The following is a 105,912-nucleotide window of genomic DNA, read 5'->3' on the forward strand; positions in this document are numbered from 1 at the left end:
GGATAGTCACAGCACCTGATGATGGAGGCTTGTGTTGCTTCCGAAACGTCGTGATTTGATTAACTTTATTTTATTTTTTACCTACGTGACTTTACCGAAAGAACCAAAGAGTATATGGATCATTGCAGTCACGAAAACTTCAAATCTACGGTATAACATTATCAGACCTTTCGCTCTCGCGAGGTTTATTTTTTTAGTGTTTTTTTTCAGTAATTCGTTGACACGGTTGACCCCGCTGAGCCAGTTTTGCCCGGCAATTTTTTTATATATATTTTTTACGAGGCAGATCCGTGGCTCGTAAACACGACAACAACAACACCAACAAAGACAAAGATCCCACTCTGTGTAGGCCTTAACAGACTGTCGGGGCAAGTGCTGTTGGCGAGTTGCACCACCTATGAAGGCCGGCACGGCACACGAGAGGGGGTTGGTGGCCAGCACCACTCCCGGCCGCCTTTGTCTCCCCCAGGGGCGAAGTTTACGCACCGCACCAGTTACTCATTTGAGGCTGAGTCGACCTAGGGGAGGCCCAGGACCGGTTCGTAGCGCAGCGCGCTAATCGCTGTGCCACCACTCCCCCACACAACAACAATAACAAAGACAAAAGATCCCTCGGGGCAACAACACAGAGACAGTTTAACTGTCGCCTGATGAAGCTAGCTGTAATTACTGGCGAAACGTCGTACTCAGATTGTAATTGTTGTGGCTTGGCTCTCCAACACACAACCGGTGTGCTGCACTAGTGACGAATTGGCCACGTTCTGTTTACGTGACAAACCTTACTAGTTGGCTGTGTCGGGTGGTGGCGGGTTTTCACGACACATATTTTACGCGATCTAACCCAAACCCCCCCCCCCCCCCTCTATTATGGAACACAGAGAGACACACACACATCAATTATTGCAGAGAATGAGGTACTGGGAGGGTGGTGAGGCGGTGATCCTTGAGGAATATTGCGCAACGGACAAACAACTTTCCTACATTGCGATTTAAGTAGACGTCGTGTTAATCATTTATCTGTTGGGAGGCGAGAGAGTTGGGTGCCGGTTCATTCAAGAAAAGGCCACGCAAGCCAAAACCTCCTTCTTTACAGATCTTACCCAACGGTGGCTTGCGATTTTTTTTCTTCTTCTTCCACGAGGGGGTGGGGGGGGGGGTTAAATGCAAAAAAAGATTGCTTTGAAAAGAAGGCGAGCCAATGATGCACAAGTGAATTGTGCACAAGGCCGGCCGAGCTTTGGCGTTGTAGTTACAGAGCCCTCCCGAGCCTGGCAACGCGAGGAGAGAGAGAGAGGGCTTTTGGTGGTGGTGGTGGTGGTGTGGGTGGGAGGTTGGAGATGCATTGCAGTCGGCAACACAACGCACGCTTCGCGTTCTTCTCATCATCATCATCATCCTCCTCCTCCTCAACACGGTGTATTTTAATTGGTATTACATTTTCGGGTTGTTACTTTTTTTCCCCCCTTCAGATAACGCCGATACGATTTGTGAGGGTAAATGGGGGTTAGCTGTGTCCATAAAAGCGTTGTAAAAGAAGTGTTATTTTAGTGCAGTGTCAAAAATGCTATAGTTTTTTTCGTTGATGAGTGTTTCGTGAGAGGGGGAGGGGGGGTGGTAAAGAATTATGTTGGAATATGAAATCAGGGTCATCAACAAGTAATCCCGTTACACCACACTTTATGTTCAACTGGAGGAAAGGTACAGTGTAACAATTGTACGTAAGATTGACACCTTTATTTATTTAAAACAAGCTTGTTATAATGTAAAAAAAAAGTGTAATTTCTCATTAACTCAGTTAATGTGATGAACTCCATTCATTGCGTCGGTGTAACCGGTTGTGTTCGTCACAATTGTTATCAAACAAACTGCATCCACCCTCTTTATCCGGATTATAAGACGCACCCTCTCCCCCTCGTGTAGGTTATGTATTGTGGTGTGTGAGCAGCCGAATTTGTGTAACTTTATTACCGCAACTTTAGGGCGCGTCTTTACTTTGCGGAGAGTCTCGTGCTCACGATAATGTCAATTGCTCGGTGACACGACGCATGGGCGCGATGTTGTCTCTCTTAACGATTCCAGAATATTGACATTTAACACAAAACCTAATCGTGTGACACGCTGTCATTTTAATTCACGGGCATGTGATTCATTAATTTGATAGCAAAACAAATGGCACGCGAGGCCATTAATTAGGGTTGGCACTCTCTCTTGTATCCAGTCAAGCGTGAGACAAGGAGGAGTTGGTTTGGTCTGGAGGGAGCCGGCATTGAGGCGTCATGCTGGCCAGTGACAGAGGAATGCCCCTGTCCCTGCTAAGCCGAGGCATTGGCCTGCTCGTTCGGAATGGCCAGGAGAAGGTGGAGGTGTACTTCGAGCCTCAGGTAACTCTCTCACACACGTACGCACGCACGCACGTTCATCCACAGCACAAAGCCATCTGCATTCATGTAAGGTGTGGTGTATGCCATTGTGATCAGCAGCAGCATTTGCAACAGCAGCATCAACAGCAGCAGCATCATCATGCAATTAGCAGAAACTGCTGGGGGTAACATCATCAGTAGCAGCAGCAGCAGGATTTTCATCACAAGCATTATCAGCAGCATAACTTACCTATCAGACGACAATAAAGCAGATGAGGCATCGTCTGCTCTTCACCGCAGGGGCAGTTTGTGTTCTGATCCTGGCCGAGATGGCCTCCACTTCCTGAGGTTTGCTTTGTACTATCCAACACCTGTACAAATTGCAGCCCAGGCATTACCAGATTGCCCATGGTTACATTTTTTTTGGCAAAAGTTATTTGTGTAATTTTTGCTTCCCTTACAATCCCCGAGGACTATTTGAACTGGCGGGTGACGGGAGGCCGGCACCCTGTATGCCGCTGCCCTTACTGGCCCACCGGTGGCCTGGCCAAGACCTACACCACCCGGAAGGGGCCTCTCCTCCTCTACTCCGAGGAGCTCGCCTACCCGGCGCATCTCTACCAGGAGGAGGTTCGCCGTCACCAGCGGCGTGGCCACCAGCCCAGTCTCCCGCAGCCGGAGAGCTTCCTCCAGCAGGTCCAACCTCACCAGCAGGAGCATCTGAATCAGCAGGCCCTGCTGTTCCAGCAAACGCAGCTCAACCACAAGGCTCACCTTCAGCAAAGAGCGCGGGCGGCACGGAGGAGGCCGGAACACCCGGACAGGAATGCGGACGCCGTCACCGCACAACTGAAAACCCTCAGCGACCTGACCGATGCGATCTTGATATATGGATGCAGACAGGTGAGATAATGCCACGCTCGTTGTTCGGTCATCATCGTCACTTTTATTATAATTGTGCTGTTGGCATAATGTAATGCCACGAGACAAAGTGTTCATTCGGAACTCTGGCAAAGGACTGCATTACCCCCCCCCCCCCCACCCCCGTGAGTATTGGTCAGCGGAAGCAGATGTCACAGAAATACCGCCAGCACTATTTAAGTGACCTTTATTTATTGTCCACACTCTGAAGGGGGTGCACTTCCCCCCCCCACCCCCCCGCTGCTGCAGAGGCGGATTAATTGCATGCCAGTCACACCGAGATATAAAAACTATTTAAAGCTGCACATTAGCTCATTTAAATGCAAAACCTAAATTAATATGATGATTTTTTTTTAGTTGGTCCAGTCACTGAGTTGAGACCATCCACTCTCTACGCTTGGTAATGTGGCTTAATCACAGTTTGTTGGGACCCACATTTCAACCCTCGTCGTTCTGCTGTGCTGGCTCAACACCCTGACCCCCGAGCTACCTATATATATGTTTTATGTTCAATGTCATTGATTCAATAAATATAACGGATAACAATACGGGTAGTCTGGGATACCATTACATTGAATTAAAAAACAATTTGGTAGCTTTGCCGAATTTTTTTCCAATCAAACTCAATTTCTACCTGCTGCTCCCATGTAAGTGAAGCACTCGTCAGCACCAGCTTTTGGGGCTTTATCTGCCACGAAAACTCTCGTGACACTCCTGAGGTAGTTCCATACCGAGTGTGGCAAACAGTACTGTGGCACTATCCTCAGTCGACCAGGCCAAACATTCTGGGCTTGAAACCATTGGCTACTTTGTTGAGTAAACATTGATTGAGAGGTTGCACAGTAGCCAGGCCAAACAGTGTGAAACATTGTTGGTTTAGTTGTCCTCTTTCCAGTGTGGCCTTTGGACAAGTGCTGTAGCATGAACATAGCAAATAGAAACTTGATGACGTAGTGGCACAGTGGTGCGCACACTGCTCTGAACCCGGCGACCTGAGTTCAATTTCTGGCCACAGCTAAAATCACAGGCTAGCGATATCCGAACCATTACTTGAAACCTCGTCACCCCCCCCCCCCCCCGCTTCACCAACCTGCAAACAGCTCCCATGACCAACATGGCACGTGATGCATTTCACCAGCAGTGGATTGAGAATAGGCTGTTAAGTTATTTAACTTTTACGCTGTGCGGGATGGGTTCACGTTATACCTGAAGCCACTTGTTAGCCATGGCCAGGAATCAAACTCAGGTTGCCGGGTTCAAAGCGCAGCTCATTAATGTACCATTTTATCGACCTCATACAGCACGTACAAAAATAAATTAATAGATTCTTACACAATTTAAAACATTTGTTATTACATTAATCAATTGTTTCTCGCCCCTATTGGTTACGCAGAATCATGTAGTGTGCCAAAACATCAATAATACGAAAGGTTTATACCACAGAATTGCAGCACTTAAGACAACATGTTTAAAAGACCTCCAGCAGTCAAATCATTGAACCAACATTCTTGTTGACCGAAGACAAGAAATGTGATAACCAATGCTTACTCGGCCGCTTCATCACTATTTGAACAGCCCCTTGCACATTTCTCTGGCTATAATTCATTGATCTGTTATGCAATTATCCAACATTATGCTGCTTTTTTTCAAAACGGATCACGACCAAAATGGGAAGCAATGTAGTCATGGTTTACAGTATAGCAATAATTGTTCATTAAAATATCGCAATAACGCCACAGAGCTAGCTAAAGAAAATGAAATATGGGTTGTGCTTGCAAAAAAAGACATGGGAAAACACTCTGGGGTCCCTTTGAAAGAAGTGCCACTTTGCAAGGCTAATTTAGACATAATTACCAGTACATACACATGGGGCTTTAAGTGCATCTTATTATAGCTCTGTACCAAACATGCTCCCCCAGGCGGTATTATCTTGAGAGCTCGGTGTCATACCACACATGAATTATGAGCCTGATGATGACGCATGTGTAGACCTTGGCTCCTCGCGCACTTCCTGCAGACTCAACTCGCCCTTCTGATGGGTGGCTCAGGGAAGTATTTTATTCTCCACAAAGAAATATACACCCGAGTGTGCAGGATATTGGCACTTCAGTGTTGTCCCCACGGTCTACTGCGGCTATACGGAAAACGTCTCTCACCAGGGCACCTGAGAGCAACGGGACTCTCTCTTATCCATTTTTCACTGGCACATCACAGCCATGCCAGCGTGGGGCTCTCACGGTATGTGTGGGTAGGTTTCCACTGGCTAATTGCCAAGCTGAGCTCGAACAAAACCGTGAAACGTGAGCCTCATAAGGCATCTGAATCTGACTCGGGGGCCAAACAGGGTCAGTGACCGAGTTAATCACGATCATCATGCATGCGCCTTAACTCGTGGATTGCGTGTAATGTTAATTGGTACAGTGAGAACTCGCTGTTACCGCGTCATAGACTCGTTCGTTTCGTGTGACGTCAGCAGCATGGCTCGGGTTCTGCAGTGGAAAAAAGACATTTCTGAGCCGCCCCGGGCTAACTCGGCACAGCCCCGGCACGGCTTGGTTACGCGATGGAAAAAAAGAGGCGTCTGTGTGTGCAGATTGTGGGAGGCCAGCATTGCCCGAGCATCCAGTCCCTTCCGTCGGCGAAGGCGAGCAGGATCCGGCCGGGCTACTCCGCACGCCGCTACCTCTGCAACTGGTTTCACTCCTGGGATGAGGCGTTGCTGCTCAAGCTCCACAATTCGGGTGCGAACCCTCGGACCTTTCTGCGGTGGAGTGTGTGGTGAGAAGACAGCGTGGGGTACGACGGTGCAGCGGTTAGTGCCACGAACACGGCGGCCTCACAGTTCGAGTCCCGCCTTACGGTCAACACCAAGTGACAAATATCCTAACCGGTCCCGGGCCTCCCCGAGGTCGACTCAGCCTCAAATGAGTACCTGGTGCGGTGTGTAAACATCGCCACTGGGGAGACAAAGGCGGTCGGGCGTGGTGCTGGCTACCCCACCCCCTCGTGTGCCGCACCGACCTTCATAGGTGCTTGGTAACAGCACTTGCCCCAACAGTCTGTGAGGAATATACGGAGGAACTTTGTCTTTGGTGAAGACACAGAAAACCAGTGGATAGTGAAATGACCATTATGCCTTACATATAACCTGCTTTATACAATGCGCACAGCCTTGTTTTAGACCACCAACTCAAAAGAGTCAAAATTTTGGCTGTTTCGTTTAGAGAGCCAAATGACAATTAGTCAACTGTATACCTGTATTTAATGAGTACCACGTGACCTTCCAGCCACTAGAGGCCTCAAGTGTTGCAAACATAACTCTGAAATCGAACCACAACCCTGAATGGTGACAGTTGATTGAATCCTTGCAGCTTTAATCACCACTACAGCCATAATATGTGTTTTTTTCCCTTCCCACTCTGTGCTTATTTTGGCTATGAACAGGTCGGATTTCATACTCCACGCTGTACCGGGAGGGCAGGTGGAGCCCACGCGCCTTCAGAAGAGCTCACTATGACCTTACTGCAGCGCCGCAGCCGTATCAGCTCACAAGCAGCATGCTGCAGGCGCCCGGACCTACCCTGCTATGCAGGACCGTTGCCAGCTATGCGAGCGGTATGCCGACGGTGACCAAAACAAAACACGCAAAAAAATTACCTGGTTACCAGAGAGCGTCGTGATGTAGTAGTAGTACTACTACTGTACTACGTAGATTTTTTTTTCCACGGTTGTGCTGCATGTAGCTCTCCAATGTGCTGATGGGCTTACCGCGAGTTGCTTGGCAGAATGTCCGACGTTGCATCAACAGTTCCCGCCGAAGGTCTCGGACCCGACGACACGTGGAAACGGCCCGGAAACGCATCGGAGAGTTATCGTGAAGTCGCTATTGAGCGTGCGGGTGGCGCAATTGCACGGGTGCCCGCGGGCCAGAGGGATTTAGGCGCCGGGCTAAGAAGAAGTTGTAAGTCATCATTTGTGGTCATTTCCCCCCGGCCACCCCCCTCATTTCAAACGCCTCGCAGCCATGTAAGTCGTGTTGAATGAGAAAACCGGAAGGGAAAAATAAACAATGACAACGAGATGTGTGTGAGAACTCGGTGTTTAGAGTGAGTAACCACATGCACTATGATGAACACGGCCTTACATCGGATAAATATACGGCGGGCCGACGTTTTGGGCAATGGCCCTTCTTCAAAGCAGGGAGGGCAGAGAGATACTCAACGCCACGTGGTTGAAAATCACACTTTCAGCTCTCGTTCCCTGAGGCGATCGGGCTGGGACCATTAACTCGCTGTGCTTGAGAAACCCATTATACTCACAGGTGGCGCTTGCCTGGATTTGAACCCAGGATCTCAGTGGTGCCAGCTCTTCACTCTGATCTAATTTCTCCTACTTCTTTAATGGAAACCCAGCGACTGATGGCCCCTTAACCTTGAAGTGTGTTCCTTAATCACGACGGCACGCGGTGCCTTTGCAGGCGATGAAACGGAGGAGAAGCAGCAGGGTTCCGGCAAGCAGATGACACTGCCGGACGGCGGCGGTGCCTCAAGTTACCCTGACAGCGGCCAGTGCGGCGTTATCGGCAAATGCTTTGATCAGCCTGCGAACGGACATCAGCTTGAGCCTTCATCTCAGGATTGCATCGTGAAGGTGCAGTCACAGAGGCTGTGGCACATTTGCACTTTGAATCTGAAATATGATGGATTTTTCAAGTGGCACCATCAGATGTAAAGCACTTTAATTTGGTTCGATGGAGAAAGCTTTTTTTATTATTTCCTGAGTGTTTTTTTTTTATCATCAACAAATCACTTTTGAAAACCTAAGTTATAGAAAATAGTAAATACACCTCTTGAATTGAGCAAGGTTACATGACGTGGGGAAAAGAGAGAATCGATTGCAATTCCAAAGAGGAGCAGTGCGAGATGGGAAGAAACAGGAATAGATGTGTCATCACCTGCTGTTCTGTGGTTGGTTACAGTATGGATGAGACGGAAGAGTCTGATAGGCCGAGTCCTCAACATGGATGGAGAAATCAGTGGTGGAGCAATCGGTTAAAAATAATATTTTAAATTGGATGTAAACATGTAAACTCTTACAGTTCACACTTTTATTTTTAAGGTTTTTTAAATTATTTTTTTACATTGCTTACTGGTTCATAATACAGGTTTTTTTTGGGTTAGATCGTGTAAATATATAAATGTGTTGTTAAACCCGCCACCACCCGACACAGCCAATTAGTAAGGTTTGTCACGTAATCAGAACGTGGCCAATTCGTTACGAGTACAGCACACCGGTGTGTTGGAGAGCCAAGCCACAACATTTACAATCTGAGTACGACGTTTCGCCAGTAATTACAACTAGCTTCATCAGGCGACAGTTAGATTTGTGGAGAAGTCCACCTGTTTCGTTCCTTAAATAGAGGCGTAGATGTGATAACAACACTTGTGCGCTCTTCTTGAACGAAGTTGGGGGGGATTCATGAATCAACGTTCATTATGCACGCGCATTATGCAAGCCCATTAATCTTGAACTTCCTGTCCAATGTCTGTACTATAGCCTACATGTTAAATCGTTGATATTCAAGTCGTGCTTGATTACTTTTTGCCTTTATTTGTGAATGCGAACGGCAATGTATTATTTAACCTAATTGGGTGAATCCACGTAGAAACATTGCTACCCACTGTGAAAGTACCGCAGACCACAAACGTCTGTGAAAACACACCTTCTTGATAGACGTGTGCTAGAAGAATGGCACGAATGCCAAATGAACTAACGATTTTGATTTGTGACCCGGGTTTCCCTTGAAAGAGAGACTTTTAGCCTCAGTGGCCTTTCACCTGTTCTTTTTTCCTAAAGGGCATCTGTATATCTGTCTACAGGAAACCATAAACAAGATTGATGCCCTAAAATCCAGCAGGCTACCTCCTATTGGTGCTCATATATCAGTAAGTGGAGAAGTTTAAGTTAACATTTTTTCATTGTGCTTTGGTACATACTGCTTTATTATAAAACTGTGTTTAGCAAACTACGCTATGAACACGGTTGACGTACTTTGAGATTCCAGGCAACGCTCTTGCGTCGATGATGAGCGATATCTGAACTATTCATAATACCCACCTTCATGAACCCGCACCGACAAGCATTCTGATGTTGGAGGTATGGTCAATCAACCCCCATGACTGACACTGCAACGTGGAGGCTTTCATGCATCTATGGAATAACAAAAGGCTATACATTTATATGATGTTATTGTAGAATATACACATTATATATTGGGTTTAAAAAATATATTATTTTTTTGAAGACGAGCTAAGCTACGTTTATTCTTCTCAATGTCCTCAAGTTCTTACACAATGCGGGGTAGGTGAAATGTTGACTTTGTTATGGCCGCACAACCGTGTTTTAAAAAGATGGCCTTTGTTTTCTTATTTCCCTTGCCTTTGACTGCAGCCCGCAGTGCGGGAGAGACCCCCACCACTACACCGGACTCTCATTGACACCTCTCATCTCCGCAGCCCGGAGGAAAACAGATCCTTCGCATCATTTTATGGTGGCTCGCTCGCTGGAAACCGCAGGAATGTCGGCAGTAAGTTTTCATCTTTAACGACTTACATGCCGACTTATTGCACTCTACGGCAAGATGCATCATCCTGACATGGTAATGATCACTGCGTAGGTTTTTCGAGGTTGTGCCGAATAGCATTCCCATAGGTTTTCTGGTCGTACAACCCGGTGAGTATGTGGGTTGTACCACGTGTTGTTTGGCACTAGTCTTACATGCTGGAGGCTTCTTTAAAAACTGAATATTCCATTCCTGAATGTGGTACAACCTGAAAACACCTAATGGGGTGATAGTAATCATCATTTTCATCATCAGCACCAGGAATAGTAACATCATCATTGGCATCATAAATCACCTATGATCACATTTTGAAATACAATGCACCTCGACTTGTCTGTGGTAAGATTTCCTGTATCTTAATTAACCACAGGCTCTGTCGATCTGTGACACATCCTGTTATCTGCAGATGGCTCCTTACTCACATTTAGTCAATCAAAAGCAGTCTCCCAAAAGTGTGATTTTGAAGTGCCAATTCATCCATCCTATTATCCACCATTATCTGTGGATCAGCACACGGATATCAAAGTTTATTTCACAGACGTCGACAATATTACAGTATCCCCCAATAGCGCCACATATTAGATAGGTTTCACTCGTACTGTTGGACAGGTTTCCCAAACCCAGCATCTAGTGCTGATCAGCATCCTACATGTTTCGTCATTTGAGTTCTCTCACACATCTCAACGTTGTTGTTTTTTTTCCTTACGGTTTTCTCATTCAATGCGATTTTACATGGCTGCCAAGTTTAACACATTTTCCGAAAAACTTGTCTTTTGACACTTACAAGTTTCGGCGAAGGTTGTGGCTGTGGACAAACGAGACTCGGGACATGGAGAGGAGGACAGGGGGATGTCGCGCTTTCCTGCTCTCACAGAGACTATCTCAAAGGAACCGGCAAGAAAGCCAGTGAGTGATCTGAATCGGCATACTTATCACATCATTAAATTGTCTTTTACGTAACTGACTAGGATATGCTGGTACTGTAAACCAGATGACTTGTAACATATATGTTGGGCCCTTCACCTGGTAGCCAGCATGCTACGATCACATTTGTTTTCTATGAGGTCAATTTGTTTTAAAACGAAAGTGTGCAAGCCTTTCGGCAGGTATCTATGCAACGCGTTGCTAATCCACATCTGTACCAACACCACATTATGCTCATTCACACTTGCTGATTTAAACTGACTTAACTGCACTTGATGACTCGCTGGCACAAGTGAGGGCCAAACCACAGACTGCTGTACCTGCACTTCTGGCTTGGAGGCCCTGTCTTCTTGTTAATGACTAATAACTCTACCTGAATTACCGACTAACCCCTATCCAATGGCCAACAACAATTTCTTTGACATTGCTCGTAAGACACTGGCGTAAAGCAGCATAAGAGTATGAGCAAAATGTGCTCTTCTTCTGGGGGTTAGGCCACGTGTTGAGCCTTACTTCTCTCAAGCTTTCGCCACCACAAATTGCTCCGGGTATTTCCTTCAATTCAACTCCTGGAAATGGATCACACTTGTTTGAGGGAACAAATGTTTGACACGTGGTCTAACCTCGAAGACCAGCACTATCATCACCGGCGACCGCGACTGTATACGTTCTAAAATTAACGGTGTGAGATCACCCTTATGGACGTGGTGGCGGCGCATGCACATTTTCCCGTGAGCAAAACCACCTCCGCGCCTTTGTGTGTTTCTGTGCACTGGCAGCCGCCGTCCGATGGCGTGAAGCTGCCGCTCATTACGATGGAGCCTCCTGCCACTCCCCAGAAGCAACAGGCCGGGGATAACACAGAGGGGGAGGCAGAGCAGAGGAAGGGACCTCCCCAACCACTGCTGCCGTCCATCTCCCAGGGCAGGCCTCCCACGTGGGGCTTAATCAAACAGGGGGCCACCCGGGGAGGCGTCACACCGTTCGAGGCGGCCCGGGCAAAACCAGCAACAGGCGGCGCCCGACATGGCCAAGTTGCCAGAGACGCTGGAACGAATAGAATGGCACGAGCCGACCAAGGTGCTGCCACTTTCGTCAAGCCGCAGCGGGATCGTTCCCCGGATCGTGGAGCGACCAAAGCTCAAGTTTCGGTGCCGCCTGGAGATGAGCCTGTCTGTGCAGCTAAAGAGAGAGATGGAGTGCCAGGCGTTCACTGGGGTGATGCGGTCGTTGCCAGCAGCTCAGGACAACCGGTCAGGCGAGCGACGGATATGGAGGGACCTTCAGTTGTTGGTCAGATGGCTGCAGGTGAAAGCTCTCAATGTAAGCACTAAATGAAGCACCCTTGCATTCGATTTAACTATAGGGACAGTAAACTGTCAATGTGTGGGGAATGCCACAGTGTTTCAAATGGTTTTCCACGTGGTAAATGTTAATAAAATTTAATATGGAATCTGTTCTAGATTCTTGGATTAACATGAAAAATCTGAAAATCGTGGCTCGATATGAAATTTCGGATGATTTAAATAACAATTGTTTTGAATTCATCTAAAGATATGTATGTGGGGATACCGGTGTATACATATATTTGTTGCGATTATTCATTTCCCTCATCCTTCAGATGAGTGGCAGCTTCTTGGGAAAAAGGGGCCCGGCAGCCATGACAGTGCGACAAGCAACAAGGGAGGCAAGGGTGCAAAAGACATGGGCATCAAGGGCGACAAGGCCGGCAGAGACATCTTCATCAACCCAGAGGACATAGGTAGGGTTTCTATACATCCTGGTTTTCCTAGGAATGTCCCCTTTTTGAGGTCACTGTCCTTGGAAATTTATAAGTCTTCCCGGCATGTTTAAAGTCCCAGATTTTGTCAGTTGTGCAGTAATTTACTACTCAAGTATTCTCCCCTCTTTTTTGCTATTGCGAGATTTTATCCTCATCATATTGCTTTTTCTTCCTTTTCCTCAGAGGTAGCAGAAACTGTCGACGTTGACCTCGAGTTTCCCCCAGTAGCCACCGGGGTTGACGTGGGAGCCGGCAAGGTTAGCGGTGCCAAGGCCGAACGGGGTGGTGCTAAGCCTGGCGGTGCCACCGCCGCTCTTGGGGCAGCCGGCGCGAGGGCCGGGGGTGGCAGCATGAAGCCCGGCGACGCGGCCGAGGGCAGCGGCGTGAAGGCCGGAGCCTGCAGCATCACGTTTGAGGGCGGCACCGAGGGGGTGGGCAGCAACTCGAGCAACAAGCTCAACGGCGGAGTCACTAAAGGCGTCCCCAAGGCCGCGGGCAGCAGCGTGAAGGCGGCAGGTGGCGAGGGGACGACCGTAGTGAAAGGGAATTTACCCGAAGAGCTGAGAGGTCGGTGATTCTGGGGTGTTTTTGTGTGGTATTTATACTAACAAGGCGAAAATACGCGAACGCTTAATTTGTTTGCGTGACAAGCGCTTATGCCATCTTCTACGGATTATAACACCCTCCGGAAAGTAAGACACATGGCCAACTTGTGCCCGGTATTAGAACAGTCATGCAAATCTGCTCTCACACACGGAAACACATATGCCTGCCAGATTATAGCATGCACCCCCATCTTTTCCTTTAAAATATAGTTGGAAAAAATGTGTTCTATAATCCGGAGACAATGGTATTAACTGAAAACCTACACCGTTACTTAAAGTACAGTATGTATGTTGAACTTCTTGCACGCCGTATGTAGCCAACCGTGCTAATCGGAGGTGCGGGGAAGGACAAAAAACAATGATTGTAGCCACACATGGCGATCCATTTATCACCCTCTTCTCAACATTATCACCCTCTTCTCAACAGGTGATTGATTATGGTGAATGCGATCGCTCCATATCTGACAAGTTAGAGTGTGAAGAGATTTAATATATGTGTGTTGAGCTATGTGAGAGACGTGTGTAGAGGCTTTAAGAATAAAATGTCGTTTTCTGCCTAATTTTATCCCTTATGTTAGTTGGTTACCTATAAACGAATCGCCTTTTTTTTTCACTAGCGTTATGCTTATTAGAATCTTTGTTTATCCTGGAGAAATCTGATGAGCTCTGACGTTAGTTTTTGAAAGATGTCCAATAGCTTCACAAATGTCCGGTGTGCATCGTCATTACAACTGTACCCTTACAGATCAATCGTACGCTAAAGCATACTTTGTGCATCCTTTTTGCATCCTTTTACCCCGCGTGCATGTTATAGCCACACACACGGGAAAAGACTTCATGGGCAGTGCTGTCCTGGGTCCTGACGGGGAAATCATCAAACTGTCTTTGGTGAGAGCCGCCTATTATATCGAAACTAAAGGGCAAGACGGCGCTGGAGATGTGCTCGTGTTTAACGTGAGCATGGAGCAGAGCGCTGCGGCAGACGAGCGGCAGTGGAACGCGCTCATGGGGACCTCGCAGCGGATAGGAGACGAAGGTACGCAGGCTGCACATTCAGCACCACGCGCAGCTCCTGATCGCCGCTATTAAATGTCCACCCCGATAAGCGACTTCGTCGAGCTAAATTTCGATTTAAAGCTTTCGTGACTGCAAGGATTCATCTTCTTTGGTTCTTTCGGTAAAGTCACGTAGAATGAGAATAAAATAATAAATTAATAAAATAAAATAACACAAAAAAAACGTTCGTTGAGCTACTTATGTGTGGCCAGGTCGCTTCTGAAAAGGAGCTTTATAAACTCGGTGGGCCTTACCTGGTAAAAAAAAAAATATTTTTTAAATGCTCGTTTTACAAGACAGCTGCAATCCTCTCGGGGGGGGGGGGGGGAAACGAGTTAATGTTTGCAGTGGGAAAAAAAAGTGAGGTGAGATCTCCCCGTCTTGTCTTTTGTTTAGGCTCGCCTTGTTAAAACAAATGCTGCCATTTGTCCTGCGCAGTAAAATGTCTTTTAACACTGCAGTGACACGAGTGGGGAAATGTAAAGCAAATATTTGCATGTTTGTACGGAATCATTGCATCGCGGTTAGCGCACTGTGCTATGAACTCGGTGGTGACCTTGCTTCAATTCCTGACCTTGTTTAACAACAGTGGTGAGTGATATATGAACCTGTTCTGGACCTCTGCTAGGTTGCCTCGTTGTGTAAACATCAGCGCTTGCCCAAATACTAAGATGGTCTCTTGCACAATGACAGTCTTAATAGGTGTTCTGCTAAAAGCACTTGCTCCAACGGTCTATATGGCTAAACAAGAATATTTGTGTGTGTGTGTGTTTAAAAAGATGTGAGGTCAGTCGAGTCCGGGGTGATGGAAGACGAGGATTACCAAGACCTTCCGGTTTCCAACAAACAAAGATCACGTAATCCTATGCACAAACTCACTGCCACAGATTTAGCGATATTCTCACACATGCCTTTTACTAACCACTGTTGCATACTTTCAGGTGACATTGACACTGAAAAAGACACAGAAACTGAGAAAGGGACCACTGCTTTTTCTGCTGTTTCTCAGGTACAAAAACACGCGTGTGCATAACCATCATCGTCAATAGCGGTGATTTATTCTCTGCTTAATGAATGCTTCCTTACAAAGTCTCTATACCTCGTGATATTGAACTCCCAATTAGATGAATTTTCAACATTCGGAACTGCAACTTGATCAATGATTTTACTTTACCGTTTGCATTGTTTCCATTTTCTCTCTCTCTCAGTTTCACAATCTCGTTCGCTCCATGTATCTCTACGTGTCATTTTCATAAGTTGTAAATAATCGATACTTGCACGATTCGATACATGTATCATGAGCATGATAATCAATCTTCTTTGGTTCTTTCGGTAAAGTCACGTAGAATGAGAATAAAATAATAAAGTAAAACAATAAAATTCTCACGACGATTTTATTCGTTTATTCTCATTCTACGTGACTTTACCGAACGAACCAAAGAAGATGAATCCTTGCAGTCACGAAAGCTTTAAATCGAAATGATAATCATTGTTTAGTCAAATGAAGCGTCACATGCCTCTAGTATCAACAGCAAAGCGAGGGCGAAGATGCAGTCTGATGTAATTTCTTTTGTTTTTGCACGTTAACAGGGAGCTGCAGACAGTGGATTGTTTGTAACAAGTCCTGTGACAATGTCTGCACTGACGGAACCTGGCACGGTCATGGGTGAGCTGTTATTTTTGTTTTCTCTTCATGGTTTTTGTATCGGCAGGGATGGGACAAAGGCTCCGTTAGAATTACTTGCAAAGCAGTTCATCTCTTCCGTTGTTAGAGAATGGCCTGCAGAAGCAACTATCACAGAGCTACCAATGAGGTTCCTTTCAAATGACCTCTGCCCCACACAGCAGGGGGGAATAATTTCCCTGCATACCCTGACAGTAAAAGTGTAGTGTTTATAATGACGAATAAACTTCTTATGAGGCACACTCTGTTTATTGTAATACTTCTTTTACACAGTCCTTAACACACAGAGGGGTAATACGGTCCCCTCACCCGATACCCTAAGAAGGTACAGCCTCCGGACTTAGCGTCACCTACACACAGGTCTCTTGCTAACCTAAGGAGGTACAGCCTCCTATCTTGGCGGGACTTACTCACACGTCTACCGCTATCCTAGAGTCCTCCGGCTGGGACCTAGGGGAGGCTATTTGACCCACCGCTGACCCGGCAGGTCTTGACCACTGGGTATGCCGAGCCTTAGCCCTCAGAAGGGCTGGAAGGCTGGGTCCAGGATCCTAGCTATCTTCAGCCCGGGCTTCAGTCTTCGTGTAGGGAGAGAACTCCCCGCGCTCTGCGCGGTCACCCTTCTTATACCCGTTTGTGGCCAGGTGTAACCAATCACACATTCCCACGTGGAACTGTCTGATTGGTTCTTACCAAACTGTGGCTACGATCCACTTCACCTCGTCTGACCCCAACCGTTATGTACACAGAGGAAACGCTGCACTGCCCCTTTGATACATAGTGGCAATGCAGGTTACCGAACAGTGAGTAGTTAACACCTCTACAAAAGCAATATTTCAATTCGTAGAACTACTATTTAGTCAAATCAGTTTGCAGTACTAAATGTCGTGGAGGTTTTTTTTTTAATGCAGTGGCCGGCTTGAGACCATCAAGCAGTCTTGCGACGACCATTGCTCTCATAGGGAAATTACTACCCTCTACCACGTGTGTAAAAGAGGATATGGAAGCAATCGCTCTGTGATATCCATTTCTGTGGACCATTCTCTCATTGGTGACCGGCCTGAGACCATAAATTCGCTACACTTGAGAACACTGGGTTAATCACGAGTGGTTGAAACCTAGATGTGGCATGAGATCTAAACAACAAGTCACAAGCCCATATACAATGCGTTGTAGATGGGGCCAACTCTGTGGGCGCAGACACAGCAGTACAATTACACGTTTTGTTGATGTGCAGCTGTGCATTAAAAAAGACAATCACGGCTCCTGCGCTCGGTAAATGTAGCTAATCTGGGCAGAATTAAGCCTAAGCCCTTGATGAATTTAAAATGTAATTCCACAGGTTGAACCATGTGTGAGATAGAGTGCAAAATGTGTTCACTCCTTTAAAGGAATGGGCAAGATTCACTCTGCGTCTGAACAGACAATTGAGTGCATAACAATCTAAAATTACATCTTTAATCTGCTGTTATTAACCCTTATGAAAGAAGAAGTGCAGAATATGAAGGTTTACGTTTTATGCTTATAGAATGGTAAGCTAGCGTAATAAAATTGTTGGATAATTCATGAATTTGGACGATTAAAATGACACTCGGTACAGTTGGTTACAGTTGTTTGCTGTAGAAGTAAACTTTGACTGTAGTTCAGGAAGGACAACAACTTCGCCACATTAGTGATTTACGTTGCCATTAAAATCAAACGATGTATAATATGTGATGCTTCGGGCAAAAGGGCAGTCATCATAGCAGTGTAAATGTTCGCTTCCCACAGCTTGTCAACAAAGTCATTACCACTTGCTTATAAAAAAAACAAGTGCTCACATTAGGCGTGTAATAATGCAGTCCCTTACGAACTATGATTCTATGAATTGCCATGATTCAGGGCGGCAGATCGATAAAAAAAAATCTATGCTTTTTTTACGTCCCATTTTTTCCATCTCGTTTCTTTTGTCATTTTGTTTTCTCCGTTTGCCTAACTGAAAGATTAGCATATAATCTACATGTAACATACGTAGATCATGTACACGTGTACAGATCCTTTTTGTGTATAGACTGCTGGATGAAGGCCTTCCCACACTCTGCGTGTCATGGGGGTTTCCTCGACCATACTTCCCCGTGCTGGCTGGTGTGGGTTTGGTGAAGGCGAGGAGAAAAAAAAAACGCAGGAGTCTGGAAGCACAGCACAGCGATGGAATTGTTCAGCATTGCCCTGTGCTGCCCGCCACGTAGCTCCCGCAGCCCTATGACAACCTTTGTTTGGCGCCAGAGAAATAAAGCCCTGTCGTGATTTAATGAAATGTTACATGTTGCAGCTTTGCCTCCAGCGTCAGAATCGAGGGTCGAGGCGGAGTTCGAAGCGTGGAGTCGCGAGCTCAACTCATCGCTGAGCCCCAACGAGACCGTTATTGTGGAGGACGGCCGCACCGGACAGAGGATCGTCAGGTCGCGGCAGACGCCAACGCAGATGGGACCTCCAAGCAGGAGCAAAACGTCCGTCTCCATCATCCTACCCTCCCAGGGTGCGTCATCCTTTGAGCGGCAGCTATCCCGAGCTGTTCGCCCTTCGGATTCATGCAGGGTGTATGTGTGTGTGTTGAACTTCATTCGCACTGTACCTAGCCAACCGTGCTTATAGGAGGTGTGGGGGGAAGGAGAATGTGAGGATAATGAAATGCAACGGAGGTTTTGTTTGTGTGTATATTGTAGTAAACTACTAGACAAAGGTCTGTTTGTTATTACCACCATCATCATGGGCCATTGCCCATCTATTTCTGGATATAGGCTTTAACACACAGTCGGCATCTCTAAAGGTCCTGGGATGCCACAATGCATCTTGTAAAATAATATTGTATTCTGATTTGAATTGGTACATCTTTCTTTCCCTCTGCCTGTAGGTGTGGATGATCCAGAATCATTCCGTTCCGATGAAGACAGCTCGAGCGTGCTCTCAAACGCATTTAAAGACTTAAAGGAACAGCATTCAAATAAAAACGTATCTGAGACCAGCCAGAACCGTGAGAGGCAAGGGCAGTTATTTAATTTGTCAATCTAAATGTATATTTAGCACATATTGAAAATGTGAATTCTCAAACCATGTGGCTTAAAGCGAACACACTCGCACAATATGCTGCCAAGCTGCACCGGTGTCTTCCTGTTCTGAAATAAATGTGGATACGTAAGCATAAGACCAGGCCATGTTACGCAGACATAACCCAACTTGAAATGTACTCATTTCATCCTTACAGTCGTGGTGGGATGAACTACAGGGGGTAATTATGTGCACACAAGTAATAATCACTTACCCAATGTCTGATACATACTTCCCGAGACTGCCAATACTGTATGCAGTTATACTTCTCTGAACAGCGGCGATTAAGGTGTGCGTTTGCGTTGACAGTTCGTGCACACAAAAATAGGTTGCGTTATGCATTGAAGCAACCGTTCTGACATTCGAGGCGGTACGATCATCACTAAGCGACGTTTTATTTGTTCAGTGAAATGTGTGGAATGGGCTTAAAAACACGATTAATCTCGTTGCAGATCGGCACAAGAAACTGGAAAGAACAAGGCCGTTGTGTCAAAGAAAGGCAAACGCCCCGAGGCAAGGGGCGACAAAGACACGCGGTCGGCAAAGCGCTCTGTCGAGACGCGGGAGCACGCGTCCGTGCGGGAGGGTTCAACGGGGGGGATGAGCCACACCGTGGAGAGGCGGACATCCAGCAACGACCCGGACGACGCGTGGGAAGACAGCGTGGGTGATAACGCAGAGGCGCCCTCGAGGGCCGTGAGTAACACAACCGAGGCACGTGGGATGTGGCAAAAAGGGATCGTCAAGAGCACTGAGCTAACATTGCTGAGATCCTCGGGGTTTGAATATGGCATAGCGTTCCATGATTTTAAACAAGCACGGTCACGGGTTCTCGAGATCCATGAGTAATGTAATGCTGAACTAATTTCATAAACCATAGGTATCACCCGAGGCGTCTTAAGAGGTGGCAGGTTGTTAAAGAGGTCAGGGCACTGAGCTGGCACCAACGGGATACTAGGGCACAATCTGGTGCAGCCACTCATGATTAAATTGGGCTCTCAAGTGTGAGCTGATGGTCTCAGTTGGGACCATCAGCTAAAAAAAAAAACCCATCACGGTACATTGTTTTTTTCATTTCATTTAGATAAATACCAGCATGTGATATTCGATTTAAAGGTTTTGTGACTGCAAGGATTCATCTTCTTTGGTTATTTCGGTAAAGTCACGTAGAATGAGAATAAAATAATAAATTGATAAAATAAAATAACACAATAAAATTCTCATGAGACGTCTCGTCCCTTCACCTGATGAAGGCCGCTTGTGTTGTGGCCGAAACGTCGTGAGAATTTTATTGTGTTATTTTATTTTATCAATTTATTATTTTATTCTCATTCTACGTGACTTTACCGAAAGAACCAAAGCACATGTGATATTCATTAAGAGTATTCAATGTGACAAACATGTCGTAGCAAGTGCGCCTCCTAGTGTGTGGTTCAAATAGTTCTCGTGGTGGGGCGTTATCGTACAGCGGCTCGCGCGCTGCGCTACGAACCCGGCGACCCGGTGTTCGGTTCCCGCTCACGGTCAACATCAGCGACGATTATCTGAACCGGTCCTGGGCCCTCCCTTTTTAGGTCGACTCAGCCTCAAATGAGCGCCTGCTGCGGTGTTTAAACATCGCCACGGGGGAGACAAAGGCGGCCGGGAGTGGTGCTGGCCACCCAATCTTTCGTGTGCCGCGCCGGCTTTCATAGGTGCAATTGCCCCTACAGTCTGTAAAGGCTAAACGGGGGATATTTGTCTTTAAAATAGTTCACCGGATCGGATCTCAGTGGCAGCCCTGTAAAAAAAGAAATCTGCTTCTGTGAGCTGTTCTCGAACACGCAGGGCTGCAGAGCTCTAGCAATGTTTCCAAATGGATTCTTAATCCCATGACATGACGCCGATCGCGCAAATGGATTAAAATTGGGTTTATAGACACGTGCTGCTATTTACAGCCAGGCCTATCCTGGTGTAAGCAATAATATATGGGCTATCTAATTAATTATTTATGATTCGATTCCTCGATTAGTTGAACAGAAATTAGATGGGGAGAAAAACCTCGCTCTTTTCCCACGTGTGCCGCTGGACGGGAGGTGGGGATTTATGATGTCTTCGGCATCATCAACCGCGTCACACTGAGCATGGGTTGTAGGGGGTGACCGCCATTTTAAACGGGGCCCCAGTCATCGGCTGCACCAAAAGTGGTCAATTATCATATAGTCGTTGGTTGAACAACTCTGTGGGTTAATTGTCCCAGCTCTGTTATACATGGCGGCTTGAGGGCTCTGCTGCCAACGTGTAACACCAGGGATCCGGTGCCAATTTGATTGGGTTGTGCAATTGCCAAAACTCCCGTGTTTTCTTTGGACGCAGGCACCATCTTGGTCTGCTGTGCGCACGCACAGAAGCACGATATTTAAATCGGGATAAAACTGTGGCAGACCCACATCGAACGGGGAATTTTATTATCTAGGATAGATAGAGACATAATAGTCAAGAGGGCACACACAGGGTCGGTGGGGGGGCGGGGTCCATTAGACCATTACGGTATTGGCACTGGCATTAAACCGCTTCGTGCAAAGGGCTTGACAGTCATGGTATTTAAGTGGGTGACGTCTACGTACCAAGCTGAGTTTTCATTTTTCCTGAGGTGGCCGAGTGGCTCAGGACCAGCACACCGTAGATATCCTTGTTCTTGATTTTGGGTTTCGGCCACGTGTGATTATCGTAATCCGATTACCAATAACTGCACAAACGCAATCGCACGAAATTTGGGCATTTTTGGCTACGCTTAAGCCTCGACCCTTAAAAAAACACACGTTTGACAAGTGATGACCAATTTTTTCAGAGCATTAAAAAGGTGTCCCTAGCGTAGATAAAGAGGGCCACTGAAGTGGCATCAGAGGTAGGTCTGTGATGTCATCTTCTGGGTGATGCACTGCTCGCTGTCGAGTTGCAAATAATACAAATAGGGGAAAAATAAAATAAAAGCTCCGTATTTAATTTTCTATAATGGAAGCATTGCAAGCAAGTTGTTATTTTTTTTGTTATTAGCACGTGTGTTTTATTCTAACCATCTGCTTTGTTTTTAATGCACAAGGAAACGAGAATCGCAAAAGAAACGAAAACTAAAAAGTCCGAGGGCAGTACAAAAGCCAAAGCGAACGAAAATGAACGGAATGCTTTTGTTGTAGGTAAGACATTATAAATGACTTCCAGCGCCTAGCTTCGAGTCGCACAGGCAACGTTACACATCCCCTGTCCTGTTTTTGTACTACGTAACTCTTAGCTTCAGCTGCATCCAGTTATGTAATGTTGGATCAAACCGTTGATATCGATTCTTAAGATTATAATAATAATAAAATAATGATTTCAACTTGTAACAGGCCACACAGTATTCGCTCACGATCGAATAGAGGCGATAATTTCAGAGGCACGTGGAACCACAGGCAAATGGCAAAAGGCAGCCAGGTGGTGATCGACCACTACATTCCCCCCCTCCCTGCAAGACTGTAGTCCTCTATATATATCGGCCAATTAATGAGTGTTTACATGATGCATATGTACAGCCATTTTGTCAATCCGCTGCTGAGTGAGAGTCTCCCCACACCATGCAGATGGTGGGGGTTCTACGAGGCATACTTTGCAGCACTGTTCAGTGTGGGATGAAGGAGAAGCATAGACATTGGAGCACAGTATAGAACAACGGATTTGCTGCACTGCCCTACACTAACAACGCAGCCCTGCAGCGGCAGCCTACAAGACCTGTTTCATGCATGGTGGACGCTCAACGCAAGCACCATCCAGGCTCAACATCCTACTGAGCCTCCGAGGTCTGATGAGATCCTACTGGATCATCGAAAGGATACAAAAATAACGGTTGTTTCTTTACAATCGCTATTCAGTGCATGTATTGCGAGTGTAAGAATCGATGTTCAAGAAATGAATCGACACTTGGCAAACCGTAGACGTACCCATCTCAAAGGATCACTGCGCGGGTGAAATATTATCGACACATTATATTCTTAGTTTTTTCGGTAAAGTCACGTTGAAGAGAAACAACAAAATAACAAAATATATATAAAACAATAAAAAATTCTCACGACGTTTCGACCATAACTCAAACGGTCATCATCAGGTGTGTTGGTTTGCATAAATTTATTTTTAAACGGCACATTTATTTATTTATAAAAAACGTTGGCGTCACGCACAGCGATTTGGCAGTTTGCCCCGGACTAGTCCATCTATTTTTTTTTAAAAGAGGAGGGGGGAGACGAAATTTTTTATAATGTATGCTGTCTGAAAGCCACTGTAAGCGTGAACAATCAATTAAGAACTGAAATGGTTTATCAAATCTTTCCAATGATTGCTAAGATAGAATCCATCTTCTCGGTTGAAATTGTCTCTGTGCTTGTATATGTGGATAGCCTCATGAACGAATCTCTCATGGAAGCCAGATGGCTTACAAAGAACCTCCGTCTTGGAAAAGTCAATGGCATGTGAGCCTACTGAATTAGAACAATGATCTGCTACGGCCGAGGTGTTGGTCCTACCGTGTTTAAGGTCTGCTTTATGTTCACGAATGCGGTCCGAGACATGGCGTTTGGTTTCTCCAATGTAACTACTACCACAGAGGCAACTTAGTTTGTAGACACCAGGGTATTGTATGTCCGGAATCACATCTTTTACAGACGGAACCAGATCACGGATTTTATGTAATGTGTTGAAACGGACCTGGATCTTGTGTTTATTCAAGATTTTGGAGATCTTTTTTGTGATCCCAGCAATGTAGGGTAAAGTGATGGTTTTGAAAGGCTCCTCAAGAGGGTTCTTCTTCATGGTTTGAGTGATAGCTTTGCGGATTGTATAGTCGGAGTAACCATTAGCCCTAAGAGCTTGGTGTACGTGCTTGAGTTCACTGCTTATGTGTTCCTGGTCGGATATGCATTGGGCTCTATGATACAGAGTCTTGATGAGAGAATTCTTCTGTGATGGATGGTGGTGGGAATCCGGTTTCAGATAAGCATCCGTATGGGTAGCTTTCCTGTAGACAGAGTGGCTCATTGAACCATCAGGTCTCTTTTTAATTAGGACATCCAAAATTTAACCTCCTCTTCAACAAAAGACCGGACCCACACACCAAAAAGTTAGACGTTAATAAAGTCGTAATTAATCGCAGTAACAGTTCTATTTCCGATGGTCTGAAATCCGTTTTAGCTAAAGGTCTAAACTTTGCAGTCACACCTAAACACATACCAGTTAATGATATAATTGCCCAAGTAGACGTTGCTCTCAGGGGCCTGGGTCACATCGCTGCAGACGTAGCAAGATCTGAAATCGCTGCAACCCTCAAAAACGCTAAGATGCCAGCTAGCAACCTCAGCAAAGATGAGCGTTTTGAATTATATAAATTAAAAAAGAGGAATGATATTGTAGTTCTCTCAGCTGACAAAGGCAATGCTACTGTCATCATGGATAAAATAGAATACAACAACAAAATTAAAGAATTACTCGACGATGGTAGTTATACAAAAATAAAAAGAGATCCCACCAACAGCCTCGTCACACAAACCAACAAAATAATGTCTGATTCAACCGCATTAATTGATCAATCTAAACAGTTTTCGTTGAAACCTTCTGCTGCCAGGCCACCAAGATTATACGGCTTACCAAAAATACATAAAGTTGATACACCTCTTCGTCCCATAGTCTCTACTATCAGCTCCCCCACCTACAAACTAGCTCGTTTTTTGTCTGAAATCCTGCGTCCTTTCACTGGAAAGACCACCTCTGCGGTACAAAATTCTACTCACCTGGTATCAACAATCAAGGGTATTTCCCTGTCCCCAGACGACCTGCTTGTCAGTTTTGATGTAGTTTCCTTATTCACCAAGGTTCCTGTACCTGACACCATTGCAATCATTGAAGACTTGGTTCATCAAGGACTAAACACTGAGGTACCCCCCCTGGTGAGACACTGTTTAACCAATACATACTTCACTTGGAATGGAACTTTCTACAAACAAACTGAGGGCACCCCAATGGGCTCCCCCCTTTCTCCAGTTATAGCTAACATTTTCATGGAGAAATTTGAGACTGACGCCATCCAGACTGCCACTCTGCGCCCAACCTTATGGAAGAGGTACGTGGATGACACTTTTGTCATCTGGCCACATGGCCGGCCTGCTCTAGACCAATTCTTCGACCACATCAATTCCATACACCCAGCCATCAGATTTACCATGGAAGTCGAAATAGATGGCAAGATACCTTTTTTGGATGTCCTAATTAAAAAGAGACCTGATGGTTCAATGAGCCACTCTGTCTACAGGAAAGCTACCCATACGGATGCTTATCTGAAACCGGATTCCCACCACCATCCATCACAGAAGAATTCTCTCATCAAGACTCTGTATCATAGAGCCCAATGCATATCCGACCAGGAACACATAAGCAGTGAACTCAAGCACGTACACCAAGCTCTTAGGGCTAATGGTTACTCCGACTATACAATCCGCAAAGCTATCACTCAAACCATGAAGAAGAACCCTCTTGAGGAGCCTTTCAAAACCATCACTTTACCCTACATTGCTGAGATCACAAAAAAGATCTCCAAAATCTTGAATAAACACAAGATCCAGGTCCGTTTCAACACATTACATAAAATCCGTGATCTGGTTCCGTCTGTAAAAGATGTGATTCCGGACATACAATACCCTGGTGTCTACAAACTAAGTTGCCTCTGTGGTAGTAGTTACATTGGATAAACCAAACGCCATGTCTCGGACCGCATTCGTGAACATAAAGCAGACCTTAAACACGGTAGGACCAACACCTCGGCCGTAGCAGATCATTGTTCTAATTCAGTAGGCTCACATGCCATTAACTTTTCCAAGGCGGAGGTTCTTTGTAAGCCATCTGGCTTCCATGAGAGATTCGTTCATGAGGCTATCCACATATACAAGCACAGAGACAATTTCAACCGAGAAGATGGATTCTATCTTAGCAATCATTGGAAAGATTTGATAAACCATTTCAGTTCTTAATTGATTGTTCACGCTTACAGTGGCTTTCAGACAGCATACATTATAAAAAATTTCGTCTCCCCCCTCCTCTTTAAAAAAAAAAATAGATGGACTAGTCCTGGGCAAACTGCCAAATCGCTGCGCGTGACGCCAACGTTTTTTTTATAAATAAATAAATGTGCCGTTTAAAAATAAATTTATGCAAACCAACACACCTGATGATGACCGTTTGAGTTATGGTCGAAACATCGTGAGCATTTTTTATTGTTTTATATATATTTTGTTATTTTGTTGTTTCTCTTCAACGTGACTTTACCGAAAAAACTAAGAATATGAATTACTGCAGTCACGAAAGCTTTAAATCAAAATTTTATTATCGACACGTTTAAAAAAAATGCGCCTTAACGTTTCCCCCCTTTTTAGGCAAACCCAGGAAAACGCGGACGAGCGAAGCGACGCAAAAAGGAGCCGATGGGGAAAAAGCGCCGCCTTCGTCAAAAAAAGAATCCGGTGACGAGCAAAGGAGGAAGAAGCCATCGCGGCGTTCCGCGGGGCCGCCGGAAAATGGTGGCAGCAGGGGAACGGACGATCAGGACTCGGGGAGAGACGACAACTCGGCTTTCCAAGACGATGCGACTGGGCGGCATCGCCGAGGAAGAAGGGGGAGCCAAGTGCGGGCCCACAAACTGGGCAGCCAAACGTCGGAGGGCCAACTTGTTGAACCTGGCAAGGAGGTGAGGAAGCCTGCTGAACAGTGCTGTGCTGTACAGCGAAACACCGCACATTTAGCCGTCACATATCCACCGGGCCAATGAACTGACGCCCGGTGCCGTATTGTGCATTGTGTAACTGTATATAATTAATTATATATGCTCACATATCAGACCTTTGTTTTACACGCTTTTTATTAACTCACTCCGTATGTTGTTGTTGTTGTATCCTCAAATCTTGTAACTCAATTTTAACTCACTTCCCAATGTGGTATCGACTGCAAACTTGGTATACTTATGTCATGCTGATGACAATACTATATTCTATCATTAAAAATTTTAATATATATTTTTAAACATTATATTTTATATGTTTTGTTTCGTCTTGGGTCTAATTGTCCACACTCAGCTGACGTTGGTTGCAAATCACCACGGTCCTTTACGTTATGGCAAGCTTCGCGGCCACTTTCTGGATTCGTGGAGTTCTTCTATTACTAGTACTGTGCATTTCATTAAAGCGTGTTTTTAAAAAAGTTATTTAAAATATTAATTATTATCAAATATCTGCCTATATCTCAGTCCCCAGAGGCGAATATGCGTTGTAGTACTGTGCCAAATCAATCCGAGTACGTAAGTAAATTAGTTCAATGACATTTACTCTCTTGAAGATGGTTTATTTGGAGGTGGGTGGCCTGATGGACCAAGGAAAGGGTCAGCATGCTGAATCGGCACTGCTCACATCCTGGGTTCGTATCCTGGCTGCCACCTGTGATTAAATTTGTTTCTGAAGTATAGGGAGTTCATGGACTCAGCAATGACTGCACAATACAACCGTCACGTGATATTGGTTTTGTTTTTACTTTTATTTCGCCATGTTCAAACTGTTACTGATGTTTTTTTCCCGTATCGTTTCTCTCCATTCTAGTGGCGCCCTCTGCACTCCTTCAGTCCATATTTTCTCTCAGGCACACTCTGCCTCTGTTGCCTTTCACTCCTGTTGCCATTGCTTTGCATGATTCCCATTTGATGCCATTCTCAGACTCCCAAGATTTTATTTGAGCTGGTCAGACCAATTTAGCAAAGCAGCCCTTTTATACACGGCTAGTACCGTAGCAGTTTGCATTCTTCTTTTTTTATATCGTTGTTATTCTTGATCCATATTTTTTCAATATCGGGTGAATCCACTTACTCCTGTCATGCTACAATTCTTTTCATTTGAATTTTGGGCGTAACACTACTACGTGGCCAAACTAAAAAAAAAATTGCGACCATAGTATTGGCCACAAATTAAAAAAAACACATTTTTAAAAATATCGTTTGATATGGCTCCTCCAACAGGGTCGTCTGTTAGAGGAGCCACGCACAGCTGAACACTTGAGTACCGTCACTGACAGTGCACAATATCGTTTGATATCGTTCTGAATGGAACTTGGTAAAGCCCTGTCCTGTACGATACACCTTGCTGGTCTCGCCAAGGAATGTAAACCACCAAGCGAACTCCTCGAAGCAACCGTTTTTGGCTCGCCACTGAACAACGACGGTCAGAGCAACGGTCAGCGCATCTGAAAGCACGTGATGCGGCTCTCTGGAACGCTCTTCTTTTCGATATTAGGAATCCACTGAAACCTATGCACTTTTAAATCATCGAGATTGAAAACTCCTTTCTTTGAAACTGATTTTTGTGTTCAGTTTGTTGTGCTTCCCCTGCACCTCTGATTAGCATGGTTGGCGACGTGTGAAAGAAGTTCAACGTACGGTAGAGTACATACACAGAGGCTAAGCCTATACGCTGTCCAAGTCGAGCAGCTGAGACTCGAACCGCGTGTGTGTGCGCGAGTGGCAGCCGGGGTCGGACGGGCAATCGCCGGCTCTGTCGGAGCGCGAGGCTCGGCGGGCGGCGCAGTCGGAGCAGCGGCGGCTGGAGGTCGAACGGCGGAGGCAGGAGAGCGAGTCGCAGCGGCTCCAGGAGCTGGAGCAGCAGGACAGGGAGGAGGTCATGAGGGCCGAGCTGGAGGAGGCACGGCTCCGGCGCGAAGAGGAGGCGAGGTGAGGGGGACGGGACTGACCGCACCCCACAGGGCCCGGCTCTCCTTGCTGGCACCAAGCTATTACTGTGACAGCACGGACAATATGTGCAGCATTGCTTTGCGGCTACAAAATTAGTTTTAAAAGGAGGAAATTGTATGACGGTAAAACAAGAGTCATTTGTCCTCCAACGTACACAGCCCGCCTGTATTCCTGTACACTCGTCCAGTGCGTGCTCTTACATAATCAGCCAATACCTCTTTGTTTAGTTTGTTGTCTTTCCCCCACTACTTATGGTGTGAAAGAAGTTCAACATACATACATACAATACGTACTCCGACATACGTATCCAGTGCATTCTCAGACATTAACCAGGACATACTCCTACACATTCAGCTCGCGACATAGTCTCACACCTCTTTTTTTTCCATTGCACAACCCGAGCCATGCCAAGCTATCTCCGAACAGCTTAGGTGCCATGATGGTTTTTTTTTTTCCCACGAGTTAGTTAGTTAGTTAATCCTCTTCATCCCCTATGGGACAGGAGGCCACAGTGAGTTCCCTCCACTCCTTCCTGTCCTTGGCAACATGTTGAGCCTCACCCCAAGAGAGGTTGATCGCTGCTACCAGCTCGTCCTACACTGTCTTGCGCCACGTGGCCTCGGGTCTCCCAGGTTTCCTTTTGCCCGGTGGTGTCGATCTTAGGGGCAATATTTTGGTATACGGTCCTGGTCCATTCTGAGTACATGTCCGAGCCATCTGAGTCACCGTCCCTTGATGTTTTTTTTTTTTTCCACTACAGAACCAGAACTGTGATGTCGGCCTGCCGCTGCCATCGCACGCAATAAGCGATTTTAAACGCACGTAGGTGACGCGGTTGCGCTGATCAAGCTGTCGCGACGTCGCTCACAACGGACGTGTCGTTAGCCCTGTGTCTGGCCCTGCTTTCGCCTCAAACCAGATTCAATTGTTTTGAGGCCATCATAGCGTGGACTTGGTACTGGCACATTGCCAGTGGAAAGCCACCCGTACCACGATGGCTCGGTGCCCACACGGCTTGGATGTGCCAGTGACGAATAGGGTATGAACATAGTTAACCAGCGCATGCTCAAACTTATCGTCAAAACTTTTGGCCACGTGTCCAGTTTTGACGAGCTATCTGAGCTGTTTGCCAAGTGCCCTGTCCCCCCCTCCTTGTCCGACTCAGGCAGAAGAAGCGGCAGCAGGAGCTGGAGCGACTCAAGGTGCAGGAGCTGGAGATGAAGCGGATGGAGCGCGAGCGGGCTGAGCGTGAGCGCGAGCGCCGGCAGCAGGAGGAGCACCGTCGCAGGGTACTCGAGATCCAGCGCAGGAAGCAGGAGGAGGAGGCCCTGAAGAAAGGTCAAATCCCCGCACCCTCTCTTTCTCTCTCTCCTGTATCGAGCACATGAACGAAAATTAAACTATTTTTATTTTACCAGGTAAGGCCCACTGAGCTATATAGCTCTTTTTCCGAAGCGACCTGGCCACAAATTAGCTGAACGAAGCGGCTTATCGCGCGTAAATTTATAACAGCCAAATCCTCTAAACGCATTTTGATTCTAAATAGAGGGAAAAGCCAGAGGACCCGGAGAAAAATCCACACGACCATGGGGAGCGAGACATGCAAACTCCAAATATACAGACGTCAGGGTTGGGATCGAACTCACGACCTCCTGTATACCAGGCGAGGTAGTTAACATCTCACCACCAACATGGCGGGTGAAGCATTGTCAACGGACACCTCTGCTGATCGACCTTGCAATGCACATTACTGTTTGGTGGATCGTTTGCGGCGGCGGCGTAGAGACTGGGAATTATTATCTCTTCTAATCCGTTTTACTCTTATAATGATGCCCAGTGAATGAACTTACGGATACAGCAGTGGGGGGCTGGAGCAGTGGTGCAAATATTAGCGCACCCCATGTCTCACATCAGTGATCACATCTCACATCAATGGTAAGCCATATCTAAACCCATCCTGGGCCCCAGCCCCCTTTCACCATTCGAAATTTACCAGAGTGGAAGAGCACGGTCAAACCAACATTATCGAATACCGCACGAATGAACCGGCATGTCGGCGCTCTCATCTCCGAATTGCAGCCGAGCAAGAGCGGCTGGAAAGAGAAGAGGCGGAGCGGCGAGCCGAGGAGGAGCGGATGCTGGCGCAGATGGACGAGTCGGAGCGGCTGGAGTACGAGCAACGGCGGCGGGAGGAGGAAGAGCAGAGGAGACTTGCGGAGGAGCAACGACGCAGGGTGATGGAGGAAGAGGCTCGTCTCGCCATGGAGGAGGCTATGCGACAAGCTCGCTTTCTGGCCAAGTGAGATCCGTACATCTCTGCCGGGGAACTGCTTAACAGGAGCCGATCTTTCCTTTTGAACAAAAACTCAACACATTTGCCAATAACTCTGCCCGAGAGAGGAAAAAATACGTGATAGAGAACGTTCCTGGCAATGGCCCTTCTTCGTAGCGGAAATGTGACTGGTTATATAGTTTTCCTTTTAAGGCAGTGTTGTTGACGAACGTGTTGAGTCTGTGTTTATTGTGCTTGTGCACCCACTGCCAATTCAGCACTGCCAATGCAGCATCAGCAAATAATGTATTCAACACTATAAAAGTGATTTTAGAGAGTCATTATTTCCTACACTTTATGCTGATCAAATTTTATTTTTTAAAAAGACATAACACAGCGTGCACATTTTAATTTCTGAGCACTGGTCATATTTGATGAACTCGTCCAATATTATAATAACCTTGTTTAACGGTTGAACCCGGTGGCTTTCGACTGAAAGTCCAATTAGGCAGCCTCTAGACAGCAGCAGCTCCAAAAGGCTTCATAAATCAATGAAACGCCACGGATCAAAGATTACATCTAATGAGCATAAATGTGGCCAATTGCACAACCAGTGAACAAACCAATGAGGAGCCACGACCGTGTTTAAATCACGCGGCCAGCTTTTCTTTTATGGCTCCCTGACCCGACGTCGTGAAAATCTCTTTACAGGCAGCAGGCGGAGCTGGAACGCCACCTCATGTTTCACCGTGAGCTGTGGCTGGAGACGAGCGGGATGGAGCAAACGCAGGACGTGTCTCGGCCGTGGGTCTACTCGTACTACGAGCTCCTGCAGATGCTGGGACTGCAACGGCCAGAGCTGGAAGCAGGGCAGCACGTTGACTGAGCCGCTAAAGGTCCCACCGACAGGGAAATGTCATATCCTGGGCCCCGCGGGCCGAATGCCCGTCCATGGTTTTATTTCATACGACCCACCGGTCACATGAGGCCTACCATTTCGAAACGGCCCGCAAACCATATGTATCCATTACTCCAAGCATCTTATCGCACTAATCCGGCACCAGAAGGGAATATTTTTGACCTCGTAACGCCACCATGTTTCGAATTTTAGCATCACACTCGGGAACTTTTGAGTATACAGGGTGGTCCAGATGTCGTGACCCGCACCATGGGGCACCACGGTGGCTAGGAGCTGTTGACTACCTCGCCTGGTATACAAGAGTTCGTGGGTTCAATCCCGACCCTGATGCCTGTATATTTGGAGTTTAGATGTTCTCCCCGTGGTTGCATGGCTTTTTATTCAGGTCCTCCGGTTTTTCCCTCAACATTTAGGTACATGCATTTCGAGTATTTGGCTGCTATACACGCAATAAGCCACTTCGTTGAGCTATCATTTGGGGGCAGGTCGCTTCTGAAAAAGTTATATAGCTCAGTGGGCCTTACCTGGTAAAATAAAATAATCAGTTTAAACAGAGCTGCTTGCGGCCCGCCAAGTGAGTTTTGATGTCCCATTCCACACTTGGAAAGGAAAATGTTCCCCCACCCCTTCCCTTGAAACGTGGTCGCCAATGGTTGTTCACTTTCACCAACTGCAGCTTCAGTGCTTCAACAAATTTCATTGAATTGTCAAATTGAGTTCACGTTCCATGTGTACTCGATAGGGTAAGTCGATTTTAATATAAAGCATCACAGCACTTAAATCTACATATGCGTTCATTGCTAATAGCCCATAAAGCTAACATAGTTGAAGCCATTTTTATAAATATAGGATTTTCATATTTTGGGTTGCTTCACAAAGGTTGTAACTGCCAAAAATGTTACTTAGAACCTTTTTGGAATACCTCAAGAAGGGTAAAGCTGTTTTGTAGCTTGTTTGCACTAATATATTCTGATTCAAAGCAAATGCTGAAACATATTCTTAGTATTTCCAATCTAGGGTGTTTTACTGCATATGCTATTCGTGGATCTTGTTGTTGGTAGATTACCGAGCAAGCTCATGTGGTGGAGCATGAAATAAAAGGGAGTGCCAGAGATATACATCCATCTGATAAGGCTTGAACCAAGACTGGCAAATCCAGGTACAAAGAAAGAGTGTACACGGTGCAGTTGTCAGTAAAGGTTGGAGTCCATAACGGTTCTTTAGCGAGTCCACTTAAACTTCTCATGGTGCTGGACATGCAAGAAACATTCTGAAAGAAGCACTCTGTTGTTGTGTGTCGTTGGCATATCATATTAATGCGATGTGGGAAGACCAAATACGTGGAAAATTACTTGGAGAATTAGCGAGTATGTCGAAGTAGATCCAAGATGGAATGTGGTGTGTGACACTGGTAGTGCAGAAGGGAAGACGGAACAGAGAGTACAGCTAAGACAGTGGCTACTCCACGTGAACGAGTTCCCATATCTAGGGCTGACCTCACAAGACAGCGACGTTCAACACAAAGTGAGTCAAAAAACTGTGAAGTAGAGAGAAGTGAGTGGAGACGACGCCACTGAAGATAAAAGACATGTAGGATGTTGTCAGACCTGTCCTGTGCTCACGTATGGAATAGAAATCTGGGTTAGAAAGAAAATAGAACTGCAAAGCAACAGATATGAAAGATGATGAGATGGGTGCTGGGACCGATTAGGAAACACATTGGCAATAAAGTTGGAGGGAGGTTAGTGGCGCTGTTCATAAAGCCAAAATTGATAGGAAACAAGCAAAGGTGGTTTGGTCACGGAGAAAAGGATGCGATGAGTACGTTGCAACGGGAAGTAGAAATTGCTGGCAGTTGAGAGCAGGAGAGGCCCAAGTAGAGATGGATGATAACAGCGAGGACATGGAGGCAGTTTAAGAGTCAGAGGGGCAATCACTGGAGATGCATAAGAATGTAAAGAGGACAAAGGCAGACCTCAAGCACTTGTGATCGATGCCAGGAATGAGTTGGTGTTTTACCTATCAGTAAACAATCATTTTGGCACAAACTCTATGTTTTAATATAATTACTGGAATTTAGAAATATGCATCCTATTATGAGATTATAACCTTACACAACTGTATTATTTTAGGTTTCTTTGTTGATCCAATTACAAAATACACAGTCTACACAAAATACACAAATAAACAGAATTTTGTTTGGTAATTAAAAAAAATCTAGAGAAAAATGCAATAAATTATTCTTTGCAAACTGTGCCAAGGGCATGTTTCACCCATCAAATATATATATACAATTGCATAACGATGTCCAATTACAGTTGGGAGATTCCTGCTGGCCTCTGTGGGCTGTTCTGACACATTGGGCACACCGCTCAGTGAGATTTACAAATCGATTATTTATCTGACATTACGATGGCTTAATTTAAATAAATTTGGCGGGAAAAATTGCAAGCCTCCAGTCATAATGCTCCCCAGTGAAATGTTTTACATTCTCAGCTAAATTCAAATACATATACACATGAACATTGAACGAACATTTTATTGAAGTTGAAAAAATTCACAGCTACTAGTTTCCTTTGCAAATTACTGCTTGAGCACAAAATCTCTATTCTGAGGGTTATTTGCAACGCAGCTTGCTCAAATAACACGAAAGCTAAGTCGCAAATATAGCAAATATTTAACGACAAATGTTTTTAAAGTCTGGCATCTCATCTGCAAATTAACCGATGTGTCAATATTAAAAGAATTCCAGTACACCGACTCTGATGTTCATTTCTCAGTCGGATGCATCCGGCCGCAGCCTTCTGAACTTTGCCTGAAAATTGCACTTGTTGCTGTTCAAAATGTTGATGCCATGCTTCTCAAAATCATAGCCAACGCTCTGGAGGACCTGCAAGCGGTGGCTCAGCGTCTTCAAACTGAACTCCAGGCAACGCGGCCTCTCCAGCACCTGGTGGATGGTGATACCCGAGGCCAGCAAGCAATGCAACTTCTCCAGCAGGTTCTCCAGGGAGAAGTAGAGGAAGTAGGAGTACTTCTTGAAGAACACCTTCACCTCCTGGTCGTTGCAGCCTTGCTGAAGGCACTCGCTCCAGAAGGCCTCGAGCTTCCGCTTGAGGCTCTCGCTGGACATGTCGAGCGCGTCGGTGCTGTTCGCCGTCAGGAAGCCGAGCAGCTCCTTGTCCGTGAGCTGAAGCCGCGTCACCAGGAACTCCATGTTGGTCTTGACCCGTTTGGTGCTGCGGATGAGGATGTACACGTTTCGCGAAATGACCTGCGCGAGGGTAAAACGAATTTGTGATCCACAGCGTTTAAAACGAATGCGCACAGTACCATGACGGCCCATCAAAAACCTAACTTAGTCCATTTAAAAGTTCTCTCAACTACTATTCAACGTAAAAACAAATATAAAAGGTAAAAACGCAGCTCATAGTAGTTACTGGAGTTACTGTATAGTACTCTGGCATTTATGTGCAGCTAGGAGATGCAGCGAACAAGTCGGTCATTGCTTTTGCACGCCGTCCCATTTTTTTCTTTAAGGCATTTGATTTCAAAACTAATTTTAATTCAATCTTTAGGGGTTCGCCCGTTAAAAACAAACATCCCTATGCAGAACCCTCCTAAGAGAGAGCCTGGCGACTCAGGCCATCCTGGGTCACTAAACAAAATTTTCATAAACACAACAAAAAGACTCAAACCTGTTGCGCAAAAATGTCGGGGTCCCCGCCTCCCAGCGAGACGCAGGTACATTTCAAAAAGTCCACCATTTGCTTGTTGAGCTCCGGGGTGTTGGATAACGCCCTGGGAGCGGTGGAGAAGATGCGCAAAATGTCCTTCTTGGCGAGCCCCAGCGACGTGAAGTACTCGATGTTTTCCGCCAACGTGGCGTTGTCCGAGGAGCGGAAGAATGCCTCCGGGGAGCGCATGACGATTTTGAGGACGTCCCCATCGGAGTTGAAGAATTTTCTCCACAGCGTCCACCGCTCCTCGAGGTGTTCGGCAGAGCGGCTAAGGGAGCGCGGGTACCTACATACGATGCTGGCCACCACCTGCTGAGAGGCCCCTTTGCCCTTGAGGAAGTCGATCAAGTCGACGCTGCCTTTCAGCTTCTTCAGAACGCCGAGTGCCTGCCTGTGGAGTGCGAGATCCACTCCAAGGTCGTCCAGCTTCTGCATCATCTCGGCGGAGGGCTCCGACACACTTGCACGGACCGCGGGATGACTGGTTGTTTGACAGCAGCGAACCTGCCCCTTCCCGCACACTTCAAGGTGGCAGATTGCTTTCGAGAGGGTACGGGGTACCACCCAGCGATTTTGTAAATGGGTCGTTTGTACTTTTAGGTAGAAGAAGCATGCTTGTGCCACGATCCTCCTCACGTGAAAGGGCTGCCAGCCGAGCATGTCTGACGCATGAGAATCCTGTTGGAAGACAGAACCCACAGGGCATTAGAAAACATGGACACATCCGTTACCAGGTGAGTTTGCCCATTTGACGCCTGGGTAATCATTAGTGGCTTTCACATTTGTTAATGGCCCAGACAGCACAAAGAGGATTCAATTCATTTTAACCTGATTATTTAATTTAACACGTAGGATTTCGCGACTGATATTATCCATAAGAGGTTTTTCGTTTAGATCGCGTAAATATATAAATGTGTCGTTAAACACGCCACCACCCGACACAGCCAATTAGTGAGGTTTGTCATGTAAATAAAACATGCCGAATCGTTACTAGTTCAGCACATCGGTGTGTTGGAGAGTAAACCCACAACATTGTGGTGTGTTAAACTATTAACGAATTGGCCCGTTTTTGTTTACGTGACAAATCCTACTTAATTGGCTGCGTGGGCTGGTGGCGGAATTTCACGACGCAATTATATTCACACGATATAACCCAAACGAAACCTCTACTGTGGACAGCGTAACGCTCTGCAACAACGCAAGCCGTGGTTGCATAACACAGCACCAGTATAGGAATAGGTTTTATACCCTTTTAACTGGCACGAAAACTGACACCTTTATTCAAGGCATCATGTTTGCAATAACCACAACACAAGCAGTCAAAATGCAAATAATAATATGCACTGTCCTTGAATTTGATTGGTCCACACCCGAGACAGCTTTTCTTAGAGCCTAGTCTCCACTGGTGTTGGACCAGATGACACCAAAAGGCGTACAACTCAAAAACAGCGCACTATTAGAGTATTGAGGGCTCGGGGTGAGCATTTACATTATGATACCTCCTTTGCCAGTAACAAGATATAGGAATAAGGTTTTACCCTTTTAACTGGCACAAAAAACTGACACCTTCATTCATAATGTACACAGTGCGACAATCATTGACGGTCATCACAAAAGCCTTCGTGATGATTAAACCGATAACCGCATCGCACAAACGAATCGCGGCTGCGACTGGACTCTTTACTCACCAACGCGAGTGGCCACACGGCGCTACCGAATCGATCAGACTCGGCACCCGCAAACTCTGCAAATTGTGAATGATCCCAAAAAGCGGCGCCTTAATAACGACGCCGATCAGAGGAGAGCGCCCGGCGATCTCTGCAACAACAACAACCACCACCACCACCCACACCACAAAGCAACGGTACATTCATGGAGCAAAACGAATTCGGCGGGCACTTTAGGAACGAACACCCCCCTCAACAACGTTAAGGCGTAAAATAAATGAACGCGCCACAGTTTGGGGACGCACATGGGACACGCGCACGTGTCTACGAACTAGATCCGGGGCACGCGCGTTGCCGGTTCACGGCCACCCGCCCGCCCGCCCCCTACAAAGGCAAAGGTCCCCCGCGTAGCCTGTAACAGACGCCAGTAAGTTGCTGTGGAGTAGCGTGCAGCCAGCGTCTCTGAAAGGCCCCGGGCCACTTGTTGGCACACGGGGGATCGGGGTTGGTTGGGTGGCCGAAACAAACTGCGCCCGGTCGACTTTAGCCTCTTCCCCCGGTGGCGGTGTTTACTGCACAGCGCGTTGAGCCTGCCGCTAACCGCTGCGCCACCGCTCCCCACAACATCGCCCCGCCCCATCGGCCCCTCCCACCCGCCCCCAACATCGCCCCACCCCCAACATCGCCCCATCCCCAACATCGCCCCATCCCCAACATCGCCCCACCCCCAACATCGCCCCGCCCCATCGGCCCCTCCCACCCGCCCCCAATATCGCCCCGCCCTCCCTCACATCGCCCCACCCCCCTACATGCCACCCCCGCGTCTCGGACAACCGCACCGCGGTTAAATAAATAAATACACCGTTTAAAAATAAATTTATGCAAACCAACACACCTGAAGACGACCGTTTGTGTTATGGTCGAAACGTCGTGAGAATTTTTATTGTTATATATATATTTTATTATTTTGTTGTTTCCCTTCAACGTGACTTTACCGAAAGAACTAAGATTATAACCGCACCGCGATTCGTAATTCCCGTGACGTCACGAGCCTTCTCCGCGCATGCGCAGTGGGGTCGCGGGCTTCGTGTGTAACACGTGGGGAGTTTTTTTGCGTGTGCGGGACCGCAGTAGCAGCGGCGGCGCTCTCAAAAGCCGTCGAAAGTTTGTAACGTCGCCGCTTTTGTCAAAAACACAGCGACAATGCTCGTCCTGTTCGAGACCGCGGCGGGCTATGCCATCTTTAAGGTAAAAAAAAGCGTCCGTTGTACCCGAATGTGTTATTTGCGCGAAAGAGGGAAAAACATATTTAAGGCCTTTTTTTTTTGGCCTGGCACGTGGTTGCAAATTATCCGAGGGGCCTTCTGCGGCCTTCGCTCCACGTTGCCGCGCGGGTTTCCTTCGCGAGGCTCCCCGTTGGTGGCAGCGGCCTTCGCCCGGCCGATCGCAGCCTGCTGCGGCTCGCCCCCTTCGCCGATGACCCCAGCACGTTGGCGGCGGAATGAACGCGGCCTAAGCCGCAACGTGGGCCTCCCCCCCCACCGCAATGCCGTTACGCGTTGGAATTTCTCCCGTCTCTTCTTGCCCTGGGTCTCTTTCCCGCCCCCCACTCCTCCACTGCCCCCAACTACCTACCATAGCATGTGCTTTGGTGATATTGCGTAGTTTATGTGCGGTGTTTGTTTGATTTTTTTTTACAATCTCAATGTTTTTACTGACGATGCTAGTTGCAATTATTGGCGCAACGTCGTACTCGGGTTGTAAATGTTGTGGATTTGCGCTCCCAGCATACCGGTGTGCTGTAGTAGTAACGAATTGGCCACGTTCTGTTTACGTGACAACCCTTACTAGTTGGCTGTGTCGGGTGGTGGCGGGTTTAACGACACATTTACGCGATCTAACCCCATAAAAAACTTGATGGATAATGTCGGTCGCGAAAGCCTACAAATAACTTATCCTGCTTATGAGAGCTAGAATGAAGTTTCGAGTGCGTAAAGAAATCTCCATCGGCTGTGTTTGGAATCCACTGCTGGATGATGAATGACTAGACGCCAGCTATCTCACGATTCTGCGATGTTATCCCAAACGAGATCACCTGCTGGCACACGCGTTGATTCCATCGCTCCGTCTCCCTGAGACGTCGGCGTTCCCATTCATTGCCTTTTAAAATGCAGGATCGACATTCGGTCTGGAGACTGCGAGGGGTTTTGCTCGGATGGATGGATGTAGGTCCTGGTGAAAAAGTCCCCCGGATGAGTTTAGATCCCCGGCGTGTTTTAACGAACGAGCGCCAAAACGATCGCTTTCATCCTTCTTGCCACGTGCTCTCTCAGGTGCTGGACGAAAAGAAGATCCAGGAGGCGGACAACATCTGGAAGAACTTCGAGACGGCGGAAAAGGCGAATAAGATGTAAGGACCGTGGAGAAAAAAAGTTAATAATAGCTGTAAAGTGTTTAGTATCGATTTTTATACTTGGAGTAGACACACAGCTGTGAATCCGCCTTGCAAGTACAGTACAGGGTGGTGGTCTAGATGTCTTGTGACCCCGTCTCCCAATTAAATTACCCCAAAACATGTTATTCCCTTTGCATATTAATCTAAATGAACGTTACTTTTTAAAAAAAAAATATTACGTTTTTAATAAGACATGGACCACCCTGTACAGCGCTTGGAGCACCAATTGTTTGATCCGACCTGCCTCTTCGATTCTAAAGTGAACTTTCCCGGGACCACGATTCTGTTTAATGGGTTCGTACTTTTACATTGGGCATACATAGGGTAAAAACCTATTACCATATATAGGTGGATAGCGGCTGTAAAGATGTATTTTTTTAGATTGGGGTGAGTTCGCAAACTCATTGATTCAAATCGAGTCTTAAAACCACTAAACGTGCATGGGATTGTGTTTTAGGGTTTGTTTTAAATTACTGTTAAAATAGTAATTGGCCTCTCCGTGCGTTCTGAACTAGACTAATCGACCGAAACGTCGCCAACTATATACTTTTTCAGGACGGTGTAAGTGACGAATGTGAGTTTTTTTCGACCCGTTATTTGTTTACATAAGATACTTTTACAATTTAAGAAAAGTATGTCATATGTAATAGACCAAGTATACGAATCCACCAAGGATCGTTACATCTCATTTAATCGCGTGTCTAAGTTAATTCAGTCTCTTTTTAAAACACTTAAATCTATAGAATACTCAAGAGATGGTTCTGTAGAATGTCGTTTGTATCGACCATGTAAATTACCTTTTGTGTGCATTCCTGTGTCGATTTTTTTATACAGGTCTCCTTTGCAATCCTTTTGTGTTCATTCCTGTGTTGATTTTTTTATCGAGGTCTCCTTTGCAATCATGAATTGCAATTGAACCAGGCTCTCTTGCCTGGCTATACATAGTAAAACAGAATTCGTCAATGGAATAGTGATGTTACTCTTAAGATGCTGGCGTATATAAAACTAGTCACTGGGTCTGGCAACTCCACCCTGTTGAAATGCCACTGTTGTCTAGTCCATACGCTGCATGATTTATCTTTGTACTCCCCACTTGTTAACTTTGTGCAGCGTCAAGCTGAAGCACTTTGAAAAGTTTCAAGACACAACAGACGCGCTGGCAGGTGAGTGATCCTCGTGCGAGGCCACTGGCTTTGGACGACGGTCTTTGAATTTGTGCAATTTAGCCACTTTTTTTTGCACTGCTCGCAAACTGTTGTCGATGATGCATGAATTTATAGGCTGAATGCAAAGTGATGCACGATTTATTCGTCACTACCACTGAGACAACAGACCAATAACCTTGTGTTCATTACCCATGTACAGTCTTATGTACAATAACATAATGTCTTTTTCCCAGAAAAAAAAATCGATTTTTAAGACTATTTTCAGGATGGTCTTGCTTGAAGATAGATGTTTGACCACATCCGTCAATTAATACATGGTGCTTCAAAAAAATGTTAACTCTTACGTGGGACTCGTTTTTAATGGAAAAAGAACGAATACTACACTGTAACATAACAATTGTATGTTAATAGCTTCAAAAAGTCCCCACTTGTTCGCCATCATTGTCAACGCGTGCCTGGAATCTTCTCCAGGTGGTCTCCAGAGCCCGGAGGCAGCACATTTCTTGTGGTGGTGTTGCAAATTCTCGGAAGTGTTAACATATTTTTTGAAGCACCCTGTATTTTGCATCTTGGAGTAAACCACAGTACCCGGAGAACCCACATTAGGGGGAGTGGTGGGGTAACCATCAAGGTCCTCCACATTGCCCTCCTGCCATCTGGCCACTTCCCATCCTAAGCCTTGCAACACCTGGTGTTCTCTGGCAGTCTCCCATCAAAGCACCAAGAACACTTGGACCTGCTTAGCTTTGAATAATTGATTATGTGGGGTGCTTTTAGAATGATACGAGGTGCTAGCAATTGTATAGAGGGCATAATACAATTCTGCACAGGTGAGTTTAGACTTATTATTCATGAGAACAATTCACTTTAATGCCATTTCCATGGAGTTTATTGGCCCAGAAGTGGCTTAGTACGTCGAATAATTATTTGAGAGACGCATAGCAGCGTCTGAGTGTGTTCTGCCAAGTGTAAACGCCGCTGTAGTTGACCGGGCGTCTCTCTGCAGCTGCCACAGCGGCGGTGGAAGGGAAGGTGGGGAAAGCCCTGAAGAAGATGCTCAAAAAGCTGGTGGCAAAAGAAGCGCACGAGCAGTTGGCAGTCGCCGATGCCAAGCTGGGAGGAGCCATTAAGGTAAGGATTCAACAAACATGCACGTGTAAAGGTTTAATATGAACTTTCATAGCTGGTGAAATTAAAACTGGTCACTATCCCCCTTGCCCTGGGTCATTGAATTTTTTTTTTAAATCGTGGTTGTCGATCATAGGCCAAAAAATGGCAAGCAGCCAGCAATGCATGGTACGATGAAGGGTGTAATAGATAATTGGTAAAACACATTTCATGTCTTGAGTAAGGGTATATGAATCTTGCGATAAAGATGATGGGAGGGAAGTCCAGGTGACATCTTCCCTGCTGTCGAGCAGCACTCGAAAACGGTGCTTTTAAAACGTTACATCTGAAATATCGAATAAAACGTTGCCAATGATGCATCACATTTCCATCTGATAACAAATGCAGAATCTATTGGAAATTCGTCACTACCTCTGAGGCAACTGTGAAAGTAGCTGTTACGCCGGTGCTTTTGATGTCCACTTCTTTTGTGGTGGGTGGGATTTCAGCTGGGAGGAGTTCCCGTGTAACTGGCACCGCTGTTCGACTTGCTTTCAGGACAAGTTGAACATGAGTTGCGTTTACAACACGGCGGTGACGGAGCTCATGAGAGGCATCCGCTCGCAGATCGACAGCCTGATCACGGGCCTCCATCCACGCGAGATGAGCGCCATGTCCCTGGGTCTTGCGCACAGGTACTGGACGCATGAGAGTCATGGCTCTGTTTGTTAATGTCTATCAACAGACCTCTTTAGTTCTTTCTAGCCACAAATAAATACATTTTGGCCTTCCAGACTAATATAGCCCAGCAGCATTTGTTTAAGTAAGCAAACTCTGGACCGGTTTTAGCCTTCTTGGTCTCATCAGCAGAGTCGGGCTTGTTAAACAAGTGCTGCAGGGTTGTTAACTGCTTTTGGCAAGAACATTCTATGCAAACATTTGGATGCTTTTAAATTGAACAGTAGGTCACACCGGTCCAGAGTTTGATTGCTTAAACAAATGCTGCTGGATAATATTATTGGTCTGCAGGTTTGTATTCCTTAATGAGCGGTTAACAAATGTGAACGTGTTTTTTGTGATAACGAGAGGTGTCAATGCTTTGATGATTATGCTCACGATACGTGCATAGAAGCGTGCTCGTGATAATCTTTTTATTGCAAGCGTGGTACGTTATAAATATTACGCTCGTTTACCTAGGAAAGCCTCTCTGAGTCTCAAGACTCTTTTACGAGGATCCTGGGAAGTTTTGGACAGTTCTCTTTAACGTCTTTATGTAGAGTTCTTTGACCACACGTTGTGTGCCTTTAATGTACCCTGCTGGCCGATGATGATGCTCATACGATAACCTGACTTAATCCTGAAGGTTTATCAGTCACTACCTCAACTGAGGCCTGCTTTACTGTAGGGGAAAAGATCGTGTAAAATCTATTTTAATGGATTTGTATCTTAATAGTTCATCCACTAACGGTGCTATAATGCACCACAATGATAATATATTTGTTTTCATTTAATTGACTTGTAACAATTCAACTGATTTGGAGGATGGCGAGTCATTATAGGTCTAATGATAATGAGCTCAGGAAATGAATGAAGATGTACTGTATTCTAAAGCAGTGTATATAACAGATAATCTTGCTTTGGCTTTTCAGGAACGTTTCCTGCATGTTCCTAATGTCTGATTCTTTTCACATTTTATTGTCAGCTTATCACGGTACAAGCTCAAGTTCAGCCCGGACAAGGTGGACACGATGATTGTCCAGGCCATATGTAAGTGATACCATGAGAATAGTTGCATCCACTTCATATACAAGTGTAATTCAATCAATCCGTAAAGCTAAATCGGCGTGAGACTCCCATAAATCACGTGACTTGTGTGGCCACCCCCACTTTTTTTTAGTCCTTCCCTTCTCACTTCCCCCCGTGACAACACTGCTCCTCCGTGCACCTCACTTACGCTTGCTCCTTCTCCCATTATTCCTTCCCCTCTCATCACATTCTCATCCTCCGACATCTTGACCTGATCAGTCTTCCTCCCCTTCCTGCCCGGTGTTCCTTATTTCTTCCTGGTGCACATCCCGAGTCCCGTCAAGGGGACATGCATCCCAACATCTCCATTCCCTTTGCCGTTCCTGTTTCTTTTTTCCGCTACAAGAATAAAAACGTTTCCGAATAATATAACCTCGTCGATTTTTTTGCTTTATATTTTTTTATATAGCCCTCTTGGATGATCTCGACAAGGAGCTGAACAATTACATCATGCGCTGCCGGGAGTGGTACGGCTGGCACTTCCCCGAGCTGGGAAAGGTGATCACCGACAACCTGGCTTACTGCAAGACGATCAAGAAGATGGGTACGTCTGCTCTTGCCAACGCCACGAAGCAAAGCTAGCTCTGCCTTGCCACCACGGCTGAGCTGCGATGAGCTTCTGCTTAAATACACTTACGAGTGTTTGAATGGCACCTCTGCTATGACCATGCCGGCCGATGATGATGCTCATACGATAACCTGATGAATTCTGAAGGTTTATCAGTCACTACCTCAACTGAGGCCTGCTTCACTACCATCGTTAGTCATTGTATATCTGTTGCGATCAAACTGCTGCTACCGTCAAGCTCACTCCTGCCCATATCCAGTGTAGCTCTTCAAGGCCTTGAAGAGCCTAGACCTGCTGCGCCATGGCCATTGGAAAAAAGGCGGCTGCATACTATAGGGGAAAAGTGTCGTAAAAATGTTTCATATTTATTTTAGTTAACTATCATAACCACGCAGATATGTTTAGAGTGCAAGCGATTAAGTAACAACAAATGTGTCTTTGCGTGAGGCACCCTGTTCTCATTTGCATTCGGTCCCTAGGAGCTCGGCTCATTTTACTGTCACGTGCGTAGGGTATTGACTCCTGGTTTGTTTGCCGGCACAGGTTTCCGAACGAACGCAGCCACCACAGACCTGTCGGACATCGTGCCCGAGGAGGTTGAAGCCGATGTCAAAGCTGCGGCGGAGATCTCCATGGGCACCGAGGTGTCGGACGAGGACATCACAAACATCACCTTCCTCTCTGAACAGGTCCGAGGAACGCTGCTGTGTTTTTAGTCTTCACAATTGCGTCGGTGTTTTGTAGAATATCGCCACCGGTTCACGATCTAGCCACTGATGGATAAATGCCAGGTCTCCCCGAGCCATAGCCCATATCTCTTGATCGTGCACTCCGATAATCCATCTAGCTCTTGCACACCAACCGATTTCATTGGTGGACATTCTGTTGAACGTGTTGCCCACCTTTGTGTTGAGCTAATATGATACGTTTGCGGGCAGCACATACATACGTCATGGACAGCACGCTAATGCACACTAGGAAAGCAACTCGTTTATAGTTGGCGTGCAAATCTGGAAATACTTTCTCTAATGAGTATGTTGTGTTAAAGTTACCACTATGGAGGGAGTACTCCCCAATAAGGATTTGTGTACGCGTCGCTGCTCTTGTAAACGAATAAAACGCCATCACTCAATACGAGCATTTAAGATGTCTTCAGGGAATCTAATCGGCAAAGAGGTTGATTTGCTTTTCAGACTCAAACCTGTTAGAGGATGGACCTTAGTTTGTCTCGCCTATTTCGAAACAGACATTGCAAATTCTTCGCTAAAATCTATCCTCGCGTTTGCTTCGTTGTGGTACGTGCGCCCTCAGGTGATTGAGATCACCGAGTACCGAGCCCAGCTGTACGACTACCTGAAGAACCGCATGATGGCAATCGCTCCCAACCTCACCATCATGGTGGGCGAGCTGGTGGGGGCTCGTCTCGTCGCCCACGCGGGTAATTTCTCGCCGCTTGGCCTTGTGAAGCCAGCTTCTCATTTCAAATAGCCAGCGGGAAACCGCACGTCTACCACAAGAGGGCCCGATGCTGGCATGGCTCGCATCTGCCAGTGGAAAATTGGCACTGGCGTCACTTTGTGGAACGTTGCATTTTGATATCGTTCGTGTTCAGGGCACATTTGCCATATCTGCGAATTCTGGCTCATTCGCTCTGTTTGTGCCATCGTTTAAAAGGTTCCCTGCTGAACTTGGCAAAGCACCCGGCCTCTACGGTACAGATCTTGGGGGCAGAGAAGGCTCTCTTCAGGGCCCTCAAGACGCAGCACGACACTCCCAAGTACGGCCTCATCTACCACGCCTCGCTGGTGGGACAGACGACACCAAAGAACAAAGGAAAGGTGAGTACGCTGCCGTCGTGTTTTAAAGGCTGTTGCAAAGCATCAACGTTGGCCATGATGGATTCAACTGCTGTGTGGAGGCCCTCCTAAAGCCATTGCCATCTTTCGGTCCTGCAATGTGTAATAATCCACATGGCACTTAAAGTGAGCCTATCCTTGTAAAATATAAATTAAAAATGTGTGCAGTTGAGAGGAAATTTACGTTGTAATTTTTAAAGTGTTTTTTTTGTTTAATGCTTGCACTAGTTATGGATTGCCCATGAACTCCTCTCTTCATTTCCCCCACGTACTGGGAATTGCTTAAGTAATCTGGTCAAGTGCAGGCATTTCCATCGAATGCATATTCATCATTTATTATAAAAATTTTCATGGGCATCCGAGGACGATTTGGTAATTATAAAAGGTAAAGGTGCTGCCCGGCAAGTGCTTGCTCAACGCCAATGCTCTGCTAGTGGCAAGCTTTGGATAGCCTCTCTAAAACATATTGGCTGTTTCGAAACTGGCCAGACAGCTTGTAAGAGTTGGGAATTGTATTTGCTTTTGAAACCGCGAGTGCCTTGTTTTTTTGTTTACGTGACAGATCTCGCGAATGCTTGCGGCAAAGTCCGCTCTGGCGATCCGCTACGATGCGCTTGGGGAGGATACGACGTCCGAGATGGGCCTGGAAAACCGGACCAAACTGGAGGCTAGGCTCCGGGAGCTGGAAGAGAAGGGGGTAAGGAATGCTGCTGCACCTGCCCGAGTGTGTGGGGGTCTTATTTTAACCGTCGTACAAAATGTGAATATGAAACGGTTACTGCGTGGGGTGCACACTTTGTAAATCTTCAACGTGGTTTCGGGTTGTACCGCGCGTCCTTCGACATGTGACCGATTTGCAGCTTCCTGAGGAATTGAATTCAGTTGCTTGAAAAAGGCTCCCCAAGCATGTTGGGCATTGTGCTGAACAGTTTACCGTGTCGTTGATGAATCCTGAGAGCTTTGTCACAACCTCGTCCTGAGACCTTGCCTGCTACAATGCCTTGCCACTTAAATACTTTTTGTCTTATCCATTCTGATTAATTTTCAGATTCAGCGAATCAGCGGCTCGGGCAAAACGTTGAGCAAGTTTGAAAAGTACCAGCACAAGAGGTGAGTAGGTGTACGTTTTCATTATTATTATTAACCCTGGTCAATCCGCTGCTGGACAAAGGCCTTGTGAAGCTTTTGTCACATCTCCAGAATTGCAAAAACACAAACAAATCCTTTTTACTACCCGACTGTGATTACTACCCGACTGTGACACGTAGCAGGACCCCTCTCCCTGAAAATCGCTCTTTGAGACTCCGTGAGGCTTTTACAACATAAGTGAATAAAAAGTTGTGCTTTTGCCCGTGTTGCTTTCTTGATATGCAGCCCGCTGATGATACTTGTATGATAACCTGATGAATAATGAGGGTTTTATCAGTCACTACCTCTTCTGAGGGCCTGCTTTAAAAAATTAAACGGCAAGAGCACAAAAAAACGACAACAGTCTTCCAGAATATTTGACAATGCGTACGCACGTGTAAAGGTTGTTGATTTTTTTTTAGGCGCGCGTGCGATTTTTTTTTTTGAGTAAAATCTAGATTTGAAGTTTTCGTGACTGCAGGGATCCATGCTCTTTGGTTCTTTCTGTAAAGTCACGTAGGTAGAAAAATATATTAAAGAGAGTAAGTTTGAGCTTTTTCAAACGTGGTTTGTCTCGGTTTGATCACAAGCTGTTGGGACGGGGTTTGTCTCGTCACCCTCCCCCCCTCCCTCCCCAGCATGGTGAGGACATACGACCCGTCCGGCGACTCGACGCTCCCGTCGGTGTCGAGGAAGCGCAAGATCGAGGAGGTGGAGGACGCTGGCGACATGCAGCCGCAACAACCAAAGAAGATCAAGAAGGAGAAGAAGGACAAGGCTATCGAGGCAGAAGGTGGGAAAGGGGGGCGGGGAGGATCGAGGGAGACAGGATTGTGTTGGGAATGCCCTCGAAGCGAGGGTTAAACATATCACGCACGCATACGGATTCTCTCTGTTGCTTTCCAACACGTGTCCCCAGCAGTGTTATTCAGAGTAATGCTCAATAATTAAGCTACGTTTCAAGCATCGCTGTGAGATGACGTAGCCTGCGTAATGACCACCGTGGGAAGGGGAGTATGGGCGCAGTTTTTTTCTAAATCCTTTTTAGCGCTGTTTTTCATCTTCGAGGCTTTGGGGTAACCCTCAATTGATAGGTTTGGCCCTTTATATGGGGAAAGTCCTAAATAGCAACACGACTTGAGATTAAACGGTGTGTTGGTAAAGTGTCATCTTTAAGAGAGTTGCCTTGCCACTCGCTATAGACGGGCCCTCGTGCACTGACATTTTAAACCCTCATTTTCGCACACACCCCCGCCCCGCCCCCCGGTTATCGCATCGGTGACGTGAAATTCACGATTTGTTTTTTTGTCTTGCGCTAATTCAACCCTCGGGGCTCACCAAAGCTTCCACGCCGTCGTCGTCGTCGTCAAAAAAGAAACGTGCGGTCGCCGAGCCTGAGAGCGGCGAGGACGTCGCGGGAAAGACGCCCAAGAAGAAGAAGGAAAAGTCCCTGGAGGTTGCAGGTAGGCATTGAAAGGAGCTCGCTGCTCTATTTGCTTGCATGTACTTCCCAAGCATACACCGGTTTTTTTTGCATGGGCAATGCGGTTGCGTTTTGCCGCTTTATATATTCCCTGCTGACACCGGTTTTCTCCTGCCCCCCCCCCCTCCGCCCTCCGCTCGCTAAAAATGCAACGATTGCTGTTGTTACCTCGCCCTTTGAACAGACTTTTTCTGTTTGCGTCCGTAAAGCGTGCAACGCAGGTCATTCCGCGCGACGGTTTCCGCTTTGTCTAATCGCCGTGTGCCGTCGTCTCGTCAAATCTAAAGAGACGGAGACTCCAAGCAAGAAAAAGAAATGTAAGAAGGAAAAGCATCAAGAGCAGGACGAGGCAGAACTTCCCAGCAAGTCCCCTGCGCAGGTGAAGCCGTTGGCAAAACTTTGTTGGCTACTCGCAACCCCGCGCACGCACGGCCCTTGGACATGACTGGTCCACACCACCCCTCCGTCTAACCAGCCAGCAAAACTTTTTATACTGTACAGTGAACGTACGTGTCCAATTTGAATGACCGTCCCGTCCTCCCCCTTCCCCCAACGTCCCCCACCCCTGCGTGCCTCCCTTTTGCACGTGAGGGGGGGGGGGGGGCCCCCCCCCCCTCAACTGACTGAAGTGGGGGTGGGGGGGGGACGTTCAACCTTCTACCGCTTGTGTATAGAGCCACTTGCCCCTGTGTGGATTTCGTCGTGTTTCCGAGCGGTCCGAGTCTCTGTTGTAACTCATTGGTTGTCTTTATTGTCTGCGTGCAGCCCTCTTCGGAGAAGAAGAAAAAGAAGAAGAAATGCAAGCAGGAAGACGATTAGACAAACAGGAATGTATGAAAGAGTGTCACTGTATCACGAGCGTGCAGTGGGCCTTGAAGGGTATCATACCTTTTTTTTTATACGCAACATTTCGGTGCGAATCGTAAACGATCGCTCAATGAGTTTGATCTGCCGATGAGCAGGTGCTGCGGTTGCTTGAAGTATGAGTTGATAGATGTGGCAGAATGTATAAACCGTCCGTGGAAAATTAAAAAAAAATGTACTTCCATTTGAGTTTGTGTTACATCATTTTGTAAATATTTCGTTATAGATATTTTAATAGTTTTTTTCAGTTGCCAGACAATGACTAGAGAGGGGTTCACACGGTAAAAATATTTATTTTCACAAGAAAAACGTTGGAAAAAGAGTTCCAAGTAAAAAGCAAATGCACGGTTGGTATGTTTTTTTTTACATACAGTAGTGTAATACAATATGCCTTGCGATGCAAGAATTTTAGACGTAAAAATTTTATACATTGATTTTTTTAAACATGAAAGTGTTTATCATGGCTAAACTGTAAAATGGCGAACAGCAGTCCTCACGTCCTGTCTTCCTCCGTGCTGTTGGTCGTGTTCACGATGAGAAACCTCAGTGGCGGATGATCCTTTCCTGGCAAGGGACCAGGATCAAGTCATTCCTAAGGTGTACTTCACCTTATAACAAACAGAAATGCATACACAAGTCTTTTCATACACTTTCGACTGAAACCTTAATTTTAAACCACCTTGCAAACTAATTCGTGCAACAGTTGCCTCGTTTTCATTTCGCGTAGTTTTACATGAGACAGTCCGTATCTTTCGTCCCTTGTCCAACCAAATGTAGTGGAGAACCGTGGGTTGGGTACCAAATATTTCCATGGGAGAACAAACATTGGGGAGGGGTTGTACTGCGCAAGTTCTCACGCCTTCTGCCGTATAGCTCCGATGTGTGCTCAGGTTGTGCTGTGTGTTCTGCATCGTGTGATGTTTCACTGCACAAGCTTCAGAAACTTAATGGAGCACACGTTTGACCCTCTTCCGCACTGTATGTAGCCAATGGTGCCGATCGGAGGTGGGGGGGGGGAAGGACAAACTAAACACAGTTATAAACAAGTATTTTTAAATCTGGATTTAAAAGTGCAGTGCTTAATATCGTGAATGATGAAGATGGTGGGAGTGGAGGATTGGGTAGAAAAGTGGATGAGGTACAGCTTCGTCAAAGGCTTCGCGCGACTTTGAGAGGACCGCTCACCCCAAAATCCTCGCCACCCCCCCGATCACCTCGTTAAGAGTTGCGGGCTTGCTGGTGTTCGGTAGGTTTGTTAATAGTGTGGCATTCTCTTGTGTGTGCATGTTCATCGCCTGCACGTAAGCGGTGAAACTGGACACGGCTCGCTCTCACGACTTTCCCTGCCTTCGAGTTTCCACCGCACTTCGAACATTACGCTGAACACACCTCTGAGTAACACGTAGGTGGAAAAATCTTGCCGAAAGTTCGTGCCGGTGTGCGTTTGGAGTCGAGCGGTTTCGGAGGAGCTGGGGGGCGATGGTCTTCTTTCGTCCAACTGATGTAGACGGCAGAGCGACAACTACAATCTCGCGTTCAGGTGGTCAAGCCAGATCACTGCGTCAGGAGCAGCGAGCGGAGTGTATCGCTGTGATGGCTCCGTAATATTTGTGGATCGGGGCATTGCATCGTTTATGTACGTTGTACCGTCTGATCCGGATGGCCACAGTCGCACACTACTGGAGAGTTTTGTTTATATGTTCCATTTGTGCATCAGGTATTCCCTATTTGTATTCCGCCATGGTTTGTGCAGTGGATGCGGTTCAGGGTGAACCACGAAGCACCTTCGTTGCCGATTGCTCACCGAGGGCTGCCATGAGGCCGAGCAGCGCCGCGAACACGAGCGTGCCCATCAGTAGGCCCATGAGCAGCGACTGGCACTTGCGTCTGCGCGTCGGCTCGCTGTCGCCCGCGTGGCCGATGTACGCCCGGCACTCGGGGAAGCAGCCCTCGCACACGCAGTATGAGCTGCCCAGTCCTGGAAAACACGCTTGGGAGGATTGGCACATGGTTGTGCTCGTGGTGCGATAATTCCATGGGTTGCCGTGGTTTTTTTTCTCTTCCCCAGATTGATGCACTTTTTTTTTTAAATCACCCCTTGTATTTTGAAAACAAAAAGTCTGGGTGCATTATTAATAGTCCCGTGTGTGGTGTGCGTGATTTGTTTAAGTTTACTGACACCAGGCATGATTTTGTAGTTTTCACCTTGAACGTCTTTCCAGAGAAAATGCTAATGTTGATTTTTAAGCTCTGGGATACATTGCAATTGTGCATGCTAAATTATGATGGTGGCAGGTAAATGTAATGGTAATACAGCTGGTGAAGAGGAATATTGGGAGTGTCTAGACTGCAGAAAATAACGCATGAAGCTGTTCAAAAGGCACGCTGCCTAGGGCCTACGAAAACTATGCAATTTTTTTGTATGATAAAGGTTTCTTATTGAATATATTTATATTGCAAGAATAAGCACAGTTTATATACAGGGGCAGAGTCATGGCAATCTTTTTTTCATAAGGTGAGAGAAATTAACAGTGGAGATTAACTCTTCGAGATTGTTTTCATTGCAAAATTAGCGAATAACATCTGCAAATGTCGTTTTTCGCACAATCCAGTGACAGCGGCGGTAGTAGTAACACGGGGCGGCAGCAATACCAACTATAGAGAGTTATCACTTAAGGCCTACGAAACACAAGTGCCTAGGGCCTACAATAAGCTTAATCCGGGCCTGGGGCATGAAATGATGGACAATTGAAGATGAGTCGTTTGGGACGGTGTCTGCTTGTGGTCTCAAGAGTTGACCCAGAAATGAGAGTAGCACACACCAAAGGAGATGGAACGAGATGCAGAGCGCTGGATGGACCGTGGAAGAAGGACATGGAGCAGAAAAGGGTTAGACATGAGCAGTGCGAACTTATTGGTGCCATGCGGATAAGTGCTGGGACTTCATTTGGCCCCTCATCGGTGCAGAAGGGGATGGAAAAGAATAAAAATACTGAGCTCAGTGTTATCAAGCGCCTTTCAAATTGTTAATGTCAAAGCGCTGGTTAACTATAAACTAAACTTTATTTTACCAGGTAAGGCCTACTGAGCTACATGGCCCTTTTCCAGAAGCGACCTGGCCACGTGACAGCTCAACGAAGTGGCTTATCGCGTGGAAATGTAAAGCAGCCAAATGCTCTCCTAAACGCGTGACGTTGATTCTGAATGCGGAGGGCAAAAACTGGAGGACCCGGAGAAAAATGCACGCGATCACAGGGAGAGTGAAATAGATACCGCAGACTCCAAATATACAGCAGCTTACGCTGGTAACCATGCGTGCTCTCTTTTTTTCGATGCAATAAACGGTTATTTCGAACCGAGCCTAATGGGAAAGTCTCAGAAAAGCAACATCGCGGAACGTTTATTGAAGCTGATGGTCGTACCGTAGCACACGCTGCGCTGGCTTGCCGATCGGGAGACAGCGAGCGGTAGTTTAGCCGCAGGCTTCTCCTTCTTGGTTGGCTGTGGACAGTGAAACTTGAACAACAGCAACAACAAAAACTTTGCGTGTTGGTGATGCCTAATTTTCCTCGCCAAAGCCAACCATGTGCTGGATTTAAAAAAAAAAGTCTGCTTTTTCAGATCTGGCTCGGGAAGACTGGTTATGCAGCTTAGCATAAATACAACGCTATATATTATCAACTTCAACTGCATAATTATACACATGTCCGAAGACCAGATTGCCCAAAATGTGCCCAGTCTCATCAGAACTTAGAAGCTCAGCAGGGTTATGCTCGGATGGGCGGCCACCACGCATAACAGGTGTGATAGGCTGCGGCTAGGCTGCGGCGCTACGTGATAGCCAGCAGAGAGATGTTCAGCAAAAAACATCCTTACAAACCTTTGCGCTTGCACATCATTGCTTGCTGCCCTCACCAACATGCACTTACCAGCACGGAGGTTGTAAGGTCAAATAACTCCCGTGACCTCCACGGTGTGGGGAGGCTCTCGTCCAGCAGTGGATGAGGAATATTCCTTGACATGTGCGCATCTGAATCCCGTATTGTAAGCTCTCTAATGCTGCAGCAGTAATGGTAATGATTGAATGCAACGTGCGAATCAAGGTACCTCTTTTGCTGCCGTTTCGTTTGGCTCATTTTCCACGGAGATGTCCAAAGAAATCTGGGGTGGCTCCACTTTCAATGGCTCAGGCTGCAAGATACGCACACCAAGATTGCTAAAAGTAATAGGTGAATGCACAAGGACTTGAAAATTATTATTTAAATTGAATTCCCCTTTGAGAGCATCCAGCAGCCAGCTGTCCATGTGACTCAAACCTAAACTTTTTGTTTATTTTACCAGGTAAGGCCCACTGGGCTTTATCGCTCTTTTTGCAGAAGCGACCTGGCCACAAATGACAGCTCGACGAAGTGGCTTAGCGTGTGGAAATGTACAGCAGCCAAATACTGTAAACGCGTGGTGATGTTGATTCTCAACGTGGAGGGGACAAATGGGAGGACCCAGAGAAAAGTGCACGCGACCAACGGGGAGAGAGACACCGCAAACTCCAGATAAGCAGACCGTCGGGGGTCAGGATTGAAGCCACAATACCAGGTTAAGGGAGTTTGTCAGATCTGTCGGGACGCCGGCCTGGCCCTGCAGGAGGCTTTTGCGATGCGGTGGGACGTGGACACGGGTGTGACCGGCCATCGTCGTGTGCACGATTCTCATGATTTTAGGGTTGTCTGTAATGCCACACTAAATTATCTCTATGTGATGACACGACGAAATTGTTGACCAGAGGACGATCCAAAACAACATTTTATCCACAACAGGGTTGCTTCATTGAAATGTTTGCTTTCCATGGCAGTCTCGCTCTCACCTGTGATGATTCATTGCCAGATGAAGTAACGGTTTCATTTGACTTTAATTCATCTTCATCGCTGTCTTCGGTGTCCTGCAGCAAACACAGTATTCTGCTGATTTCGGCACCATAGTTTCAACAGTGTTAAGTCTCATCTCGGGTGATCACTTACGAAGTGTATCGTGCATACGGTGACGTACCGTAGATGATGTTGATGCTGATGATTCAGAGCGGCTTGTTGCCGATTCACTGCCATCTTTTGTCAACTCTGTCTGCATGGAAAACAAAACTGGATATTGTTTTAAGTAATTTTTTCATAGTTTTACAATGAGCTTAATTTCTCGCCGTTAATGTAATTCTCACTATGAGTAGGCACATGACGAGTCCCAGAGCCGGAGTGAGACGTATATACTGGATGTGATGTGTCACACGCAGACATATTTCAGGTCACTGACCTGGACAAACCTGGTTGAAATCAATTCCTGTTTTTATGTGACACGAGAGTTCAACCGTTCCTTAGTTGTGCAATTGTCTCAAGTAGGGACGTCGTACCTGCACCGATTCTTCAGAGCTTGACTCCGTGTCACTGGATTCGGACTGTGTGCTCAGACTGCCATCAGTCTTGCGTTCAGAAAGCAAACAAACTTCAGGTCAGATTATTCACGTGACAAATACTTTGAATTGCGTTTTACGATAACGAATCGGCTATCATTTGCATCCCTTGGTCGATCCGCGAGTAGATTAATGCCTTCCACGCTCTTGTCGGTCATGGGAGGTTGTTTGACCATACTTCACCACGTTATTTGAGTTTGGTGTGAAGGCATGATGTCAACTCGTGTTCGTTAGATTCATCGCGCGTTGTGCGAAACATTGTGTCACCACTCCATCCTGTTTTTCCTTAGAGGTGTTTTGTAATAGTGGTTATGGTTTACGTGAGGTGGTCAGAGAAGCCCATTCATTGTTACTCCCAACAACTGCATACCCTTCGGAAGCCACGCGCCAAGCGTAGTGATGCATGATGATGATGAATATAATTATCCCATTCTCATGAGCAATTTGGTAATTCCTTTTAGTCGTGTGGTTCAGAGGGATCCCTCGACAGGGCTGTCATCAGTGGACACTGATGACTTAATGGAAGTCTACAACTGCTTTCTCCAAGACACCAACCAACCCTTCGTTGCCAGAGGCTGAGCAGGATGTAATCCTAACGTCAGAGGTCACGTAAGCACTGACCCTATTTGTCAGATTTAATCCATACCCACATTGACATTTATCTGCTAAAATCACTGCAATAACAGCGCCGGTGCTTGTGTTAATATTAAACTGTTATGAAATACCCCTGCGGTTAAATCGGGACGCATTAACTGCACCAATGTAATTTCGCAAAACGGCAAACTGTGCGCGTTCAGCCAGACGTTTCCTAAACGCCTCTTGAAAATGATACGCGGTGGCCTAGTTTGGTTGACATGGGCCCTGGAGCAAGGAATTACATGGGGGGGGGGGGGGGGGATGGGGGGGTCCTTGCCCCTGCCTGAGTGTCCGTGGTCTAGCTATTGAACTGAACTAAAAATTTTTTTTTACCAGGTAAGGGCCACTGAGCTGTATATAGCTCCTTTTTAGAAGCGACCTGATCACATGATAATGAAGTGGCTTATCAACGTGTGAAAATGCATAGCAACCAAATACCCTTAAACGCGTCCTGTTGATTCTAAATGTGAAGGGGGGGGGGGGAACGGAAGACCCGGAGAAAAATCCACGCGACCACGGGGTGAGAGAGAGAGACACAAACTCCAAATATACAACAGGCCTATCGGAGGTCGGATCGAACCCACGACCTCCTGCATACCAGGCGAGAGAGTGAACGTCTCGCCACCGCGGCGCCCCAAGGTTATTGGCGCTCACCTGCGCCCCGTCGTGAAGGTGACCCGAGTAGGAGGAGCGGCTGTGCCGTGGCGACCTCATCACCACGGGGCCCCCAGGGCACGGCAGCTCCTTCCAGCTCCCCGGCTGCTGCAGGTGGCCATTGTGAGTCTCCGTCTGCGAGATGGAAAATCTCATCCAATTGACGGATTCTCGGTTCGTATTTGGGCACGTGTCTTTCATTCGTTTTACTTTACCCAAAGATTAACTTGTAACGCAAAACAATTCAGCACATGGCATATGTAGAAGGGCTAATGCCAAAAAACATCGTGGATTTTTTTTTTTAGGCCAAAGTGTTGTTAGCGTGAGTTTTTTGCTAGTTGTGCTTGTGCACGACTGCCAACGCAGCATTGACAAACGATGTGATTACGTTACCCCACTGTATTCTGCTCCAGGTCTTTAAAAATATATGAGACCAGTCCAAATGGGCTCTCAGGTGTTTTTAAATGAATATCGCTGTGATCTTAGAGATCGAAATTATGCAATAAATCTTCACATAGCAAGTGGCTGAGGGGCAACACGTTAGCGCGACAATACTCTGAACCAATCTTCGGCCCATACCGCCCCCTCGTGTGCCATTCAGGCCTCGATATGTAGGTGCTCGTCTTTGTATCAACCTATCTCAAACTGCTGTCTAATTACAATTATAATCATTTCAGTTACCTTTATAGGCAACCTCTGCAGAAAAAAAATGTTATAACTTTACCTCTGTGCGTTCGGCGGCACTGGCTCTACTCTTGTCACGCTTCCTCCGGTGAACGTGCCTCTTGGCCTTCTTTAAAACGCCCGGGCAGTCCTTCTCGCGGCTCGTGCTCCTTCGGCCGCCGCCGCCGCCGTGAATGAGAATTATCGGCGACGTCCACTCCGGATCCTCCTTCCTGCAGTCCGCCTCGGGAACCTCCGTGAGCTCGCGATGGAACTGAAACGTGGAACTGCGCCGGCGGCTGGCGGCTTGCGGGAAGCTGCGACGGCGCCCGGCGGGGGCGACCGGGCCGTCGCCGGCCTCGCTGGCGCGCGAGAAGCTCCCCGGCGGGAGCGAGAAGGGCGAGTCTGGGTCCGGAGGCTTCTGCCCGTCGCCCTGGTGGAACATTAACACCGTGTCGCGGGCGCCGCTCGAGCTGGTCCTTCTCGTGGAAGGAGCAGTCCTGTGTCTCTTCCGTCGCCTCCTCTTCTGTTTGGGGGTCGTGAGGTCGCGCGAGTCGGGCCGGTTGGGGTGAGATTCTGACGAGACTTTGGCTGCTGCCAGAGGCTTCTCGTTGGCCTTGCCCGGCCCAGTGGCTGAGTCCGGGCCACTACGGCGAGGGTGAATGTTGGCGCAAAATGTTTTGGAGGCCGCGGTGATGGTTCTCTCAGGCAACGCCACTTGTCCCGTGGGAGATTGTAACTGGACGGCAAAATATAAAGATGCGTGATTAGCGTCATTTTTAGTTTTTTTTACTTTTACGATGAGACAAAAATCGTGAGCGAAGTTTGATCTTCTGCTGGGTTAGGCTGCGTGTTGGGCATTTCTTCTTTCAAGCTTTTGTCGCGCGCCAACTGAGCACCTTCAACTCCTGAAGATGTTCGCAGTAGTGCGTTGCAAAACCCCGGATAAAGAATCGCTCGATCCGGAAGAGCACACTTGGATTGTGAAAAACCCACCCGCTAAACAACATTGCCCAGCAATTACTCTAATAATTTTTAGTCATTCTTTGTCATTCTTATCATTGTCGAATTCTGGAGACTCTTCCACTGAATTCTGTCTTCGGTGGCACTTACCGATAGGTCATCTTGCCGTGTTCCGTGTCGCACCTCTTGCCGGGCCCTGCTCCCAGTGCTGGGAGGCAGGGTGCTGGACGGAGGTAGGGTGCTGAGTGGCAGCAGGCTGCTGGGCGGGCGCAGGAGGCTGAAGCGCCTGGCGTCGTGACCCTGGGAGCCATGCGTGAGGTGACTCCGGGCTTGGTGGCTCAGAGCGATGAAGGGAGGCAGCGGCGTTTGGTAGAGCACGGGCACCCGCCCGTACCCAGACAGGGCCCATGTCGGGGTCGTGGCCTCGCTGGCCCACTGCTTCCTGGGGTATCCAGGCTGCTATCACAGACCAACCACCGGCAGTTTACATCGGGAGCGCCTGTGCCAAACGAGCCGGAGCGTAGCTTCTTGTTTTGTATGGCTGATTGTAGATGCAGCGCAACAGCTACAATTTCACATTCAGGTGGGTGGATCAAGAGCGTAGCTGATGAAAGACAACAGACAAGCTAGCGTAACAACGCATTTGCATTTTTAGAAACAGTATTTTTTAAATATATTCCAGCCATTCTCAATACACAGCTAGATGGAAGGCCTCCCCACACACCATGTCATGGGATTTTGTATTTTTTACTTTACTTGACCATGTTGGTCCATGGAGGCTGAGGCAGGATAAGTTTTGATATCGCTCACCATAGATGTTAGCCTTGAAACTCGGGTCGCCGGGATCATACTGCAGCGTATTAACCACTTTACCACCGCTCGGCTATCATAGTCGTAATGCCCATTGTTACATTTTTTTGTTCATCAGGCCGTGCTTTGGGATGCGTGGCCAAAGCCATTCACGAGCACCTAGCTTTTCGGTGGAGAAAACCAATTTATAAAGGGGAGCAACACACAAATCCCCACTCGGTTGGTATTAAATAATGTTGCTGTCCTGTCATCACCTCGACACCTTGTAGCCCAACACCACAACACCTGGTATGTCCAAGCAGTCTCTGGCTTAGCCTTTCGAGGTCGGTCGCATTCATGGTCGTGGCACGTGAAGCTATGGATTCACATTATTCACGTAATCGCAGTTACATTCGCGAGTTTGGGGCACGGCGAAATGTTGAAGAGGCTGCGCCATATTTGCATTGGATGTGAACCTGGAACGAGAATCCCCCGATTCAAAGGGGGGAATTGATTTTCTGCCAGGGTGTGCGCCAATACCATTGTGGTATCCCGCTGCACGGGCTGCAGAGGTTGGGATGCGGCGTCGGGGCGGCCGGGAGTCCTGCTGCTGGGCTCGTCCACGTGCCGGGTCTGCTGCAGGTCTGGATACAGCCCAGCCGGCGTCATCGTCGGGAGGTGGGGGGCTGCTGGGTGGCACGCCGGCGTGTCGGCCTGAGCCGGCGACATCCTCAGCCGCATGGACTCCGCGCGAGGTGGCCAGTAGAATAGCGGGGGTCCATTGCCCGTCTGGGCAAAAAGACAAAGATCCCCCGTGTAGCCTGTAACAGACTGTTGGGGCAAGTGCTGTTGGCGAGTAGCACCTACAAAAGGCCGGCACGGCACACGTGGGCGTGGGTGGCCGGCACCACGCCCGGCCGCCTTTGTCTCCCCGGTGGTGATGTTTACACACTGCACCAGGCAGTCATTTGAGGCCGAGTCGATATATGGGAGGCCCAGGACCGGTTCAGATAATCGTCACCGGTGTTGGCCATGAGCGGGAATCGAACTGGGGTCGCCGGGTTCACAGCGGAGCGTTCTGACCGCTACGCCACCGCTCCACACACACGCAGGAGCTCAAGAGGCCCCGCGTACGTGTGTTCAGGGGTGCAGTGCGGTGACCGCTGAGGTCCATCGCAATAAATTATACGTTCATTCCCACTGCGTAATTCATGAAGCGTGAAAAAAATATTTATAACTGTTTCCACGAAAGAAAAAGAACCCGTCTGCTCCTGTTCAAAAACCCACCATGGATTGCTCGCAAGTACGGCGAGACCTTTGGCACGGAGGTTACGGTGGTCAAGGAAATAGATGAATTTCAATGAAGTCTGTGAAATCTTGGAAATAGTTCTACACCGAGACGGTGGGTGGTGTGCGGACAGGGTGTTGTAGAGAAAAAAAATATATCAAGCAAGTCTTATAATTAATTTAAAAATAAATCCATGTTAGGCAGGGGTGGGGGGTGGACGGTGGCAGCGGAGCATGGGCAGCACCCCCCGCCCCCGCCCCCCACCCCCCCCGCTATTCCATGACCATTCTGTGAAAAGTTTTTTTCCCCCCGTGAATTAGACAAAAAAAAAAACAATTACCGTGCCAAAATCGCGAGCATGAGCGGCCCTGCAACCACACCTGGTAGTAGGTGGGGTCGGCGACCGTGTCGATGGCCTGGCAGGCGGGCGCCACCCTGCGTACCGGCGGCAGCAGCCGCTTGGCTGTGCGCCTCTGCCTGATCCTGCGTAGGAGCTTGAGGAATCGCGCCTGTGGAGGAGCAGCGTGGGTCAAGGGAACATGCGCACACGCACGTGTGTCGAACTTATTTTCACACCGCGCGTTTGCCAACCGCGCTAGTCACAGGTGTGCAAGGGGGGGGGGGGGGACAACAGACTGGAAACACGAAAAGAAGTTCTAAAGAAATGAGTTTGCAGTCTAGATTTGAAAGTACGTCCTTCCAGTGGCTTCTGAATATCGTAAGAGCAGCCACTGTAGTCCAGCGCTGCGGAGGCAAGAGTTGGTGGCTCGCACAAATGTTGTAAAACTCACTTTCTGTGGGTGTCGAGGAGGTGCCGTATTTATGGTTTGCCAGGAGAAGGCGGTACAGCAAAGTGGACTATCATCTGTCCCTTTTGTACGGGATAGAGTGTTGCCCCCTCGCATGCGTGGGTATCCCCTGGGTGCTCCGGTTTGCTCCCAAGGAATCGCGACTACAGCATCGTGACAATTCTGTGATGGGATGTCCGTTGAATGTAAACACTCCTTAATTGGCTGCAAACATCTTAATATATATAGAGAGGATCGCAGAACTTGCATAATTGTTGGCGCCGGCTGACCATGTGGCTGCCTTCCTGCTTGTCTGCGGTTCCTCGCAGTTCTGGGTATAATTATTTCTGTTACAGATAGCATGTCCCATGTGCAACCCGCGGGAATAAGAGGAGTTATAATTCACTGGAAAGCTATTGAATATAAATCCACGCAACTGCTGGCTACTTCTAGATTTGAAGCTTTCGTGACTGCAAGGATTCATACTCTTTGGTTTTTTCGATAAAGTCACGTAGGTAAAATTTAAAATAAAATAAAAGAAAACAACTAAATTAAATCACGACGTTTCGGAGGCAACACAAGCTTCCGTCTTCAGCTGGCAACTTACTCAGTGCTGAGCCTACCGTTCTTGTGCTCCTATGTGTTTAAAGGTTCTGTCACCAGCATAGTCGGCACTTGTGACAACTTGTTGAAGGGAGAAAGACAGACAGACAGACAAAAAGCACCACAATATTTGTCCAAAATGTTGCGTGTGTCTTCTCTTCGCCGTATCTGACCCCGCTGGGGGTGTCGAGCCACCCACCGACAGCCACGGTGGCTACGTCCCTGGAATGCGTGCGTGCAACACGCACGTGTTTCTCATCGGGCAAATATCTCTCACTGCAGCCAGCCAGACCTACTGACGCATTCGCATCTGAAGTACGCAGCCAATCGAATGACGAATATGCGTGAAGGCCGCGGCAGAAGTGTGCATTCCTGAAAACGCGAGACCTTTCAACAAAAACAACGGAACGAGGGAAATTTTGGTCGATGCATGCGTCAACGTAGCTTCTTTACGGCGAGATATTCGGCAACATTTAGCCAGAGAGCTATTTCCTGACAAGTGTGCCGTTTTGCAGAAAAAAAGCAATTGTTACCAAAATGGACAGCTTCTTCGGCTTCTCCGTGGCCTGCGCTGGCAGGCTGTCCCGAGGTGTCGCGAAGTGCCAGGGAAAGATCTGAGAACACAAAAAAATCGATGGAGGCGAAGGAAAAATTGTCCTCCTCTCCTGTGCGACTACTGCAGCTCCTAAGACGTGTGCCGTCATTGGCCCTGGACGAATGACACACGCAGAAATATTCGGCAAGACATTGTAAGCGATGAATTCAATCTTTGTATTTTAAAATGTGGCAAGGACCCAATTGAAAGTAAAAGTCTCTTTTACTAGGGAGACCTGGATTAACAGAGCAATACACAAATACGTGTAATAAACATTAACAGCAACATTATATCGATCAATGATGAAAACAACAACAACAACAACAACATCCCTTGAGATACTATGAAACATTAACAGTGAACAACAGGATATGAGTGCAGTGATAACTGAAAAAAAATGTGTAAATAAAAAAAACTGAATTTAAGTTATATTTTTGCTACGTTTGACTAAGCCGCTATGTGTTATGTCACGCAGGAACATGAGTGGCAAGCAAGCCGTGAGACGAGAGAGGCGAGAAGACCGGCGACTCGAGTACCCTCGCAAACAAACCTGTGGTAAGTGTGTTTGTGAAGCATTTAAAATTCCCCCGTCCAGAGGCATCGTTTCAGAGTGAACGTAGTCGGACGAGTAAGTTGTGTCTGTAAATAGAAACGGATAAAATGAATGCCCACACTTACGACTGTTTTTCTTTGTGTGTGTGTGTGTGGGAAAACAGCGTGGATGACTGCATCGACACACATTTGACCATCGCGATCGCCAGCACTCCAGGATCAAGGGGGCACAGCCACACTGAACGAGTTGGAGGTGTCTCACTGAGTTAATGGTTCCCAGTTTAACAGCAGAACCCCTCTTAACGAAGGTAAATGGTTCCATGAAACCGGTGGTTAAGTGATTTGCCCGTTAAGCGAGGAAAGGATATACACGTTAAAGGCTTAATTCGTTCATTCAGCATAGAAAGTTAAACTTTTTCACCCAAAAACGTACTTTTTCATATTTAAACAACGGATATTAAGACACAAAGATACTATCAACATTATAAACACGTAATATTAAAATTAACACGGTTAATTAATGCAATCATTAATATTTACTGCACCTACAACAGCCAGTCGTTAACAGGGGAATGGTCGGTAAGCGAACACATTGGGCTCTGTGGAGGCACTACACTACTATACACTACACACTACACTGCTATACACTACACTGCTATACACTACACTACTATACACTACACTACTATACACTACACTACTATACACTACACTACTATACACTACACTACTATACACTACACTACTATACACTACACTACTATACACTACACTACTATACACTACACTATACACTACACTATACACTACACTATACACTATACTACTACACACTACACTACTATACACTACACTACTATACACTACAGTACTATACGCTACACTACTATACACTACAGTACTATACACTACACTACTATACACTACACTACTATACACTACACTACTATACACTATACTACTATACACTACACTACTATAGACTACACTACACTATACACTACACTACTATACACTACACTATACACTACGCTCTACACTATACACTACACATGGGGCTCTGTGGAGGTCCGTCGTTAAGTGATTGGTCGTTAACAGGGGTTCTACTGTATGCCAATTATTGACCAGTTCAGCACACCGGTGTGTTGAAGAGTTAACCCGCAACATTTAGAACTTGAAGCAAGACGTTTCGCCAGTAATTACAACCAGCCTCATCAGGCGACGGCCAGAGTTGTGGAGAAATCCTCCTGCTGCTTCGATCGTAAATGTGATGTCATCACCGTGAGTCAATCAGGTGCGACGAGCAGAGGGGGGTTAATGTCCTATACATTACAATGGATATATATATTTTTAGTTGGGTTATTCAAAGTTAATCTAAGAGAATGCTGAGGATATGCAATACAGTACATATTATTGGCAGCTCACAGTTAATCACCATCGACCTATGGTGACCTGTATTGGCATGCAATTAAACATCATTGCATTAAATTTTGATTTAAAGCTTTCGTGACTGCAGTAATTCATATTCTTAGTTTTTTCGGTAAAGTCACGTTGAAGAGAAACAACAAAATAACAAAATATATATAAAACAATAAAAAAAAAAATTCTCACGACGTTTCGACCATAACTCAAACGGTCATCATCAAACGGTCATCATCAGATGATGACCGTTTGAGTTATGGTCGAAACGTCGTGAGAATTTTTTATTGTTTTATATATATTTTGTTATTTTGTTGTTTCTCTTCAACGTGACTTTACCGAAAAAACTAAGAATATCATTGCATTATTTAAGACCGAAACAGGAGGAGGATTTCTCCACAATTCTGGCTATCGCCTGATGAGGCTGGTTGTAGATACCGGTAGAAACGTCGTTAATCGACTTGTAAATGTTGTGGGATTGCTCTATAACATAGCGGTGTGCTGAACTAACAACTAATTGCGAGGTGTTTATTGGTCAGATGATCGATATGATCTACAAAGTTTGCCTCCTAATTCGTCACGGATAGGAGTTCGACTATTACTAACAATTTTTACGTTACCAGGTAAGGCCCACGAAGCTGCAGAGCTCTTTTTCACAAGCAACCTGGCCACAAATGATGGCTCAATGAAGTGGCTTATTGCGTGGAAATGTATTTGCAGCCAAATACTCTAAATGGATGTTGATTCTAAATGTGGAGGGAAAAACCGGAGGACCCAGAGAAAAATCCATGCTACCACGGGGGAGAGAGAGAGAGAGACATGCAAACTCCAAATATACAGGCTTCAGGATTGGGATCGAACCCACAAGATGTTAAATATCAGGCGAGGTATTTAACATCTCGCTACTATGCTATGAGTACCACTTTACAGGGGAGTCAGGAGTAGTTTTCCTATGTATAGACTCGCCCCCGCCGTAGGAATGTGGAAATTCCATCGCTGGCTCATGACTGTAAACAGGATATGATTACCACCTGAATGTTCAATTAGGCAGGAAATTACTTTGACTTTTGTTTACTGCACTGCAGTGTTGAACCTCCTATTCAAGTGTATTTAAAGGTTCCATCATCAACACAATCAGCATTTTAGTCCTTGGGCCAGTTTATTTATACGACTAATAATAATAAACAACTTGACAACCCACTCATTTCAAGTGGTTATCACAACGTTCACTACTGTTGGCCACATTAAGATGTTGGAACCGCTAATGTTATGCCACCTCAGTTGGTACCCGAAGAGTGAAATATCTGGTTCTGGGCTCGTGGACATTTTACGTCAACTTGTCGATGGGATAAAAATGCAGACTCAAAAAATACCAGGGTTTTTGGGTCCATATATTCATGGGTATCATCTGCCAGCCTCATCTAAACTGCTACCACCCACAGTGGAGGACCTGTCTGGGTGTCCTGGCACATGCGGCCATCCTGCAGAATGTTGGTTTGTCCAGAAGCCTGGGTTTGTGTTGGCGACCATGTCTGAATCCCTTGATCCAAACGCATCTAAACAAAAAAAACAAAGAACCGACCTTTTTCCAATTACGCGTTGTATGCATGTTTGTTGAACTTCTTTCGCACCGTACGTCGCCAACCGTTCTAAGCGGAGGTGTAGAAAGAGTGGGGGTGTACTCAAGAAGTAAACTGTATGTAAGGCTAACGAGTATGATCGGCTGAAACGGTTTTAAAACCATATTCCTGATGCTTCTCGAAACAATGATTCAATGCGTGTCCCAGAATAAATGCTCGCAGGCTGAAAACGCGACACACTAGTATGTTTGTGACAACGCATCTTCGATAACAAAACATTATGGGAATTATGGACTCGGAATATTTATTTAGACTGGGAGAAACCAATGAAGCTACAAAGCTCTTTGCTCACAGATGTCCGGTTGGGGCGGGCGTCAGCGAGTTACATCGACAAACAATACAACAAAAGATAAGAGAGCATGTTCGAGACAGAGTAAGCAAACCACGAAAGTAAATAAGCTTATAAATAAATTACAAAAGTACAAATTGCTCAAGTACATACATTCCTGCAGATTTGTCAACACCGAATGGAATGCTTCTGGCAAGTCATAAAAATAACAACAGTCCCAGACCACATTAAGAAGGCTTTGCACGTCAAGATAACACATTCTGCATACAGCCTCGTCATACATAATAGCCTCGTGATGATTATAATAATAATTTACGATTCATAAAGAGCCCTAAGACAACCGTTCTCAGGGCGCTATGTATGAAAAGGCAGAAATAGTTTAACGTCAATGGGTGAAAAAGACGTTTGAAAATGACTAAAGATATTCCAATATTAAGCAGATACGTTTTCGGTCTAGATTTGTAGTAATGGCCAAACGCTCAAAACAATGACGTCATCTTTTTGTTCTTTTGTTAAATCCTGCTATCACTTTACAATGATCTCACTCACAGTTTTGTGTTAAGATTTAGCCGAGCATTGAAATGTAAATTGCTCTGCGCATTTTTTTTTTACCTCCGTTTGCTTCTTGAGGCCAAAGGTGCACTGCGCCTTTGAGGTTTCCAGCGAACGTTCAAAGCTCCCATCCGTCATGATCATCGCGTCTCTCTGTAATAACATAAATGTTAAAACGAATTTCAGACCTTGAAAAATAAATATACATTTATATAAATCAACATCGGCTGCGTGGTGTGGTTAGCGCAGGCCCTGATGGTATTAAATGGGACCCCTGTCCAATTTCCACCACCCCCCCGGACAATATTTATAACACCTGAGCCACTCTTTCCTGTGGAACTGTGTACAGTTGCACTACCTGCACACCCAATCGTTGTGCCACAGAACAACAGCATCATTGCCATCATCGTTATAAAGTACCACTATCAACAGGACCACCATCGTCAATATCGCCTCACTGTTTTCGGATTGCACCGCATGTTTGTTCGGCACGATGTCCCAACGTGTATCTCCACGTGCTGGGAGCTTCATTGGTCACGGACATCACGCTGAACGCGGCGGGAGGAGAGCTGTCCGTCACAACCGCGAAAACCTACGTGGTATAATCTCACTGTGATCGATTTAACGAGCGACGGACGGGAGAGTTGTTTTACTTCTAACCCAGACATGGGCAAAGTACGGCCCCCGGGCCGTACACGGCCCGTTGGGCTTTTTAATCTGGCCCGCCGAACTTGTCCAAATATTATTATTAAATTAAATTTTACCTTTCTCCTGTAATGCCCCCATTTCCCCATTAGATGGCACACTTTGACCGGGAGTTACGACCTGTTTTTGTATTGTTCATGTTCGTGCAATTTATTAAATTGCCTTGCAAATAAATGCTTCGCTACCTGTTAAAGGCCAAATCCTTTAATGTAATGATGTTTACATGTAATTTATATTATTTCACACAAACACTCCATCCATCTGTTCCTGGCCCGGCCCCTCTGTCAAATTTTAGAACCCATTGTGGCCCGCGAGTCAACAAATTTGCCCACCCCTGTTCTAACCTGTGCCGGCAGATCGTCGGTCTGTGTGGACGAGCAAGCCTGGGTGTTGGGACTGGCGGGTGTCCAGTGCCACTGCCTTGGACCATGCACGGACTGCACATGCGTGTGATAAGACACACAGACGGATCACCGGAACACACCGCGACGGGTAGGTCAGAGTTTTGCAAGCAGTTACACTCGCGCATACGGTGATGATGATGATGATTCACATTCATAATAAAGGTTTTTAGGTTAGATCGCGTTATTTATAAATGTTGTCGTAACCCTCCACCACCCGACATGGCCAATCAGCAAAAAAGTGTCACGTTGACAAAAGACAATTAAATTTTGATTTAAAGCTTTCGTGACTGCAGTAATTCATATTCTTAGCTCTTTCGGTAAAGTCACGTTGAAGGGAAACAATAAAATAATAAAATATTATTGTTTTTTATATATATTTTATATTTTATTGTTTCCCTTCAACGTGACTTTACCGAAAGAGCTAAGAATAAAAAGACAATTAGTTCACTACTTTAGCCCACCGGTGTGCTGAAGAGTGAATCCACAACATTTACAGTTTGAATCATAACCATTGACTGATTACCAATCGATTATATAATTACTGCACCTGAAATGAGTTAAATGATGACGTCACCCTGCTGCTCTATTTAAGACCGGGAGCAAGTGAGGGCTTTACCATTCTGGCGAATTGCCCGATGATGCTGGATGTAATTACCAGCGGAACGTCGCATTCAAACTGTAAATGTTGTGGATTCACTCTTCAACACACCGGTGGGCTAAAGTAGTGAACTAATTGTCTTTTGTCAACGTGACATTTTTTTGTTGATTGGCCGTGTTGGGTGGTGGAGGGTTACGACACATTTATAAATAACGCGATCTAACCCAAAAACCTTTATTATGAATAATATTGGTCGCGAAAGCCTAACGTGTTAAAATGATTCACATTGGTGACTCGAACGGCTCGAAGAGAGAGAGGCAAAACCACAATTGGAGGAACAACAAAAAAGGTGACTGATGTGGAAGCACCAGGGCTGAGACTGAGAGGCAGGGCCTAGAAGGGTGTGGTTCGAAGTGGTGAGCAAGGTCATGAAGGTCTCTGGAGTGGAAGTGGGAGATGATGGCCCAAGATAACAACGAGTGGAGCACGGCGAGCAGGAAGGCAGACACCACACGAGTGGGAAAATTGCCAATAAGACGTTGATGGCTGGGTTCTTTGTGAGCTGCCTGTGTGTGTTTGCTTGAAAGATTACACTTAGATATTTGGCATGTTACAATACATAGATTAACAACTGATTTAAATAAATAGATGAATACGTTTACAATACATATATCGAATCATGCGTGTACCAAAAATATGATTTGTTAATTAAATTCGATGATATGCGATTTAGGGCAATGGGGCGTATGCGGCGGAACAAACTGAACAAGCGAGAAAGCGTACAAATGACAGTAAACATTTTACGCGAAGTAATCTATTCTGGAATTGTATTGCGACCTCGAACGATGCGTGTCAATTCATGGAACCGCGAGGCTGATGAATCACCGCGTGTTTAATGAACCACGTGCAGACAAATGGAAACGTCAAATCTATTCAGCATCGTCAATAAATGTTTACCTTGTACCTGTCTGAGAACAGGTCATTTGCTTGTATCGAAAAATTGTGTTGCATCGATGGCTGTAAAGGCACACAGGAGAAAAGAAATGTGCAAGCAAAATGTAATAATCATGTACATATATTAACTCATAATAATACTATATTTTACCTTTATTTATCAAGGTAAGTCTCGATGGGTGTCAACATTATTTTTCAGTAGGGTCCAGCATTGGCATGTTTAGCCAATTCTATTTGGCATGTAGGAAAACCGGAGTGCCTGGAGTAAATCCACGCATATGAAGAGATAACTCTCAAATTGCGATACAAATATATTCAAGAATCCATTGCTGCGTTGTAGGCTCGCAGCACGAGCCTACAACGCCTGGAGTCTCCTAGCAAAACGGGCAACTCTGGATCAACGTCAGCATGTGGTTTGGAACAGTTGGGCCGACGTTGACCCCCAACGTCGGCCCAACATTCAATGCCTCCTGGGCTCCAATCGCATGCACGAAAAAGCGGGCGCGTCTTTGCCAAGCTTCCAAGATCTGCCCAACGGTGATCTAGTCGCTCGTAAATCGTATCTGGCAATATCCCGTGTGGGCCAATAGAAACGCAGCCAAACCCGCATGCTGGAACTTAAAAAAAAGAAGGATTAAATTCCACCGCGATTTTCGTCCCGAGCTCCCGGTCCCACCTTGCGCGGGGGCTGCTCCGGTTGCGGCCACGCGGAGGTCGTGCCCCTCTCGCGGCTCCGGGTGCCCGGCGCCGGCGTGGCGATGACGAGCGCCCGAGCCCTCTGCTGGGAGCCCTCCCGGATCACCATGGCCCGCAGGTGCACCTCCTCGCACCTCTTTTCCGCGTTGCCCTGCGCGCCGTGTGCGGGCACGGCGGTCAGAAAGACCCCGCAAAAGCTTTCGGCCTCGGTTCCCTGCCGGCCCGGTCGTTGCTGGGGGTGCCACCTGCCCGTTTTCTCTGGACGTTAAAAGGTCCCGGCTTTCGTCAGTTGCGCAATAGTAACAACAACAACAATAATAATACGCCACTCGAAGACAACTCACGGACACGTAGTTCTCCCCCCTTGCGGCTATTGTGAGATATTCTCATCAATGCGCGCCTCCGATTAGCACGGTTGGCTACGTACGGTGCGAGAGAAGTTCAGCATACACACATACATACACGCATCCATCTTCTCGTACGTCCGGGGGGGTCTCTGTACCACAGAGGTGGAAAACCCCCGGCCTTCGTGTTTGTGTACGGTAGGTTTGCACGAGCGGTACCAGCTGCAGAGCTCCGCTGCCGAGGCGAAGCTTGTGCCTCCGCCTGGCTGCCCTGGCCTTGGGTCTCCAGCTCCAGTGGATCGATGTCAGGTGCTGCGTCGTTGGCACAACGGCGATAACCACAGACGGGGGGGGGGGGGGGGGGTCAGCGTCGAGCCTTTTTAATTTAAGTCGGGCAAAGGGCCCCATTGGATAAAGACTCGCGACGCGCACAGCTTTCGCTCGCTCTTGAACGGAGAGAGGGGCTCGGAGGCACAAAAGAAACCACGGGCAGCGGGGAAGGCAGCAGCTAGGCTGTGAGCCAGCACCAACAATTGCCCAAGCAGTCCTCCATATATATTGCGGTACTATCAGGCAATTAATGAGAGTTCATACACGTCAGAGGAAACTGGAGTACCTACATAAAATACATACAGATGGAAACAAATGGATATTTATCCGCTTGCTATAGTGCAATCTCCTGGCAAGCCAGGGTATGATGACCTCGACGCACACAGGAAGGAAGGTTCAAAGTGTTTATGTGGCGCCACGGTGGCTAGGAGATGTTAACTACCTCGCCTGGTATACAGGAGGTGGTGGGTTTGATCCCGACCCTGATGCATGTATATTTGGAGTTTGCATGTTCTCCCCGTGGTCGTGTGATTTTCCTCCAGGTCCTCTGCTTTTTGCCTCCACATTTATAATCAACATGTATTTCGATTATTTGGCTCCTATAAATTTCCGCATGATAAGCCACTTCGTTGAGTTATTATTTGTGGCCAGGTCGCTTGTAAAAAGAAGCTATATAGCTCAGTGGGCATTACCTGCTCAAATAAAAATAGTTTCGTTTCGTTATCCACCAAGCCTAACTCCGCAGGGCTAGATTATAGGCATGTGCCACTAACTGGTTATTCATTGGAACATCTGTTGGTGAATACGTGCAATTTGTCATAATTATAATTTAGTGGCAATTAATGTTTCAATTTGGGAATTGGGCCAAGTCCTGACATTGAATAATGACGTTACAGGCCCGTAATGTCCACTTAACTCAAGACAGAGCATGTTGGTGATTCCCGGGAAAGGAATATATGCGATGGCTTGAAGAGAAATTGAGCTAAGTGGCATGCATGCTCACTGTTCAGCTTTCCACTCCATAATGTATAGATGTTTAACTTATTTTGCACTGTACATAGCCAACTGCGCTGATCAGAGGTACAGGAGAAGGACGACAAACTAAACACAAACATTTTTATATCGACACAAAAATGTAGTGTACGTCCAGGAATTATCATAATATGGGCAAATACGGAACTTGTCCTTGATTGCGGTTTTCGCAAGCGCGTGCGTGCACAGTCATTACATTATCGACCGTCGTTTATTTGGCAGCGTGTTGAACATAATGACGGTCAAGAATAATAAGAACGCGGAGTGACAGCCAAACAATGGAACCGCATCCAAGACTATATCCACCGAGGGGATGGAGTGATGAAATCAACTCGTGTGCAGATGCTGGGAGGATCATTACAGCACAGGATAATGGGAGATGGTGGTGCCTTGAAGCCCCTTCATCCAGCGGTGGATTGACCATGGACAAAGGAAATGGTGATGATATGAATGTAGCTGTGGTGTCCGTTCCATGTTGAGATATTCAAACGTAGAGCGTTATAAAAGTGGACGAGTGTGTGACGCCTCGCATACCTTTTCATTTCTCTCCAACACCAGCCCCTGGAAGTGGTCCCTGACTGCACTCCAGTTCTGTCGGCTGGACACAAACCCTGGGATGAACTCATCCTGCGATGGGGACGTGCGGAAGGCACGTCGCGTGAGAGAGACAGCATTGGTCACATGGCAGTGCTTACAGTGGCACTCATTACACACCAAGTGCTTGCCACAAAAGAATGGCAATACCTTGCTGATCTCAAGGAGAATAAAATATCACACGAACTCCCGTCATACTCATAGCAGCAGCTTTTAGCTAACGATTGTACAAAGACGGTCACCACATCGCGCGCTTTTAGATACGCTTCCGCGGCCGTCTGGAACGCTCTTCCGATGTTAAGAAGCCACTGGGGCTCTGCATTTTCAAATCTAGCTTGAAAACTAATTTCTTTATAACTGCTGTTTGTTTTGATTTAAAGCTTTCGTGACTGCAGGGATTCATATTATTGGTTCTTTCGGTAAAGTCACGTAGAAGGGAAACAATAAAATAATAAAAATATACTGCTGTTTATGTTCACATGTTGTCCTTCCCCCCCCACACACACATTCAATTTGCGCAGTTGGCCACGTACGGTGAGAAAGAAGTTCAACATACGTACATACTGGCTCAATAACCCCTGAGCCATCTGGCGCCCATCAGCTTTTACCAAAGTCTTGAGTTTCATCTGAGCATCTGTTAATGGCCCAGACTTAAGTAGCCTCGCAGATTTTTCGCCGACTCTCTCCTGTGTCAATATTTGGACCCCGATGTCATCTGGTGTTTAATTAAATTATCATTCAAAAGATTGGACTTGTTATATTTTTAGTACGTTACTTTATCAATATAAATGATAATAATGCAATTCGTCTATCTAGGAAAGTCTCTCCGAGTCTCACGGTTGTTTTTTTCTTCTTCTAGATATGATGTATCGAATAAGGTGAGCAGGTTTTGTCTACATTTGGGATGTTTGCTCAATTCTGTGATCGCTGTTTGGCTGCGTGTGGGAAGAAACCGGATGGCCCGCGAAGACCAACGCGTACGTGGGGAGAACACTCAAAAGGGGGGCAAACCTAACCACCTACAATAACAATGCCCTTTGCTGATGCAGGAAAGTTTTTGCCGAGCATAGAGACTAGTTGTCAGGCAGGGGTCTGCAATTGAGAGAAAAAAATAATTCTTCCGATTCCAGAAAACAAGCGTTTAGCATGATGAAGAAAACTGGAAAACCCAACGCACACGAGGAGACAGCGCTCAAAGCTCCACGCAATGGATTGAATCCACTTTGCTGTGCTGCTTTCTCCTGGCCACCTCGCAAGCCAGTGTGGTGGGGAGTTTCCACAAGTTTGCGCGAACCACCAACCCTTTCCTCCAAAGCTCTGGATTACGGGCGCGTGTTATCGCGCGCCTGACTCTAAATCCGTTATTTCAATATTCCGCCAGCTTTGAGTGTCTCGTTTACATAACCGCGAGCAATCATGCCCACTTTTGTGAACCACGGATTGTTAATGTAGTGTGTCGTGCTGCACAAGTATTCTTGCCTGAAATGGTGCAAAGTCACTTTCAGACTCTTCAGTCTATAAAAGAGAAAGAAAAAAAACACAAACGAACGTAAATTAGACGATTAAAAACAGAAAAAAAAGTTATTTGGACATCAATCAGACAGTTTGTCGGCCCTCTACTGTGAGTGCCGTTGTTTCACAATTTTACTTTTGTTCACGTGTTTTTTTTATTATTGTTTGTTGTTCAATCCCCATACATGATCGTGACTGGGGATGCAATGCGGAGAGAGCCGACTTGCCTGCACGGCGATCGTGTTCGTTGGTTTCTTTGCTCGGAAGTATCGGAGGAAATTTGATGCCATTGCTCTGTTTGGAGGATCGACGAAATCTTAATCTCTGGGGGATGAAGATGTCCACGTCTTCATCAACACCGAGCTCTCCTGCGTGAAACACAAAAAAACGCACGTTAACAAAACAAACACTCCATGCGATTTCGAGCACGGTGAATGCTTACCGCGCGTTTTATCTTTGAACATTTTAGACGTCGACTGTAAGAGTGGCATGTTTTCCTCCAACCAGCACCACCAGCACCAGCACCGCGACACAACGCAAGCGACTTGCGCGATCGCAAAACAAAAACATGAACAGCATCGCACGACACCCAGCCCTCATCTCACCTTAACAATGTGCCACCCTGGCAGACCACCGAATGATCATTGCCCTCTTCGGTCGTACAAAGCATTATGTGTTTTTTTCGGCACCACCCCCCCACACCCCAATAATTCTGCAAGCCCGTGCGTTCCAACAAAAAAAAGGAGCATAGTCACTGTTGCCAGGCTTGGGTGCCCGGTCAGGGTGGGAGCGGCAGCCAGCACGGTCGCGATGTTTGCCCTCGCCCTCCAGGCCCTCGCCAAAGCACCCTCACCTGCTCCTTTTATCCTTTGTCGTCGCGGTTTGCTGGCTTCTAGTCCCCTCTGCGGGGGCCCTCTCTCCGTCCCGCCAGTCGAGGCTGGCTGAAAAGCGTCAATCCATTGCACTCTGGGCCGCTTTAAATGTTGCCCTCGCAGCTGGGATCGGCGCGCGCTTCTGCTTCGAGTGCTTTTGTTGCTGCCCGTGAAAAAAAAAATTGCTCGACGCAGAACGCAAGGGGGTTTGTATGACATGAAGTGCCGATAGTTACACACGGTCGGATTGGTGGGTTTTTTTTTTGTGTTCACTTCAATATATGAGTTTCCTTTATGCGGCATGAGTGCGGTCGTATTGCAAATGCGAATCGCGTGGCATTGGTGGCTATGGCCACGAAGCCAAGTGATGTGACTAAATAGCGGTTAGCCACTACAAATTACCTTTGGGCTGCGCGCATCTTATCATGTTTCCATCCCTGAGTCATTGGTGTAAATTCCACGTTCCTTTGGTCGGGGTGATTACTCATCAAATAACCACTGATGACTTTCCACAACATATATAGTTTTTTTTTTTTTATCAACCCCAGAGCAACCTTCTGATCTTAAGCCACATGCACCCAACACTCTATGCTTCAGCCAGCCAATGTAATTAAAAAAACTGATATCAAGATCATCAAGTATTGTATTAGTGTTTTGCCCAAGTGGAATTCCTCAACTGTAGAGCGTCCAAATAAAAATATCTATAAATGTTGTCAACACATTGACTATTTATCGTCACAATCGAAAAATACTAAATGTTTAAATCATTCACATATATGGTAATATTAACTGAAGCATGCACGTGCATATTTAATGTAAATCCATAATCTATGCATGTGTGTGTCTTCGTGCTTTCGGAGTCCCTGACCCTCTGCTCACGATCATTAAGGACCTTCATGATGGTGAGTGGGCCCGGGTAAAACTACGTGGCCGGGAGTCAGAACCATTCCCTGTTCACCTTGGGGTGCGACAGGGATGTCCTCTAGCTCCCACATTATTTAACATCTATTTCGACCACGTAGTTCGTGAAGCCTTCGACGGCTATACCGGAGGAATGTCCATCTGATACAGATACAATGGAGGCTGATCGATGCCCGGGTGAGGTCAAGGAATTGCTCCCTATTGCTCAACCATGTTATGTACGCTGATGATCTGGTAATTGCTGCTCACTCAGAGGAGGAATTGGAGGCGCTGCTGCTGAACCTGGAGCTTGCCACTAAGAGGTGGGGCCTTACCATCAGCCCCACCAAAACTAAGCACCTGCCTGGGTATTTTGTACCATCGGACACTCCACACCCACAACTCACAATTGGTGATGGGGCAGTTGTGGAGAGAGTGGAGAGTTTCCCAGACCTGGGCAGTGTGCTCATGACTGGCTCCATTTTAACAGTAGAGGTCTCACTCCGAATCAGTCGAGCGGCAATATATTTTCATCGGTTGCGTAATGCTGTGTGGAAGCTACCTGGTCTGTCGCTCCGCACGAAGCTTCAGGTCTTCTCGGCTTGTGAAACGTGGAGCCCCCCTAATGGAACATCTTCGCCGGTTATAAACATTTAGGCTAGCCTGCCTATGATCCATCCTGGGTTTAACCAGGCTGGATTGTGTGAGGAGCTCACAAATCCTTGAAAGATCTGGGAAAGGTCCCATCGGTGAGCTCCTCCGGCGAGCAAGGCTGCGTTGGCTGGGTCATGTAGCCCGCATGCCCAGTCACCGCATGCCGAAACAGCTTTTGTTCGGCCGGATCGAGGGGACTAAGCGGGCGCGGCACGGGCTAGAGAAGAGATGGAGTGATGTGGTGAAGATGTAGAGCTGAGTGGACTTGCCGATGATTGTTACCAGCGGTGTCAAGATCGGCCTCTGTGGAGGAGGCTCGTGAAGGACGCTGCTACTGGGCAGTTGGAGGCAGTCGCCCTCCAACAACAACGGAGGGTGGAGGAGCGACCCTCACAACAACGAGCGGAGCGCCGGGTGGCTAAAGCACATCAAGTTGGCACAGTAGGGGGCACAGGTGGTGCATCAGCCAGTCATCTCAGTCATCTCAGTCAGTCGACCCGTGGCACCTGGGTCTGCCCCGTGGCCTCCTGCCAGCGGGCGTTCAACACTTCACGTGGCCTCAGGGTGCACCTAGCCTGGCACAAACGTCGTGGTGGTGACGTCACCGCCACTTAGTGGCGAATGGTGGTTGTTGTTGTCGTCACAGACATGCGGTTTATACGTGTGGGATATGTATGTATCGCTAGTTTACGCGTGTGTGTATATATACACTTATTTTTTTTTAAACCATCCGTTAGTATTCTGCATAGCCCTGTTCAAACATGTCGCAATGCAGGAACACACTGTGCCCGCCTTTTGTTCATCAAGAGGCGTATTCACATTCAGTCCTGTTCATTACAACAGGTTTAATCAAACACTCGCACAATGATACAACTAATATAACACTTCGGTCAGATAATCTGCATAGTAACTTTTTAAAAGCATAATTGTGTGTTTTATGTTTTGATGCTGATGACTCCTGGAACCGCAGCGTGTCCATGATAACACCCACCACTCAACTTCACCTATCCACTCTATTTAAGCCTATCTCTATCTGTATAAACCTCCATGTTTCCTGAAGAAGACCAGTCAACCAACATATCTTCCCTGCCTTTTCATTATCCCGTTAAACTTAACGGTTCATTCGGTAATAACAAACAACAAGTTATCGTAATTAGTTTTTACTCTGCAATTAAGCCGCGCAGATTAACTACTCCGCGACATCCATCACACTCAGTCTGAAAGCAAAGGCATTTGTGCTTACCATGAATAAGATATATGGCCTCACTTTTGAGTCATCTGTCATAGCCCACAGTACGATACGCAGAGGGGTTTTTTTGCGTGCAGATAGAAGGGCACTCAGGAAAGCATTTTAAGGGAAGACCAATGATTGCTCCTTGACATTTCCATCATTCATGTCCTACAATGGACAACAGAATCAATTGTTAACCGTTGCTCCTAGACCACCCCGCCACACCCAAAAAAATGAGGTCAGGGGTTTCATCTGGGCAATATTAAAGCCACGCCTAAGCCTCACCTCGGGGCTGCCTTGAACGGTTTTCGAGGGCTAGGAGCTGGATTGCCTGTGACTGCTCATTAACGTCACGGATGTTGCGTTTCATCTCACCTCGGCAATAACCATAACAACGTAACGGGTGTAACTTAGAGGAAAAACCGCCCTCTCATCCGCACCGTCCACCATCAAACTCCACCTTTGAAGACTGTGTGTGCGACTCAATGGAAATATCGCAGACAGAATGTCTCCTATATACTGGATATCAGAATGTGCATTTATCCTGGAGGAATCGAATGAGCTATTAAGCTCCTTTTCACAAGTCCACTTACGTTTTTGCAATCGCCTAAGGTCATTTATCTGTGAGAATTCATCACTTTGCACCGTGTGATAAAGGAGATCGCTTTGTGCATTGTCTGGACTCCCCCACAAGAGGGTGAGATGGAGCCTGCTTGCCATCAAGCCAAAGTAGTGAAGCTGATGCACTCAGTACTCTGTAACCCTCCTCAAGAATGTCAACAAGCTGCATTGAAGCAATTGCTCCCAGATTTTGCACAAGTAGCCAATAGCACAAACAAAGATTCATTGTAAGCCGATTGCATCCAGCATAACGCGTCTGTGTTGTTTATCAAACGTGTAATACAGTTGCCCATACGCATAGCATGGAATAAGACTTAACTCGTGTGCCCTGTGTAAATGTTTTAAACTTAAACAATTAACTGCGTGTCCTTTTGATAACAGCCCGCTCTTATTGAACGGCTACGTCAATGCACTGCGCTTCGGGGTCTTCCCCACAGCAGTTATTTAGTCATACTTCACCATGCCGGTCAACCAATGCGGACGACCAAAGGTACAACCCCAGGTAACCGAGCCTCCAAAAGTGCAGTGCGTTAAGCGCGAAATCTCCGACCCTATATCCAGTGGCGGATTATCTTAGTAGCAAAAGTCGCTACAAATGCTACGGGCCCCGCACTTTCAAGGGCCCCGCGCTAAATGCTTTCAAGCTATCAATTCCGGTTCAGTGATTCTGCACTTGCTCTGTTACTACATAGCGCTACTATACTGCCTTTAACTTTTCTGAACGACTGGGTGTTTAAGATTAGCCATTTGTCATATTATCTGGCTATGAAAAAAAATGCAATTACTTTACTGTGCAAGTAAAAAAATGTGTTTTAATATTTGTGTTTATTTTTAATTTAGGGGCCCTTTATAACATGTGCTACAGGCCCCGCACGAGCTTAACCCGGCACTGCCTATACGTATCTCATTTTAGAATACGGTGACAGGACAGAATCCTGAGGCGACGACTCGCTAGTCACTAGAGGGCCCTCTTTAGTTATGCAACCACGACGCTGAGTGGGTGCTGTTGTACCTTCGGCATGTGGGGCGGGAAAATAAAATAAAACAAAAATGAAAACAAATAAATTAAATAACGATGTTTATTATTTTTTTACCTACGTGACTTTACCGAACGAACCAAAGAATATGGATCCTTGCAGTCACGGAAACTTCAAATCTAGAAATGCGGGGCGTGACTCGTGTGTTTGAGTTTCAATGCAGGGGTTAAAAACCTGGAGCGAATGCACAGAGGGCAATCACCTTCGTCCGGTGTGGCCACTCGGCAGTGACTTGATACAACCTTCGTCAGGCCAAATTAACCCATTACATTGGCATTTAGCTCCTCAACATATTGCCATGCACAAGCGTATAGAACGTGGTGATTGTCTCTCATTGTTTATTACAACCTTTTGTCCAGGCATGGAAGATCCAGCAAAGTGGCCTTAACTTCTCCCTGTAGTTGCCTGCGATGTTTGGGTCATTGCTGTACTTTTTTTTTACTTTCTGTTTTACTGCTGTCTCATTGGAACATGTTTCGCTGCAGTTGTCAAGTTAGTTGTTGTTGTTTTTGCAATGCAGGTGCCTTGGCCTGCCCTACGTCTGTGCTTGTTTGTTCATTATTATATCCCTGACCGCAATGTTCCATTGACCTCCCAGATATGCGGTATATGGAAATTCCATAAAGGAATCATCAGTTGTAGCCTTAGCACAAAGGTGCTCGTCGCTCCTGGGAGATAACGAGAATTACCAACTGGGACATCACATTTATGTCATTTTATTTTTGGTATATGTTTGTTTACATAGTTCCCCTCCCCCTCCTCCCATCATCACATTACCCCCCCATCCCCTCCTTGCCCTCATAGACTCCTCCCGGCCAACCATTACCCCTAGCGTGGTAGGACAGCGAGCCCGCATGCCCTCATTCGGTCCCGAATTTTGAGGGGTGCATTACGCCTGGCTTTGTTGTACGTTATCTGTTGTTTTCCCTCCTTTTGACCCCCCCCCCCCCCCCCCCACTGTATTGTCTGGGTTCTTTAATGATGATAACAAAAACAAAATGCTCATCAAGAAAAAAGTATCATCGGTTATTACTAGGCAGCTGGTTTTTTTTTACTGTGTAGTTCAATGTTCGCACGATGTGAAAGAGAAAGTTTACGCCAAAAAACTAACAAAAACACGAGCGATCTTCGACAGACCGCGACAAAAGCATGGGGCGCTGAAATCTCGGTACGACTTTGTGTCACCAATGCCGCGGTGGACACGGAGAGGTTCAGAGGCATGAGACGCATTGCAATAGAATCTTCATTCTGCCCAGTGTGAGTTTGTTGATGTTGTATCCTCAAATCTTGTAACTCAATTTTAGCCCACTTCCCAATGTGGTATCGACCGCAAACTTGGTATACTTATGTCATACTGATGACAAGACTATATTCTATCATAAAATATATATTTTTAAATATTATTCTTTATGTTATGTTTCGGCTTGGGTCTAATTGTCCACGCACAACTCACGTTGGCTGTAATTGGCCACGGCCCCCTTACGTTGTGGCAAGCTTCTGGGCCACTTCCTTGAGTCGTGGAGTTCTGCCATTACGAGTAGGGTACATTTCATTAAAGCGTGTTTTTTAAAAAAAAGTTTTTAAAAAATATATTACTTATTTTAAGGACCGAGCTCACACTGCATTCAATTATAATTTTGTAATCAAGCATGTTACGTTTACGGGCACTTTGGACTGCATGTTACTTTGGATGGTTTGCTCAATTACTGGTGTGCACAGGTGTGCAAAGGTATGCAGACTAAGAGTCGAGAAATGAAACACACGGACAGGTATGTACTGACATGTTTGTACCCTGTTCGTACTGTATTACTGCAGCAAGTGAGATTAAAAAAAAAACATTCCCACGAATTGTACAAAAAAAAACGGACTGGTGGCTTTCAGTCAGAAACATACCAACTGATTTACTGTCACATTTATTTCAATAGGCTTTACACTGGTAAGGTTTCGTTTGGCCATTGAGCAAAAAAATGCAATGGTGTTTTTTTTTGCTCTGAAAGAAAATGAATGACTTCCCGCCTCTGCCAATCCACTGCTGGATGAATACTCCTCTATAGCGTTGGTCAGCGGGTGGTTTTCTTTTCTCAAATCGTACTTCACCACGCTGGTCATTGCGGGCTCGTGAAGCGTGGTCTAATGGCCAGTTGGGAAGTCACTCACCACTGATGTGAGCCGTGGCTCCGAATTTAATTTAGGTCGTTAGGCTCACAGAGCGGTGAGCAAACAGCTGCATCGCTACTGCTTCCAAATGGCGGAGCCAGGATTTTCAGATAGGGGGGGTGGGGGGGGTAACCCTTCCAGCAATGACAAATGATAGGAGTTGTTAGCAAGTAAGGATATGTCCCTTGCTTTTTTTATTCGAAGCGTGTGCGGCGATGGTGCAGGCATCGATCGAGGGGCGAATTCGAACCGCGTTGTGTGATCGGCATCGCGCTCGCTGAAGGTGTCGATGCCTTCAGGGAAGTCGTGGACTGTGTACGCAACTGCGCACAATTATGTGAGTCACTTATAACTGATTTGCCGTTACTTATTGCCAATTATGAACTCAGGGTATTGTCCTATCATCTCATAGAGTCCCTGGCACGTCATATTATGCTACACAGTGACAGTAGGGGTCGCAAAATGCCGGTTTATTACTAAATCCCTAATTTCGATCGGATCATTGGGGGGGCACGTGCCACCCCATCCCCCCACTGACTCCGCCAGTGACTGCTTCCCCCCCTTACGCCGTTCACCACCCTGTCTGATGCAATTCATCTTCACGCAGCGGACTTCACAATAGGACCAAAGTTCATATTCTTAGTTTTTTCGGTAAAGTCACGTTGAAGAGAAACAACAAAATAATAAATTATATATAAAACAATAAAAAAAATTCACGACGTTTCGACCATAACTCAAACGGTCATCTTCAGGTGTGTTGGTTTGCATAAATTTATTTTTATGAAACGTCGTGAGATTTTTTTTATTGTTTTATATATATTTTATTATTTTGTTGTTTCTCTTCAACGTGACTTTACCGAAAAAACTAAGAATATGAATTACTGCAGTCACGAAAGCTTTAAATCAAAATTTAAAAGGACCAAAGTTATTTCGCAAAACATTGCTAAGTGTAGTAGATGATCATTAAAGTAGCTGTGATACGTTGCGGCTGACCTGATTTGCAGAACTGCTCACGTAACCGTCTTATCTGCTTGGGAAATCAGCAGGCACTTCTTTCGTTAACGGATGAGAAAAATTGCAAAGTAGAACCCGAAAGCTCGCAAAACCAGAAATGTGTGCTCAGTGTGTGCACCTTACGTGACATCTTGAGGTCAAAGATCAGAGTTCAGGCCTGGCATGGGCAGACAGACGTTGCCTCCTCCACTTTTCAAACCCAGTGGCCGACTACTCGTGCCCGATGCTAGGACAGAGACAACGGTGGCATTCAGTAGTCGAGTGAGAGTGAAGGTGATTTCTTGCTCAAATAAGCTTCCAGGCAGTACTCACCTCCTGTTCGTAGCCCTGAGCAAGTGCTTGAAATTCTGCAGTCCTATGGCAGGGGCAAGTCACCACTTGGGGACACAACCACCGTTTACTTAAGTCACATTTTGTTAACCCTGGAAAGGATCATCGCGTGAGTAAACCCCGGGACCAGGATTGCGAACTCGCAACTTTCCAATTGCCAGAAGCTCACTCTATCGTTGAGGCCATCTGTGCCTGATGCCAGCATTGTCGTGATCTCGCCGTCAAAGGCAAAAGTGGCGTCAGTGGTGGCGCTGGCCCATTGGGAGCCCTGCCGTTGAATTGTTTTGGGCAGGGCCGTTTCAATGTATACATTCCTCGTGAGGTGACAGAAAAGATCAACACAAGACATAGAGCTGGTGCAAGATAAAAAAAAGAAACCGACGTACAGATGAGACATAAATGTAGTGAAATGAGAGAGACAGAAGCTTAAGAGGGGGTGTGGTATTGTAAAATATATATATATTTATCCGACTATCTAAAACAATTGCAAACATAATTTGACTTAAACGATGAGGTGTAACAACGTACAATTTCGTTGTATCTTAAAGTAAAACGTTACCTTTATTTCACGTAAGAACTCAGGGGATTCACAAACTTTCTAGATATTAAAAGCCCACAGCTTGTGACTGCACGATCGCCCAGCTCGTGAAGAAGTGGAATACGACAAGGCATTTAAACGCCCGGGTTGTAAGCACTTGCCGGGTTGTAAGCACGTGCCGAGTTGCAAGCACGTGCCGGGTTGTAAGCACTTGCCGGGTTGTAAGCACGTGCCGAGTTGTAAGCACGTGCCGGGTTGTAAGCACGTGCCGAGTTGCAAGCACGTGCCGGGTTGTAAGCAACGTGCCGGGTTGTAAGCAACGTACCAGATTGTAAGCAACGTGCCGGGTTGTAAGCACGTGCCGGGTTGTAAGCACGTGCTTACAATCTGGGACGTTAGGGGCACGGCGGTGGCTAGATGTTAACTACCTCGCCTGGTATGCAGGAGGTTCATGGGTTCAATCCCGACCCTGACGCCCACTGTATATTCTTAGTTTGCATGCCCTCTCCGTGGTGGCGTGGATTTTTTTCCGGGTCCTTCGGTTTTTCCCCTCCACATTTAGAAACATGGGTTTAGGGTATTTGGCTGCTCTACATTTCCACGTGATGAGCCACATAGATGAGCTGTCATTTCCGGCCAGGTCGCTTCTTAACATAGCTACATAGCTCAGTGGGCCTTACCTGGTAAAATAAAATAAAACTTGAATTTCAGTGCTTCCATTGCATTGGATTACTCGATATATAATTATACCAGCGAAATTGAACACCAAGGAATCTTAGCAAAAAAATAAACGTGGCTTTTTAATTGTATTGCATTCAGTCATTTCCCATTACCAATCTACATTTCGAAAATTGTCCTTTAAAAAAAACCAACTCTTTCTGTCAAGAAATCCAATTAAATCGTCCCATATTGGGTGGATTGAATTTTAAAGGCAGTTAACGTGCACCAAAGTACACACAATTCGGCGTAATTAAGTCACGTGGAGGTCTCTTGGCACTATTGTGTGCCGCACCAAAAAGCGCATAACCATCGCACAGATGCCAACGTCACGAAGCAACAAACAACATCCAAATAGTTTCCTGGATCCGTAGTGTGTTAAATGCTGAGCACAAGCAGTTACGAATGTTTATTTGACTGCACGAGGACGCGATGTAACGCATGACTACCATGTTGACGCCTTGTCCCAGCCACCCAGTTCTTTAGCAAAACTGCAAACTTGGCACATTAGCTAGAAAAAAACATCACCATGAAAAGATAAAATATGACAGCTTCAGTGTGGATTTCACCCTGATAGAGATGAGTAGGCGTTGTAGAGATGGACAGAGATATAATAATAATGGATCATTTAATCACGCAAATGCATTTTGTTACGGTATTTAAAAGCGAATTAATGCATTCATGAGTGCACTGGCTGTTATGATGGTGTTTGTTATTTGTCTGTTTCTTAATTTTATTCCAATAGTCGCATTGGCATCATGTCATAAATAGATGTAATTCATAACCCTTGTAGAACAGTGCATGTTAGAGATGAGCTCAGAGAAGGTAATATCACATTACTATTTCTAAGATACTTTCAGTGACCCTCTTATCCGTACATTCGGGGGGTGTGCTTTCCCAGAAGCCATGCCATTGAGATACTAATTGCATGGCAGTCAAACTGTTTAATTCTTAGAAGTGGAATTTTGCCAAATTCAGTGAAACTCCATATGGTTGCGGTTTTGTTGTGTGCAGTCATTGGTGGCTGGCCTCTAAGATCGTCAACTCGGTAACAATAAATTTTATTTCAACTTGAAATGCACCGCAAAGTTTTCACTGACTCGAAGAGAGAATAAATGAGAGGTGCATGCGGGGAGAAGCAGCCACTTGGTGAACCGTGAAAAATTCCTCCCCCCCCACCCCCCACAAAGCTCAGCGGTCCTCTGTATTTTAAGGTGTTTCCAGCCCAATTAATGAATGTTTACGCGTTAAATGAAACCAGAAAACCCGGAAAAAATCCACGCATGTGAGGAGAGCCACACTGTATCCCATACAGGCAGAAGAGTTTGAAGTCCAAAATCAGAATCTTTATTTAGACTGGAGAAATCCGATGAGCTATGAAGCTCGTTTGCACAGATGCAAACCGACACACCTGAAGACGACCGTTTGTGTTATGGTCGAAACGTCGTGAGAATTTTTATTGTTTTATATATATATTATTATTTTGTTGTTTCCCTTCAACGTGACTTTACCGAAAGAACTAAGCATATAGATGTCCAGTAGTCCACATTTTCTGTACCGACTTCTGCTGGAAAGCCAGGATATAGCACCTCCACGACATCCACGCGAACGGAGTTTCACATCGTTTGCGCGATCTATCAACCCTCGCTTCCACAGTTCTGGATTTACGGGCGTGCATTGCCACCACCGCCCATTCAGTTGGGAACTTGCTTTAATCACGGGTGGCTGAAACCCAGATTCGAACCCAGGTACTCAGCAATAAATTTCGTTAAGGAGCATAAACCGTCATCACGCAAACTCCGGACAGCCTCGCAGCGGCGGCTTTTGGCTGCTCACCATCGAACAAAGACGGCGGTCACCGCATCGCGTGGCGCTTTCAGGTGCGCTTCTGCGGCCGTCTGGAACGCTCTTCTAATATTAGGAAGCCACTGGAGCTGTGCACTTTTAAATCTAGATTGAAAACTCGTTTCTTTAGAACTGCTTTTTGCGTTTACGTAAGTTGTCCTTTCCACCCCGCACCTCCGATTAGCGCGTTTGGCTATGTACGGTGTGAAAGAAGTTCAAAATCCGTAACAGACCGGCTCAATGACCTTTTCAGCCATCTGGCCCTCTTCAGCTTCAACCAAAGTCTTGAGTTTCATGTGAGCATATGTCAATGGCCCAGACTTAAGTAGCCACGCAGATGATTCCCCGGCCGTCTCCTGTGTCCATATTTGGACACCGATGCAATGTTTGCGTATCTGCTTTGTTTCCACCCGGCGTCACCAGGCCGAGGTTGGGGCTGGGCCCGTGCGACTCGAGAGACGGGCACGTAGACAAAGTCACGCCGCCCCTGTTGCCTTCAGACATGATGTTGCGCAATTTGAACTGCACAGCCACTTAATAAGCAAAGCCCCAAGGCATTTCCTTAGCGGGACGCTGCTAAAACAACTGGCCTTGTTTGGCTGTATTGAGCCCTCTTACTGTTATGTTGGTTTGCGTGTTTTCTCGTTTCTCCTTGTGCCCCACGGGATCGTGCATGTCTGTGTCTGTGTTACGGCCGTGCGAAGAGTGTATCGTTCCATTAAATGTTCTGAAATTGTTTCAATGAGATTATTCTAATGTGATTATATATATATAAGTGTATTCGCCAATGTTTATATCCCCAAGTCGAGCTTCGTTATAACCAATGCGAACCGATGTGAACGAAATCAGTGGCGAGAATGTTCGGAAATGAAGTGTCTATTTATATTTTATTTTCGTCAAAGGATCACTCATGAGAGGATGAATGTCCACAGGGGCGAAGATGACACCCGACTACCCACGAGACAAAATGAACAAGGCTCAATGAAGACGCGGACTGAGATCATTTAGTAACGGCATTGGGGGCCGTCCATAAATGACGTCACGCACCTGGGGGGGGGGGGTCAGACATTTGTGACGATGTGTGACGAGGGGGGGGGGTTGAGAAATGTGACGTCACATCAAAATGCGCAACTTTAAATAAATATAGACAACACGTTCTACTTAATTAAATATACTTTTTAATAAATGTTTCCTCTTACAACATCAGAGTGCAGCGCCACATTAAATACGCACTACAATGACAATAGTTTAAAGCGACTTGAAGCAGGTTTTTTTTCGGGGGGGGGCAGAGCTTTGTGACGTCATGTTTGAGGGGGGGGGGTCTGACTTTTTCTGACGCCGTGTGACGATGGGGTGGGTCAAAAATCGTTCAAAATCGCGTGACGTCATTTATGGACGGCCCCTTAGAGACAGCAACACACTGAGCAAGACCTCAAATTATCGTTGTCTATATTTGTACATAATAAGATTTACAGGTATCCCTCGGTTTACGAAAGGGACGCGTTCTAAAAAAAAAAACTCGCTTGTAAAGTGAAAGTTGTAAATCGGAATGGCTTTTCCCATTAATTTAACACTGACAATTCTGGATGTGTTTCAGACAGTCATCCTAAATCTACTCCTAATCCACAAATATACACGTATATCACTTTTCACAATACAAAAATAATAATATTAAAACGATTGAATTATGATTTCAAACAAAAAAATTAACCTTTTCAGGGAACTCGCTAAAAGATCCATATGTTGGAATGAGAGGAAAGGTGATGCACTGCATCATCTTTCCTCACTGCAGGGACACCGTGACACTGTTGCGAATGGAAGACGTAGCCTCGCGGATGGATGACGTAGCCTCACGGATGGATGACGTAGCCTCACGGATGGATGACGTAGCCTCGCGGATGGATGACGTAGCCTCACGGATGGATGACGTAGCCTCGCGGAAGGATGACGTAGCCTCAATGATGGATGATGTAGCCTCACGGATGGATGACGTAGCCTCAATGATGGATGACGTAGCCTCACGGATGGATGACGTAGCCTCAATGATGGATGACTTAGCCTCACGGATGGATAACGTATCCTCCCGGGTGGCTTCTCGTTTGATGCTCTCACGGCGTGTGGCCGGAGTGCAACTTCGTGAACGTGGAAATTAGATTTCGTTCATCAAAAAAGTGTCCATAATTTGTAAAATTGCATTCACGCAAAAAAAATCGTAAAACTGAAGGTTCGTGAATTAAAGGGACGCCTACACCTGAGTTCGCCGATTCGCTGAGCTGAAAACATTGGGGGAGGAAATTACAAAAAGTCTGACAAAATGTGCTTCAGTCGACTAAACTGACTCAATACAATTCACAGACTTAAGACTTCACGATGTTGTCATCGACGTCAAGTTCATACAATTCTGACTAAGTGAACACTTTATTACCAAAAACTAGACAGCACTCCTCCATACCCTGTAAAGAGTGATTTAGAACATGGAAGTCACCAATTACATTTAAACATTTTAACCTTCAGAACCAGATGAAGCTGAATTCAGTCAATTGCTAAAACATGTTTATGGGTTTCTTGTTCAAATTTCCCTTAATGGTGACCAAGGAAACACTGTCATACTATAATTTAGGATATGCGTTCGAGTGACCTTTTATCCACACTAGAAGCAATGCATTATCCCACCTGCCGTGCTAGAGAGATGTTCACGCGGCAGTCAAATGTAAATGCTTAATTATTCGAGTCAAAATGTGGCCAAATTAAGTAAAGACTCTAGTTGATTTTTGGATATTGTTCCATGGTCATTGGTTACTAGGCTCAGAATCTCAACTCAATTCACTTGAGAACCGGGATTAATCACAGGTCACTGGCCAGGAACACATTCCTGCGGAGGGAGCTGGTAGGAACGTTGGGTTGCTCGTTCAATGGCCAGGCTCAACGGCGGCGTGGTGTATTCCGCAAATATGCCCGACGTGATTAGGTTAAACGTTGAGTTTTATAAGGGCACCACGGGGTGATCAGCCCCTCCCCCACCCAGCCCCACTCCTCCCACCCCCCACCCAGCCCCACCCCTCCCACCCCCCATCCAGCCCCACCCTCCCCACCCAGCCCCTCCCCACCCTCCCCTCCCCACCCAGCCCCACCCTCCCCACCCGGCCACTCCCCACCCTTCCCTCCTCACCCAGCCCCTCCTTCTCCACCCAGCCCCTCCCCACCCTCCCCTCTCCACCCAGCCCCACCCCTCCTATTTTTGGATGCACGACGGACGGACAGACACAAGAATCCCCTGTGGGCTGGTGGTGTAACCAGGAGGTTCCTACCAGTATTACCACTGAGAATCTCAGCAGTGTTCACTCATTGCTCTAACCATGGTCATCACAAGCCAAACAAACCACCCAGCTACTCGTTAAAAAGTCATTGAATTTTGACAAACATAATAATGTCAGCAGTAAAAAAAAACAAAAAACCGATATTAACGGTTGATACAGGCAACATTTATAACAATGTGTATCGTGAGAGTAAATGAAAAAAGAAAGTTTGAGTTTTTTCTATAGTTTTTTGCTCTTTACACAGTAATGTTAACAATGCTATAATAATACTTTAATATATATTGCGCTCATTACGTAAATGCAAGTTTTAGAGCATAGCTATTTTTTTTATATATATCGGGGACCCCAAGTGACAGCTGTTCCTGTGTAGCACCACGTGACTAAGCACCGGCTATTTGTCTGCCTGTAGGGGAGTAGTCTCAATTGAGGCATTTTATGCAGCCTATTCATATTTCATATCACAGGAAACGATTGCGGAAAGTTACGCTCACCCACAGCCCTTGTACGGGCGTGTGTGTGTGACCGTCTGGTGAGCCCCTTTCTCTGGCTGCGATGAGGAGAGTGACGAACGGTGTGGAACAAGCCGATTTATTATTCACGTCCGCGTCTTGCCGCCGCGACATTACGTAAACCCTAGATTCGCAAGTCCGTCACTGCAGAATGTTCTGTCTAGGCGGATGATTTGTGAAGGATTAAACACAACGGTGAGCGTTCGCTGAGCCCACGGATTACAAGACCACACTTCCTTTGATGGCCGTCGAATTATTTCACCTGCGCACACAGTAGTCTCTGTGAGTCCAGACATGTGGCTGTAATGACTGTGTCTCTTCCATGTAACGTTTCTTATTTAGTTAGGGTGTCTTGTGTTGGCCCTGCTGCCCAATAATCCAGCGCATTTCTTACCGACGTAAAAAAGGTATTAAAAAGCATTATGATCATCGGTGTAATTGCCACGTTACACACATCACATGCATTGACTTTATTTAAGGTAATCCCGTTTAAATAAAGGTGCAGAAAGAATTTAAACGAGCCACATAACCATGTAAATAGAGCCTTGTTTTCTTGAACAACTTAAAATATTTTTGGCATACTTGTTCAACTTACATTTTTTCCTCCCTTTACTGAACTTTCCAGTAAATGCTGAGTACTTGGAAAGAGATGGTAAAAAAAAATACTCCAAAAACTATTTAAAGCAGAAGTTTGTAGGAATTTGAGCTGCCCCTCTCATTACCCCCTCCCCCATTCCATCGACGCTCGACTTATTTTACATTCTGGTTAAAATGCCACGGTAAATTCTATGATGTGCGATGATGTGAGGCAGTTACACCACACGTATATTTATTTACCTATTAAAGCACGTGGCAAAATGCGATTTGTGGCGTACTTTTTTGTTTTGTTTACCGTTGTTGTTGAATAAAGTGTGCATTTCAAATTTTAATATTTACACAGAGGGAGGGGAGGGAGCAGAGGTCGGCGAAACCAATTGCCCCCACTCCCGCCCCCCTAGAAACAATCTTGCCCTCCCTCCTGCCCCCTCTTCTTCCTCTGCCTCTATGATGCCACCCAACTTAAACAATGATGCCCCATGCGTAGATATAGCTGGTCCTCCAGCCAATGATGTCCCATGCGTAGATATAGCTGGTCCTCCAGCCAATGATGCCCCATGCGTAGATATAGCTGGTCCTCCAGCCAATGATGCCCCATGCGTAGATATAGCTGGTCCTCCAGCCACCCACCCACAATTACATTCTCTGGGCACACCAATGACGTCCGTACACGCACGTGTGCGTGATGCATGCACAAGGCTTGTGTAGTTGTCCGCACTACTAGCTGCCAGTCTAAACTATTTAAATTAAACTATTATTTTATTTTACCAGGTAAGGCCCAATGAGCTATATCAGCTTTTTTTCAGAAGTGACCTGGCCGCAAATAGTTAGCTCAACGAAGTGGCTTTTCATGAGGGCGTTTATAGCAGCCACACATACTCTAAACGCGTGTCGATTCTGAATGTGGAGGCAAAGCCAAAGGAAAAATCCACACAGGGAGAACATGACAACTCCAAATATAGAGACGTCAGGGATCAAACCCACGACATCCTGTGTACCAGGCGAGGTAGTTAACATCTTGCCACCTTGGTGCCCAGTCGAAACGACGGAGATTGAAGTTAATGGTTTGGTTATTTTATATTTGTATTATTATTGCACGCTTTCTCTGTTGTCATTGTATCCTCAAATGTTGTAACTCAATTTTAACTCACTTCCCAATGTGGTATCGACAGCAAACTTGGTATACTTATGTCATACTGATGACAATACTATACTCTATCATAAATATATATTTTTAATAATTATTTTTTATATGTTATGTTTCGGCTTGGGTTTAATTGTCCACGCTCAACTCACGTTGGCTGTAATTGGCCTCGATCCCTTACGTTGTGGCAAACTTCGGGGCCACTTCCTGGAGTCGTGGAGTTCTGCCATTTACTAGTACATTTCATAAAAGCGTGTTTTTAAAAAAAAATGTTAAAAAATATTACTTCGCTTACTTGTGGTCTGTTTAATGCAGGCGCGTTAATGGTTAAACAAACGATCCGTCTGTGACAGAGATCCTTCCGCACTGACCGCAGGGGTAAGCGGACAAGTGTTCATTGTGCCTGTGCTCGAAAACCCGACAATTGGAGTCAGATTTCCGCTCACTGCCAACCACGGTTGATGAATGTCTGACCCGGTTCTGGGCATCCCCTAGGTCGACTCAGCCGAAAACATGCGCGGAGATTATTTTTAGATTATTTTGCTGCTGTACATTTCCACGCGATGAGCCACTTTGTTGAGCTCTCATTCGTGGCCAGGTCACTTCTGAAAAATAAGTTAATATCTCAGGGGGCTTCGCCTGGTAGGATGGGGATGGTTTAGTTGTGTTTGTATGTTCATGGGAGGTTTGTTTGCCTTTCCTGTACTTTGTACTCTTGCCGTGTTTTTGCACTGTTTGTTCTTGTGACGTTCTTACCCGCCCCAACTGGACATCTATGAAAAAAAGAGCTTTAGAGCTCATCGGATTCCTCCAATATAAATACATATTTTGATTCTGATAAAGTACCTGGTGCTGTGTATAAAAAAAACATCGCGCCTCCGATTAGCACGGTTGGCTACGTACGGTGCGAAAGAAGTTGAACACGTATACGTGCATCGGCACTTGGAAGACAAAGGTGGCCGGGTGTGGTGCTATCGCTCCACTTCCCATGTGTGCCGTCCTGGCCATCATTATATTCTCGCTAAGAGCACTCGCCCCAGGAACCTGTATGAATATACAGGGGGATCTTTGTCTCCTGCACGAACGTGCGTGCTTTTCGTGTGGTCATCTTGCGTGGTTTTTGGGTGGGGTCCTGGGAGCAGAGCGTGTGGAGAACGAGGCAGGTGACGCTGTCAACACAGACAAGTCAGCTGCTACTAGCAAACCAAGGCCGTAATTATAATACATATTGGGGGGGACACATCCTCCCCAATATTCAAATATGCTGAAAATGTCCCCCCCCAATATATTGCTATAAAATAGATTTATGTTTATATGATTGTGGTTATGGTTGTACTTTATTAATCCCTGATCTCTGCCATTACATACAATGAAACAAGAAAAGGTAAAAAAAGAACAAACAGATCAATGTAATACAATACACTATTAGACATTATTGTAAAAAAATAAACTAAAAGTCCATCATATGTGTTCGTAATTTTTTTTTATATTTTAGTCAGGAAATTCGTTTTCAAATTTAGATTTTTTTTTCTGGGGGGGGGGGGACCCCCTGGAAGATTTGGTCCCCCCCCCCCAATTTTGACTCCATGGCTACGGCCTTGTGGCAAACACAAGCACGTGTGACGGAAGCGCCGAGAGCAGGCAAGTCGCACCTTGTCTAGAAACTCTTCTGGGGACCCGTGAAGGAGGGTTGGGTCGGGTGCGTGGGTGGGTGTTGACTGGGCTGGAGCCTTCACCACGGACCCCCTTAGGGGTTCCAAGTACTTGCGAGTTCCAAAGCTTTCAGGTTGGCGCACCTGCGTAGGTTTTTAGAACGAGCCAGAACTGTTACAAAAAAAGCACTTGCGCTGTGTTTCCAATCATGGTGTGAATACATATACAGGGTGGCCCAAACGCCTGGACACGTAGGCTTATTTAAGTTATTTTAACACTGACATTAAAATATCAGTTTAATTGTTTATTCTTTAAGTTATATTGTATGTATTAATAATATCAATATTTTCGTCTTCCTTTTCGGATGATATTTAGAAATGGGAAAGAAAATGTATTCGTTCAATTATATTGTGTGTATGCTAAAGACGGTTGCAGTAATATTCGTAAAAGTTCTATCATAACATTAATGCACATGCGTGCATTAATGTTATAATGGAAGTCAGTTTGAAAATTTGTTAAAATAAATTAAATAACCCTATGGGATGTGTTAAAATAAATATAATAACCCTATGTGCCCTGAATTTTGGGCAGCCCTGTCTATAGCTATACACAGGTCTTAATTACTCATGGAATAATTTCTGAGACCCACCAAACCCACGACCTACCAATTGGAGAGGCCTTCATCCAGCAGTGGATTGACAACAGACTGTACGCATTTAGGCAGTGCGCATCTTCCGTTTACAGCCCTGGGCATGGGTGGAAATTCTGATTCCTATGGCAGGGGTCGATTTATCGACCCCAAAGCTAAGATGGGTTAAGTCAACCCCCAAACTGGATTAAAAACTCACAACCTTTTCATGTGAGTTGCTGGCTTTACAGCTGAACTACCTGACCGATTACAAACATAAAAATGTTATTCGGCGGATGGTATAGTCATGTGGGACAGAAACTGTGGACTTGTAAAATAACTTCACTTTAAAAGTTCCCACATTAATGAAAGACAAAACCCTTGTATCTAACCATAGTCCGAACCGCATATATGTACTGTATATCCCTATAAATGCATCATACAATACCTTTCTATACGAAATTAATTTCCCTGTTCAAGAACAATTTTGCCGGTTTGAATATAAATGTATTTTGATTTAAAGCTTTCGTGACTGCAGTAATTCATATGGTCGAAACGTCGTGAGAATTTTTTTATTGTTTTATATATATTTTGTTATTTTGTTGTTTCTCTTCAACGTGACTTTACCGAAAAAACTAAGAATATAAATGTATTGTTGAACTTCTTTCGCACCGTATATAGCCAACCGTGCCAATCAGAGGCGTTATGGTGAGCGTCTGTATCCATGGAGAACTCACCCCTGTTTACGATGAGCTTCTGACGCAGAGGACATGGTGGGTGCGCGGGGAATTTTGTTAAACTCCTACATATATGGGGAGTCATTGGCACGAACAGAATTTTGTTTTTTCTAAACCCCAAGTATTCCTAACAACCGATTAGACTTGTTTTTTTCTCCCTGCAATAATCATAACAAGCCATGCCGTGGGTGTGATCATGCCAGGAGGGGCAGAGAGCTTGTAGTACATTTGTGTAGCAGGCAGATAATTTTAATTGATCATTTGTTTTTATTTGTTTCTTGCCTAATGTCTTGAGCAAGAGTTAGCAACTTTTTTTTTAGCTTTTATCACCACAGCTCAGAGCTTATCCGTGTCCTGCAGCCAACTGAGATGCGTGCATCGGCTACGTTGGTAACCAGCGCTCCACGGGCGTGTTAACGCAGCTCACACTCCATTCTGCATGCGTTCACTTCTTGAATGACACAAATGTAATGGAATATAACCCCTCTGAACGGCCACCCCTGTTAACGACTAATCGCTTAACGACGGCTTCCACAGAGCCAAATGTGGAGCGTATAGTGTAGTGTATAGTAGTGTGATGCCACCACAGAGCCAAATGTGTAGTGTATAGTGTAGTGTATAGTAGTGTAGTGCCTCCACAGAGCCCAATGTGTAGTGTATAGTGTAGTGCCACCACAGAGCCCAATGTGTAGTGTATAGTGTAGTGTATAGTAGTGTAGTGCCTCCACAGAGCCCAATGTGTAGTGTATAGTGTAGTGTATAGTAGTGTAGTGCCTCCACAGAGCCCAATGTGTAGTGTATAGTGTAGTGCCTCCACAGAGCCCAATGTGTAGTGTATAGTGTAGTGCCACCACAGAATCCAATGTGTAGTGTATAGTGTAGTGTATAGTAGTGTAGTGCCTCCACAGAGCCCAATGTGTAGTGTATAGTGTAGTGTATAGTAGTGTAGTGCCACCACAGAGACCAATGTGTAGTGTATAGTGTAGCGTATAGTAGTGTAGTGCCACCACAGAGCCCAATGTGTAGTGTATAGTGTAGTGTATAGTAGTGTAGTGCCACCACAGAGCCCAATGTGTAGTGTATAGTGTAGTGTATAGTAGTGTAGTGCCACCACAGAGCCCAATGTGTAGTGTATAGTGTAGTGTATAGTAGTGTAGTGCCTCCACAGAGCCCAATGTGTAGTGTATAGTGTAGTGCCACCACAGAGCCCAATGTGTAGTGTATAGTGTAGTGTATAGTAGTGTAGTGCCTCCACAGAGCCCAATGTGTAGTGTATAGTGTAGTGTATAGTAGTGTAGTGCCTCCACAGAGCCCAATGTGTAGTGTATAGTGTAGTGCCTCCACAGAGCCCAATGTGTAGTGTATAGTGTAGTGCCACCACAGAATCCAATGTGTAGTGTATAGTGTAGTGTATAGTAGTGTAGTGCCTCCACAGAGCCCAATGTGTAGTGTATAGTGTAGTGTATAGTAGTGTAGTGCCACCACAGAGACCAATGTGTAGTGTATAGTGTAGCGTATAGTAGTGTAGTGCCACCACAGAGCCCAATGTGTAGTGTATAGTGTAGTGTATAGTAGTGTAGTGCCACCACAGAGCCCAATGTGTAGTGTATAGTGTAGTGTATAGTAGTGTAGTGCCACCACAGAGCCCAATGTGTAGTGTATAGTGTAGTGTATAGTAGTGTAGTGCCACCACAGAGCCCAATGTGTAGTGTATAGTGTAGTGTATAGTAGTGTAGTGCCACCACAGAGCCCAATGTGTAGTGTATAGTGTAGTGTATAGTAGTGTGATGCCACCACAGAGACCAATGTGTAGTGTATAGTGTAGCGTATAGTAGTGTAGTGCCACCACAGAGCCCAATGTGTAGTGTATAGTGTAGTGTATAGTAGTGTAGTGCCACCACAGAGCCCAATGTGTAGTGTATAGTGTAGCGTATAGTAGTGTAGTGCCACCACAGAGCCCAATGTGTAGTGTATAGTGTAGTGTATAGTAGTGTAGTGCCACCACAGAGCCCAATGTGTAGTGTATAGTGTAGTGTATAGTAGTGTAGTGCCACCACAGAGCTCAATGTGTAGTGTATAGTGTAGTGTATAGTAGTGTAATGCCACCACAGAGCCCAATGTGTAGTGTATAGTGTAGTGTATAGTAGTGTAGTGCCACCACAGAGCCAAATGTGTAGTGTATAGTGTAGTGTATAGTAGTGTATTGCCACCACAGAGCCCAATGTGTAGTGTATAGTGTAGTGTATAGTAGTCTAGTGCCTCCACAGAGCTCAATGTGTAGTGTATAGTGTAGTGTATAGTAGTGTAGTACCACTACAGAGCCCAATGTGTAGTGTATAGTGTAGTGTTTAGTAGTGTTGTGCGTCCACAGAGCCCAATGTGTAGTGTATAGTAGTATAGTGCCTCCACAGAGCCCAATGTGTAGTGTATAGTGTAGTGTTTAGTAGTGTTGTGCGTCCACAGAGCCCAATGTGTTTGTGTGGTGCCGCAGCAGCGAGGCCGTCCTGCCGACTCCGTGGCCACGACGCCGCCACCTCCGAGCGACGGGGCCGACGCTGCTCTTCCCTCACCACCCCCCACATGAACACACACACACACACCCACATAGAGCCCCCACATGAACACACACACACCCCCACATAGAGCCCTGAGGGGAGGTCACCTGGCCGACAGGTTTTCACTCAGAAGCCCTCTCATGGGACCAAACTTTACGGTTTCCTGAGACCAGGGAATTGGGCGACCTCCCCCGAGGCTAACTCGCACCACGGCGCCGTGACTTGGGTTGTAATCACGTGGTCACGACGAGGCTGCTGAGCCACCACGGGTAGAAAACACCCACAACACACACGGGTCAGCAGGCAGGTAGGGAGGGGACGGAGTCACGAACGGCGGGAAGAACAGGGCCGGTCCTCTGATTGGTAGGACAGATGCGCTTGTTTAGAGGGTGAAAAGCGGACGTCTGAGAGAGCACCGGTCCGGGGAGAGTGGCGGGACATCCGAGCCACCTGATTGGACGGGAGGCCAGCAGATCAGCGCCAATTTATCTTTGATGTAGAGGACAATAAAAGGAGTAGAGAAGGTAGGGAGAGTTATAATCTTAGTTGTTTCAGTAAAGTCACGTTGAAGGGAAACAATAAAATAATAATATATATAAAACAATAAAAATTCTCACAACGTTTCGACCATAACACAAACGGTCGTCTTCAGGTGTGTCGGTTTGCATACATTTATTTATTTGTAAACGGTGTTTTTATTTATTTATAAAAAACGTTAGCGCCACGCGCAGCGATTTGGCAGTTTATTTAGGACTAGTCCATCTATGTTCTGAAAAGAGGAGGGGGGAGACGAATTTTTTTTTAATGTATGCTGTCTGAAAGCCACTGTAAGCGTGAACAATCAATTAAGACCTGAAATGGTTTATCAAATCTTTCCAATGATTGCTAAGCCAGAATCCATCTTCTCGGTTGAAATTGTCTCTGTGCTTGTATGTGTGGATAGCCTCATGAACGAATCTCTCATGGTAGCCAGATGGCTTACAAAGAACCTCTGTCTTGGAAAAGTCAATGTCATGTGAGCCTACTGAATTATAACAATGATCTGCCACGGCCGAGGTGTTGGTCCTACCGTGTTTAAGGTCTGCTTTGTGTTCACGAATGCGGTCCGAGACATGGCGTTTGGTTTCTCCAATGTAACTACTACCACAGAGGCAACTTAGTTTGTAGACACCAGGCTATTGTATGTCCGGAATCACATCTTTTACAGACGGAACCAGATCACGGATTTTATGTAATGTGTTGAAACGGACCTGGATCTTGTGTTTATTCAAGATTTTGGAGATCTTTTTTGTGATCCCCGCAATGTAGGGTAAAGTGATGGTTTTGAAAGGCTCCTCAAGAGGGTCCTTCTTCATGGTTTGAGTGATAGCTTTGCGGATTGTATAGTCAGAGTAACCATTAGCCTTAAGAGCTTGGTGTACGTGCTTGAGTTCACTGCCTATTTGTTCCTGGTCGGATATGCATTGGGCTCTATGATACAGAGTCTTGATGAGAGCATTCTTCTGTGATGGATGGTGGTGGGAATCCGGTTTCAGATAAGCATCCGTATGGGTAGCTTTCCTGTAGACAGAGTGGCTCATTGAACCATCAGGTCTCTTTTTAATTAGGACATCCAAAAAAGGTAGCTTGCCATCTATTTCTACTTCCATGGTAAATCTGATGGCTGGGTGTATGGAATTGATATGGTCGAAGAATTGGTCTAGAGCAGGCCGGTCTTAGACCATCGGGATATAGGTTAGACCTGCCCTGCTGACTCAAACTGACTCGGGTAACTTAGCCTCGGACTCGCTGAGAAAAAACTGCTGGGGATCAATAAACCTTGTCGTGTGGTTTCTGCGAGGGTGGAACGGATGCATGTTGGTGTGTGTCGTTGTACCCTGTGTTTGTGCGTGAGTGTGTATTTACCCACGTGTTTGTGCTCGCCCATGCGTGTAGCTCGTAGTTAGCGTGTGCGTGTGGTGAGCGGCGGCGGACTCGTACAGGGGCACGTGAGATTACTCATACTCCCTTTCGTTTAACGTGTGCGTGAGGCTAACGGGCAGCGTACACGCGAGATTATTCGTGCGGCCTTTTGTTTAGCGTGTGCGTGGGGTGAACGGGTGGCGTACCCGTGAGATTGTTCATACAGCCCTTTAAATAAATCTCCGAGACAACCCCCCCCAATCGGCTGCGCGTGTGCGAGTGACGTCCCTGCCCTCTGACCCCCGACCCCGAGTCCCGCGCGCGCGATTGGTGCGTGGCACGGGAGAGGAGCGACGTCGGATTTCGAGTAAGTAGGTGTGAGTGAGTGTGCGCAGAGATTGTGTGAATTGATCCCAGGTGGCTAAGCGCCAGCCACGAATCATGCCCCAAGAGGCCGCAGCGAAGGGGCGGGGGAGTCGGTGAGCAGTAACCCTCCCCAGGACACGGAAGAGGGGAGCAGTGGATCCCACCTGAGCGAGGAGCCAGGGGTCAGCCTCCCCGACATTCGCTTACCGACCATTCCCCTGTTAAAGACGAGCTGTTGTAGATACAGTAAATATTAATGCATTGATTAACCATGCTTCTTTTAATATTATCTATTTATAATGTTGTTAGAATTTTTATCTACTAATATCCATTGTTTAAATATTATGAAGTATATTTTTTGGGTGAAAAAGGTTGTAACTTTCGATGCTATCGGAACGAATTAAGCCTTTGGTGTGTATTTCCTATACTCGCTAAACGACCAGTTTCGTGGAACCAATTAGCATCGTCATGAGGGATTCTATTGTACGTTTGAACGTCACCTCCGTTTAAATTGCGTTTTCATCACCACTTGGTTCGTCAGCTTAATTTAAAGCCAGCGACAGTCCACATGTCGACAGAAATGCAAACAGAAAGCAAAAATGTGAAAAAACGTCACCAAACATGTAACAAAATGGACATAAAACGTTGAACACTACATTGGGGCTATTTATGTATTTAACTTGTATTCCTAAAAGATAGTTCACAACCATTCACTCCATTAACTTACATCATCGTCATCATAAACCATGATCTAACCACTGCAGGATGAATGCCTCTACGAGACCTTTCCATTTCAGAGATGTAACAATCCACTTAGTACCTGCACACGAGTTGATTTCACCGCTCCACCATCGGACAAAGTCCCTCCTTTAGCTGCCACTCTGCTGTTACCAACGTCCCTGACAGCGACATGCACCATCCGAGCCCGTGAGTTTTCTTTCCGGTCAAAATGATGCCTTTTAACGTGCATATGTAGCACACGGTGTCTTAATTAACACTGCAATTAAATTCGTTGTATTGGACCGCGATCTTTCAAATGGTATTCGATTGTTGATGCGTACAGGTCACGGACGCAAATACGATTCTCAACGTTTTCAATATCAAGTTGACTGTGACGCTGGTGACTTTCATCCATGTGTTCTACATCAGGCATTATTAGGTATCACAATTTATGACCACCAGTGTAAGCGTATGGCAGAGAATTTGTATATCGGCACGTGGTTTGTGTCAGCTTAAAAAAAACAAAGTTGCCAGTTTAGTGAGAGCTAAATTAAAACCAGGCCTGCTTACGTAAGGGTGTGCATTCACAAGTGTTTACTGAACCCAATGGTTGAGCCTCCCTTCTGGCATCACAACCGCATGAGAACATCACACGGATGCTGCGGGTGCGAGATGTTAACTACCTCGCCTGGTATTTAGAATCATGGCATTTAGTGCATTTGGCTGATATAAATTTCCACGTGATAAGCCACTTCGTGGCTTGACCTATTATTTGTGACCAGGTCGCTTCTGAAAAAGAGCTATATTGGTAGTGGGTCTTACTTGGTAAGATATAAATAGTTCATAGTTTACGCATGAATGGTAACTCAAGGACACTCAAGATTTGAATGTGGTGAACAACTTCAAACAATGGAACATCGAGTGAGCAACTGTCCACCATTGCTCATTGTCTGCAAACATCACTGCGATTCACCCCATTTCTCCCGATGGTCTTGGCGCGATATGAAAAACTTAATGTCAAACTTTATTCCTCCATACCGCGTAAGAATCACCAAAGTTTAATTTTTTTTATCACCACCATCAAATCAAAACACTTCGGTGATGATGATGTCATGTGAAAGAAGAGCAACGTCGTACAGAATGATGTTACCTTTCTATATCAGGAAACAAACTGATGTGCAATTTGAACCACTGAGCGAACTCCTTCACAGAGGTGCTCTGTTATTTCCAAAACAAGCTCGGACAAAAGATCTGTTTGCACGGTCTAAGTCTCTTCTTACGTGCCATGCAACTAACTGCCATCTGTATTTGACTTGTCCAGCCAAGCTGCACCAAGGGCTCCTGTTTCAGGATGCCACAGATAAATGTGCAACACGATGCCATTTCAATCGGTTGGAAAGGTATCCTCACATTTTACACTCCCACTGAACGTCCTGGATTGTAAGAACGCTTATAATGACAATAACGCATTAATCGTGTTGAAATTCTCGCAAATCTACCGCTAGACAAATCCTCCACTTGATGTGATAATCATCTTTATCCGCTATGGGACATAATGGGACATAATGCCGCAGTACAGGTTAGTAAGACGTGTATTAACACCCAATAATTGGCAGCAACGATTTCCATAGAGGACTGCAGAGCTTGGGCAATTATTGACGCCGGCTCACCGTCTGGCTGCCTTCCAGTGTGTGCGTGCTTCCTACTCAGTGATTGTGAGATGCAATCTGCACGAACGGTGACGCTACATATGAAATACAATTTTTTAAAATATAATCATTAAGAGGGCCATGGGACCGGTTCAGGTATCACTTGCTAGCTGCCGTTAACTGTGGCCGAGAAACAAGCTCAGGTGACTGGGGTCACATCACAGTGGTCCAACCACCGTTACACTCTTATAAGAGAATATCCAAGTAAATTATTATACTGTATACTGCATCCACATCATTCCAACTGTACTTCCGTCACACAAATAGAAGGCATTCTTAAACCTATTGTACAGTTATTGTACAGTTATTTAATCAACCGCTGCTCATTTCAGATACACATTTGAAAGAAGATAGAACATTTTAAGATCGGAGATACAAACAAACGTGATTAGCATGGCAAATGATTATGGATTCACGAGCTTTTTTGCCCGTCCAAGGACGGGTGTATATTGCAGTAAATCTGGAATATTCAATAGAAAAATTGTTCAGCTCATGATTATTAATGAGGGGGGGGGGGTTGCCCCATGTGGAGTGACGTCATCCGATAATGGTTATTGTGGAGGGGTGCAGCATGTGGAGTGACGTCACCCCTCATGGTTATTGTGGAGGGGTGCAGCATGTGGAGTGACGTCACCCCTCATGGTTATTGTGGAGGGGTGCGGCATGTGGAGTGACGTCACCCACTCAGGGGAGGGATGCGGCATGTGGAGTTTGTGACCTTCTTGTGCGTTCGTGTAAATTTCCACGCGGGCATGAATATTAATGAAGGGGGGGGGGGGGGGCTCTTTTGCAGTGACGTCACGCACGGATGTAGCACTGTGCTGCGTAGATTTCTTTTTTACCGTCACTATCTGTAAAGAAACGTCATATTTGAAGCGATTTTGCCGAATAAACTATTTAATTCAGCTGGACCTTCCTCTGCGGTCGTGTAAAAATCCACCCACTTATGAATATTAATGAGGAAGGGTGGGCCTCTTGTGGAGTGACGTCACGATGGGGGGTGGCCTCATGTGCAGTGACGTCACGCGCGGGACGGACAGACATTTCTGGGTGATTATAGTAGGTAATTATCAGAATTCTTGATTTTAAGCTTTCGTGACTGCAGGAATCCATACTCTTTGGTTCTTTCGGTAAAGTCACGTAGGTAGAAAATGTCGTGCTTTATTTTCTTTTCTAAAATAAATGAATGTTATACCTACGTAAAATTTTATAGCTACGTGACTTTACTGAAAGAACCAAAGAGTAATTGACAGAATTATTAGTATTTTTTCAGCACAATGTCTGGCCTTTCGCTCGACGTGCTGGGGGCTTTATCAGGAACTCATAGTTCATAGTTCATTTATTTGGTATAGCCCTGTGAGCCATTCGGCTCTTGAATCGGGTGCAACCGCAACAAACAAAAAACATGAACAAGAAAACATCTTAAAGTGACTATGTGACTGTGCAAACAGAAAATCCAGGAAAAAAATATAAAAATATTCCTGAAATAGCACCGTACACCAACGCTGTGTGCAAAAATCCCAGTGGGATGCAAGTCAAATAACAACAACTACCACAAGACAACTAAGATTAAGGCCATCAGTCTAACTCCGTACTACAATAAACAAAAACATGGCCAAAACAAAAAAAACGTTTTCGAAATCACCAAAAATAAAAGCCATGAATGCAATGTAACAGTGATCATAGGGACTGTGACCGAACTTTTAACAATAAAACTACATAAATAAATTATAACACCAAAATCTAGAGCCATATTTTATGCCACTGAATAGCAGTGGCAGCTAGGGTTGTACAACTCCTCTAGAGCAGTTTTGAGTGAAGGTCTCACTCAACAGAAGCATGCGGAGCAAAAAGTCGGACATCGCAGGACAGCCCAAAAAACACGTCGGAGAGTTACAGCAGCACAATCGGCGATAACCTGCCTTGTAATAATATCAAGGACTTTACAGATGCTGTAACGTAAATGAGAGCACGCTTCACACGCAACGTCTATGATGAAGGCAACACAACTCAGTAGATAGCGGGGGGGGGGGGGGGGATGAAAACAACATCATGATTCATGATCTAAATGCGAATTAAAAAGTGCCGAAAGTTGTCCCTGCCACAGTGTGAACTGTTGTTTTGGCAGAATGCGTATGGGAGGCAGGGTTACTCGCTTGGACGAATTCCAGAGTGGCCTGCGGGGCGTGGGAGGGGCTCAATGTTAACAGCCCTCGCTGCTTAGCACTCCACAGCGTAGTATGATGGGTGGACATCCCCTTGACACGTGTGCCTGGAGGAGGTTTGTGTGCCTGGAGGAGGTTTATGCGCCAGAGCGTACCAAACTGCCTGAGGCACCACGTTCTGTTATGGGCAGCAGTAACGGCAGGCAGATAAATGCATCCATCCTCTTGGGCAGGCTTATTTTATTCTGAGTTTATTTTAGCTGTCCCTTTCAATGAACTATGCCGAGGAAATTGCCGCTCGGAGGCATCTGTGTGTGAGTGAGCGACACAACGCTTTGTGAAATGACTACTGTATTTATGCATTGACTCGTGTTTTTATGAATGTAGTGAGGATCAAAAAGGAGCTATATTACCGCAATAGTGTCGACAGTGGACTATGATGTTTCAAAAGTATTTGTCATATGTGTATATGCACATGAAGAGCACTTTTGCCAGTCTACTACTGGATGAGGGCCAGTGCCATCAAGGCCATGGCCATGCCATGGGTTTCATGGGAGTTATTTGACCATGCTTCACCATTCTGGTCAATACGGCTTGGTAAAAGGTGCGTGGCATAGACGTGCGAACACAGAGGTGGGAGCATAGAGGTTCAGTACAGCAATGGATTTGGCTGCAACTATCCTCTGCAGACAACATAGCAGCTTACAACGAACACTATTTTAATAAATGGTGGTCGCCCATCCATGCACTAGCCAGGGATAGATGTTGGTTTGGCTTTCGATGTCTGACGAGATCTTGTGGATGGACTCCTGTTGATTCGGACATAGGCATTATGGCTTTATAACATGGAAATATATACAACGTATATAGCGGGCTAACATTTTCAGCAAGAAGGGTAATTTCCTGCAAACGTTAGCCTATTACTGATATTTGTTTGTGTTTTGTTTGGACTTCTAAACCACCGCCAACATAATCTATCACTTAGCAACGAAAATATGTCCATGTGAAAAAGTAAATATATTGTCCTGTATGCACACGGTATTTAAGCACGATTTTTAGACAACACAAACACACGCGGATCACTGGTATAATAGTTTGTCTGACCTCTGCAACTCTACAAATGTAATTGATTCATTTATGAATAGCTCTCAACAGCAAGGCTATTCATACACCCAAGACTCGGCGCATGGTTTGATTTCCTCTGGAAAGGCAGCTGTCTGGTGACTATGAGACTTCTCACCCACAGCGTGTGCGGTGAGGGCTTTATGAGTCTGCGGAGGTGAGGGTGTGGCGGTGGCGACGACTCGTCCGGACCTCCACTGTGTAGACTCGGCCCTAAATGAGTACCTGGTGCCGTGTGTAAAGAGGCCGTCCAGTCCATAAATGACGTCACGCACCTGGGGTGGGGGGGGTCAGACATTTGTGACGATGTGTGACGAGGGGAGGGGGTGAGAAATGTGACGTCACATCAAAATGCGAAACTTTAAATAAATATAGACAACACGTTCTACTTCATTAAATAGATTTGTATAAGTGTTTTCTCCTATAACATCAGAATGCAGCGCCACATTAAATACGCACTACAATGACAATAGTTTAAAGCGATTTGAAGCATGTTTTATATATTTTTCTTGGGGGGGGGCAGAGCTTTGTGACGTCATATTTGAGGGGGTGGGGGTCTGACTTTTTGTGACGCCGTGTGACGAAGGGGGGGGGGGTCAAAAATCGTCCAACATCGCGTGACGTCATGTATGGACGGCCCCAAAGATCGCCACTCGGGAGACAAACGTGGCCGGGCGTGCTGTTGACCGCCCACTCCCTCCCTCGCGTGCCGCGTTGGCCTTCATAGTTGCTCGCGGACGGCGCTTGCTCACCACGGTCTCGTCGAGGCTATAGGGCAGGGGGAGGAGGTATCTTTGTCTTTGGTGCGTTGGTGTGAACGAGTAAAGGGATTTTTTTTGGGAGTGAGCGCGTGTGGCTGGCTTGGGGAGGCAAATGGGGGGGGGGGGGGGAGGAGGTGGTCGTATTCGCGTAAGGCATCACTTGTGCGGAGTTTAAAGAAATAAATAAAGGCTACATCGA

The 105,912-nt window shown here is 46.1% G+C and overlaps 4 protein-coding genes, 1 long non-coding RNA gene and 4 other non-coding genes across 13 annotated transcripts; 6 read left to right on the forward strand and 3 right to left on the reverse strand.

Moving 5' to 3' along the window:
* The first annotated feature begins 1,315 nt into the window (after positions 1 to 1,315).
* Positions 1,316 to 34,771, forward strand: KIAA2012 (KIAA2012 ortholog). Of its 4 annotated transcripts, none has more exons than XM_032957233.2 (25): positions 1,316 to 1,428; positions 2,219 to 2,381; positions 2,832 to 3,263; positions 5,875 to 6,022; positions 6,726 to 6,896; positions 7,759 to 7,931; positions 9,161 to 9,226; positions 9,732 to 9,867; positions 10,691 to 10,809; positions 11,607 to 12,150; positions 12,449 to 12,589; positions 12,794 to 13,177; positions 14,030 to 14,251; positions 15,051 to 15,128; positions 15,213 to 15,280; positions 15,862 to 15,937; positions 18,267 to 18,473; positions 18,849 to 18,975; positions 19,495 to 19,738; positions 22,125 to 22,218; positions 26,473 to 26,783; positions 28,603 to 28,805; positions 29,992 to 30,164; positions 30,906 to 31,125; positions 31,810 to 34,771. In XM_032957233.2, exons 2-25 carry the CDS (start codon positions 2,277 to 2,279, stop codon positions 31,982 to 31,984), a joined length of 4,617 nt encoding a protein of 1,538 aa, XP_032813124.2. In that variant the 5' UTR covers positions 1,316 to 1,428; positions 2,219 to 2,276; the 3' UTR covers positions 31,985 to 34,771. The 4 variants fall into 4 exon arrangements, with proteins under 4 accessions (XP_032813124.2, XP_032813123.2, XP_032813122.2 ...); XM_032957232.2 differs by having other exon boundaries at positions 1,368 to 1,714; XM_032957231.2 differs by having other exon boundaries at positions 1,368 to 1,698.
* LOC116943902 (transcription termination factor 1b, mitochondrial-like) lies at positions 34,539 to 38,045 on the reverse strand. Its single transcript, XM_032957230.2, has 3 exons — positions 37,446 to 38,045; positions 35,716 to 36,435; positions 34,539 to 35,291 (listed from the first exon to the last, which is right to left on the reverse strand). Exons 2-3 carry the CDS (start codon positions 36,415 to 36,417, stop codon positions 34,794 to 34,796), a joined length of 1,200 nt encoding a protein of 399 aa, XP_032813121.2. The 5' UTR covers positions 36,418 to 36,435; positions 37,446 to 38,045; the 3' UTR covers positions 34,539 to 34,793.
* A 436-nt stretch (positions 38,046 to 38,481) lies between these two features.
* On the forward strand, positions 38,482 to 50,041 carry NOP58 (NOP58 ribonucleoprotein). Its single transcript, XM_032957229.2, has 16 exons — positions 38,482 to 38,672; positions 39,758 to 39,834; positions 40,990 to 41,042; positions 42,052 to 42,176; positions 42,711 to 42,847; positions 43,855 to 43,919; positions 44,368 to 44,502; positions 45,070 to 45,215; positions 45,838 to 45,964; positions 46,201 to 46,364; positions 46,945 to 47,079; positions 47,431 to 47,492; positions 48,149 to 48,303; positions 48,854 to 48,973; positions 49,281 to 49,372; positions 49,759 to 50,041. Exons 1-16 carry the CDS (start codon positions 38,628 to 38,630, stop codon positions 49,810 to 49,812), a joined length of 1,692 nt encoding a protein of 563 aa, XP_032813120.2. The 5' UTR covers positions 38,482 to 38,627; the 3' UTR covers positions 49,813 to 50,041.
* Positions 41,128 to 41,215, forward strand: LOC116944022 (small nucleolar RNA SNORD70). The gene has a single exon (XR_004403030.1). It is a non-coding gene; the product is annotated as a small nucleolar RNA SNORD70 (small nucleolar RNA).
* On the forward strand, positions 42,512 to 42,602 carry LOC142925187 (small nucleolar RNA SNORD70). Its single transcript, XR_012942268.1, has one exon. It is a non-coding gene; the product is annotated as a small nucleolar RNA SNORD70 (small nucleolar RNA).
* Positions 43,468 to 43,548, forward strand: LOC116944024 (small nucleolar RNA SNORD11B). Its single transcript, XR_004403032.1, has one exon. It is a non-coding gene; the product is annotated as a small nucleolar RNA SNORD11B (small nucleolar RNA).
* Positions 44,627 to 44,706, forward strand: LOC116944023 (small nucleolar RNA SNORD11B). The gene has a single exon (XR_004403031.1). It is a non-coding gene; the product is annotated as a small nucleolar RNA SNORD11B (small nucleolar RNA).
* Positions 50,042 to 50,130: 89 nt separating the features above from the next.
* Positions 50,131 to 72,463, reverse strand: LOC116943900 (uncharacterized). The gene is made up of 21 exons (XM_032957228.2): positions 72,341 to 72,463; positions 70,664 to 70,756; positions 70,081 to 70,251; positions 69,408 to 69,467; positions 67,793 to 67,885; positions 66,804 to 66,896; positions 65,713 to 65,818; positions 62,842 to 62,930; positions 62,230 to 62,310; positions 60,686 to 60,814; positions 59,558 to 59,806; positions 58,379 to 58,687; positions 57,327 to 58,004; positions 56,603 to 56,737; positions 55,253 to 55,321; positions 54,901 to 54,972; positions 54,719 to 54,793; positions 53,965 to 54,048; positions 53,280 to 53,358; positions 51,662 to 51,835; positions 50,131 to 50,421 (listed from the first exon to the last, which is right to left on the reverse strand). The coding sequence occupies exons 3-21, from the start codon at positions 70,207 to 70,209 to the stop codon at positions 50,351 to 50,353; spliced, it is 2,775 nt and encodes a 924-aa protein (XP_032813119.2). The 5' UTR covers positions 70,210 to 70,251; positions 70,664 to 70,756; positions 72,341 to 72,463; the 3' UTR covers positions 50,131 to 50,350.
* A 624-nt stretch (positions 72,464 to 73,087) lies between these two features.
* LOC142925141 (uncharacterized) lies at positions 73,088 to 75,132 on the reverse strand. Of its 2 annotated transcripts, none has more exons than XR_012942227.1 (3): positions 74,766 to 75,132; positions 74,140 to 74,280; positions 73,088 to 73,915 (listed from the first exon to the last, which is right to left on the reverse strand). It is a non-coding gene; the product is annotated as an uncharacterized LOC142925141 (long non-coding RNA). The 2 variants fall into 2 exon arrangements; XR_012942226.1 differs by lacking the exon at positions 74,766 to 75,132 and adding an exon at positions 74,518 to 74,580.
* Positions 75,133 to 105,912: the final 30,780 nt, after the last annotated feature.

The sequence above is a fragment of the Petromyzon marinus genome, chromosome 19 (assembly GCF_048934315.1).
Source record: "Petromyzon marinus isolate PM22_M1 ecotype Great Lakes invasive population chromosome 19, UKy_Petmar_22M1.pri1.0, whole genome shotgun sequence".
NCBI classification, from domain to species: domain Eukaryota; kingdom Metazoa; phylum Chordata; class Hyperoartia; order Petromyzontiformes; family Petromyzontidae; genus Petromyzon; species Petromyzon marinus.

What these genes read in the sequence shown, in the direction of transcription:
- LOC116943900 (XM_032957228.2), bottom strand. Translation starts at nt 70,209, where the DNA reads ATGGTGATCCGGGAGGGCTCCCAGCAGAGGGCTCGGGCGCTCGTCATC. An exon ending in CCGACGATCTGCCGGCACAG is followed by an intron (nt 66,897 to 67,792) that starts GTTAGAACAGGG and finishes ATGTTATTACAG; the next exon opens with AGAGACGCGATGATCATGAC. An exon ending in GCTCTGAAGAATCGGTGCAG is followed by an intron (nt 54,973 to 55,252) that starts GTACGACGTCCC and finishes TTTTCCATGCAG; the next exon opens with ACAGAGTTGACAAAAGATGG.
- KIAA2012 (XM_032957233.2), top strand. Translation starts at nt 2,277, where the DNA reads ATGCTGGCCAGTGACAGAGGAATGCCCCTGTCCCTGCTAAGCCGAGGC. An exon ending in AGGTGTACTTCGAGCCTCAG is followed by an intron (nt 2,382 to 2,831) that starts GTAACTCTCTCA and finishes ACAATCCCCGAG; the next exon opens with GACTATTTGAACTGGCGGGT. An exon ending in TTCCAACAAACAAAGATCAC is followed by an intron (nt 15,129 to 15,212) that starts GTAATCCTATGC and finishes GCATACTTTCAG; the next exon opens with GTGACATTGACACTGAAAAA.
- LOC116943902 (XM_032957230.2), bottom strand. Translation starts at nt 36,417, where the DNA reads ATGCTCGGCTGGCAGCCCTTTCACGTGAGGAGGATCGTGGCACAAGCA. An exon ending in CCGACATTTTTGCGCAACAG is followed by an intron (nt 35,292 to 35,715) that starts GTTTGAGTCTTT and finishes ACCCTCGCGCAG; the next exon opens with GTCATTTCGCGAAACGTGTA.
- NOP58 (XM_032957229.2), top strand. Translation starts at nt 38,628, where the DNA reads ATGCTCGTCCTGTTCGAGACCGCGGCGGGCTATGCCATCTTTAAG. An exon ending in CACAACAGACGCGCTGGCAG is followed by an intron (nt 41,043 to 42,051) that starts GTGAGTGATCCT and finishes GTCTCTCTGCAG; the next exon opens with CTGCCACAGCGGCGGTGGAA. An exon ending in GAAAAGTACCAGCACAAGAG is followed by an intron (nt 47,493 to 48,148) that starts GTGAGTAGGTGT and finishes CTCCCTCCCCAG; the next exon opens with CATGGTGAGGACATACGACC.